The sequence below is a fragment of the Panthera onca genome, chromosome C2 (assembly GCF_046562875.1).
Source record: "Panthera onca isolate mPanOnc1 chromosome C2, mPanOnc1 haplotype 2, whole genome shotgun sequence".
Taxonomy (NCBI): domain Eukaryota; kingdom Metazoa; phylum Chordata; class Mammalia; order Carnivora; family Felidae; genus Panthera; species Panthera onca.
Window position 1 is genome coordinate 156,642,886 of NC_138347.1, and position 118,860 is coordinate 156,761,745.

Genomic DNA, 118,860 nt, shown 5'->3' on the forward strand with positions numbered 1-118,860 from the left:
TGTCTTGATATCCCCTCTTGTAATTTTCCACCCCCAGCCCCCTCACTCTGCCGGTCAGCTATAAATCCCCAGCTGTCTTTGCTCTCCTTTGACTTCAAACTTCTGTCTCTCCCTTACTGCAACATCTTGAAGGAAGTCTTCCTTATCCTTTTAACAAGTATCAGAATAATTTTTTCTTTAACATTATTTTGTACAACTTGTGGATCATTTAAAAATCTGAATTTAGTTTTTTAAAAATGTTTATTTGTTTTTGAGGGAGAGAGAGAGAGAGTACACACACATGCGAGCAGAGAAGGGACAGAGAGAGAGGGAGAGAGAGGATCCCAAGCAGGCTCTGCACTGTCAGCACAGAGACCGACGCTCTCACGAACCGTGAGATCACGACCTGAGCCGAAATCAGAAGTTGGACGCTTAACCGACTGAGCCCCCCAGGCACCCCCAGACATTAATTTGGTTTTTAAACGCTGGGAGAAATAACTCTACAAGTCAAGAATAGTGGTTACTTATGGGGGTGGGGAGCTGAGATTGGGACCCCACCCATGCAGTGGCTTTTGGGGTTTGGGAGGGTTTTGTTTCTTCAACTGGAGGGTGGTGGTTACAAGGGTTTTCTCCAGTAAAGAATTCATTAACTTATTTGTTTTGTGTCAGGTTCTGTATCTGTTTTTAAAATAAGTTAAGAAGTTATATTTTACTTTTAGAAAGTGTTTCCAAAAAACCTTTTCTTATTATGTAACAATAACTAAAATTCCGTTTGTTGCCTCCTTTCTCTTTCCCCACTGGACATTTCCTTGAGAAACAGAGAACCAGTCATGGCTTTCCCTGCTCGGATCCTTCTCATCCCTGGAACACCAGCTTCTTCTCCTTGTACTGGGAAGTCCTTTCCAAACTCTGCGATCCTGGTCCAATAGCGAACAGCAAGGGCTTTGGAAGTTGGTACACTTGAGTGAAAATCCCAGCTGTGCCTTCTGGGTGACTGTGGGCAAGTTACTTAACTTCTCTGAGCTTCAGCCCCTTCACTGGTAACACAGGGATAATAATATCAAACTCACTGGGTAGTTGGGGAAGTTAGCAGAGGTGATGGATACAAGACATTAGCACATACAGAATGTCAGTAGGACAGCTGATGATGTCAGAATCAGGCCTGTAGGTTAATTTCCTGAGTTTGATAGTACAAAGTCTAAAGATTAAACAATAGTTTTGAATTAATTTATTGATTTTGATAGTTGCACCGTGGTTATATAAAAGAATGTCTTTGGTTTTAGGTAATAAAAGGGCATCACCTTTGCAAGTCTTAAACAGTTCAGGAAAAAAAAATGTGTATATACGCACATGCAGAACAATAAAGCAAATATGGTAAAATGTTGACATTTTAGGAATCAACCAAGAATTCTTTGTACTGTTTTTTCTTTTTCTTTCTTTTTAAAGTTTATTTATTTTCGGAAGAGAGAGAACACAAGCCGGGAGGGGCAGAGAGAGAGAGGGAGACACAGAATCCGAAGCAGGCTCCAGGCTCTCAGCCATCAGCACAGCGCCCGACACAGGGCTTGAACTCACAAGCTGTGAGATCGTGACCTCAGCAGAGGTCAGATGCTTAACCATCTGAGCCACCCAGGTGCCCCTCTTCTTTTTCTTTTTTTAAGTTTGTTAATTAATTAATTAACTAATTAATTAATTTAGAGAGCATGAGTTGGGGAGGAGCAGAGAGAGAGAGAGAGAGAGAGGGAGAATCCCATGCAGGCTCCACACTGTCAGCACAGAGCCCAACATGGAGCTCGAACTCACAAATCATGAGATCATGACCTGAGCCAAAATCAAGAGTCAGATGCTTACCCGACTGAGCTGCCAAGGTGCCCCATGTACCGTTTTTTTTTAACTTTTTTCCAAATCTGAGTTATTGCAAAATGAAACTTTAAAAAAATCTTCTAATCCTTAGCACGTGGCAGATTCAACTTTTCCCACCTGTCCCAGTTTGTAATAAAGACCCACGGTGATAACATACAGCAGGCATTCGTAACTGAATCGAGGCACAGGGGTTGACAAAGGCCAGCAGCCTAACTCTGGCCTGCTGCCTGTGTTTGTATGGCCCGTCTGTTAAGAATTATGTCTATATTTTTAAGTGGTTGGGAAACAGTCAAAAGAAGAATAACATTTTGTGACATTTGAAAACGATATGCGATTCCGATGTCCGTGTCCACAAATGAAGTTGTATTAGAACACAGCCACTCCCCATCCTCGACATTGTATGTGTAACTGCTCTATTGCAACAGCGACCTTAAGGCCCACGAGGCCTGAAATGTTTTTTATCTGGCGCTTTACAGTGAAAGCTTGCCCAGGGAGTGTAGATCGCAGTTTGTTTCCCAGATTTTAGTACTTGACTTTGTATTGTACTTGAGCCGATGCTTTACCAGCAATGCGTCACGTCTGCCTCATAATCCAAATTGCTATTATTGTCCGCATTTCACAGATGAGAAACCTGAGGCACAGAGGAGTTAATTGACTCACCGCAGGGCTGGGTGGTAATGAAGGCTCTGAAGTCCTATTGCCTGAATTTAGCAGGAGTTATTTTTCCAAGGCTGTGCTTCTATCGATACTTTATTTTTTAGTTCCTGCCCAAGTGCGCGTGTAGACTTTGCTGCTCCAGGTTGTGGGGGACATGAAATGACCAGGAGCAGGCGGTTGCCCTGTGGGGACTCATCTCCGGTGAGACGTTTACCTGCACAAACACAGTGCATGCTCTCATGTAGACCAGTGCTACTCAGAGTGTGGTCTGAGTACCAGAGGCATGAAATATGTTCCGGAATTGAGTGTGGGTCTTTAGAAACCTGTGGCGAGAAAGTTTGAGAAAGTTTGTCAGGTGAATCAAATAATGAAAACAGAAGACGTGAATTTTCTGTGTCTATTTTTATTTCCTTCTACTAGTTATCTTATCTTATCTTATCTTATCTTACAGCAGGATCAGCCCTTGAATCATGGGGAGAAGCACTGATAACCACAGAAACAAAACTGATCCTTCACCAAAGATGGAAGTTTTAAGAAGCACAGGGGCCTCATGTGCTAAGAACAATGAAGGAGAGAGAGAGGTGTGGCCCAGTAACACAGATGAAAACCCTGTTTTTCTATCCCCATGGGGCTTTTTTGCACACAAGACTCAATCTCAACCCCTTTGGCCAATCTGGTTTCCCTTACAGTCCTAACAAAGATTTCTTATTCAGCAAATTTCAAGTTTTAATGGCAGTTCGGATCTGTATTTCAGCATAAACATTGAACTAACTTTACTTTTCTAATATTTAGAAAATTCTATTAATTGTAATTTATAATAGGTTTTAGAAGTATTAAACGATGTATGTTAAAAGCAAGGAAAAAAACAAAGCCTCCACTAAAAAGACATGATACCTTGTTATACAGCTTCCCCCCGCCCTTCTCTTAACCTGAAGGAAAACCTGTTTGGGGCTTCTTTTTTTCCTTTTTTTTTGTTTTTTAAATGTTCATTTATTTTTGGGAGAGAGAGAATCCCAAGCAGGCTCCATGCGGTCAGCGCAGAGCCCGACACAGGGTTCCAACTCACACACTGTGAGATTGTGACCTGAGCCAAAGTCAGATGCTCAACTGACTGAGCCACCCGGGCGCCCCCAAAACCTGTGTGGGGCTTCTAAACACTAAAGAGACAATTTTGGCTTAGACCAGTGTCTCTTAAACTAAAAGTTTAGACCAGTGCCAAACTTCCAGTGGAATTCAAATCTACATATTAAAACTTTATCCGTAGAGGTTATCTTAATAAATTAATCCTTCACTTTGAAATTTTTTTTAACTTTTTTTTTTTTTTTTTTTTTTTTTTTTGAGACAGGGAGAGACAGAGCATGAACAAGGGAAGGGAGACAAAGAATCTGAAACAGGCTCCAGGCTCTGAGCTGTCAGCACAGAGCCTGACATGGGGCTCGAACTCACAAGCTGTGAGATCATGACCTGAGTCGAAGTCAGACGCTCAACCGACTGAGCCACCCAGGTGCCCCAATCCTTCACTTTGATCTATCCAATGGTCTTAAAATTTCCTGTTTTAAACAACTGCGTTACTTGATTAAAACAATGTTTAAAAAAGAAAAAAAAAAGGTATGAATGACACCTACGTGCAATGCATGATCTCAGATTGGATCTTGAACCAGGGGGGGAAATAGCTACAAAAAATATTATTGGGGCAATTAACGAAAGTTGAATATAGACTATGCATTAAAAAAATAATATTCTATCAATATTAAAATTCCTAATTTTGATAATGACCCCGTGGCTATGTTCTTTGGAAATACACTGAAATATTGAGGGGCAACGGGATATAACTTACCTCAAATGGTAAGAATAACTATATAATATCTATATTTATATTACATGTATACGATGAGGCAGCAATTATGGCGCAAATAAGGCAAAATGTTAACTATTGATGAATTAGGTATAAGGCCATCCAGGAATTCTTCTGTCAAAATAAAAAGCTATTTAAAAATAAAGCAATACATCCTCCAGTCTACAGAGGTAGACAGTTCTGCTCTGTAGCAATTCCTTATCTTTCTCACACGTCTTTACGTTTTCTGACCCAGAAAGTCCTGAGGCTTGCGTCCCGGGGTTAAGTTGTGCAAGCAACCGATGGGTATGGTTAGGAAACAATAAAAAGATAAAATTGTGAAATAACTGGCCAGCAGTTCATCCAAGTCCCAATAAAAGTCAGCGCTGTGCATCAGGAGTTGGATCGCACCATGTGGCCGTCATGAGTGTGAGGATGTCCTTGTCCCCGTGTCCTCGAACGTCCTTTCGGGAGTTTGAGATGTCTAGACACGTAAAAATGCCCCAAGTGAGACATGACTTCGGGAAAGAGAATTGATGACTTTGCTTTAAACACTCCTTTTCTCCTCCGTCCTTTCTGTCACCTGACTGTTAAGAGCATTTCCTTCTCCAGGAGGTCTCAGCTCCCTTCCCTCTCATGTCTTTGGTCTCGGCCTGTGGTTTCTTCTTCACCAGGGCCCTGAGAGGTAGCCCACCCTCTCTGTCTTTACAGCCACCTCCGCAGCTGGGGCTCACTTCCCTGAAAGATCACGGTTGTTTGCCAGCTCGACAGAAGGTTGCAACTAGCTGTGGCCAGAAGGGCTATTCATTCTGACAACCACGTTGGTCCATCGGGGTCCGACATTTTATCCAATTGCTGGAGCTGTCACCATCTGATGAGAGGAATTTACATAATCTGGGTTTCCAGTTTCTCTTCAAAGACCCGAAGATCTCATGACACCAGGCCCTCGGGCCCTTGGGGGGTAACAGTAGACGGGAGATATGCATCGGGACATATTTTAGGCATGGCTGGCCCCTCTCGTAGGCAACAGTCTCCGTCCATCTGGTCCACTTCACTGTTGACATACCTTGCAGGCTCTATGAGATAGTTCACTTTGTAACTCCTAGATCAGAGAGGATCGGTAGTAATGTGACCACAATCTGTGGAATTGCCACATCAAACAGATCTAGGCGACACCACAGATTCACTAGCCACCTGTCTTCTGAGCCCTAGGCTGCTGCTTTAGACTAGATTACTGCTATAAACGGACAGTTTCTGTCCCCACCCCCCAAAGCCATGTGTTGGAGCCTAATTCCTCATGTGATGGTATTTGAAGGTGGGGTCTGTGGGGTCTTTTACGTGATTGGGTCATGAGGACAGAGCTCTCGTGAATGGGATCAGTGCCCTTATAGAAGAGACTCCAGACGGGCACCTGGGTGGCTCAGTTGGTTAAGCTTCCAACTCTTGACTTGAGCTCAGGTCGTGATGTCACAGTTCGTGGGTTCAAGCCCTGAGTCAGGCTCTGTGCCAACAGCAGGGCCTGCTTGAGATTCTCTTTCTCTCTCTGCCCCTCCCCTGCTTGCACTCTGTCTCTAAATAAATAAATAAATAAATAACTTAAGAAGAAGGGGGAGGAGGAGGAGGAAGAGGAGGAGGAGGAGGAGGGGAGACCAGAGATCTCCCTGGCCCCTCGTACCATGTGAAGACACAGTGAGAAGACAGCTATCCGTGAAACCAGAAAGTGGGCTCTCACCACAACTGAATCTGCTAGCAACTTAATCTTGGACTCCTCAGCCCCCAGAACTGTGAGAAATAAATTTCCGTGTTTAGCCACCCGTGCCGTGGCATTTTTGTTACAGCAGCCTGCGCAGTCTAAGACAGTTACCCAACCCTCTTTGGGGCCCGCAGAGTACTCTGCCCGTGTCTCCATTCCAGCTCTAACGGTCATTGAAGATTTACTTATCCGTCTCTCCGGGCTGCGAGCTCCCTGAGGAAAAGTTTGATGTCGTTTCTCTGATAGGTACCTGGCACCCAGCAATACACTATAGGTTTATGTAAAAGTAAAAAGCAATAGATGTCTTACCTCTGTTCAACTTGAAGTTCCTCTTGGTCAAGGATGTATGTCTGATTCACCTTAGCATTCCAAGGCAGGATTTGCTATAAGGTAGATGCTGAGCGGTGTATCAAAAGCATGAATAAATTCATGATAGAAAAGAGAATTTGCCATTAATGTCACATGGGAGAACACTGGCTCCTGGGGGGGGGGGGGGAGCCACTGTTAGACATAGCTCTGTTGCAGCTGAAGAGCCCCAGAAGGAGGGGTCAGCCACACTAGGCAGGGGCTGGTTTCACTTCCTTCTACAAATTGTGTTGAATTGCAATGGAAAGCACCGTTCCCCTGACTTCCGCCTGCCCACCCACCTCCTTGCTCCTCAAAGGCAATGCACAGAACCGTGGCTGTTCCCCTCTCCCTTCCCCCCTCTTCATACCCAAGCCCTCGAGGCCTCGGTTCAGTCCCTCACACTTTTCCCGTCTCCCCCTTAGAGTTATCTTCTGTGGGGCTGGCGGGATGGCTTGCAATATGTGAAGGTAGGCTGGGATCCAAGCAGCTCCCAAAGATTTCACTGTCAAAGCAGAGTGGCCTGGAAGCGGCCTAGAGCTGATGGACCCGGAGGGGCTGGGCCAAGGGTGATGGGGGTGACTCCTCAGTGGTGACCAACCGGGACCACACGACGTGTCAGCAGAGGCCACGGTGTCCGTTGGACTTAGTGGGAGTGGCAGGACCCGGGGGACCAGGCCAACTGCCCTCCCTAGCTCTGCTCTCTCCAGAGCCTCCTTCCCTCCATTAGGAAGGGACAGTTAAAAACATTTTTTCAAAAAACAAGTAACTATAAAATAATTTCTTAAAAATATATATATAACATATATATATATAATTTTTATGTTTATATATCTATGGCATAAAGAATGATGTGGTGGGTATCCTCATCCTCCTATCCCCTCACCCCCATGCCACCCTCTCCCAATTCTGGCTCCTTCCTTCCACCTTACAGGAAACCACTTTCCAAGGTTTTGATTTACAGGGTTTTTTTAAATGTTTATTTAATTTTGAGAGAGAGAGAGAGAGAGAGACAGAGACAGAGACAGAGACAGAGCATGAACGGGGGAGGGGCAGGGAGAGAGGGAGACACAGAATCCGAAGCAGGCTCCAGGCTCTGAGCTGTCAGCACAGAGCCCGACCGGCGTGGGGCTCGAACTCACGAACTGTGAGGTCATGACCTGAGCCGAAGTTGGGCACTTAACCGACTGAGCTACTCAGGTGCTCCTATGGTTTTTTTTTTTTCATTATGGTTTCACTCTGTGTTTCGTATGAGCCAGACTGTACTGTTTGTAATCCTAAAGGATATTTTGTGTACTTCAGTATATTTTTAAACTCTAGACGAATGGAATCACTCCATGTTTGTTTGAGATTGTTTAGATTGAGAAGTTGTTATGTGTAGCCGGGATTCTTTCATTTTCCCCTGCTATAAAATATTCTTCTACGCACACATACTTAAAAAAAAAATCCACTCTTCTGCTTATAGGGCAGGTTACTTCCGCTTTCCACTATTTATAACAGTGTTGCTGTATCTTACCAAAAACACTTATTACTAAAAAAAAAAAAAAAAAAATGAAGTGGATAAAATGGACATGACTTTAACCAAGTAATCCAAATTAACATTGCTGCTAAGGGCAGACGTTGTGTTCTGCCCATGTGACACTTGAGAAGAATGCAGTATCGCTTCTGTGGTGTTCTAGCCAAGCACTTAATATGTATCTAATCGTGGAAAACATCAGGGAAGTGAAAGACCTTTTATAAAATAACTGGCCTGTATTCTTTTTAAAAATAGACTTTATTTTTTAGAGCCATTTTAGATTCGCAGCAAGATTGAATGGAAGGTACAGAGATTTTCCATATACAGGACTGCCCACCCCTCCTCGGTTCACAACCCTCTGGGGAGCTTCCCGGGTGAAATATGAAACCAGCCTCTGACTGCAGATGGCAGGGAGAGAGAAGGAAAGAGGCAGGCCACTCCAGGCTGGTAGGTGGCAGTTTTAATCGGCAAAGGGATTAATACAAGGCAGCAAGATGAGTGGATCCCTGCCCACGCCCACCACATACAAAGAGGCTTCACTTGGATTTAGTCAAGTGCACTGTGCAGGTGTTCTCAACACCACATTGCTATCTCGAGGGGGTATCGTTGGAGTGGCTTCTGGGAGCAGAAAAGGCAAGTGGGACCCACGTTCTAAGACAGGGAGGCGGATGAGGAGCCTCCTGGGTCCAACTCACAGGTTGATAGCAGTCACGTCTTTTGGATGCCCTCCCCCAACACCCCTGCCACCACATGTGCACAGCCTTCCCACTATCCAAAATCTGCATCAGAGTGGTACATCTGTTACAATCAGTGAAGCTACATTAACACATCATGACCCAAAGTCCACAGCTTGCATTAGGGTTCACTCTTGGTCTCGTACATTCCATGGGTTTTGACAAAAGTATGATGACACCTATCCACCATTATAGTTTCACTGCCCTAGAAATCATCTGTGCTGTGCCCACTCATCCCTGCCCACCCCCCCAAGTGCCTGGCAACTTCTCATCCTTTTCTGCCTTCATAGTTTTGCCTTTTCCAGAAGGTCATAGAGTTGGAAACACAGTATGTAGCCTTTTCAGATTGGCTTCTTTCACTTAGTAAAGTGAATTTATGTTTCCCCCATGTCTGTTCGTGGCATGATAGCTCATTTCTTGTTAATGCTGAATAATGTTCCATTGTCTGGATAAATTATACAGCTTCTTCATCCTTTCACCTATTGAAGGACATCTTGTCTGCTTCCCAGTCTTGACAGTTATGAATAAAGCTTCTGTAAACATTTGTGTGCAGGTTTTTTTATATAACAATTTTTAACCTTATTTATTTATTTTGAGAGCGAGCGAGCATGAGCTTGAGTAGGGAAGGGGCAGAGAGGGGAGACAGAATCCCAAGCAGGTCCTGAGTTCTCAGGGTGGAGCCCGACATGGGGCTCGAACTCATGAACCCCGCGATAATGACCTGAGCCTAAACCAAGAGCCAGATGCTTAACCCACTGAGCCACCCAGGTGCCCTCGTGTGCAGGTTTTTGTGTGGGCATTAATTTTCCCCTCATTTGGGTAAATACTAACAAGTGTGATCAATTGCTGGTTGGTGTGACAAGAGTGCATGTAGTTTGGAAAGAAGCCTCCAGACTGTCTTCCAAAGTCGCATTACCATTTTGCGTTCCCACCAGCAACGAATGAAGAGTTCCTGCTGCTCTGCATCCTTATCAGCATTTGGTGTTGTCAGTATTTTGGGTTTTGGCCATTCCAGTAGTTGTGTAGTGGCTCGCATTGTCGTTTTGGCCTAGAGTCTTGAATAATGTCAACGGCATAATGAGAAAAGCTGAAGAAAAGAAAAGCTAAAAGATTGGAGACCACTACATAGAGGAGACAAAATGGATTCTGGACTGCAGCCTGTCTCCAGGGAAAAAATGTGCAGGGAAGACATTATTAGAACAGTTGACAAAACTGGAATAATGTATCAATGTGAAATTTCCTGGACCGGATCGTTGTCTGTAGATTTGCTTTTAGAACCTACAAACTGACAGATTAAGGGCCAAGTGGGCTTGATGTATGCGACCTACTCTCAAATGATTCAGGGGAAAAAAAACCCCCTATAAATAAAATAGAGGAAACGTGGTGTAATATTAGCAATTTATGAATGTGGATCATGGATACATAGGAGTTGTTTGTACTATCCGTGCAACTGTTCTGCAAATTATTTAAAAATAAAAAGTTTAAAGCATTAGAAAAATAACAGGTCTGCCTTTAACATCCCACCCCTATCTCTGGATACATACAAGTTTCTCCAGCATATTCGTGAAGAGTGGAATCGCAGACTGAAGGTGTGTGCATCTTCAACTTGATCAGCTGAATAGTTTAGGAAGGGTCACTGACATCCGCATTAATTCTGTTTATCCATCGTCTTCCTCTCACTGAGAGGTAAGGTCGTTGGCAGTGCCACCAAGGTGTATAGGCCTTGGACCCGCGGCATCAGCCTCACCAGGATGCTGGCTAGAAATGCAAATGCCCAGACCCTCACCCCAGACCTTCTGAGTCGGAAACTCTGGGGCACCGCCGAGGAATCTGCGTTTTCACAAGCGCTCTAAGCGATCAAAAGGTTTTAAGCGGCGCTGCGATCCGCTAGGGCCGCGTCCGGCTTGCAGACCGCCAGCTCCAAACAAATGAACAAAGGAGCCCCCAGAGCCCGGTGCAGAACCGGAGGGCAGCGCGCCATCCCCAGGGCACCCTCCCCGGCGCGGGCAGCTTCTCCCGGACCCCCCGGCCGGGTGGCTGGGTGGGGGAGGGCGCAGGACGGGGCGGGCCGGAGGCTGGTGTCCCCGCCTCCCAAGCCTTGGGCTCGCCGCGTTGCGCAGTCCTCCGCCTTCCTTGCCTTCTCGTCCCCTTCCTTCCTTCCTTTCTTCCTTCCTTCCGCCGGGCGCGATGGAGCCGGGACGCGGGGCGGCCGCGGCGCTGCTGGCGCTGCTGTGCGCAGTCTGTGCGCTGCGCTGCGGGCGCGCCCAGTACGAGCGCTACAGCTTCCGCAGCTTCCCGCGGGACGAGCTGATGCCGCTCGAGTCGGCCTACCGGCACGCGCTGGACCAGTACAGCGGCGAGCACTGGGCGGAGAGCGTGGGCTACCTGGAGATCAGCCTGCGGCTGCACCGCCTGCTGCGCGACAGCGAGGCCTTCTGCCACCGCAACTGCAGCGCCGTGCCCCAGCCCGAGCCGGCCGCCGGCCTCGCCCGCTACCCCGAGCTGCGCCTCTTCGGGGGCCTGCTGCGCCGCGCGCACTGCCTCAAGCGCTGCAAGCAGGGCCTGCCAGCCTTCCGCCAGTCGCAGCCCAGCCGCGAAGTGCTGGCCGACTTCCAGCGCCGGGAGCCCTACAAGTTCCTGCAGTTCGCCTACTTCAAGGCAAGTCGGCCCGCCCCACCTCCCGGGCCCCGCCCCCGGGCCCGGGCCCCGCCCCATCCCCAGGACCGGGCCCCGTCCCCAGGCCCGGGCCCCGCCCCATCCCCGGGCCCGGGCCCCGCCCCATCCCCGGGCCCGGGCCCCGCCCCATCTCCAGGTCTGGGCCCCGCCCCCAGGCCCGGGCCCCGCCCCATCCCCGGTCCCGGGCCCCGCCCCATCCCCAGGTCCGTGTCCCGTCCCCAGGCCCGGGCCCCGCCCCATCCCCGGGTCCGGGCCCCGCCCCATCCCCGGGCCCGGGCCCCGCCCCATCTCCAGGTCTGGGCCCCGCCCCCAGGCCCGGGCCCCGCCCCATACCCCGGCCCAGACCCTCCGTCTGGGTGGCCCCGCCTTTCCTTGACCCGGCCTGCTCCCACCCAGCCCTGCGAAAGGAAGCCTCCAACTTCTGTTCCCCTTCTTCGTCTTAAATAGAGGTGCAAATGCTCTTCTGGAAGCGTTGTTCTGAGGCAGGGAATTCGTACACAGAGCGTCTAGCGCACTGTCTGCCACGCAACAGTGCCTGATGAATGTTACCGGGTATTTGACAGACTCTCCTTTTCTGTGTGTACCATGAAAACCCCTTTTTGTCTCCAGTGGCGGCTTTCAGTAATTGAGGGGAAGAGGACCTGAGCTGCCGCCTAGTCTCTCTTAAAGAGAAGGAAACTGAGGCCAGGCCGGGGCAGAGTCTCCTTGGGAGCACGCACGCCTGCCTGGAGGAGCAGAACGGGGCACTGTGGTTCATCCGGGTTGGTCCTCTCCGCTCTTTTCCGTCTAGAATTTAACGCGGTTGACTTCCTCCTTTGCGGCTGCTTAAATCCTGTGATTGCTGGCTAAAAATAGCCACAAATTGCGATTCTTGACCCTCTGAGGCCTTTCTCAGGGGACCCACAAGTTCTAAGGATGGGCTCAATTGCCTGTTACTGGACAAAGTGACTTTAACTTGGCAGGTCTTTACCAGATTTTGCCAAGGAAGCCCTCCTAAAGCCCAGCTTCTGCTTTACCTAATTGGAAACGCTTTTCAAAGGAATATATTGCGTTTATGCATTTGTTTTAACGACTACAAAACTAGATTCATGGCATTTTCCAGACTCTGGAGGTAGAAGTTGTTTGCTTTTGTCTTTGCTTTGAGTCTTTGCACTGCAGGGTCTGTTTTTCGTATTTCTGAAACAAATCTGTGTTATGCTGCGCTCATAAGAGTAATAAAATAGCGTGAAACCCTAAATTGGTGAACACCTGAGTTATTTCTATGCTTACATTTTTGTACGAGGTCTCGATTTTGTGAATGTTTGTTCTGGCAATAAAAAAAAATAAGCTTTAAAATAAAACCAGGGGATAAAGTTCCAGGACGTAGAAAAATGGTGGCTGGCTCACACCATCCCTATTTTTAAGCTAAAAGTGACTCATTTAATTTTCTCTTTTTTGTATAGCTTTTGCCAGATTACTGTCTGAACCGAATTTGAGTCATATAATCAAGGGGGAAATGTTTTATTTTTAAAACTGGAGAACAGTAGAAGCTGATTTCTTTTCTATACAGAGGAATTTGAAACAAAAGGTATACATAGGGAGGAGGGAAAGGATTTTCCTTAATGTGACCAGAAGGCAAAGGTTTTCTCCTTCGGCATGGCATCTTCAAAGGTCGGGATGGTCACAGCTACTCTTCAAAACCCTTTACTTAAAAGTCAGTAAAATAGCATCTGTGTTGATATTTTGAGATCTCTTATGGGGCAGGAAAAGGTTCAGAGTTTTGTGAGTAAGCCAGAATCTTCACTTAGTTGCTTCGACTGAAAATCACTGAAGAAGTGATTTTAGGTGGTGTTACTGTATGCTTTATTTTTTTCCTTAGCGATGTTTCTATTTTCAGACCAAATGGGTGGGGACCAAATGATGGTGTGCCAGGCCCATACATCCGGCCTGGCACCTGAAACCCGAGGCTGGTTCTGAGTGCCGCCTGCTGTGGGAGGACTTGAGCAGGTGTTATTGTGCCACTCTGATTTGCAGGCCTCTGTTTCGGTGATTAAGGACAAATGCCTGAGTTGAACACACAGATGGGGATGGTGGGGCTGGCCTGTCAGAGCGAGGCAAAGAGGTATGGATGTGTGCTTTTGTAGGAAGGGGCTCCTGGTATGGCCCGCAAGCCCACGTAGGTTTTAGGTCATCGGCCTATCTTAGGTCCACGTCCCCAGCCGTGGGTTCTCTCCATGGCCGCATTTCCACGAAATGCTCACCGTCCCCACAGGCTGAGCAAAAAGTGGGCCCCCGCCCTTGATCAAATCCCGAATGACTGTTGAGGTCTGAGCAGGTAGAGCGGGCCCCGTCCCAGGCACTCCTAGCCCACCCTTTGCCGGGACCAGGACTCTCTCCCCACGCCCCCACCCCCTGTCACCACATTGAGCAGTGGCTCGTAGGGAGGTAGCTGGGGTCCTCCCGTGCAGGTGGCTGTTTCTAAGGAGCTCACGGGAGGGTAGTGCTCCTTCCCCCTTCTCCAGAACCTGCCTGGGTTTCTGTGCGAGGTTCAGCTGCCAAGATGTGGCTCCACGTTTCAGCCGGCAGAACCCGACCTGAAGTGAATACACCACCCTTTCCTCTCCAGGAAGGGCTTCCATAAAACTCAGATCCTAAGTTAGCGGCCTTGAAGATCCCATTCTGTGCCCTTTTTTCTAAGTGCCCTTCTGAGAATTCGAGAGTCTCATTTCATTGGCAAATGCTGTAAAGGGCTGCATTCATACCTCCTCCCTTCCTGCGGGCCTGCCTGTTTCCGGCCCGGAGCGTAAGGCCTTCTGTAGAGCTCTTGCAAGGGCATTCCCACTCGGGCCACTCACGGGCATTTCCGAAATGCCAGCGCTGACAGCCAGGAGTCTGCCCCCGTTACTTCTCCGGCCTAGCTGCCGCCTCGTCTCCAAATGACTTGGTGCCAATCCTGGGGCACTTTCGTACGGATATACGCTACCCTTTGATGCGCAGAATTCCAGGATGTGCCAAGTGTCCCTTTGTTTTCTGTCTGCAAACCTCACTCCCACCTCTGAGCGGCCCTCTGGATTGGCTGAAGGAGGCTCCGTACACATGTGTGGGTGCCTCCGCTTCCCCACAGCGAGGTTGTGCCATGATTCCCGGGGACGGCCAGGGACGACACGTCAGCGTGGGGGCCCTCTGCTTGCGGGTCGCGTGTCCGCCCAGGGGGGCGTCCACATCCTTGCCCTCCCGCCTGCTGGAGCCCACACCCCAACACACGCTTCCTCCCCGAGGACTTCTGCCTTCCTGGTCACTGTCCACGAGGGTGCCCTGCCTGAAGCTCCCAGGCCACACACCTTAATGGATGTTGCCAGGAGATCGGGAAGCATACTTGAGGGTACGGGTACATGGCGGCAGGGGTTTTCTTTTCCTGTTTTGCTCGTTGTTACAGACCCACTTCCTAGAGCAGCGGCTGGCAGGCAGGAGGCTCTCAGCGAATGTTTGCCGAGTGAATGGATAAGGGAACGGTGATGGGGGTCATCGAGAATGGTGAGCAGGAGGTTCTGTAAGACATGTGGGAAAATATTAATGTATTTAGGAACATATACGTATCTTGGAAAATACTAATGTATTTTTCCAGAAGGCGTGGCGTAGTCATACTGGGTAGTCGGAGGAACGTTTGAGGGTGGTTATTTACAAAGGCTAGTGATGGTAAGTGTGAGCACCCCTTGGCCAAAAAGGGCGAGGGTGAGGACAGTTCAGGACGCAGGAAGGAGGGAGACTCTGTGGAGAGGGCCGCCTTGAGAGGAGCTGTGGCCTTCAGTTAAGGGGCACTAGCAGCCCAAGGTGACGGAAGGGAGGGAGCCAGGGGGCTAAATAATCCAACCTCACCCTTTTGCCTTCCTTCGGGCTCCCACTGGGGCTCCTCACCGGTGACCCCCATTGGAAGCAGGAGAGCAAGAGAGTGCAGGTTTCATGGGCCATGGAAGTCAACGAACCCCCGGCTGGAAGCCCTGTGTTGAAACACAGAGTTACTTGCAGGACTGAACGTTCTTGTTTTGCAAAAATCACTGTTCATCTTCCATTGAGTAGATGTCACGTCTCTTCGTTGTACTTAGGCAAATAATCTCCCAAAGGCCATTGCCGCCGCTCACACCTTTCTACTGAAGCATCCCGATGACGAAATGATGAAGAGAAACATGGCGTATTACAAGAGCTTGCCTGATGCCGAGGACTACATTAAGGACTTGGAAACCAAGTCATATGAGGTATAAGTGGGTTTTCACACAGCCGACAGTGGCAGCGTGAGTGGCTGAAGGAGGAGGTCTGGATGAACAGCTGTTGACGTCTAAGGGCCTCTAGGATTTTTGATGACACTGATGAATATTAGGGCAACAAGAACGATGGACTGTTTCGCATAACGGTGACCCACTTAAGAGTGAGGTTTTACGTTCTGTGATGCACCTGAAGCCATCTTTCCTTTAAATGCTGTATTTTAGAAATAAGGTCATTTGATCATTTGGTTTTTAAGATAGAGGAATAAACACACAGTTTCTGATGAGACTAGAAGACATCTTTTCACACACACACACACACATACACACACACACACACACACACACACACCATATGTACTGAGGTGGAGAGGGAATCGGGGAGCGTGGAGGACTGACTTGACAGATTAGAGACTACTGGAATCTCTGCCTCTGCAGGGGGGAGTCTGATGAGAGGGAGTGGGGAAGAACCTAACCCCTGTGAGCACTTGCTGTTGTCTGGACCTGTCGAGCGTGGGCGCGGGGTGGGGGGGGGAGCATGGGTCCTAAGGGAGGGCAGGGCCGGGTTGAAAACAGAGGGATGTGTTGAAGGTGTCCATGGGCAGCTGGTAGATTGCAACCAAGGCCCAGGGTTTCCTGTAGTGTGACCAGACTGCAAGCTCACTTTTTCACTGGTGGGGACCCTCCAAGTCTCTATTCTGGGGGCCCTTCAGTTTTCCAGGGAAGAATCCTCCAGCCTTTTAAAGGACTGGTGGTGGCTCATGCTCGTCCGCTGGTGTCCGAGAGCCGGTCTGGGGAGAGGGAAGGGGTCGCCGCGGCTGGGTCGGAGACCTCACCCGCTTCCTGGCTCTCCGCCCCATGCCTGCACCCCCGCCCTCCTATGCCTGGTCCCTGACCCTCCAGCCTTTATGGATGGGGTCTCTAGAAAAGGAATCACCGGTCTCTGGTAAGGAGCAGCTTTGGGAGGTGGGATCTCTTGGGCACGTAGGTGGGCGTGAGAGGAAACCTAGGGCTCCAAAAGCCCCGTTCAAAAGCCCGGCTGTGGTGGGGCTGCCCTCCTGTGTGCCCAGGGGCCCCTCTCCACATGTGGCTTTCTTCTTGTCGCCCCCGCCCTGCTGCCCCTGCAGAGCCGGCTGCCTGGGGTTGCTGCTCGCGTCCCCGGGCAAGGTGCCTTCAGTTCTCTGCCGGCCTCATTTGCAGAGGATGCTGCCTGCCCGGGGGGTTTAGGGAGGTCTTGCCGTGCGAGCTGACACCTGAAGCTTGGCGAGAAGCTCAGGTCTGAGGGGTGGCCCTTGGATACCCCCGTTCTGGAGCAGCTGGAAGAGGACCCCGAGGGGAGCATTCCCTGCTTACATCCCGGCCCGTCCTGCAGCATCCACACTAGCAGGGTCGTGTATGCATCCCAGATCTCTGCTCATTTCTTCTGAGACGAGGCAGCTTCCTCAGCCCCCGTTACTTCTCTCTGTCTGGTCCAGTCGACGATGAGCAGAAGTCCCTTGACTTTTCCGCCGCCAGGCAGGTGGCCACCGTCCCCAGCAGCCAGCGTAGTGGCTTTCCTATTTTATACGTAGCCGTTGGGGAGGGGGCCTGCCACCTGCTGTCGAGCTTATGTGTTTTCTTCGGTTCAATTTTAAAAATCAGCTTTACTGGGGCGCCTGGGTGGCTCGGTCGGTTAAGCGTCTGACTTCGGCTCAGGTCATGATCTCGTGGTCCGTGAGTTCGAGCCCCGCGTCAGGCTCTGTGCTGACCGCTCAGAGCCTGGAGCCTGTTTCAGATTCTGTGTCTCCCTCTCTCTCTGCCCCTCCCCTGTTCATGCTCTCTCTCTCTCTGTCTCAGAAATAAATAAACGTTAAAAAAAATAATAATAATAAAATAAAAATCAGCTTTACTGAGGGATAGCTTGCTTGAAATGCATTCACCAATTTTAAGTGTATAATTCAATGATTTGGGGGGAAGGTGTCAATTGTGTAAGCACCACCATAATCACACTATAGAATAGTTTCATCTCCTCTAAAATGCTCCCTCAGGCCCCTTTCCAGTCAAGCCTTTGTCCCAACCCCTGATCGTGGGGGGCGGGAGGGGGGGGGAGCCGGGGGTGGCACTGCTCCGATTTCTGTCACTGTAAGTTTTTCCTTTCTTCTTGATCTGAATTTGGTTGTATTATCCAGCCCCTCCTACTTTTTGAATTAGATGAGAAGGTACCATTGTACACAGGACAGAAAAAGCCAGATAGAAGTCAGTTCCCGGTTGGCTTATGTGTGATTAAGGGTCGGCGTGGTTTTCTGGGCACTGAGGAGAGCAGAACTCCGTGCTGGTCTGCCTCCTTCAGGCCTGCAAGCTCCCCGCCCCCTCCACCGTGCCTTCCAGAGCCTGTTCGTCCGAGCCGTGCGGGCCTACAATGGCGAGAACTGGAGGACGTCCGTCACAGACATGGAGCTGGCCCTTCCCGATTTCTTCAAAGCCTTTTACGAGTGTCTGGCGGCCTGCGAGGGCTCCAGGGAGATCAAGGACTTCAAGGACTTCTATCTTTCCATAGCAGGTTGGTGGCGTTTTGGTTTGGACCAGGGACCAACGGGACAGCCTCGTGTGGCATCTGCGTGCCTTCCTGGTGCCTGCAGTGACCTCTGGGGGACGTTTGAGCGTCCCTCTGGCTGGGTAGCTGGGGAGGTAATATGTAACCCACGCAGACCCGCCTTTGACTTTCCAGGGGCTTCTGGAAAAATAACTGAGTACGGTGTCCAAGCACAGGCCTGGAAAGGGGGTCGGCCAGATCAGCCCTGCCCAGTCACAGATTCCCCACAGGCTTTCGGAAAAATAAAAGCGGGCCGAGAGCGACTCACGACCCACGTGATATAGAACATTGCCATGTTCGCATCTGTGAGCGTGCAGTCCCTTGTCGTACAGCCACCGCCACCTCCCGCCGTTTCATCCTCTCAAACGGAAATTCTGGACCCAGTGAACCCAGGTCCCGCCCTCTTCCCACCACGGCCCCTGGCAACCACTTTCTGTCTCCATGAATTTGGCTACTCTAGGTACCACGGATGAGTAGAATTAGTATTTGTCCTTTTGGGACTGGCTTCTTTTACTTAGCATAACATACTCAAGTTCCAAAAATATTGTAACAAATTGGTCATCTTTTAGGTTTATTTATTTAACGCTTATTTATTTATTTTTGAGAGAGAAGGAGAAAGAGACAGAGCGTGAATGGGGAGGGCCAGAGAGAGAGGGAGACACAGAATCTGAAACAGGCTTCAGGCTCTGAACTGTCAGCACAGAGCCCGACGCGGGACTTGAACCCACAAACCACAAGATCATGACCTGAGCCGAAGTCGGAAGCTTAACCCACTGAGCCACCCAGGCGCCCCTATGCTATTGATATTTTTTAGGACTATAAGCCACTCACTTTATAGATTATTCCTCAGTTTGAGTTTCTGTTGTGTGTCCTCACAATTACATTCAGGTTACGCACTTTGGGCTGGAACGTTATGGAAGTATGCTTCTCAGGGTATCACATCCAAATGTACGTGGTATCTTTTGGCCCCTTACTGGTGACGTTAATTTTGAAGCACTGGTTAAGGTACTTTCCAGTTTCCAGTCTCTCTACGATACTGTTTTTCCTTTTGATACTAATAAGTAATTTGCGAAGAGAGACTTCAAGACTCAGACAATTTGTTGTCCGTTAAACTCTGTCTCTACCCCTCCCCCACTACCACATGTATACTGATTTAGCATGTATTTTTTTTTTAATTTTCTTTTTTAACGTTTATTTATTTTTGAGACAGAGAGAGACAGAGCATGAACAGGGGAGGGTCAGAGAGAGGGAGACACAGAATCTGAAACAGGCTCCAGGCTCTGAGCCGTCAGCACAGAGCCCGACGCGGGGCTCGAACCCACGGATCGCGAGATCATGACCTGAGCCGAAGTCGGCCGCCCAACCGACTGAGCCACCCAGGCGCCCCTGATTTAGCATGTATTGAAGACTCTTGCCTGATTCTTTTTTCTCTATAAAGGAAAATAGACACACACATATATATTTTTTTCTGTATTTTTATGTTTACTTCTCTCATACCGAATAGGTACCATACTTTACACACTGTTCTGTTCTTGGTTTTTTGTACTTAGCAATATACCTTACCTAGCACGTGGAGATAGTCCTTCTTTTTATTGTTGCTGAGTACTCCATCGAGGGGTGGTGGGAATAATATGCCCCAGTTTATTCAGTTACCTGATGGACATTTGGTTTGGCCCAATCTTTTGCTAAGGGGGAACTTTAGGGTTTGTTTGTTTTTTTTGCTAAGTGTAGGGGTATGTTTTCAAAGCCAACACAAGTGGGATAGATAGTTCAAAGAGTAAATGTCTCTGTAAATTATTTAGTACGTTAAGGTACCATTTTTGTATTCCTACCAAAAATGTAGGAGAGTGCCTGTCCTCCACCGTCTCGGCCAACAAAACATGTACCGTCATCCTGGAGTCTTCTGCTTCTAACTGTGTGAAGGGAGAAAGGGGAGAGGACCAAGGATCATGTGGGAGACTCTAGGGACCAGTCCCAGAAGTGGCACGCATTAGTTGTTTCTATCCACGGTTCATTGGCCCAATTACCCATAGGGCCCCACCCTAACTGCAAGGGAGGCTGGGAAATGTAGTCTTTGACATCTCGCTCTGTTGTTATATTTAAGTCTACCTCTTCCCTTTTAAAGGCTGTATAGATTCCATTGTTTGTATGTATCAGAGTTGAGTGGTCACTAGCCTGTTGATTGGCATTTAGGTTATTTCCAAGTCTGTTTGCTGTTACAAACAGTGCCTGGGTGTGCCTGCGTCTAAGGAAAATTTCCTAGAGGTAGACTGGTGGGTCCGGAGAATTTGTGTATTTTAACTTTGATACGTTTTGCCAAATTTGTCTCCAAAAAGTGTGTTTCTGCTTTGCTTCTATCAAGGGAATATGAGACTGTAAGTTTCACCATTTTCCCTCTAATGCTGAGTGTTATCAAATTTTAAAAATGTTGCCAATTTAACTTGCGGACGTGTCCAATGACCATGTGGTACACCTGAAACTGATGTAATATGTGTGTCCACCATACTTCAGTTAAGCAAATTTTTATTTGCCAGTTTAACGCTTTAAGATATTTTAGGTGGGATTGTGTGTGGGTGGGGAAGGGGCAGAGAGAGAGGGAGGGAGAGAGAATCCCAAGCAGGCTCCCTGCTCAGCACAGAGCCTGACTCGGGGCTCAGTCCTACGGACCGTGAGATCATTGCCCAAGCCAAAAATCAAGAGTCAGAAGCTTAACCGACTGAGCCACTCAGGTGCCCCTGGATTGTGTTTCTTTTAAAAAAAATTTTTTTTAACGTTTATTTATTTTTGAGACAGAGAGAGACAGAGCATGAACGGGGGAGGGGCAGAGAGAGAGGGAGACACAGAACCAGAAGCAGGCTCCAGGCTCTGAGCCATCAGCCCAGAGCCCGACGCGGGGCTCGAACTCACAGACCGCGAGATCGTGACCTGAGCCGAAGTCGGCCGCTTAACCGACTGAGCCATCCAGGCGCCCCTGGATTGTGTTTCTTAATTACAAATGAAGTATAACATATTTTCACAATGTTTATTAGCCATTTTTACAATTTCTTTTCTGTGAACCTCCTTTGGCCATTTTTATATTGGGTGTTTGTCTTTTTCTTACTGACTTTGAGGAACTTTGTATATTAAGGATTTCAGCCCATTTATCATAACTGTTGTTGAACTATTTTACCTTGATTATCTTTACCTTTTACCGGGATCATGAGGAGAGGGGGGCAGAAGTAGTTTTAAGAAACTAATGAATGCAGGGGTGCCTGGTTGGCTCTGTTGGTGGAGCATGTGACTCTTGATCTCAGGGTGGTGAGTTCGAGTCCCACGCTGGGTATAGAGATTACTTAAAAACTAAAAAACTGAAAAAAAGAAAAGAAAAAGGAACGAATGAACGTACTGCTCTGAAAATCTGTGTGTATTCTTTCAGATCATTATGTAGAAGTCCTGGAATGCAAAATGCAGTGTGAAAAGAACCTCACCCCCATCGTAGGAGGCTATCCCGTGGAGAAGTTTGTGGCCACCATGTATCATTATTTGCAGTTTGCTTATTATAAATGTAAGTAATTATCTTCCATGAGAGCTTGGGCAAGGTGCTCAGTCCTGAGACTCAGCTTCCCCATCTGTAAAAAATAGGGTTAAGATATTTTAACCCTACCTTACCTGTGGCTGTTGAGAGGAGTTGTCAAGGTCATGTCGACAGCCCCAGTTGCTGGGCCTCCCACAAAAAGGTGGCAAGGCCTGGTGATTCAGGGCGCATGTCAGCTGCGTCACTTACTAATTTCTCTGTGCCTCGGGTCCTCATCTGTAAATCAGAGACAATTGTATTAACCTCCTGAGGTTGCCATGAGGGGCCAATGGGTTGACAGGTGTGGAATGCTTGGGGTATTCGTACACGGGCGTGTGACAAACCTCTATCAACGTGCTTTGTTGAGTGGCTGTCCTGCCACGGCCACCTGCCGTTTTACCCCACCTCCTGTCCTCTTGAGGGTACTCTGAAAGATTTGCCTGCTGAAGGTTAAAAAAGGGACCAAAAAAAAAAAAAAAAAAGATTTTTCTTCTATGTGTGCATATGTGAGTGTATACATATATATATTTACATTTTTAATTTTGGTAATCAGGTAATCAGGTAAATTTTTAATTTGGTAATCTTCCCAGATTGTCCCTGGGAAGGCTGTGTAGCAGTCATTTACTCCAGAGCTCTGTGAGGAAGGGAAATGGCCCCTTCCGGCAGTGAACCTGCCATTACGACGGCCTGAACCTCACCTAAGGATGCAGTGAAGTGTCCTGAAATGTCCCTTGCTTGGGACATCTCAGGTCAAGAGGAGGGTGAGGTGTGGCTTCATCAGGTGTCCTTCCCCTTGCACAGAGGGCAGGGATGAAGTTTTGTGTTTAAAAAATTTTTTTAATGTTTATTTATTTTCGAGAGAGAGGCAGAGCGTGAGAATGGGAGGGGCAGAGAGAGGGGGACACAGAACCCAAAGCAGGCTCTGGGCTCTGAGAGGTCAGCACAGAGCCCGATGCGGGGCTCGAACTCACAAACTGTGAGATCATGACCTGAGTTGAAGTCAGATGCTCAGCTGACTGAGCCACCCAGGCGTCCCTGTCATGTACATTTTTTTAAACACCCTGGAAACTTAAAAACATACATTAGAGAGAGTGGTAGTATGCCCATCACCCAGCTTCAACTTAAAAAAAAATTTTTTTTTTAATGTTTATTTATTATTGAGAGACAGAGACAGAGTGTGAGAGTGGGAGGGGCAGAGAGAGGGAGACACAGAATCTGAAGCAGGCTCCAGGCTCCGAGCCGTCAGCCCAGAGCCCGACGCGGGGCTTGAACTCACGGACCGTGAGATCGTGACCTGAGCCGAAGTCGGAGGCTTAACCGACTGAGCCCCCCAGGCGCCCCGATGTTGTTGTTGTTTTAATAAGCTAGTATTTATTTCATTTTCACAAAAATCTCTGTTGGTACCTCCCTGTTGGACTTTGAAACCCAGGGAAGGATCGATCAGGTCTCCGAGCCCTCTGAGCCCGGCTTGGTGCTGTGTGCACAGGGCCAGAACACTAGGAGTTTAGGAGTGTTCCGGATACATCCAGGCTCTGGCAGCTCACGGGTCCTCGAAATTCTCACATGCTCAGGAAATCACCCTGCATCTCGGAAACTGTGGCAATGACTTATGAACACTGGCAGACCAAAACCTTTACATCTGCTTGCTGCTTCGAAAGAAAATCTTTGCTTTCCGGGTTTATAGGTAAAGAGTATGAGTTAACGTTTACTTCTTGAAATTGGCTTCTTGAAAGTCGGCCCTGTTGTGAACTCTTTCTACACTATCTGCCACACTAAAGTTTTTGAGGGCAGGTGTCATTTATACTTGAACCCCAGCCCTAAAAGGCCTTGACCTAAGTGCCTTTCCCAGCCTTCTAGACCTGGTGAATGGCCTGTGCCCTTAAGTACAGGTTTTAAGGTTGTTGTCACAGGAAACAGCCACTAGGTGGCACAATTTATTCATACCCAAGTTTTGGTTACTCTGGCCAAGCTGAGCTTTTAGCAAGGGTAGTGTTCTGGGTTGTAAATTGGAGTGCAATGTGTCAGGATAAATGCCCCGGGGGCTTGTGGCTTATCACCTCTTTCCCTTTGCCCCCACCCCCACCCCCAAAACAAACCCCAGCCCCTGCAGATCCTCTATGCTGAAGGTGCCATTGGAGGTGGGGCAACTCTAATGAGGGACGCTAGAGGTGGGAACCCCAGTTTCCAGGACATGTCAATATCAGGTGACTTCACATCTTTTCCGGCCCAGAGGGCCCACCGCCTTTTGGGTTTCCTAGCTTTGGTTTAGCTGTAGGAGGGCTGCCTGGATCTGGCGATGGTGGTGCCATCCGGAGGGGACCCGGGCACGTGCTCCCTACCTCCCTCAGCCCGGGAGGACAGTCCAGGCCTTGGGAACCCAGCCTTCCCAGCCCAGGTCAGTGGATCCCGAAGTGCAGTCTAATAGACATTTCTGCAGAGGCGTCTGCCTCACGAGGAACCTCCGTGTTTGAAAACCACTCCCCAGGCTGCTCTGGAGACCCGGTCTGTGACCTGCCTGCCCAGGGGTGATTCTGGTCCGTCACAGGCTTTCCCAAGGAGGGGATGTGCCCAAGGGGCTGGCTCATGGCCGTTTCCTTTAGGCGGCTGTGCTGGTGAGGGCAATTTCAGGGCAGGGTTTGCTGATTTCCTGTTCCTCTTTTCTCCCCGGCCTCAGTGAACGACCTGAAGAACGCGGCCCCCTGTGCGGTCAGCTACCTGCTCTTTGACCACAGTGACAAGGTCATGCAGCAGAACCTGGTGTATTACCAGTACCACAGGGACAAGTGGGGCCTCTCGGACGAGCATTTCCAGCCCAGGCCAGTAGGTATCGGGGCGCCAGGCATCACGTTTCCTGGCCTCCTCTTCATTCTCACTTTCAGGATACTGTTCCGCATCTTAAGACGAAGAGTTATTGCAGAAACGAAGGGGAACTCCTTTTCTTCTGTTGTTTTTCTAGTTGTCGTTGTTGTTTTGTCCTTGAACATTTTACCGCTCTATTCTGATTCCTAAATCAGTAACAACTACCAGTTTCAAACATTATAGAATGTTTTACTTGGAAAGTGAAGTTCCTTCAAAGTCCCGTGCCTTTTCCCTACGCCCTGCCTTACCGCTACACACGTCTCATGTGCACAGCGCGTGTGTCTTTGATTTTATGGAAACAGGGTCACACGTTACCTGCTCTTGTGCACGTTGCTTCGTCTTTCTCGTGAACGTTTTCCGTGTCACATTCCTACGCCTGCTTATTTTTTTGCACCTCCAAGGCATCATTTAATTCCCCTGATGGACAGGCCCAGCTTGGCGTCTGTTGCCAGGAACTCCAGGATTGTATCCTACTCTTTTTTTTTTTTTTGAGAGAGAGAAAGAGGGAGCAAGAGTGTGTGTGTGCGAGCAGGGGAGGGGCAGAGAGAGAGGAGGACAGAGCATCCAAAGCAGGCCCGGCACTGACTGGGTGGCTCAAACTCACAAACTGTGAGATCACAACCTGAGCCGAAGTCAGACGCCTAACCGACTGAGCCACCCAGGTGCTCCTATATTACTTGTAAAAAAGCTTCTTAAATTGGCCTCTGCCCTTAACTTGTATTTTCATTGGGATTTTTATGTGCTCTCCTGTCTGCCATCCATACGTTTTCCTTCGTACCTCGCTCCCCAGCCAACACACCCACACGCTTTCTCTCTCTTTCTCTCTCCCCCTCTCTTACTCACTTGGGGCTGGCCACTCTTTCTTTTTTTTTTTTTTTTTTTTTTTAAATTTTTTTTTAAACGTTTATTTATTTTTGAGACAGAGAGAGACAGAGCGTGAACGGGGGAGGGGCAGAGAGAGGGAGACACAGAATCGGAAGCAGGCTCCAGGCTCTGAGCCATCAGCCCAGAGCCCGATGCAGGGCTCGAACTCACGGACCGCGAGATCATGACCTGAGCCGAAGTCGGACGCTCAACCGACTGAGCCACCCAGGCGCCCCTGGCCACTCTTTCTTAATTGAGATATGATTCATATGCAATAAAATTCATGCTTTTAAAATGTACAGTTGAGCGGTTTCTAGCACATTCACGAAGTGGCACGACCATGACCACTGTCCAATTTTAAGCATTTTTATCGCCCCCGAAAGAAGTCCATACCTGTTTCTCCCTCCTCCCGGTTCTGACGTGGAAAGGTTGGTCGTAAAAACCGTTCTGTGTTTGTGTTGAACAGGAAGCAGTTCAGTTCTTCAACGTAACTACGCTCCAGAAAGAGCTGTATGACTTTGCTAAGGAAAATATAGTGGATGATGATGAGGTGAGTTTGCACGGTTAGCACACGTCTGGCTCGGAGAAAATATGACTCACATCTTCGCGGAAGTCACTAGAAGCCTAGTCGTCCCTGAAACAGAAGGGGACCCGGAGGAATACAGTCTCTGTGGGCGTTTTAGTGGAAGTCAGAGAGCTCTGGGGAGGGGAAAGGCGGCTTTCTAGGAAACCCAGGCTGCAGCCCCACATGTCCTGACGGTGAGTGTGGGGGGACCCATCCTAGACGTCATCCGGACATCATGTTTTAACTTTATAACAACACAGTGGATTCTCAATTACTCAGTGCTCCCAACACCCTTGGAAACCCTCATCCCGATTTCTCTGTGATATCATTATTATCCCTTTTTTTTCTTTCTCTTTTCGTTAATTAGGTCCTTGCTGGGCGGCATTTTATCGTTCTCGGAGACCGCTTGAAATTCCTGATTTCAGCTGACTCCTTTTTTGAGAAAGGCCCTGCCGCTCTCGCTGCGCTCGGAGCATTTTGGGGTGGGGCAGCCTAGGCACAGAAAAGTCCTTAGGGGCGGTATTTAGAGAGATGCATTTGAAACAAACCAGAACATGCTTCCTAAGGCCTAAGCCTACGGGCTTGCCGGCTGTTGGAACGTATCCTGGCCTGACCCCTCACCTCTGAGTCGGTGGGCTGCACCCAGGGGCCCAGGCCCTCCGGATCTTCTGTTTCCACTGCCCTGGTTTTTGGTGGAGCACCTCTAAGTAAGATACCATGGGATTTGTTTTCGGTGCACAAATTTGCACGGGGTGGACCCGTCACTGGTACTCATTGGATTTCCCAGAGCTTCATTGTTTCATTTATAAAATGGGACGAATAATGGGGACCTCACAGGGCTGGGAAAATGAAATACCATGCTGCGTGTGGAAGTGATTTATAGACCAGGAGGTGATGGTTGTGGCATGTGTCTGAGAAGCAGAGCCCGAGATAAGGTCACAAGGATGCTGCAAAGGCAGGGGTGCTGGCTTGATACAAACAGGGTTGGCTGCTGTTGTTTGGAACGTGGAGAAAACCATATTGAAAAAAGGGGAGAGTTGAGTTCCTAATGGAAGCCACTACTGACATTTTGGGATGTATACCTCCACTTTTTTTCTACCCATTTTCCAATACATATTCATTACAAACCCAATTGTAATAGATATCATGGCTTTTCCATTTAACGCTGCAATATGAGAAGCTTCCCTTGTTATGTTTTTCTGGAACAGCTTTATTGAAATATTATTCGCACACCATAAATTATCCTTTTTAAAGTACAAATAAGTGTGTTTTTGTATACTCACAAAGTTGTGCATCCATCACTGCTATCAAATTTTAGAGCATTTTCATCACCCCCAAAAGAAATCCCAAACCTGTTAGTGGTCTCATTCCCCATTCTTTCTCCTCTGCCCGCTGCCCCCCCCCCCCCAATCTCTGCCCCCGGCCTCTGGCAACCACTAATCTACTTTCTGTGTCTATGGATATGCCTGTTCTGGACGTTCATATAAATGGAATCATAGGGTATGTAGTCTGTTGTGACCAGCTTCTCTCACTGAGCATAATGTTTTCAAGGTTCAACCATGTTGTAATATGTATTATGTTACATGTGAATTTCCATTTTTATTGCTGACTAGTATTCCACTGTGTGGATATACCACTGTTTGGTTACCTGTTCCTCTGTTGATGGACATTTATACTGGGTTGTTTCCACTTTGGGGCTATTTTGAATAATGACACCATGAGCATTTGTGGGCATATTTGCGTTTGGACAAAGGTTGTTAATTCTCTTACGTACCAAAAGTACATATGTGGAAGGGGAATTGCTGGGTAATATGGTAACTCTATGGTCACCTTGTTGAGAAACTCCCAGAGTGTTTTCCAAAGGGGCTGCACCGTTTTACATTCCCAGCAGCAATGTATAAAATTTCCAACTGGCTACATATTTGTCAGCCCTTCTCCTGTTTGTCTTTTCTATATTAGCCATCCTAGCAGGTAAGAAATAGCATCTCATTGAGGTTTTGATGTTCATTTCCCTAATGACTAATGATGTTGAGCATTCTTTCATATGCTTACTGACTATTTGTATATCTTCTTTGGGGAGATGTGCAGTCTATTCGCACTCTTTGCCCATTTTTTTAATTGGGTTACTTTTCTTTTTATTGTTGCATTATAAGAATTCTTTATCTATTCTGGTTATAAGTCCTCTGTCAGACACATGAATTGCAAATATTCTCTTGCAATATTCTCTGTGGGTTTTCTTTTCGTGTTCTTAATGGTATCTTAAGGCATAAAAGTTTTAAATTTTGATGGGATCCCATGTATCTGTTTTTTCTTTTTTGCTTGTGTTTTTGGTATCAATCTCTAAGAAACTATCACTTATCCAAGATCATGAAATTTTACTCCTATTTTTTTAAAGATTTCTATAATTTTAAGACTTTAGGTCTACAATCTATTTTGAGTTAATTTTACATATGATGTGAGGTAGGGGTACAATTCCATTCTTTTACATACAGATAACCAGTTGTCCCAGCACCATTTGTTGAAAAGACTTTCTTTCCCATTGACTTGTCTTGGTACCCTTGTTGGAAATCAACTGACCATAAATCTGAGGGTTTAAATCTGGGCTCTCAATTCTAATCCATTGATCCAGATTTCTGTCCTTATGCCAGTACCACACTGTCTTGAATACTGTAGCTTTGTAGTACATCGTGAAACTGAAAATGTGAGTCTTCTGATCTCATTCTTCTAGATTGTTTTGGCTACTCTTAGGTCCCTTGCATTTCCATATGAATTATAGGATCAGCTTGCCAATTTCTCTAAAGGGCAGCTGGGATTTTTTATAGGAATTGGGCTAAATCTGAAGATCCTTTGGATAGTATTGACATCTTTTTAAAAAAATTATTATTGGGGCGCCTGGGTGGCGCAGTCGGTTAAGCGTCCGACTTCAGCCAGGTCACGATCTCGCGGTCCGTGAGTTCGAGCCCCGCGTCGGGCTCTGGGCTGATGGCTCGGAGCCTGGAGCCTGTTTCTGATTCTGTGTCTCCCTCTCTCTCTGCCCCTCCCCCGTTCATGCTCTGTCTCTCTCTGTCCCAAAAATAAAAAAAAATAAAAAAAAAAACGTTGAAAAAAAAAAAATTATTATTATTTTAAAATTTAAATCCAAGTTGGTTACATATCGTGTAATACTGATTTCAGGAGTAGAATTTAGTGATTCATCCTCTACATAGAACACCCAGTGCTCCATCCCAACAAGTGCCCTCTTTAATACCCATCACCCATTTAGCCCATCCCTCACCCAAAACCCCTCCAGCAACCCTCAATTTGTTCTCTGTATTTAAGAATCTTTTATGGTTTATCTCTCTCCCTGTTTTTATATTATTTTTGCTTCCCCTCCCTTAAGTTAATCTGTTTATATCTTAAATTCCACATATGAGTGAAGTCATATGATATGTGTCTTTCTCTGACTTATTTTGCTTAGCATAATACACTCTAGTTCCATCCACGTTGTTGCAAATGGCAAGATTTCATTCTTTTTGATTGCCAAGTAATATTCCATTGAAAATGTGTATACCACATCTTCTTTATCCATTCATCCGTCGATGGACATTTGGGCTCTTTCCATACTTTGGCTACTGTCGATAGCGTTGCTATAAACATGGGAGTGCATGTGCCCCTTCAAAACAGCATACCTGTATCCCTTGGATAAATACCTAGTATTGCAATTGCTGGGTTGTAGGATAGCTCTATGTTTAATTTTTTGAGGAACCTCCATACTGTTTTCCAGAGTGGCTGCACCAATTTGCATTCCCACCAGCTGTGCAAAAGACATCCTCTTTTTCCATATCTTTGTCAACATCTGTTGTTGCCTGAGTTGTTAATGTTAGCCATTCTGACAGGTGTGAGGTGATATTTCATTGTGGTTTTGATTTGTATTTCCCTGATGATGAGTGATGTTGAGCATTTTTTCATGTGTTGCTTGGCCATCTGGATGTCTTCTTTGGAGAAGTGTCTATTCATGTCTTTTGCCCATTTCTTCACTGGATTATTTGTTTTTTGGGTGTTGAGCTTGATAACTTCTTTATGGATTTTGGATACTAACCCTTTATCTGATATGTCGTTTGCAAATATCTTCTCCCATTCTGTCGGTTGCCTTTTATTTTTGCTGATTGTTTCCTTCACTGTGCAGAAGCTTTTTATCTTGATGAGGTCCTAATAGTTCACTTTTGCTTTTGTTTCCCTGGCCTCCTGAGATATGGCAAGTAAGAAGTTGCTGCGGCTGAGATCAAAGAGGTTGTTGCCTGTTTTCTCCTCTAGGATTTTGATGGCTTCCTGTCTTACATTGAGGTCTTTCATCCATGTTGAGTTTATTTTTGTGTATGCTGTAACAAAGTGGTCCAGGTTCATTCTTCTGCATGTCGCTGTCCAGTTTTCCCACCACCACTTGAAGAGACTGTCTTTATTCCATTGGATATTCTTTCCTGTGTTGTCAAAGATTAGTTGGCCATACGTTGGTCCAATTCTGGGTTCTCTTTTCTGTTCCATTGATCTGAGTGTCTATTTTTGTGCCAGTACCATCCTGTCTTGATGATTACAGCTTTGTAATACATCTTGAAGTCCAGAATCGTGATGCTTCCAGCTTTGGTTTTCTTTTTCAGGTTTCTTTGGCTATTCAGGGTCTTTTCTGGTTCCATACAAATTTTAGGATTGTTTGTTTTAGCTCTGTAAGAATGCTGGTTATTTTGATAGGGATTGTGGATAGTATTGACATCTTGACAGTATTAAGTTTTCTGATCCATTAACATGGGATGTCTTTCTACTTCTTTAGGTCCCCTTTAATTTCCTTCAATAATGCTTTCTTACATTTCATTAAGAAATGAAATTTTGCTAATGGAATTTTTTCTTATTTTTGTTTTCAGTTGTTCATTGTTAGTAGATAGAAGTACAGTTGATTTTGAATATTGGTATTATAATTCTGCAAATTTGTTGAAGTTGTTTATTGTAATAGTTGTGTGTATGTGTGGTTTTGCTTAGGAGTTTCTATATACAAGATCATGTTATCTATGAATAGAAGTGGTTTTATTTCTTTTCTTCCAATCTGGATCACTTTTATTTATTTTTCTTTGCTAATAGCCCTGACTGAAACCTCCAGTAAAATGTCAAATGGAAAAAGAGAGATTGGACATCCTTGTTTTGTTCCCAATTTTAGAAGGAAAACATTTGGTGTTAGCATTAAGAATGCTGTTAACTGTGGGTTTTTTGGTAGGTGCCCTTCGTCAGGTTGAGAAAGTTCCCCCATCTACTCCTAGTTTGTCAAATGTTTTTATCATGAAGTGGTGTTGAATTTTGTCGGTTGCTTTCTTCTGTATCCATTGAGATGATCGTGTGGTTTTCGTTAACCTTGTTAGTTAATGTTTATTTTAAACATGACTTTTTAGTGACTAACAGTCCGTGGTATGGATTTTTTAAAGTTGAGCTTTTTGTTTTTATAAGCATTTTAGGTTGCTTCCAACTTTTTGCTTTCACAAATAACACAGCTGTGACTACATTGGTTACCTTTTTCCTGGTCATTTCCTTAGGATAAATTCCCATGGGTGGGATTCCTGGGTCTAAGGCTATGAATGAGGGCTTTTGATGTACAGAAACAATATATTTAGAAAAATCATAGGTGTTAGAACAACAGGAGAACTTTTACGATATTCACTCAAGCTCTCTCACATCACAGATGAGGAAATAAATTCGGAAAGGTTGAGTAACTTGCTCAAAGTCACACAGCTGGTTAGTAATCATCCATTGCTCACCAGAATTATTCTAGGCTTCAAAATTCCTAGAATTCTTGGACCTGACACTGCCATGATAAAGAAAGAGGTCTGTCGAAGGTCCTAGAAGCATTTAGCTTCTTAATCAAAGCTTTAGAACCGTGAGCAAGCGACTTTCTTTTCTATATATCAAATTATATTTCAGCTTATTTTCAAATCATATTGGGTTATTTCTATGTATCAAAGAAATAAGTATAATCAATACAATAAAATTATTAATTTAGTCTTTAAGATTCCAAAGGCCAAAATGCTACATTGAGACAAAACGTCAGTACGATTCAGCTACTGATATTAGGGATTTCTCCTTTATTATCCTGAAATGTGTTGTAAGAGCTCCTGAAAGTTTTGCACACTCGCTAAGAATTTTGCAGACGCTTATTATAGTTTCCGAAACCTTATAAGGCAGGCTGAAATGGATGCATCAAGTTTCAGGATCTGATGGTTATTTGTTTCGGGAAGGTCTAAAAGAAATAGGTTACAGTTTGCAGGAGTGATTTACTGAGAGGGAGTGCTCTCAGGAGGGAAAGAAGTGAGGGGCAGGGGAAGGAGCCATGAAAATATGAGGTCTCCGCCAGAGTCAAGCTCAGCCTGATCCCGTGGGAGCTCCGGGGCACGAACTGTACCACAGAGCTCTTCCTGCATTTCGTACGCACCTTATCGTCGTCTCCCTGGCGGTTGGCAGCCTGGAGGGCTTGGGGTGCAAACTCCCCGGTAGGGCTGCTCCCTTTGGCCAAGGTCAACTGTCCAGAGAAGGGGCAGCTGTAAGCCGTCAGCAAGTAACACTCCCAGCAGCTGGGGGACGGGTGCACCCGAAAGGTCTGAGCAAGGCCTCCGCTATAACAGGCCACAGGGGGGGTAGTGTTTCTCTCGTCTGTATTGCCTTGGGTACTTATTAGTGAGCTGAGAGCAAATAATACCACACCCCTATGTCACAGCAGCCACGCCGCGAGAAACAGTAACTCTGGGAACAGCTGTCATGGCCATACATGGAATCCCTCTACTGTGTTTTCCTTTTGGGGCCCAGAAGGCAACGGAAGCAAACATCGTTTGTTCGATCAGTCGTCTTCCACTTCTGTCACTTTAGTTTCTAATCTCAGGCATGATACGGTAGAAATATTTGATGAAAATAATAAGACGCCCTTTTGTGTCTGACGCGCTCAGGAGGTTTCCCAACTATTCTCTGATGCTGAGAGCTTATAGCTTAGTGTGGTAAAATATCAAAAGGAGCAAAGAGGCTCTTGGCCTGTGATGGTGACCTCTGTGAGGGAGGTCAAGCTGGCCCTCACGGTGGGGCTGGCCCTCATGGGAGTGAGACTCGGCCTGCTTGGTGATTCGCTCATTCTTGGCACGGAAGAAAATGGGTGTCCTCAGCTGGTGAGGTTTAAGGCTGATTGCAGAAGGGGGGAGTGGGCGCGCTCCTGGTACTAACCGTGGGCAGGTGGGTCCCACGACACCCAAGAGACCGTCCTGTGAACGGAGTGACTGCTTCGGCCACACCAGGGATACGCACACATACCCTCTTCCTGTAGCAGGTTTCCGACTATGTCCATTCCAGGCTCTAGGGAAGGAAAGTCACCCGGGTCCTAGTCCTTGAAAAGCTCATGATCTGCTGGTCAGTGTAGAAAGGGAGCAGACAGAGAGTGCTCCTGTGGACTAACTACCAAGAAGGGGGATGCCCAGAAAGGGGGGCTCTAAACGGCTCTTTCAGAGGGTGGCTGGACTGCCCCCCTCCCTCACACAGGCCATCTGCGGGGGTTGCAGAGCCCTTGACTCCAAGTTCCCAAGGAGTGGAAGCCAGGTCCCCTCCCGGCTAGAAGGCAGGTCCCCTGGGCCCAAGGGCAAGGGGGAGGGGCTGCTCCAGCCCACACAGGCAGCTGGCAGCGGCCTCTTAGAAACAGTCTTGGCTCACCAGCACTTCTAAAGTCAGGTAACCCACTTAACAGACGTGTCGTGTCGTCTCTTACAGGGAGAGGTTCTAGAATACGTGGATGACCTCTTGGAGCTGCAGGAGACCGGCTAGTCCACGGCAAAGAGAAGCCCCTGGATGTCCAGGGGACACAGATTCTGTCTGCCTTTCCCCAGTAGCCCACGTCGCCGATACCTCAAAGCCTTCTCTTCACTCTGCGAAGTGAAAGGGAAGCCTCGTCTCTCACTGCGTACAATAAGGGGCGAGCCTGCCTTCCCCGTGACCACACCTGCCTCCCCACGCGCCTCCCACCTCCACACGGGCCTTTCTCACTATTTTGGTTGGAAGCACAGTCCTCCATTTTTTTCCCCCCAGAAAACCACAATTTTTTTTTTTTTTTTAATAAGAAAAATACTCCTCAAATTAGATAATTGTGAAAACCTATTTTGGGCTTTCTGCTCTTTCAGGTTTTAGATTCCGTTATCCCCATCCCCGGATTCAGGAAGACAGTGGAAGACACAGGCCAAACTTCTCCACACACCGCCCCCCCCCGACCCCGTGACAGCGTACAAGTGGTCTGACCCGCACCATTTCTGGCACCCACTGAAAGAGAAGCTGGGTAGATAGTGCAGACTCCAGAAATGTGGCTTTTGCCCCACACTTCTGCATCTCCAAAGTCTTAACAATGGTCGGTCGATCCCTAGGCACCATAGTCAGTTGCAAGTCTCAGAGTTGGAAATGGAAGAAAGCAGAGGGGGTCTGGTCTCATTCATTTTTTCAATAAATATTTATTGAGCACCTACTACATGCTAGACGTTGACGGGGGCACTAGAAACGCTGTGCAGAATGACGGAGAAAAAAATCCCTGCCCTCTGGAGCCTACGTCCTCTAAGGGAGACAGACAACAAATAAATAAGAACAAATGTATATAAACTATCGAGAGTGTTAATTGCTATGGGGAAAAAATTAAGCAGGAGCGCGGGCAAGGGGGCCTGGAGATGAGGCCTGGAGTCTTAAATCGGATGGGCAGGGAAGGCCTCGCTGAGAAGGCGACATCACGGCCAGACTTTGGGGAAGCGGGTCTCAGGGAAAAGCATGCCAGGCAGAGGGAACAGCATGTGCAATGCTTTACGTGGAGAACATGCTCCCTGTGGCCACGGAGGCCAAGGAGAGGAGTGGGCAGGGGGAGAACGGAAGGAGTTAAGTCTGGCAGGTGTTAGTACATGAGGTGGGACGAGCACCGACGGCTTAGGCCAGCGTGAGGCTTCTACTCCTGCTGAGGTGGGAGCCGCTGGGAGAGGGCCCTGACTACTGGATCCCTCCAGCTGCCACGTTGTGAAAAACCTGAGCGTGAGCCAGGCGGAAGGGAGTGCTGGCTCGGACCCGGGCGGTCGCGATGGGGATGTAAGAAGTGACCCATTGGATGTGGAGCATGGGAAAGAGGGGCTAACGGTGGCCTCCAGGCTTTTGGCCAGAGCAGCGGGAAGGATGGCGTTTCCATTGGCCGAATATGGGGAAGTTCGGGGCGTGGGCTCCGTAAGGAGTTTGGTGCAGAGCAGCTGAGGCTGGGATGGGAGCCTCCGGCTGCGACCAAAACTTGAGAAGCTTCTCAGATCGGGCCTTCAGCAGAGCCTGAAGCAGGGACCCAAATGCCTGTGGTTAATGGTGGGGGTACGTTCAGCAGGCACCTGTGAGGTCTCCATCACTGAGTCATTGACTGCCCCTCAGTGGGGTGGAGTGGACCTTCGCAGGCAAGTGGCTTGGTCAGCCAAGGGCAGCTCTCTGGAAAAAGGCCTGCGGACCCCTGGCAGGACCGCTGTGGAGAGGCACAGCGAGGGACCCGGGGGGCAGGGGTGCGGGTCCTGACTCTCGTGAAGGGGCTCTGGGAGGAGCGCCACGCCCCCTGCTGAATCATGGGCAAGTGTGAGGCCGGAGGGGGTCACCTAGACTGAACGTGTGTGTTGAGAAGCCAGAGAGAAGGGCCAAGGAGGAGCCCTGGGGCTCTCTGCGAAATGAGAACCCCACCAAAGAGACCGAGAAGAAGCCACCTTTGAGGCTGGAGAGTGGTCTTCTCAGTCTCCTTCATTCAAGCTCATCCCCTCTTTCAATGAGCCGCTTAGTCTAGTTGGGACCCTCTGGGGATGCAGGGTGGATGAGACTGGTGTGGCCTTGGGGAGACGGGAATTTTCTCACAGTGGCACGGGAAGGGAAGAAGGGAGAGAGAGTTGGGGGTCTTTAACGTAATGGGGAACAGGGGGAGGTGGAAAATGCAGGTATTTTTGACTTTCCAGTCCCCTCCCCCTCCCCCATCTCTCTATCCCCCCTCCCCCCCCGCCCCCCCATCTCACTATCCGAAGCTCCGGGAACACAGATGGGCGCTTGTGTTCCTCCTGAGCTAGTCTGCTTCCTCCCTGGGGAGCACCACATTTATGGAAATAGTGTTTTCACGTTTGAAACGTGAGCTGCAAACCTAAGCTACTTCAGGTTTTTTGTTTTTTCACTTTAATTCAACAGTGAAACTGCGGGGAAAAGGGGGCACTTGTGCTCTTACCTGCACCAGAGTCCTCCCGTGAGGTCCCCTCCCAGGGCACTTGAGACCGTGAGCGGCGGCTCTCTCTGGCCGGACTTGGCCTACAGAGCCTGCGCTCCCGGGGACCGTGGGGCCAAGGAGTCAGGGTGATTGGCGGCACGCGGGTCCCCAGCAGCCCCCACCAGGGCCCCCAGCCATGAGGCCGGTCCTCCGCGGGTCCTCCGCCTCGCCTCGCCGCCCCCCACCCCAACCGGACAGACTTCCTTCCCGTGGAAGCCGGTGGAGAGGACGGTCCTAGGGCAGGACTCCCAGGAGGGATCCAGGCAGTGGACGCCCCGCCCCAGGAGGCCTGGGCCGGCGGAGAGGGCACACCTGGTGGCCGTTGAACTCCCCAGCGAGCCTGGCCGCAGCTGTCCCTCCCAGCCGGGAGAGAGCAGCCAAGGACAGCGGCGCCGGACAGGCCGGGCCCGGCGGTGGGATCCCCCTCACCTCTGCGCGCCCTGCACAGCTTCCATCTGGTCCTGCCCCGCTGAGCCGGGCGAGCTCTTGGTGGAGGATGATGTTGCGCACAGGGTTGAGCGGTGGCGGTGGGAGGGGTCCGCGCTCGCTCCCTGAACTTGGCCCCTCTTTCCGGGGGACCGAAAAGCCCCTGTGCTCCCCCATCCTCGCAAACCCCCTGAGGAAGAAGCCCCGGGAGCAGTTGGTCCACACTGTCTGGTCCACACCACACGTTGCTCCATCGACCGATCCATCGATCGGATGGATGGATGGATCGCAGGCGGTGGGGCTGAGTAACTCACGTCTTCATTTCAAAGGAAACCAAACCAATGTTAAAGCAAACAGACAAAAAACCAGGAGGAGGCGGGCTGATTCCTCCACACCTACCGTGAAACCCAGTAGGCAGGCTCTACTCAGCGACCTCAACCCAGCACCTCCCTGACAGCGTTTCTTGCAAGAGCCTAGAAAACTCCTGGATTGAGACTTGAGGGGTTCAGCGTGATTGGGCCTGTCTTGTGAAACAACAAACACATCTGGAAGCTTGTGGGAGTTTCCGGGCCCGGCCTTGCTTGTCCTCTGACCCACCTGCACGGGGCCCAGCGGTTGTTCTGGGGAGTCTCCTCTGGCCGGTCCACCCCGGGAGGGGGCCCCCGCCGGGAAGGGTCTAGAGGCCACCCACCCAGGCCCCCGTGAACGTTCAGACTCCACACGAGCAGCGGAGGGCCGAGGGGAGGCTTGTGCAGACTCGGGTTTAAAGGCGCCTGATTGGGGGCGCCTGGGTGGCTCAGTCAGTTAAGCGTCCTGACTTCAGCTCAGGTCATGATCTCATGGTCAGTGAGTTCAAGCCCCGCATCCGGCACTGTGCTGACAGCTCAGAGCCTGGAGCCTGCTTCGAATTCTGTGTCTCCCTCTCTCTCTGCCCCTCCCCCGCTCATGTTCTGTCTCTCTGTTTCTCAAAAAAATGAATAAACTTTAAAAAAAAAAAAAAAAAATAAAGGCGCCTGATTGCAGCCCCTCACACACCAACATGCCAAGTTGTTGGTGCCTCTGAGTTTTGAGCCTTTCCAACGGCTGCCACAGGCCTGCTGGGCTCACCCCTGGGATCAGGTACGTTGGCCACGAAGGCCGCCTCAGGAAATGTTGCTTTTCGGAGTTCTCACCAAGGGAGTTTTAAGAGCACAAGCATTTTATTGAGCCCAACTCCATGGCAAACAGAAAATGATCTGTTAGGTTGTCAGTGGGAAAGGGTTTTTTTATTACGACTGCCGGTGGAGTCAACGGCGGCTGGTTTCTGCCAACATTTGTGGAAATCATGTTTTTAAGTTTTAAATGTGAGCTGTAAACCTAAGCTACTTTAGTTTGGGTGTTTTGGGTCTTTTTTTTTTTTTTTTTTTAATTCAATACTGAAACTGGGGGGGAAAGGTGGGTTGGTGCCAGAGAAAACATTCTCATTTAATAGTGTTTGCACATGGGACTGCGACGCAGTTTGTAGCGAGGCCCCGAGGAAAACCCACAACTAATCCTTCATCACAGCTGTCTGCACTCTTGATCATCTGCCATCGCCCCGAACAGCGACTTCTTTTTTCTGGTGACTCCAGGCTTGAATGACCTAGTGTGGAGACTTTAGGCTGTATACAAGGGCGGGGGAGAAAGGGAAAGGAGCCTCAAATAAGCCTCAGCCAAAGGTTTTGTGCAGAGGACTTCCTGTGCCCGCAGTCAGGGGCAAGGCGGTTCCCCACCCCATCCCCGTCCTCCTCCTCTTAGCGGCTCCCCGAGAGGGCCGACACCGTGAGAGTTCAGCATCGCCTTGACCGACCGGCTCCTGTCCCCGAAAAGAGTCAGGACTGGCTGTGGTTTGTGCCACAGTAGGGCGCCTCTCCCCTGGGGCAGGCTCCCCCAGCCCCTCCGGCTGCCCCCAGACGCCTCCCCCTCCCCCCCCCCAGATATCTGGCTTTGGTGGCTTGTTGAATGAATGAGTTGGCTCGCGACTCTCTTGAGCTGACAGGGTAAGATACTGATGCCCCATTTTATAAGACAAGGATAAGAAGGAAGCAAGCAAGCAATTTGGCCAACAAATACAAATAAGATCAGTTTCAACCTTCCTTTAAGGGGGCACTCAGCAGGCCAAACAAGAAATACTGTTTCTCCCCTCCCCTCCCTCGGCCAGGGGGGTGTGTACCATCTCACTCGTACTTACAGGAAATTAGAACTTGGGGGGCGCCTGGGTGGCTCAGTCGGCTAAGCGTCCGACCTCAGCTCAGGTCACGATCTCGCAGTTCGTGGGTTCGTGCCCCGCGTCGGGCTCTGTGCTGACAGCTCAGAGCCTGGAGCCTGTTTCAGATTCTGTGTCTCCCTCTCTCTCTGACCCTCCCCCGTTCATGCTCTATCTCTCTCTGTCTCAAAAATAAATAAACGTTAAAAAAAATTAAAAAAAAAAAAAAGAACTTGGAAAGTCATTGAAAACAAAGATTTTTTTTTTTTAATGTTTGGTTTTTTTGAGAGAGCGAGAGAGCGAGTGCAGGGGAGGGGCAGAGAGAAGGAGACAGTGGATCGAAGCAGGCTCTGCGCTATTAGATTGATGCGGGGCTCGAACCCACGGACTGTGAGATCATGACTTGAATGAAAATCAAGAGTCAGATGCTTAACTGACTGAGCCCCCCCAGGCGTCCCCCCCCCCCAGTTTTTTTTATTAAAAAAATTTTTTTTAAATCTTTTTCTTTAAAAAAAGTTTATTTCTTTTGAGAGGAGAGAGAGTGAGAGAGACAGAGAAAGAGAGAGAATTCTAGGATTCCTCTGGAATCCCAAGCAGGTTCCACACTGTCTACACAGAGCCCAACATGGGGCTCAATCTCACCAACTGTGAGATCATGACTTGAGCTGAAATCAAGAGTCAGTTCCTGAACCCAGAGGCCCCTAGAGAATCTTTTGTGTGTTTTTTTTTTAAACCATCATGATGTAACTCAGATATAAAATACATTTAGCAACTGTTTGGGGAAAGTATTTATTTTAAAGATCCCGGAAACTTTGTGTTAATAAACCACCCAACCTCAGTTTTCATGAACATTAAATGTTTACCAGTCCCAAACACGAATCATGACATAAAATTTAGGTACACAATGTTTTAATCATTCCCTTTCTACATGCATTTTTAGATCCTATGACATTAATTTAGATGACAGTAAGTCACTAAAAACGTAAAAACTCATGCGTTGGGTTTGTTTTCATGTAGTTCACATCTACAGAATAATACATTGACATGTATTAATGTATCTGTAATAAATTTATTAATACATTCATATTAACATTCCCCATTTCTGGGTTGATATTCAGTCAGTGTTCTTGGGTTATGACATAATGATAGTTGAATAACACGATCCCAATGTTGAGATGGAGGTTATTTTACATAGTTAAAAATAGAAACGTTATCTTGTAATAGATTAGAAGAGAATCTAATTTATAAATACATACAGTCTCTGGCTTTTATTCTGTGGTGTTTTGCTTTGGCTACACATGCAGAAAGTATTTCGGTCCTATTCTAGATTCTATCTGACATGTAGGTATTCCATTCGGTACCTTCAGGCCTTCATTTTACCCAGTGATGGTGACTAGGGTCTTTGACTTTGCCACATTGCCTCTATAGATACTTATTTTTCCAAAGCATGCACCCAGGTGCATTTTTCCAAAGCAAACAGGTGGCGGGGTGGAAAACATGGTGTGCGAATTTTCCACACGTGCGTGTGCAAAACACCACCACCAATTCTTCCATCGTAAAGGAGATCAGGATTTCATTGCACGTAAAACCCCTCAATTAGGGTCTTAAAATCAACGTAAGGCCTTCGTCACTTTTTTTTTTTTTTTTTTTTTTTTTTTTACCACTGAAAACTATTCCTAAGAAGGTGACTCATACTATAAAAGCATAATGTGTTTCGTCTCTGGGCCAACATATCGGAGACCACTGGCGACGGCGTAGCAGCGGCTTCGAATGCTGCCACAGGTGCGCGTGGCGATGCCCGGCTTCTGCGCAAGGCAAGCCACGGGCGCTACTCATCTTCTGGGCCTCTGGGCCTTCAGCTGGCTCAAGCTCGCAATTTATAGTCTAAAGCAATGGTTCTCCAACGTGACTGCGCTTTAGGATCGCCTGGGGGGCTCCTTAACACACAGCGAGCTGAGCCCCGCCCCCAGGGTTTCCGCTTGGGAGCTGATACTGCCTGTCTGAGGACCTCGCTCTGAGAGCCTCTGTTGGACACGGTACCTGCCGAACCGTCGTAAGGTGATCTAGACACCATGAGATGGGGTGCTCCATAGCCAGGAGGAGTCCATCCCGGACTCGTGCTGTTTCCGTGGAGCTCCCAACTGCCACGACAGAGTACAGAAGACGTCAGCACGGTGAATTTCATATTCCTTTTTAATTCCTCCGCATCCCTCTACTTTGGTATCCTAAGCCCTTGGCCCTCTTAAAAGATTACTTTCCTCCCGTGTCATTCCCTCTTGCTGGAGTTCGGAAAAATGGCGAATTCTAAGAGAGGAAACCAAGAACTGAGCTTTGTTAGTTCAACAAAAAACTCTATGGTATTCTTAGGCACAGACTGGTCAAGAACAACAAGGCCACTGCATCCGAGAGGAAATCGTGCTTACCGGTACAAAGATGACCTTGTTTTCAAAAAAAAACAATGGTCTGTCCTACAGAACGGAGGGGACAGAAGTGGATGGCGTGTCTCATTCATTACTTTTCAACTCCCCTCACCCCCAACGAAACATCAGTCCTGAATTCTCTCCAAATTCAACAAACAGCTAAAAAGAAACCTCAAAGCTTCTAGACTACGCCCCGGTTCCTGGCTCATTTGCCCCCACAATGTCACAACGTTAAAAGGAAGTAGCCTATTATTTTTCTATATCCCACCCCCAACAATTAAATATCTATCTCCTAAATAACACTGTTCTCAAATGTCAGGTTATCACACTTTTTCTAAACATTTCAGGTTGTGGAGTCATTTTTTTTTTTTTTTTTTTTTTTTTTTTTTGTAAAAAAGGGAAAGAAGGCAATAGCATGATGGAGTGGGAGATGACTTTTGACCTCACACGGGAATCAGGGCCCGAGCACAGGTCTGGGATTAGCGCAGCACATTCCGGGGCAGTTGGTTAGGGAGATGTTGATGTGTGTGATGATGCCACCCAGGCCTTCTTGTCCTACCAGGTGCCCCCAGAGACACTTCTTGGCCTGTAGAACAAAGACCTGAGCACAAGAAGGATGAGCCCGGCGCCACCTGTTTCGTGGTCTAGTGGATCATCCGTGTTTATCGGCGAGACGTGGCACAGTTCATTTTCCTCCCAAGTGGCTTCGGGGGAGCCCGCACTGAAGGAGGCTAGACCTTCTCCATCTCAATCTGCTGGTGGTAGTGCTGAGCCTGCCGCTGGCCCACGTTCAGCTTGTACACAGAGCTCTTGTGCTGGCACTTACGGTGGCCCCACACCGCCCCCACACCCGCCAGGAGCAGCAGCAGACACAGGACGGTGACGATGGTGGCAATGACAGGGCCCCTGCCGAGGCCGGGACACCCATCCCCTACACACGGTTCCACGGTTGGGAGAAGCTCGTCACTTGCACGTGGGCCGGGGCTTTCCTGTCCCAAGAAGTCCTCGGACAGCAGGTAGGGGAAGCTATCCCGGACCTCAGGAGCGATGGTTTCCACTGGAGTCTGGGTGGCCGCCATGACAGTCGAGGGACTGGGATCCGGCCTTTGCTGGGCAGCAGTTGTTGCCGTCTCCGGGGCAGAGCTGGCGAGTTCATAGGGGAGGGTGGCCACGGGAGACTTCTCTGTGGCAAACTTCCGAGGAACAGTTGACTGGTACCTGGGCAAGTCACCATCTCCCTCGCTGGGACTCTCCGTTTCAGACACATTTATCGGTCCGAGAGCCAAAGCTTCCACATCTAGCGTTTGAGACAGAAGAACTGAACCGCGGGTCACGTCCTCACTCGGTGTGAGCGTGGTACCTCCAGGCTTCTTAACTTCGACAGGAGTGGGCTGGTTGGGAGCAACTAGAACCCTCTCTTCCGGCCCTACTGACCCACCTCCCTTGTCCCCGTCCCCCTCTTCTGCCCCCGTCTTCCTCCAAGCCCCGTCGGTCACAGGGTAGCCATCTAACCAGGACTCATCGCTGCTGCTCACCATCGGGTCCCCTGTCTTGCCGTCAGTCCTGCCCACAAACGTCCCTGAGTGCCCATCCGTGCTGCTATCGGCCGTCTTGGCGTCAGGTTCGCCTGGAGCCGGTGTGATGCTACCATGCTCGTCCCTAGCCAGAAACTGCTTTTTGGTGTCATCATCCGTCCCCTTTTCCCCCTCAGGCTTGTGGAAGGGCTCCGCGGGAAGCCAGAACAAGTACTTGCGGCTCAGTCGGGATCCCGGCAGGTCTGTGGGGACGCTGCTCCCAACGACGGACAAGCCTGTAGTTGGCACAGAGGCCGCATCCTGGGCTATGTTGTCTTTCCCCACAGAAACGGAGACCAGACGGTCCTGCCGTGGAGCCTCCTCAGAGGCCTCTCCTGGACCTCTGTCCTCCTCTGCCTCCGTCCGGGAGTCCTCCATGAGCTCTCTGAGTGACACAGATCTGTCATCAGGGAAATTATCTTCATAGTCAATATGTGCCTCAGCATCATCTGGAAAGGAGAAGGAAAAACTCCATCAGGTCCTGGAGCCGGTGGTGTAGAACCCAAGGACTAGAGAGTATAAGGACTGGGACAGTGTTATTCACACTGTCCTCCACAGATGCTAAGCCTTCCCAGATGACGAACCCAAAGAATCTACATGCAAACTGTTACAATTAATATACGGGTTATCAAGGACACAGGGTCCATAGTCAGTGGAAAATATCAATTGTATTTCTGTATACCAGCAATGTACAGAAACAAACATTTTAAAAGACACCATTTGCCATAGCACTAAAAAGAATCCAACACCTAGGAATAAGGCTAACAAAAGATGTGCGAGGTTTGTACAAGGAATGGTACAAAATACCACTGAGAAACATTAAAGAAGACCTGAATAAATGGATATACCATGATCATGCAACAGAAGGCTCAAGACTGATAAGCTGTCAACTCTGTCCAAATTGAGCGACATAGATTTGATACAACCCTAATGAAAATCTCAGACTCGGACAAGCTGATGCTGAAATTTCTGGAAATGCAGAGAACCAAGAAGATTCCTTGAAATGTGCAAAATTTCAAGATTTACTATTAAACTGAAATACTTTGTAAGACTCTGGTATTGGCACAAGGATAGATAATTGGGTTATATTAACTTTAGGGACTTCTGTTTATCAAAAGCTACCATGAAGACAGTTAAAATGTAAGCCACAGGCTTGAAGATATTTGCAACACATATCATCTCCAAAAGATTCACGTCCAGAATTGATAAAGAACGCCTACAAATCAATACTAAGTAGGCAGACAAACCATAGAGAAGTTGGCAAGATACTTGAGTTGGTATATCACAAAAAAGACATCTGTCTAAGTAGTCATTAAGCATGTGTAAAGATGGTCAACCTCATTAGTAACAGAGAAATGCTAATTACAGCCATAAAAATATGCCATTACATAGCACCAGAATGGCTAAAATTAAGCAGACGGACAGTATCTAGTGTTAACTGATGATATCTAGTGTTTGGGCCCCAACAGACATGCACATGAATGCTCATAATAACCAAAACCTGGAAATAATCCAAATGTCCATTCACGGCAGAACCGATGTAAATCACTGCATATCTGTACGAGGAAAATCTGTACATCAATGAAATGAACAAGCCATTGCTTCTGACAAGGACACAGATGAATCTCACAGCCAGCATGTTGCGCAAAAGAAGCCAGACACAAAAGAATACACTCTGTGTGATCCTACTTGCATAAAGGTCAAAAATAAGCAAAGCTAATCTATGGTGTTAAAAGTCAGGTTGGTAGATAGAAGCAGTAATTACTGAGTCTGGGGACAAGCAGGGCTTTGCGGATACGGGCAACCCACTTCTTGACCTGTGTGATAGCTAGTTTCTTTATTTTCTGAAAATTAATTGATCTGTTCCCTTAGGATTTGTATGTATGCTATGTTTACATAAAAATGTATCTTTTAAAACGCGGACTTGCTCTTTGTAAGACTTCTTGAGATTACGCTGTGAAATACTCTAAATGAGCTGAGTAAGAATGAACAAAGGGCCCCACAGTTAGGAGAGCAGAATGTAGGGACAGCAGGTCAAGAAGGCTCAAGAAGCCGTGTCCTCAGAAGAGGGCAGCCCATGGGGCTTTCCCCATTCACAATGGTTTTTGAAAGTCAAGTCCTACTGGAAGTCATACTTCATTATTACAACAGAAAGGCTCCCTATGACGTTGGGATATAGTAAGACATAGATGTTTAGTTCCTAGCATGAGCTCCTAAAAGCCTTGGGATTTCCGAGCAATAGGAGTGAGAGGAACATTTTTTGTTATTCATAACACAGTCCTCTTGGCCATACCTGAATTTATGCTAATGAGGTGACCCCTAGATGGCTTCCAGATGCGGCTGGTTGCCAGAGGAACCAACCAAGTGATTAGAGGGTTGGCACTCTCGGCCCCGGCCTCTGACCTCTGAGGAGGGGGAAGGGGACTAAAAGATGGAGTTAATCACTAACGGCCATGATTGAATCAATCATGCCTAAGTAATGAACCCTCCATAAAACCCCTGAACTACCGGGTTCGAAGAGCTTCTAGGTTGGTGACTGCATCCAATGTGCTGGGAGGGTAGCTCCCCCTGACTTCACGGGGACAGGAGCTCCTGTGCCTGGGATCCTCCCAGACCTTGCCCTGTATACCTCTACATCTGGTTGTTCATCTGTATTCTTTATAATATCCTCTTATAATAAATCGGTAAATGTAAGTAAAGTGCTTCCCTGAGTTCTGTGAGCCTTTCTAGCAAATTACTGAGCTTGAGGAGACAGTTGTGAGAATCCCCAATTTACAGCCGGTTGGTCAGAAGTACAAGAGGCCCAGGACTTAGGCTTGGCGTCTCAAGTGGAGGCAGCCTTGCAGGACTGAGCCCTTCACTACCGAGTAGCTAACGTCAGCACTGAATTAAATTGTATGACACCCAGCTGGTGTCAGAATTCCACAGTCTTGAGACCTGCCGGGTTGAGTTGCAAACCTTCTGTACGCGCAAATTCTCATCCGTCCTGCCAAATAAACACTAGGTTTTGCACTGAAGTACCATTTTTGCCTTAAAAACAGAACAAAACGAAAAAAAACCTACTGTGACAAAACGTTTCTCTAAAATCTACCCAAACCAGCTGGACATTTAAGACGCCCATGACTTAAATCTTTGACCTTAAGATAATGCAGTTATATCGCGTGAACATGTGTGCACCGACTGGCTGAGGGAGGGAGATCACGAAAATGGCCACACTGCTCTTTCCTGCCCCGAGTCCTTTTGCAATGTGATTGTGGAGCTCCTCCTTCCAGAAGCGGTGACTCTCTTTCCAGCTCTCGAATTGGGACTGGCCTGTCACTTGCTTTGACCCACAGAAAACAGTGAAAGCCTTGCATGCTCACTCTCTTCCCACCCCCCCCCACCCCCCCCACCCCCCCGTCTTTCTCTGAAGCTTGTCAGCTGCCATGTGAACAAGCCCAGGGAGCCTACTGAGGGATGAGAGGCCATGTGGGGGAGAGATGACCGGCACCAGCTGAGGCCATCCTACACCAGTCAACCCGGGGGGCTGGCCACATCCCCCCGAGTGAGCCTAGCCAAGACCAGAAGAACGAGCCAGCTAAGCCCAGCCCAAACTGTTTACACAGGAAATCGCCACCAGGTAAATGAGTGTTGACTAAGCCATTATGTTTTGGGGGGTGGTTCATTATGCAGAAAAAACTGACACACTGGCCACGAGCTGCTCGAGGGCAGGGTCCCAGGCACTGTGTCAGCAGAGCAGAACAGCGCCCCGCCCATTAGAGGTATTCTTATGGGTATTCTTGAACGAGTGGACCCATGGCACTGGGAGAAACAGGAAGGAAAATCTACTCGGATCCCAAGATTCTCCTGATCTTTGCCTCATCACTGCTCAGAGCGGAGATCTAGTTCCAAGAACACAGTGCTGAAACCCAAGGGGACTGTGGGTTCATTTCCGATTTATGAGGAATGCATTACACATAACGATGGTTTCTTCTACCAGCTCTGAAAGGTGCCATCATTGGAACACTACTTGAATACACTGACATCCACATGGGAGGGCAACACACACACACACACACACACACACACACACACACACACACACACCCTTCACACGCAGGTGAGCAAATGAGCCCACAGCCAGGCCCATGAGAACATCTCTTCTCTTCCCAGCCTTTCCTTGGTGCCCCCGCCCTATAATGTAAAAGGGGACCCTAACAGAACTCCCTCCCCGCTGCTGGTAGACTCACGTTGACACAGGGAGGTAACCCCTCTCCACAAAATTTAGTCTTCGCGCAAAGAAACTTGGCATTTCACACATCCGACAGGTCATTTCTGCCTCAACTCGGCTGCATCCAACTTGTTTTTTATTAAAAAAAAAATAGGATGTATTTTATGGCATTGCAGACAGAATTAGCATGTTTGCAAAACAATACCCATATGCCAGTTGTCTCCCAGAGGTGCTGCCGTTGAGGATAAATATGGCTGTGTTCTCAGAACACAGCCCCCTTTCACGATGGGGAAAGGCAGGAAGCAGGTCTCTCCAAGACCATTTTTCCTCCAGAAGCTTTGCCCCACCTGAAATCGCAGACTATTACCTCACGCGCAATCTTAAGTGGAAGGCCTCTCACCACACGTTATTTTACCAAGGAGCGTTTCTTTGTTGCCTCACTGCAGCCCCGAGATGCCAACCCGCAGAGAGCCCACACGTGGTCCTGTTTCCTTCCGTGGAACTCCTGTCGTTGCTGGTTAAATTCTGACCCTGTGTTTTCTCTCAGCTCATCGACCAGAGCTCACTGACCGTTGGGTGCAAGTTGGCCAATGGGACCCACGTTTGCAGAGCGGTGTCACAGTGGAAGCTGGCCGGGGGCCGGTGTGAGGGCGGGCAGCAGCACAGGGGTCTCTCTCGTGGTCCAGACGGCCATCGCCCTACAACCCAGAGGACACCGACTCATGTGGCCTCGGGCAAACTGAACTCGGCCCAAATAGGCGACGGCTAAAAAGAAGTGTGAGTGAGGGAGACTCAGAACCTTCCAGAACTTCAGAGTATCTATCTGTGGCCTTGACGAGTCCCCGTAACCTCTGCTCTGGCTTCCTCCCTTCTCTTCTCCCCCAACCCCAATTCCGTCGCCCTCAGCTGCAGTCTGGGGTGCTTCTTTGTCCTCACCCCTTCTGACGGCTCTCCCTCTGTTCAACCTTCTCTTTCTTCTACCTCATCCCTCATACTCCAGATGGCTAAATATGTCGCTGGGGCATAAGCAAACATTTCCTTATCCTCAGAGTGGATTATATGCCACACTTTACAACATCCAAGTGGTCCAGCTGAACCCACATCACGCATTTTCTCTACCCTACACCTTCAACATGAGTACACACATACACACACACACACACACACACACACACACAAACTAGGCTTGCTGAATATGAATTTTTTCTAATGAGGAAAAAACACGAAACACCAAGAAAAAGTTCTTACAAACAACCACCATGCACGGAAAGGGACATTATATTCTGCAGCAAACTTCAAAAACCAGTTACCGGAGGAGAAACGGAAAATTCTGGAGAAGAGTCAAGAAGGGAGCATGATCCCACTCCCAAGCCACCCTCACCCTTCACAACCGTACCGAGGAGTCAACGAATCCCAGACAGAAGCAAAGTGGGTGGAAACAGACCAGTAACCTGCAGGGCGGGTGGTTCTGGAATCCAAAACACCAGCACCTGCCTTGTGCAGGTGAAGCAGAGCTTCACATGGGACACGTAACCTTTCTGGAAAGAAAGCAGAGCCCAGATACTTTAAAGCAAACAGATAAAGTAAAATTACACCCCCTTCTAGCTACCATTCCCTCTTCAGATGAAAGGAAGATGCACGTAAAAGGCAAAAAACCTAACTTAGAAGAAAGAATTCACAGAATAGAACAAATTCCTAGCAACAGCCTCACACTACAGAACTTAAGAAGAAAGTGGGCACGGGAGCACCTGGGTGGCTCCGTCGGTCAAGCTCTTGGTTTTGGCTCCGGTCATGATCAGAGCGGTTTTGTGAGTTCGAGCCCCGAGTCAGGCTCTGTGCAGACAGCACGGAGCCTGATTGGGATTCTTTCTCTCTCCCTCTCTCTCTGCCCCTTCCCTGCTCACACTGTCTCTGTCTCTCTCAAAAATAAATAAATAAGCTCAAAAAAAAAAAAAAAAAAAAGGAAGAAGAAAGTGGGTGCAATTAAACGAAAGTTCCAAGGGGAGGTGATAACAGGATGTTATATGAAAAGAGTGACTTTAAACTTCAGGAATCAAATTGAGAACCAATGTAACACAGAACGAAAAAACAGAAACTTCAAGGAACAGAATACCCTGAGAAATTTTACAAAGCTGAGAAAAATAACAGGAAGATACGTACTCAAGAGTCAATGCAAACCACAGGCAGAAAAAACGCATAGACCATTACGGGAAGCACACCAATTAAAACTGCTAAAAACCGAGGCGAAAATAATTTAACAGCAACAAGTGAAAGGAGACACATAACCTTCAAAAGAGCAACCATATGACTGAGAGCGACTTTTCCAAAAAAAAAAAAAAAAAGTGAAGGCCAGAAGACACTGTGATACCTCAAAAAAATTTTATTTATTTATTTATTTTGAGAGAGAAAGCATGTGCAGGGGAGGGGCAGAGAGAGAGGTGGAGAGAGAGAGAATCCAAGCAGGCCCTTGCTGCCAGCACAGAGCCCAACGCAGGGCTCAAACTCATGGACCGTGAGATCACAACCTGAGCGGAAACCAAGAGTTGCACTCTTAACCGACTGAGACACCCAGGTGCCCCGACCCTGCGATACCTTTAAAGTGTCAGAAGAAAGTTAGAACTGCCAACCTGGACTTCTTACTTTGTGAAAATATCCTCGCGGAAAGCCTCTGCACTGAAAGCCCCATGATGTAGGCAGGAAAGAACACTGAAGCAGGTGAATATGAGGTGGGGGATGAATCTAAGTGAATACTGACTGCATAAAACGAGTACACACACACACACACACACACACACACAATTATTATTTGAAACGTGTGGCAACTGCATAGAAATTGGGAGGAGGTAATTGGAGTCAAAATATTTGAAGGTATTTAAATTGTTCAGGAAATGGTATCACCCTTTGATAAGTCAAGAATTTGTGAGTAACCACCAAAAAAAAGAGTAAATGTGTTAGAGGAGCTCCTGGCTGGCTCACTCTGTAGAGCATGCAACTCTGACCTCAGGGTTGTGAGTTCAAGCCCCACGCTGGGGGTAGAGATTACTTAAAAAATTAAATTAAAAAAAAAAAGAGAATGTGTTAGAATGTAATAGATGGAGTGAATATAATAATTTTTAAAATGCTTAATCCTTCCAAAAGAACACAGGAAAGCAGAGGATAAAGAACAAAAAAACAGCTAGAACACAGAGAAAACAAATAGAGACAGTAATTTTAAACCCAAATCATTGATGTTTAAATGTAAACGGATTAATGCTCCAATTGGTTGTCTGATGCTTATAAGAGACATACTTTAAATATAACTTTACGGGAAAAAATTTTAAAAATAAATACAACTGTGCAGGAAAGTTGAAAGTAAAAAAAAAGAATGAAAAAAAATTACACATAGAAAGACTAACCGGCAAAGAAGACTTTAAGCCAAAAAACAATACTAGAGAGAAGGAGGCTCATTTCGTAAAGATAGATGTTTCAATGTACCAGGAAGACATTAATTTTTAAATCTGTGCGTACTTAACGGAAACTCAAAGCATATGAATCTAAAATAAGTGAACAAGGTGAGCTTGGGCGGGTTAGTCGGTTAAGCATCCGACTCTTGATTTTGGCTCAGGGCCAGTTCTCACGGTTCGTAAGTTCCAGCCCTGTGTCAGGCTCCGTACTGACAGTGCAGAGCTCACTTGGGATTCTCTCTCTCTCTCTCTCTCTCTCTGCCCCTCTCCTGCTCGAGTACTCTCTCAAAATAAATAAATGCACTTCAAAATATGTGAACTAAAAAAAAGAAATCCGTAATCCATGATCATAGAGAGAGGTTTTAAATATCTCTATCAGTAACAATTAGAGTAAGCAGACAAAAAGCTAAGAATACATATCTGAAAAACATGCTTGTCTAATAAATTTGGCCTATTTGACATATACAGATCATATCTAAAAACTGTAGAATACACATTCTTTTCAGATACACAGAATACTTTGACAAAATTGATCATAAATGAAATGTCAACTGACTTGAAAGGATTAAGTCATATATATGTTCTCTAGCCATAGTGAAATTAGACAAAAGATTACTAGAAAATTCCCATATGTATGGAAATTAAGCAAAATATTTCCAAATAAATCATGGGTTAAAGGATAAATTACAATAGATATTAGAAAATATTCTAACTGAATAATGAAAAATGACATGTCAAATCTTGTAGGAAGCAGCAAACACTGGGCTAACTGGAGAAGTGATAGCTTTAAATACCTATTTTAGAAAAGAAGAAAGGCTGAAAATCACATTGATCTCAGAAGCCTAGGAAAGGAAGAGTAAGTTAAACACAAAGAAAATAAAGGAAGGAGATTTTTTAAAAAGCAGAAATTAATAAAATAAAAACCAAACATACGATAAAGGGTCAATGTAGCCAAAAGTTAGTTCTTGGAAAAAAACTGCTGATTAATAGCTCAAAACATCGAAGTCCCTAGCAAGAGTACTTAAGAACTCTTAGAAAGAACACAAATTAAAGCATCAGGAATAGGGGCACCTGAGTGGCTCAGTCAGTTGAGCGTCTGATTTTGGCTCAGGTCATGATCTTTCGGTTCATGGGTTTGAGCCCCATGTCAGGCTCTGTGCTGACAGCTCAGAGCCTGGAGCCTGCTTCGGATTCTGTGTCTCCCTCTCCCAGTCCCGTTCTCTTTCTCTCTCAAAAATAAGTAAACATTAAAAATTTTTTTTTTAATATCAGGAATAAAAAAAAGCATCACCATAGATCTTTCAGATACTAGAAAAGACAGTAACAAGATTATGATAAATTTATGCCCCCAAAATAAAAAAAATATTTTTAAAAAAATTTTAACTTTTTAAAAAGTTTTTCCTTCCTTCCTTCCTCCCTCCCTCTTTTTTTCTTTCCTTCTTTCTTTCTCTCCTTCTTTCTTGTAATCTCTTTTTTTTAAATGCTTATTTTTGAGACAGAGAGAGACAGAGCATGAACAGGGGAGGGGCAGAGAGAGAGGGAGACACAGAATCTGAAACAGGCTCCAGGCTCTGAGCTGTCAGCACAGAGCCCGACGCGGGGCTCAAACTCATGGACCGTGAGATCATGACCTGAGCCGAAGTCGGACGCTTAACCGACCAAGCCACCCAGGCGTCCCTCTTTCTTGTAATCTACACCTAACATGGGGCTCTAACTCATGACTCCAAGATCAAGAGTTGCATGTTCCTCCAACTGAGCCAACCAGTCTCTCCCAAAACAAAAAATCCTGATGAAATAGACAAAATCCTGGAAGAAGCTCACCAAAAGTGCCACGAGAAGAGGGAGAAAAATTTTATATGCCATTAACTATTAATGCAATTGAATCTCACTACACAGAAAACTTGGCACAGCCGGCTTTGTCAATGAATTCTATCAAATATTTATAAAGGAGGCTAATTCTTTTTTTTTTTTTTTTTTTTTTTTTTTTTAATTTTTTTTAACGTTTATTTATTTTTGAGACAGAGAGAGACAGAGCATGAATGGGGGAGGGTCAGAGAGAGGGAGACACAGAATCTGAAACAGGCTCCGGGCTCTGAGCTGTCAGCACAGGGGCCCGATGCGGGGCTCAAACTCACGGACCGCGAGATCGTGACCTGAGCCGAAGTCGGCGCTCAACCGACTGAGCCACCCAGGCGCCCCAAAAGGAGGCTAATTCTAATCTTACACAAACTCTTCCAGAGGACAGAAAAAGAGGAAATACTTCCCGACTGATTTTATACATCTGGTGTAACCTTGGGAACAAAACCTGGCAAGGACATGACGAGAAAGTAGTATTGCAGACCATTCTCACTAAACATAGATGCAAAAATCATAAACACAATGTTGACACATGGAAACCTGGAGGCGTTATATTAAAAGGACAGCACATCACACCACGTTACATTTAATCCCAGGAATTCATGATTGGTTTATTTGAAAAAAGGAGTTTCAGAAAAGCAACTGACGGAAGTCAATAGGATAAAAACCCCTAGGATTTAGGAATGTAAGGAAACTTCCTTAACCCGATTTTTAAAATATATAAAAACTGAGGAAAAAAGGAAAAGATTACCATCACATGCTAAAACACAGATGAACTTTGAGGACATTGTGCTAAGTGAAATAAGCCTGTCACAAAAAGACAAATACTATCCAATTCCACTTATATGAGGTACCTAGAGTAGTCAAATTCACAGAAATGGAAAGTAAAATGGTGATTTCCAGGGGCTGGGGGGAGGTGGGAGAAGGTAGTTGTTATTCAGTGGGTATAGAATTTTGGTTTTGCAAGAGAAAAATGTTCTGGAGACCTGTTTGACAACGATGTGAATATATTTATGGCTAAGATGGTGAATTTTGTGTTCTGTGTTTCCCACCATAATTTTTCTATTTTTTATTATTTTAAAAAATGTTTATTTATTTATTTTTGAGAGACAGAGAGAGCACAAGCAGGGCCGGGGCAGAGAGAGAGGGAGACACAGAATCCGAAGCAGCCTCCAGGTTCTGAGGTGTCAGCATGGAGCCTGACAAGGGGCTTGAACTCATAAACTTTGAGATCATAACCTGAGCTGAAGTCAGACACTTAACTAACTGAGCCACCCAGGCGTCCCTCCATCACAGTTTTTTTTTTTTAAAGGAAAGGATTAATAATATACCCTACATTAAAATTCTATTCATCAAAGATACTATGAAGAAAGTGAAAAGCTAACTTACCTAGTAGAAGACATTTGCAACATATATAATATACCTCGAAAGTTCGGGTATCTAGAATCCTATAGAGAACTCCTACACATCAATATGAAATAAATGGACAACCCAGTAGAAAAATGAGTGACAGAAATGGATAGGCACTTCAGAAATGAGATATTCAAATGGCCAATAAACATATGATAAGGCGCTCAACACCATTAACAATAGGGGGAATTAAAATTAAGTGACAGTACGACCTACACATCGGAATGCTGACAATTAAGAAGACGGACAATACCAACTATTGGTGAGGATCTGGGGCTCCCGGAGTTCTCACACTTGAGACAACAAAAATGTTCATCGACAGTAGAATGGAATATTCCACAACAAAGAAAAAGAACGAACTGTAGCTTCAACGAACAACACAGATGTGCCTCCCAGACACATGTTGGACAAAAGAAGCCACACACAAGAGGGCATCCTTTATGCTTCCACAGAAATAAAGTTTAAACAGGGAAAACATAGTTCGTGGTCATGGAAGTCTTAGGGAGGCAATGACTGGAAGGTGACGTTGGGAGCAATTCAACAATGTTACACATCGTTAATGTACAACTACAGTAGGCATTCATTCTTCTTAGGATGTTTGTACTTTGAAGAGATTTCAAGCAAATACTGTGTGACCTTATGCATGTGTCACTTACATTAAGCTGTAAACCAGCTGCTGCTGACATTCCAATTAAGAATTCACAGTCCAGGGCCACCTGGGTGGCTCAGTCAGTTGAGCGTCCGACTTCAGCTCAGGTCACGATCTCATACTCCGTGAGTTCGAGCCCCGCATCGGGCTCTGTGCTGACAGCTCAGAGCCCGGAGCCCGCTTCGGATTCTGTGTCTCCCCCTCTCTCCGCCCCTCCCCTGCTCATGCTCTGTCTCTCTCTGTCTCAAAAATAAATAGGAACATTACAAAAAAATTAGAAAAAGAAAAAGAATTCACAGTCCAGGGGCGGACAATTAGCATTCTCATCGGGACACTCGCCCTCTAGATGTGTGCCTACTACAAGTACGTCTATTATCTGTGCCTTGCCCAAAGCCACGGCAATGCTAATTAGTGTCCTGAATATCTGAAATGGCCACTGGTAAAATTAGTGGCCTCGTAACGACCACGATACGTATTAGAAATGGGCTCTCGTTGGCAAAGTGAGAGGTATTTATGAATGGGGATTGACTAAGGATATCTTGGAGACACTTCTCATCCTTATGGACGCTGGGTAGCTCCAATGCATACCTTGCTGGTGCTTGAGACTTAAACCCCAAACGGTCTCATTTGGGAATCACGGTTACGCATGGAAGCTATGGGAGCAGTCTCGATCTGTGCGCTGGGCACACCTCCCTGGTCTCACTGCACAGCAGGTCCGGCCGGCCCCTCCCAGCCTGGGGCCTCTGAGAACAAGGAACTTTGCCTTTGCTTACCCTGCACACAGAGTGGTGCTTGCACTCCATAAACATTTGTTGAATAAACAAACGAGTGGGTTAGGAGGTGAATTCGTGAGTGGTAGAAACCCTTTTGATGAAGCTCGATTCAGCCCAGAAGTCCGTCGAATGGCATTATCTGATTCGTGATGGCAGCAAAGAATAGTAAAGGACCTCTTAGTTCCAGTCCTGGGCATGATCGACGGCTGCTAAATTCCCTCTCCCGTATAACCCACCCCACGAGCTTAAATATGCCATGAAGTCAAAAGGCACCCGGAGTGTGGGCAGTACATGAGTCGTGTTTTCTTCCCCCGCCCCTCGTCCTGCAGGCAACAGTGGCCTAATGTATAATGGTAGAGCTGAGGGTTTGGGAAAGGCCAGTCCACTGTGGCCGTGAGCGGGCCTCCCCTGGCCTGGGCCCTTATGGTCAGTGTGAGCAGTGTGTGTGTGTGAAGCGTCCGCTTCCAGAGCCCCTGAGCCTAGAGCATCCCTGGGCAGCAGCCTGGGGCCTTGAACCAAGTGCTCCCTGTCTCCCTAGGTTCTCAGGTCAAGGTCCCGGCTCAGAAACACGTTTTCACCACGTCACAGTTCTCCCGAACCTCAAGTGAAGACAAGGGCACTGACCGTTTACCAAGAGGCTACCCCTGGGAAAGTATCCCAAGCCTGCTTTTCTCCTCATGAGTAAGAGTAAAGTTTGTTATTCATTGCATTTCAACCAAAAATTAGGTTCTGCCTTTAAGCTGGGAAAGTCCAGTGCCGTGCCTGTTGAGCGGCTCGTTCGCTCACGTCCCCTCTGCTTTCCTGTGTCTACGCTCTCCTCAATCATCAAGGATGCAGCCATCCTCCTTGCCCTCTCCCCTCTCCCACGCTCCCCCTCAAACCTGTGCTAATACAACCTGGGGTCCCCTGAGTGGACCAGAAAGTCCAGAAAATGTAAACTTCACCGGAAAAAGCCAGATCATTCCCCGGGTGTTTACATTTCACTGTTGCTTTAGGAAACTGGAAGATCCAGAGAACCCAGGAGTAGAAGGAGAAGGCTTGCTTGTGTCCTGCCTGCATCTACCCTGAAGTGCACGGGGTCACAGCCCAGAACCCGGAGGCTCCCCCCGGGCCTGCTGCTCTCCACCTCTTTTCAAGTCGTTGCATTTCCAGAAGCCCACACATTCCTTCTTTTTTTCTCTCATCTTGGCTACACGGTCGTTAAAAATAGTAATTCCGAAAAAGACAACCAGACAAGCCAGAAATAACCACTGGTTCAATGAACTTCTGAACAAATATGGCAATATTGACAAGGAAATTCTAAATTCAGTTGCAGACTCCTGCTTTATTCTAGGAAGGAAGTGAAATCCAAAAAACGGAGACAAACAGAAACTGGAGTTAGTCTAAGAAAACAAAAGGAAGGCTTTCGAAAGGCGATAAAAGAGCCAAGGAACATGGCGGGAGAAGAGCCAGCGCGCAGGGCCCGGTGCCACCCTGTTTCTCTCGCTCCCTGAGCTTCAGAGGCCTGTGGAGGAAGCCCAAAGACCAGACAGGTGTTGGAAGGAGACCTGCCTGCTTTCACATCCTGGCTCTGCTGCTTTCTGGCTGCGTGACACAGAAGAGTCGCTGACCTTTTGCGTGCCTCAGTTTTCCCATCTGTTAATTGGCGCTAACCACTTCTACCCTCAGATTTCTGCGGATTCAGTGACATAAGATGTGTAAGACTCCTCTCACGGAAACGTTCGCTGTCGTGGGTGGTCGTGGTGCCATGGGTGTAGAAACCCGTGACAAGTCAGAGGCTTTCGTAGCTCGGGTGGGCACAGTTTGTTGGATGCCAGTTGGACCTCAACCGAGTTGCTGGGAAAAAAGGAGCAAAAACAAAAAAGACAAAAAAGACAGAGACGGCGAGAGCGAGCGTTGGGTTTTATGAGTGCTACGTGGGGAATGTCTTGTTTCCACAGCTGTGGCCGGCCAGGGAAGGGAAGGAGAGAAGCTATTTGTTGTTGGACTCAGAGGAGGTGGGGCGGGTGGGGTGAGGTCAAAATGGGTGTCACTCACTTTCCTGATATTCCAGACCACAAAGCGTAAACATATCCCAAGGAGCTTGGGGTGGAAAGTCTTTTTTTTTTTTTTTTTTTTTTTTTTTAATTTTTTTTAATGTTTATTTATTTTTGAGAGAGAGGGAGAGACAGAGCGTGAACAGGGAAGGAGCAGAGAGAGAGGGAGACATAGAATCCGAAGCAGGCTCCAGGCTCTGAGCTGTCAGCGCAGAGCCTGACGTGGGGCTCGAACCCACAAGCCGTGAGATCATGACCTGAGCCGACATCAGACGCTCAACCGACTGAGCCACCCAGGCGCCCCTAAGAGTGGAAAGTCTTAAAGGATTTTCTGAGCCTGTCTTAACACTTGGTGATGCCTTTTGTCCGGGCAAGTTTCAAAGGGCCAACAAGGGGCAACTGACAGAGGGAGAGTCTCCGAGTCTTTCACTTCCGGGTCATCTGCCCTATGCTACTTTGCAGTAGCTGTCCTCTCCCACCCCGACCACAAAGATGGGATAAACGGCCTGGCCTGGAGCCCAGGGTGGAGGCCACAGGACCCCTGCGTGCTAAAGTCAGGAGAGAACGGAGGTGTTGAAGGCAATGTGAGGCCAGGACAGCGAGTAGGGGAGGGGCAGCATGCCAAGGGAAAGACACAAGTGAGACTGTGTGGGCACCATCACTGGGCTCGTGTGGCCGGGGGTGGCCTCTTGGGGGGCTGGGAGGCCCGACGGTTTTCAGAATACAGACGACCAGAGACAAAACACAGCCTTGAAGGTGACTGTGAACTTGGCATCAGAAGATGCCCAAGGAAAAGCAACCCCAGCGTGGAAGCCTGCTGCATACACACTCAGGGGCCAAAGCCTCAGGATTTCTCAGTAATTAGGGCCACAGCCGGTTAGACACTGAGGACATCAGAGAGGTATGACAGGTATTTCCTGCTGCCCAGCTGGGAACAGGAACCAAGATGTGTGGCTTTGGACAGGAGAACGGGAAGCTGAATGGCCAGATCCAGACCTGGCCTCTAGGAACCAAAGCTAGACAGACACCGGCTCACAGAAGGAAAGGCGGCAGTTAAGTCAGCCCTCGCCCATGTAAGTTCACGGTCAAGGACAAAGTCACGGTGCGTAAGCGAGAGACCTCACTGCCGCCACTGAGGCTCGATCTTACCTGCAGTGAATGCACAACCCAGGCAGCAGGCGAGCGAGGCACGTCCTGCACCCCCGCCCGGGTGTAAACGCCCCTGTGGGTTCATCCTTTCTCATGGTGACACAAGCTTTTCCAGCCAGTCCCCACCCTGTTAACGGATTTCAAGCAAAACCAAAACCACTGCTGCTCTCCAGAACTGATGGCTTAATAAACAGCTACGTTCTCCACTGCAGTCGTGGGGGCTGTTGATGTCCCCAACCACGTCCCCTTTCCCAGGCCGCTGCACCCATCCCCCGGCTGCTGTGAGTGCTGGCAGCTAATGGTTCACAGACAGGCCCTTCTCTGGACAACTGCCCTCGGGGGAACGAGAACCGGCCTCGGTGCCCCCCACACAGCACATCACCCAGCCCAGCAGCCAATGCCGGATGGATACAGAGGAACTCGGAGCTGGCCTCCTCGCTTCCAGTGGGACCGACCCTGTGGCACAGTTCGTGAGGTCAGGCAAAGGGAGAGGGCTGCCAGGGTCACATCGATCCGCCCCTCACCTCTCCTGCCTCCCTGCCCACTTTCCTCCATTGATAAATCACACGCATCTGCACAGGCTCTCTGTGTAGACAATGTGACCCAAGACATCCCGCCAGTTTTCAGGTGTCTATACAAGGCCAGCTGTGAATGGAATAGCCTTCCCACTAGCCTTGACCTCCTAAGCCTCCAGAATGTCAGACAGCAAACTCGTCAGAGCCCCAGGCTGTTTTAAGTGCGACCTCCGCTCTCCAGAACCCGAGACACCTGCTGGCAAAGACTAGCTTCTCACAAGGAACGGACAGTTGTAAGTCCCAGGATGCCTCTGGTTACTCGGTGGAATAGGGGCTAGAGTCAATAACATACAAGGAAGCGGGCAGGGAGCCAGAGTCATGCGCAAAGCCCCTCAGATCCCGTAAGTGAGGGGGCCTGAGTGCTCTCTTGGATCAGCATGAAGGTGAAGGGGAAAGAACATTCCGTGAGATTCCATTCATCTCGCAGGTCCTGCTCTAAGTGGTGCAGCGGCAGGAACCCCATGCGGGTGTCCGTGTTTTCCTATGAGCGAATTAAGACGCGGGGAAGTCAAGAAAAACAGTTCAGTCTCCCCTTCTCTTCCGAGCTTTTCCAGCCTCATTTACACAGACTGAAGTTTCTCCCGCCTTAAAATGACAAAGTGAGCACGCAAACGAAATAAACCCTCACAGTCTCTCTGGTCCCCCGATCCTCCCCCGGCCCTGCCCTGTGTCTCTGCCTCGTTCTGGTGGCGAGCAGGCAGCAGGAGAGCTTTTAGGATGACTCGTCTGCCCCCACCTCTTCCTCACCCCGCCTCACTCCTGTGCTCGCGGCAACATGGCCCAGGAGCGTCGCGCTCCCCACATTCACACTGAGACCACGAGGGCAGCCGAGCCTCCTGGTGCTGCGAAGCCAAGGCACCCGCTTCAGCTTTCATTTACTTGCTCTCTGCAGCCTCTCGCATCGCTGAGCGCTTCTGCCGTCTGGAAACACACACACACACACGGCCTCCAAAATTTCACCTGGTTTCCAGCTTCCCCTTCCACTACATCATCTGCTGCTTGGGACTCCCTTGAGGCACCGGGTTCGTAGAGTTCCCTTTAGTGCTGGGACAGGCTGGCTCAAGTGCACACACAGAGCACCTGGGCCGGGCCAAGCGAAGGGATGTGAAGTGGCCCCTCGGCCCACAGCAGGCAGAGCCGTTTTCCAAACCCAGCGGGGTCCAGCCCCCGAGCGGCCCCTCTCCCAAGACGACTTTTCCCCAACTGGAAGCAGTTCTCTCGCCAAAAGATGGACGTTCACTATAAACCTCCATGTGCCAAAGGGAGTGGAATCCCTGGTGAGGATATTCTCGTAACACACACACACACACACACACACACACACACACACACACACACACGCCCCTTATAATGACACGGCTAGTTTGAACGTTAAATCTACAGGGCAACGAATACTGTAAGAGTCTGTATACTCAGACAGGGATAGAAACCAGAATTCCCGCCCCACAGCTGAAAGCTCTAACAAGTCTGCCTTGCTGTGCGAAAATAAACACGGCAGCACACACACAAAACCTGCATTTAGTTCTCACTCCACTGGAGCCCGGTAAACAGCCCAGCCCGGGGGCGGGTGGGCGTGGCTCCCGAGCCGGTCAGGCTCCAAGGCCGGAGCCTCACCAGAAATGAAGCCGGCTCCGCTCTGGGAACAGTCTCGGGGGGTGGGCTCTACTCTGGGGTGCCGCAGTCTACAAACAGGAAGCCGGGGCCTCAGGCCTGGTTTCCTCCAGCAGGTGAATGATCAGAACCGGCAGGGAGGCTCCTGCCTGCCACCAAACAACAGCGAAGTCGCCAGGATGAGTCAAGGCCTGAAAGATCACCCCCACAGGGCTTTTTGTTACTAGTCTGCAATTTCTTGTTACTAGTCTGCACCAAGGCGAGTAGATACCTGGAGAGCACGTTTTTAGAAGCTGTCATAACAATTTGGAAGGGGGATTTTATGTCTATTTATATATAAAAAAAAACAAAACAGTATTGTATTTGGGGCTTTAGGTTAGCTTTATATTACTTGGCTTTCACTATACTTTGTGCTAAAGCATCAGTCTGCCAATACTAGAAAAGAATTTTCAATGGTGCACAGAGAGTTTGAGAAGTAGTGAAATAGGGAATTTTAAACAATCTCATCCATTACAAGATACTCCAAGAGGAAAAAGATAAGCCACGGAATGAGAGAAAATGTTTGCAACACACTTAAGAAAGCTTTATGTGGGGCACCTGGGTGGCTCAGTCTGTCAGTTGAGCGTCCCACTTCAGCTCGGGTCACGATCCCGCCATTCGTGGGTTCGAGCCCCGCGTCGGGCTCTGTGCTGACAGCTCGGGGCCTGGAGCCTGCTTCCGATTCTGTGTCTCCCTCTCTCTCTGACCCTTCCCCACTCACACTCTCTCTCTCAAGAATAAATAAACATTAAAAAAAAACTTACAAGACAGTTTTATGTAAGAGAGAAATCCTACATGAGGTAAATAATTTGAATCAATTAGAAAAATGGGCAGAAAGGCTCGGATAGGCATTTTACAGAGGAAATGCTAATGCCTGCTGAACATGTGGTAAGTGCTCAACCAGAGAAATAAATACTACAAGCAAGTGACCGCAGAGCAGTCCCTAGGTTGGCAAAGGTAAAAATGTCACAGTCCTGAAGGTTGGTGAGAAGGCTGAACAATGAGGGCTCTTAGACATAGCTAGTCCAGAGAGTGAACTGGTCAGAATACTCTAGAAAATTCTGCAGCAGCATCCACCAACACCGAACACACGCTAACCCCCGGAAGGCAATTCCACTCCTAGGAACCAGCAGGGAGACGCTCGCGTGTGACCCAGACGACCCGGATGAGAACAATCGTGGCGGTACAGCTTGCAAATGACAAGCCAAAGGTCCGCTGGCAGACCGCAGGGACAGTGCTGCTGTGTTCACCCTTCGCAGACAGCAGCACAGACAACTAACCACAGCTCGGGCCACAGCACGGATGCATCTCATAGACAGGACATCACCCTAGTCTCCTTGTGGTTCCCCCGTGGGATCTGTGGGACGTTCTAGGGACAGACTGCCCAATAAATGCGTTACCATTGTGCTTCTGGACTCATTCCCCTCTGTGGAGCCAACCTCCGCTTGGTACCCAGATGTCGCGGGGGGGGGGGGGGGGCGGGGAGGGGTGGTCAGGAAGTGGCCCCCAAAGGAGCCTTGGGGTGAGAGGAGCCTCCTGAGGCCAGGGAACAATTCAGAGTCCGGCAAGAAGCCATATGCCCAGGTCATGAGGAGGGAGGCCAGGCTGTGGCTGGGGACAGTGATTTCTGCTACAGGGAGAATCCCCCAGGATGGTGGGGGGTGGGTGCAGAAGCCTGAGACCCTCAGGTTTATGATGATAATGGAGTGGGGACACCTGGGGGAATCAGATCAGGTTTCTGGTGTCTGATGTCCACCCGGAATCGTTAGTCTCAACTAAATATCTGCCTCAGGCTGCAGCCCCGGGAACAGAACGAGGTGGCAGGACAGCGGCGGGCAGCTGTCGTCGGTGGGGCCAGACCACACAGCTGTCTTGGAATATCCTCCCGGCGTCACCCTCCACCCCCACGACAGCCCCAGGACGGCTCAGGGGCAAAGAAGCAGGGCTTGCATGTGAGGCTGTGGACCCGCCCCGGTGGATGAGCCCCGGGCTCCTGTCACAACCCTTAGCGAAGCCCTCAAGGTCCCCACAAAGGTTAAGCCCAGTCGCGAGACCCCCCACACTCGGGGAAGCCCAGCTTGCGTCCTGCGTTCATGACCACCCCCTGGCCCGGGTTACAATCAGGGCTCCTCTTTACCACAAGCACTGTTACTTGGTTCGGCATGTTGATCAGATTTCCAGGGAAATAAGTTAGAAAGTTAACCTAAGGTCAAGTGCAGACGTGGGCAGGTCCAGAACTCGGCGGGGGGGTGGGGAGGTCTGAAAGCCTCTTTCAAAGGTACCTTTGTGGAGAAGAGGCCACCCCAAGCTGCCAGCAGAAGGGGCGAGGCCCCGCTCACGGTGTGTGGGCGCCCGGAGGGGGCCCAGCCCGGGGGGGGGGGGGGTCTTACCTTTCCCGCAGGCCTGCACCAGGCCGTACCACTCCCCGCAGCTGTTACACAGCAAGGTGAAGGCCGATCCGCGGCGGCCGGTGGCGGGGCCCGGGGCGCACACGTACAGCAGCTCATCCCCGGTCTCCAAGCCCGTGCGGCCCTGCAGGATGGTGTGTGGGAACGAGGGCGGGTCTCCACACGGCTTGTCTGAAGAAAAGGAGGCAGTGGTCAGCCTTCCCCAACTACCGGGAGAAAACAAACCTGAACGAACAAACAGCTCTCCCCCTCCCGGGTGCTGCCTGCACCCTGAACTGGGGTCACAGGGCCCACTTCGCCTTCACCCTGGCGCCCCCAGAGCCTGGCCAGATGCCTGGCACCAATGGGGCACTAAAGACAAAACACCTGCTTGGGGGCACCTGGGTGGCTCGGTCGGGTAAGCGTCTGGCTCGTGGCTTCAGCTCAGGTCACGAGCTCACAGTTCAGGGGTTCGAGCCCCACGTGGGGCCCTGTGCGGACAGTGTGGAGCCCGCTTGGGGTTCTCTCTCTCCCTCTCTCTCTCTCTCTGCCCCTCTCCGGCTCCCCCCACTCTTGCATTCGCATGTGCGCTCACTCTCTCTCACATGCGCGCACGCTCTCTCTCTCAAAATTAAAAAAACTTAAAAAAACCTGTTGAGTGAATAAATGTGCTACAAAGTGCTACGACTTTGTATCTTGAAATTGCCAGGCAACATTACCCACGAATGTCTCCTCTTGAAATTGCCAGGCAACATTACCCACGAATGTCTCCTCGCAAGGAAGACCCAGAGGCGAAGGTCTAGCAGCAAAGCTCCTTTCCGTTTTACTAACGAAAGCCAACAGATAGATACTCTTGGTAGAAAAGCTAAAAGGCTGCAGATAGATACTCTTGGTCGAAAAGCTAAAAGGCTACAGATAGATACTCTTGGTCGAAAAGCTAAAAGGCTACGGACCAGACGGTACAGCAGAAGGTGCCCTCCCTTCCCCCAGCCTCTGATGGCGACACCGTCACCAGTTTGGTGTATGCAAAAAGCACAGATATACCAATATATGTACACGTGTCTGTAGACACAGCTAGGTATAGTTTTGTGTGTGGTTTTAACCTAAGTTTCTATCATATGTATTACCAATAGCTGTTTTTTGGAGCAGTTTTAGGTTTACAGCAAAGTACAGTGGCAAGTACAGAGGGTTCCTATGTGTCCCCCGAGCCCGTACAGGCGCAGCGTCCCCTATTATCCACGTCCGACACCACGGGGGGCACATTTGTTACAAACTCTGAACCCACACTGTCATGCCACTTTCACTGGAAGTCCACAGTTTACATTCGGGTCCCTCTGTGGGGGAGCCCCACGCTTGGCTCTAAAGATGAAGAAGAGCCCCCCCTCCCATTCCCTGGAACCTCTTCCAGGGCTTTGCCCTCAGGCTGGTCCCGAGAGTCACTTTTGGGGAATGAGGCCCAGGTTTCCTTTTAAACCCTTGTTCTAAATGTCCTCTGAGAATGTTTTTACTGGTGCATATATATATATATTTTTTTTACTGGAAATGAGCCTGTTAGCCATGAATGTAGGCTGGTTTGTATTAAAACTTGCAAATTGCTTATGAAAAACCCAAGACGTCAGCCAGCGACGGAGCCCTGAAGGTGAGAAAAGGAGGATCCGAGCTTTCCTGCCTCTGCATCAGTGGGAGCCCTGGGGTCCGGCTCATGTGAGGCCTTTGGGTTCAGAGGTCTGTGGGGCAGATCCCAACACGGAGTCTGACTGTGTGGAATGACACTCTTAGCTGAAGGAAGAGGTTAATGGTTACAGAGCTGGGGCTTGAGACACGGGTCAGACTCCACCCTCGAGGTGGGCAGGGCCACTCCTGGTGCGATCCGAAGCCCCTCACCTACCCGGTCCTCTCACGTAGGGACAGACACAATAAATTCCCTTCAAAGTACACAAAATAACTTCGTGTTCCCACTAAGATTTCCGGCTTCAAATTTCCCACCATTAAGTACGAGGTTACCTGTAGGGTTTTCATAGATGTTCTTTATACAGTTGAAGTTCTCCTCTGTTCCTAGTTTGCTAAATCATACCTTGAAAGGGTATTGATTTTGTCAAATGCTTTTCTGCATCTATCAATACGATCATGTGCGTTTTCTTCTTTAGCTCGTTGATGTCATGGGTTATATTAATTGATTTTTGAATGTTGCACCAGTCTTGCGTACCTGGAATAAATCCCACTTGGTTATGGTGTATAATTCTTTCTTATACGTTGTTAGATTCAAATTGCCTATGTTTTGTGGAGGATTTTTGCATTTATGTTCATTAGCTATTGGTCTGTGGATTTACCTTCTTGTCATGACTCTGTCTCATTTTGGTATTAGGGTAATGCTGATCTCATAGAATCTGTTAGGAAGCATTCGCTCTGCTTCTAACTTCTGGAAGAGGTTGTCTTAGTAATTGGTATTATTTCTTCCTTAAATGTTTGGTAGAATCTTCTGCAAACTCATCTGGGTCTGGTGCTCTCTGTTTGGTGAGGTTATTAATTATTGGCTCAACTTCTTTCCTTACGTGCAGGGCTGTAAACTAGAAGCCTATTTTTTCCCTAACGTTTTAGAGCTCCTTTCACATTAGCACTTTAAATTACCCCAATCTTTTGAAAGGCTATACCATAGCAAATTATTTAATCATTACAGACATTTTGATTCCAACTTTTCAGTGTTTTCAAAAAAATTTTAAGTTTATTTATTTATTTATTTAGAGAGAGAGAAGCAAGGCAGGGGAAGAGAGAGATGAAGAGAATCCCAAGCAGGTTCTGCACTGTCAGTGTGGAGCCCAACCTGGGGCTCAGACCCACAAACCATGAGATCATGACCTGAGCCGAAACCAAGAGTGGGACGCTTAACCTACTGAGCCACCCAGGTGCCCCTCAAGTTTTCAAAAACAATGCTACAGAATGACCAGCTCATTTCGGCACATATTTTATTAGGATAAACTTCTAGAAGCGGAATTGCTGCGTCAAAGGGATTTGGTGATGCTTGTTTTTCGTTTTCAAAGAAAGGAAATAGTTTTTAATTTGAATTTCCTCTTCTAGTTTTATGTTGGAAAGGAAAGCCTTTCCGTCAAATTACCTAAGAGGCATATTGCTTAAAAGAAGACATGCTAAAAAAAAAGAAAAAAAAGACGAAAACAGAAAATAGGACTTGTGCCTGAAGCCACCCTGATTAGCCTGTCAGCTTGTAATTCTGGTAGCACTTTCTCAAAGAGAGTCGTTGCTATGCATGTTCTTTCACACAGGAGGTTTTGAATGAAAAATGGTGTGGTTGTACTTCGGGAAGCTGGCCCAGAGTACTGCATTTTAACCCCAATTGCCTTGACTGTGAAGCCCAGGAGCTCAAGTGTTTGCTTCACGGGTGGGGCAGGTACAACAGGCGGCCATCTGAAACTTGCCACAAATCCGGGGGTCCCCCCAGCCGAGCAGAGAAGCGTCCACTCAGTCTGAGTTCTCTGGGTTCACTCGGTCTGAGCAGGGCATCCTGGGAAGAACGGACCAAGCCTCAGTCAAGCAGGCTGGCCCGGATTCCAGCTAGCACCTCAGGGGCTATAGCCTCCCTCGCTCTCTCCACCCTCCTCGGCTGGCCAGGACTCGTGCTGGACGTGCCAACTTTCTCTCCTCTTCCCAGGATCTAGTCCTGGAAACCGGAGGCTCTTGGTCCAACACTCACTATCAAAGGGCCGGTAAATCCCATCGGTCTCACACGGTGCTATCTGTGGGACACGACACCAACTCCTTGGAAGGAAGATCCAGGGGCAGAGTCACTGTTCCGAGAGTCGACAAAGGGGTGCTTCAGGCCAAATTCGCAGCCTGCCAGATTCATGGGATCTTCTCCCTCGGAGTTAATTTGCAGAATGGCACAGGCTGGAATCTGGCTCGGGAAAACCGCAATCGTGCTGCTGAGGGTCTGCATACACACACCGTGTATTTCTGAATTTCCCGCAAATGCTCAAGACAGGAAACGCACGGCTTCTTGGTGGTGTAATTTCAGAAACTCCAGGACAACAGTTCTGTGTGCTAACACAACCAAGCACATGTCAAAAGCACCACCCACGTCCAGGCACAACTTGAATCATTTCTTTTCATTAACCTTCCCATCTTGAACCTCCCGAGGGAGCTCGGGGAAGCAGCTGGCTATATACCTGGGTCCTATTCTCTTCAGGGAAACTTCCATTTGGGCAGCCTTTATTTCTACTTCTCCATTATTCTGCAGGTAGGGACTGCGGTTGGTGAATTTCTCAGACCCTCAAGCTGGATTTCAGCAATTGCAACATAAAGAGCAATTTCTATTAGTTTCCCTTCCAAGAAAAGAGATTTTGTAGAAGATCTTGTCTACAAAATCGTTTATAAAATAAACGACTCATTTGCCAATCACAGCTTGTGAAAACCAGTTTCCACAGGTTTAGAACTCATATAAAACTTGATGCTTCTCTTTTGCGAAACTTGAAGCCTACAGACCCTCATTATTACTTTGCAAAACCAAAATGTAGAAATTCTGATACAAATGCTCAGCCTTTCCTCCTTCCTTTCGGTGTTTCTAAGCTATGTGAGGCAGCTGTCTTCTGGGCTAACCTACCCCGTTCCGTCCCACCCTACTCACCCCATACACAACCAGCGCTGCCCTCCCCATTCTGTCCAATTTTGTTCTTAGTCCCCAAGCTCTTCAAACTTGAACATGACCAGAATCACATGAAGGCTGGCAGTGCACACACACACACACACACACACTCTCTCTCTCTCTCTCTCTCTCTCTCTCTCTCTCTCATGCACACATACACACACACTACTCTGAGTTTCTAACTCGGCAGAAGGTCATGGTTAGGGCCCAAGAATTTGCATTTGTAACAGGTTCCCAGGTGATGTTAGTACTATTTGGTCCAGGGACCGTTCTTGGAGAACTACTGCTCTAGATAAAAACCTACCACGGGGCGCCTGGGTGGCGCAGTCGGTTAAGCGTCCGACTTCAGCCAGGTCACGATCTCGCGGTCTGTGAGTTCGAGCCCCGCGTCGGGCTCTGGGCTGATGGCTCGGAGCCTGGAGCCTGTTTCCGATTCTGTGTCTCCCTCTCTCTCTGCCCCTCCCCCGTTCATGCTCTGTCTCTCTCTGTCCCAAAAATAAATAAAAAACGTTGAAAAAAAAAAATTTAAAAAAAAAACAAAAAAAAAAAAAAACAAAAAAAAACCTACCCCCCAAAACGGGCTAAACTAATATATGGCGATGGGAATCAGAACAGAGATTGCCTTGGCTCTGCTGGGATGAGGACAGGCAGAGGAGTTTTGGAAAAGGGCTCCAGGGAACTTCCTGGGGTAAAGGAAATGTTCTGTATCACAACTGGGTGTTGGTTACACAGGTGTATACATTTGTCAAAACTCGTCAAACTTAAGATCTGTGCATTTTGCTGATATAAATCATACCTCCATGAAATAAGTCAATTTAAAAAATACCTCCCGTCCAGAAAGTCTGTAATTTATTCAGCATGAGGTATAAATGGGTGAAAATTACTCACAACCTCTCCCAAGGGAAACTGCATTTGACAAGGATCTGTGCCTTTTAGGGGAGTGGTTCCCAATTTGCAGACTTTCTACCCTGGAAGTATTGCAGTATTTGCAAGGTGTGGGAAAGCTCATACGCAGTTAAATCCTGTATCAATCAATAAATTTAAATCAATTACCGTCACATGGAATCTACAAGATACCAGTTCCGGAGTTTCCCCTCCTAAAAATAATTTTCAAAAGTTCTAGAATGAAATGATATCATGTCTGGCATTTGTTTTAAAATATCTCAATGGGGGGCGCCTGGGTGGCTCAGTCGGTTGAGCGTCCGACTTCGGCTCAGGTCATGATGTCACAGTCCGTGAGTTCGAGCCCCGCGTCGGGCTCTGTGCTGACAGCTCGGAGCCTGGAGCCTGCTTCGGATTCTGTGTCTCCCTCTCTCTCTGCCCCTCCCCTGCTCACGCTCTGTCTCTCTCTGTCTCAAAGATAAATAAAAACATTAAAAAAAATTAAAATATCTCGATGGGAAAAAAGCACTGGAGAAAATAGATGAAATCAAGTTGGCAAAATATTGCCTACTGAAGCTGGGTGATGGGCACATGGGGATTGGTGATACTATTCTTCCTGTTTTTGTTTGTTTGAAAGTTTTCATGATAAAAAATTGAAAAATTATCCATATGGGTATTTCTTATACAAGCCAGAAAACCTGAAAAAAATCACAGGGAAAAAATGCCACAGGAAAAATTAAAATTCTTTTTGAATTTCACCAATGATAACCATTGTTAACATGGGTTTTGTTTTTAGTTTTGCACACACACAGTATCTTGCCACACTATGATATAACTGTTTTGTTCTGTAGCTTATTAATTTAACATTATATTGTGGTATTTTCCCTATCAACAGATAATTGAATCATTGGAATTTACTTGTAAATCACTATATATGAATCCATTTGTAATGGATTTATCAGAGTGGACTCCCCTACTGTTAAACATTAACTTTGTTTCCAGTTTTCCCTACTAAGTAATTAATATCTTTGTAACATACTTTTGTGCTTATCCAAGCTCATTCCTTAGAATAAAATGTTCAAAGCAGAATTGATGGATGAAATGGTATATGAATTTTTTGAAAGGGCATACATATTTTTAAAGCTTCTGACAGGTTATGCCAAGTTGAATATGAGTGTTTTAAGAATCTACACCCCTCAGTGGTGTATAATCTTGCCTGTTTGTCCTCAGCACCCTGGGGACTATCATTTTCATAAACTTGGACAATTTCATGAACCAAAAAAGTGATTTCTTATACAAACATGCATATGTTTAAATTGGTAAAAAGAGTTGAATATTTATTGACCAACTGTATTTCTTAAAAGTATTTCTGTATTTCGGTCTTTACCTTATCAACCTATAAGAGATTTCCTTACATCAGTACAACAATGCATTGTCTCACCTTCCCAAATTCTTAACCAATCACTTAGCACTAACTATCAAATGCTCCACCCATCCTTCTCCCACTGATCTGAAGTCTCACCATCCACTATGTACTGATATACTCCCACTATATACTAACACTTAAGCACATTGGGTCTGTCTGGGTACTTCCAGCCTTCTGCTTTCGAGGATTTATCTCCTGTGCCCTCTACAGTGCCAAATGATTTTGCTTACTATAGCTTTAAAATGTATTTTGATATCTGAGCCCTTCTCATTATTTGAGGAATGGAAATATGTGAGTGAGACGGAAGGCTAAAATACAACGGAGGCAGGTGTGAGTTTAGGGCAGGCCGTCGTAAGCCGGGTAGGAAGTCTGGAATTTGTCCAGTGGGGAAAGGGGGACAGTTAAAGAGTTCAGAGCAGGAGAGAACACAATCCCCGTGGCACTTTAGAAGGAGCACAGTTGCAGGGTAGAGAACGGATTGAGGAAGCAATGTGAAAACTGAAGGAGCAGTGAGGAGGCCATTTGAGACGTCCAGGGGAGCAGGACAGGGGCTGATGTGACGTGCAGATGGCAAGAGCCAGGTGAATCCGGGAGATACTGAGAAGGGAGGTTTTGGGGAACTTATAACAGAGAAGTTGTGGGAGTAAAGGAGAGGCTGGGGCAAGGGAGAGGGTAAGGAGGTTAAAGGACATGAGCACAGGGCAGGACTGGTGGCATTCGAGGTGCTAAAAGAAGCATCTGTAAGTAGCTGCGTGTGTGGAACCTGAGGCTTAGTGGAGACCCCCAGGCTTAGGGAGACCCCAAATGAGTATTTGGATGAAAATTGAAGCCACTGCAGAGTTAGGGGAGATGAGGGCCCAGGTGAGAGTCCCAGGAGGTGAGCAGAGAATGAAGAGTTCATACAGGTCACACCGCTGCAGCCAGGCAGATACACAGGAAACCGAAAGGAAGTCAAAGGAAAACGTGTTTCAGGGATGAAGGCATGACCAAGTACTTAAGGCTGCAGAAATAGCAAGCAAAATGCACCACAGTCGTCCACAGGGAAGCCTCCAGTAGCCTCGGTGAGAGCGCTTGCACTCACGTGATAGGACAGAAGCCAGAAAGCAGTGGACGGAGGGATGAAGAAACGATGGGAGGTGAGATCATAGAGACGGTGAATATAGAGGAATTTTAGGGCCATGAAGGGGAGGAGAGAGAGAGGATGGCAGCTAAAGATAGCCGTTCAATGAGTGTATGAATTATTTTCTAAACAGTTTCATTTGCTCTGACTCCTCAAAGTAATGCCCTCTCTTTTGAAATGTCGACACCTTTCACTTGTACCATAATTCCTCTCTGTTTGCTTGCTGATTCCAGCTGACCAGTGGTGTGCTGGTAAATACTAACAACAGGCTCTTGGTTGGGGGTGGGGGGGTGGGGATTGACCCTGTCTAACGCAGCACACAGTAGACAAGGTCTTAGTGCAATTTCTGACACAGTTCCCGAGAAATCGTGGTTATAAAAGGAGCCTGAAATAATTAAAGACAGGCAGAGGGATATAGGTAGGAGGATGCTCAATCATGGTATTATTTATTACAACAAAAACCACACAACTACCGAAATGTCTGAGAACAGGAGAATGTCTAATTTAGGGTACATTCATAATAGGCTGTTGTAATAGCCATTAAAAAATCATCCTTTGGAGCATATTCACTGTCATGGGAAGATGTACATTACAGAGTGAAAAAGACAGAATGCAAACCTACATATGGCCCATAGAATCCCAAATTGGTGAACTAAATAAAAATGCAGGGTAAAAAGATTTGTCTGACGATGAAGTACTTCTCTCAAGGCAGACTTGTCGTGAATGATTTTCATTTTCTTTTTTTAATTTTTTCAAAGTTTATTTTTGAGACAGAGACAGAGTGTGAGCAGGAGAGGGGCAGAGAGAGAGGGAGACACAGAACTCGAAGCAGGATCTAGGCTCTGAGCTGTCAGCACAGAGCCCGATGTGGGGCTCGAACCCACAAACTACCCTAGGACCCAGCAATAGCACTGCTAGGAATTTACCCAAGGGGTACAGGAGTGCTGATGCATAGGGGCGCTTGCACCCCAATGTTTATAGCAGCACTTTCAACAATAGCCAAATTATGGAAAGGGCCCAAATGTCCATCAGTTGACGAATGGATAAAGACGATGTGGTTTATATATACAATAGAACACTACTTGGCAAAGAGAAAGAATGAAATCTGGCCATTTGCAGCAACGTGGGTGGAACTGGAGGGTATTATGCTGAGTGAAGTCAGTCAGAGAAGGACAGATATCATATGTCTGCACTCATATGTGGATCTTGAGAAACTTAACAGAAGACCATGGGGGAGGGGAAGGGGGAAAAATAGTTACAGACAGGGAGGGAGGCAAACCACAAGAGACTCTTGAATACGGAGAACAATCTGATGGTTGCAGGGGGTGGGGGGAGAGGGGAAAGTGGGTGATGGGCACTGAGGAGGGCACCCGTTGGGATGAGCACCGGGTGTTGTATGGAAGCCAATTTGACAATAAATCATGATAACAAAACGAGAGAACCGTCTACTCTCAAAAAGTCCTTACTGCTCTTAAAGAGGTGAGCATCCAGCTCCCTCCTCGATGACATAAAGGAAGGGAAGAACCCCTTCTCTGTTTTCAGGGGAAACACAGGCAATTGTCCAGGATGCAGAGGAAGCAGTGTGCAGTGCTGAGCAGGTAAGGCGGCTGGTAGGAAGGAGCAGCCCGGCCAGGGGGGAGACAGAGGCATACCTTGCATGGAGCCTTGGGGGTGCACCAGGGAGGGGGCGAGAAGAGACGTGACGCCTGCAGACGTCGGGCCCTCGACCCCACAGACGAGCCGCCAAGAGAAGCAAAGCCAGAGAACCCGCGCGGAGGCCGCTTATGCCATCGGCATCCAGCTGGTTAAAAATAACTTCACTTATTAGTTTAAGTGAGATCACCAGAGGGCTGGAAACTCACTGTCAGTGAAACAAAAATACTGGAAGGAAAATAAGAAAAGTCTACATTCATGATGAGCTTTATTTCAAAAAAGAAACCCAGGAAGGAAGCTGCCAGGATATTCCACAGGCTCTGTTTTCCTTCTGAGCTCTTTATGAGGCCCACGTCTGCCATTTTCGGAGTGAACACGCTTCGTTGTTCCCATCTTGCCAAAGAGAAGTGGGAGCACAGAGTTAAGTGCCGTGAAGCATCGTCAGGGAAAAGGCAACCTCAGGAGGGGATACTGCCCTGGTGCCTATGCTGAACCACACCTCACCTCCACCACCACGGGAGCCGCAAGGACGCCCGTTCCCCTCGGCTTCCGCTAAGGCGTTACACCTTCAGCACACAGGTTTCCCTTGTTGACTGCGCTGTCAACAAAGGCTCCACTGAGGAAAAGTAACGGCTCCACTGAGTAGGGCAAGGGCTGCATGGGAGCGGTTTCAAGGCTCAAAAGGATGAAAGGAGGCTCTGAACAGGGACGGTGCTCTCTCTGAGTGACTCTGGCAGAATCCATCCTCCTTTTCTAGAATATTCAAGAGAGAGCAGCCCTCCATCCCTAACACCCCCTCAGCATGCATTCCTCAGTCCCCTTCATGGCCCACCCGAAGCCTCCTCATAAATCAGGCCTGTAGGGCCAAGACTCCAGTCTTCCCCACATGAGGCTATCCCTCTCGACCTGGAGGTGAGGGGAGGCCAGGCCAGGCTCAGGCAAAGTGTTCTGGGAGGCAGGACTCTGGAGCACTAATGAGCCACACACAGTGCTCCCTCTACTAAAATGACATCACCCTTCACATAGGCTGACAGCCATCACGAATTGGCTTCCCATGTCGGTTCCCATGATTCAGACTGTTTTTTGTTTTTCCTGTTGTTGTTGTTGTTGTTGTTGTTGTTGTTGTTGTTTTTGGAGAACTTCGTAGACTATTTTTTTGTTGTTGGAAATTTTTTATTTTTACATAGTTTAACGTTCCAGAAAAATTTTAAGAATCAGGATTTCCACAAAGCTGTTTATCCAGGGGGGCACGGCACGGATGGCTCAGTCGGTTAAGCATCCACTTGCGACTCTTCACTTGGGCTCAGGTCACGATCTTACGGCTGGTGAGATCGAGACCCGCGCTGTGCTCGGTGCTGAAAGCACAGAGCCTGCTTGGGATTCTCTCTTCCTCTCTCTGTCTCTGTCCCTCCCCTGCTCTCACTTGCTCTCTCTCGAAATAAACATTTAAAAAAACAAAACCCGAAAAACCCATTTATCTGGATTTACCAAGGTGTTTTCATTTCACCCATTTGCTTTATCATTTCCCCCTCTCTAGATAGATAAATAGATACATGATAAATATAGATATCTATTTATACAGAGACAAACATATGTATGTTTGTGTATATATATCTATATATGTATGTATATCTGTATGTGTAATTCTTTCCTGAACCACTTGAGAGTATGCTGTAGATATGGTATCTCTTCATCCCTAAAACCTTGGTACACATTTCCAGAACAGGGATATTCTCTTACACAATTGCAGTACAGTTACTAAACGATTATCTAATTCCTAATCCATATTCAGATGTTATCAATTATAGCTATTTCCTTCTGGTCCAGGATACGGCCCAGGCTCACAAATTATATTTTGCATTTTGTCGTCAAGTCTTTTTAGCCTATTTTAATCTAGAACAGTTGCTTTGCCTTGCTCCTCTGAGACATTTTTAAAGGCATTTTGTAGACTGTTTCTCAGTTTGAGTTTGGCTAATGTTTCTTCATGATTAGAGTCAAGCTATGCCTTTTTGGCAGGAATAGCCCTGAATTGAAGTTGTGTTCCTCTGAGTGTGGTATATCAGAAGGCACACTGCGTTGGTTTGGCAAAAACTCGGTAATCCTGGAGTTGCTATCACGGCTTTGAGCTTGGTGCCCTATGGGATGTGAACCGATGTTTCCAAACTCTGGCTTCATGCACTACACTTGCATAGACGCAACCTGTCTGAAGGCCTGTGAGGCGGGAAGCCCAGGCTACCCTGTTGGATGATGATGAACAATGGCTCAGTGGCCCCTGGTGCCCTAGCCAACAGCCACCAACTCCCAGAAGCAAGGCCACCTAACCAGCCACTGACTGTAGACTCCTGAATGAGCCCAGCTGAGCCCAGCAGCAAAACACAAACCGCTGGTTCAAAAAAGGCAGTGAACTCAATAAATAGTTGTTTAACGCCACCACATTGTGGGGTGTTCTGTTACGTAGCGAAAGCTAACTGACACCCCTTGTTATCAGGGAAAGAAAAGACTCAGAAGCCCCACATATTCACTGAAGGAAGAAAGTCATGCTCTCTTTCTTCTGGCTCTGTTCTGTCTCTCTCAGGGATCTGAGCTTTTGCCTGTGTTTGGGATTCAAAGGATCATTCTAATTTACTTAGGTGATTTTGAAAAACAAACCATGGGTATTGTTCTCCCCAAGCCCTGCAGAGCAAGGCCACATCATTCACTAGCTCGACTGGGCAGATACTAGGAGACTCTCCCAACACACCCTTCCATAGCAGTTAGCAAATGAAGAAACCCTTCTGGAGGAAGAGCCCGGAGGAGCAGAGAAACCTGTCACTGATAAGCATCTAACGGGCACCAGCCAGGGCCTTGGGGCTCCCCTGGCTCTCTGACTTCCCAACTCCTCTGACCCCTTCCTCCGAGATTAGGATTGGTGCCTCTAGAATGCAGCCTGAGGGTTTGTATTTCTAACAGGTCCCTTTGGTATTTCTCATCATCAGAGCGGTTTGGGACACTCTGCATTAGGAAAGCAGCTCTCGGGGCGCCTGGGTGGCTCAGTCGGTTAAGCGTCCGACTTTGGCTCAGGTTCTCACGGTTTGTAGGTTCGAGCCCCGCATCAGGCTCTGTTCTGACAGCTCAGCCCGGAACCTGCTTGGGATTCTGCATCTCCCTCTCTCTCTGTTCCTCCCCTGCTCTCACTCTCTCTCTCTCTCTCTCTCTCAAAAATAAAGATTAAAAAAAAAAAAATTAAAAAAAAAAAAAAAAAAGGAAAGCAGCTCTCAAGCTGGACGATGTGTTAAAATCACTGAAGAGCTTTAAAGAACCCGAATGCCCAGAACATTTATATCTGAATGTCTAGGGCTGGTACCCAGGAATCAGTACCTCTTAAAACCTCCCAGATGAGGCCAATGTGCAGCCAAGCAGCACATATGCTGATTTCCAGCACTGACGAGTAAGCAGCTGTCTTTTGCCCCGTTTGCACGTACACCCCCCTCTCAACAGCATGTGTTTCTGATAATGAAGGTGTAGTGATTTCAGTGCAATGAGATGCTATCCTGGAGACTCCACTGTGGTTTTCTCACTGCTCAGCCGATTTACCAGAGGGAAGCAGAATTATCCATCCTTGGAGCAGTTTCCTAAATCCTGTAAATTTCCTTTTGGGGAAAAAATGATTTTTTTTTTTTCCTTTTCAGTGTGCTGTTCACAGCGAAGACAGACCGAAGGACAAGCTGTATCAGCAACTGTAGCAGATGCTGCAGGGGTCTGCCCCGCATCACCTAGATGCCTTGATCATTTCCATGGTGGTTCCTGGTGGGCACTTTTGCATCTTTGCCGGAGGGTGGCACTCAGGCTACTGGAACCCTTCGCCAGCACACATCTTAAACCAGAAGGGCCTGGGGATTTACATCTCCCTGAAGCAGCCCTTATCCAATGACTGACAGGTGCAGTGGTGTGGATACCCCTGCCTTTTCACCCCTGATCCGGGAAACTGGTGACCTTCACTGTCTCCTGAGACCTCCTGTAGGACCGAGCCAAAGTTACCCGTCACCTCACCGCCACTGTGGACTTTGCTGAGTATGGCACCCCTGCTTTCTCTGCCCACTGCCCCACCGCCCTACTGGCTTTTCTTCAGAAGCCTTTCTCGTCGCAAGGTCTGCTTCCGGAGAATGCAGCCTCGGATGGCAACCATGCACACCCTCCAGAACCTTTACAAGGGTTCTGGCACTGACCTTCATCCTTCATACAGAGGGCATTGGACCTGCCACCAGGAACCGGGTTGCTTTCAATTCTCACGTCCACGGCTCTCACGATTTGCTGCTCACCCCTCCCCTTGCTGCACACGGTTGTCCTGAAACACACAAAGAAGACTGTGTCAGGGGGACTAAGAACGGGAAAGAACAATTCTTTTCTGCTGTCGGTTCGGAATCAGCAGACATTTTTCTGATTTAGGATCTTTGGCTGAAAGCATCCGTAGGGAAATACTCTCCCCAAACACATGTCTACGGTCAGGAAGACACAGGTGATGCTTCAGTGAGGCCGAATGTACCAATTCAAGTTTCAGAGGAAGGACCTCATTGATCTTTTCTAGTGTATGGTTTTGTTTTGTTTTGTTTATTTCACAAAATGCTGCTTTTTTTATCGGTTCCTTTCTTTGGGAGGGGGTTTTTCTGTTCCTTTTCAGATTTCTTAAGACGGGTCGTAACTTAGTTTATAAACCTTTAGCCTTTCCTCTTCTCTAACACAAACATTTAAATGCTTTACGTGTTCCTCTGGGTACAGCTTTAGTAGCAGCTTACAAGTTTGAGAATGTTATCATTTTAATATCATTCAGTTCCACATACATGCTACTTAACAAACCATAATTTATCTTTGCCCCATGATATATTTAGGGGTATCTTTGGTAAACAGCAAGTAGTAGATTTTTTTTTAATCTTTGTTTTCTAAATGAAGTGTCCCATCTATTTTAATCTAATTTAATCACAGATCTCTGTGAATTGAAACCTGCCATCTTTCTATTCGTTCTGCGCATTCTTTCTTCCTCTCTTTTCTTTCTCCTATTTTGATTGTTTGAATTCTTTTTTTTTTTTTTTTTTTGGCACTCCCTTTTTCTGTATGGGTCTGTAAGTTATATGTCCTTTTACTATCCTCTTAGTGGTTACACTGGAGATTATGTATTCCTCCTTGACTTTTTAATATTACTTTCACCCTCTTCTCCAACAATACAACTTAAAAATACTTAAAATACTATGTATTGGGGCACCTGGGTGGCTCAGTTAGTTAAATGTCTGACGTTGGCTCGGGTCGTGATCTCGCAGTTCATGAATTTGAGCCCCACGTCCACCTCTGTGCTGACAGCTCAGAGCCTGGAGCCTGCTTCGGATTCTGTGCCTCCCTCTCTCTCTGCCCCTCCACTGCTCATGTTGTTTCTCTCTCTCTCTCTCTCTCTTAAAAATAAACATAAAAAATTAAAATACTATATATTAACATACTTAAAACACTTCCTGACTTATATGCCACTTAGTGTTTAGTACTATTATTCTTGCTTTATATAATTACACAATTTCAATTTACCCCTATGTTTACTCTTTCTATTCCTTTTTTGAATCTCCAGGCTTCCACCTGTAACTACTGTCCTCTTGCCTGAATATTAGCCTCTAGGGTTTCTTTTAGTGCAGGTCTGACATAATGAATTTTTTCACTTTTTGTCTGTCTGAAAATGTCTTTATTTTACTTTTATTCCTGGAAGATATGTTCACTGGGTATAAAATTCTAGGTTGGCAACAATTTTCTTTCAGCACTTTGAAAGTATCATTCAACTGTTTTGGGGCTTTCATTGTCCATTTATTGTCACTCCTTGGAAGGTACCCCTTCTTATTACTACTTTTAATATTTTTCCTTCATATTATTAGATTCTTATCAGTTTCACCATGATGTGTCAAGTTGTGAATTTATTTGTCCCACTCATGTTTTGAAGGGTTTCTTTTTTTTTTTTTTCAACGTTTTTTTTTTTTTTTTTTTTTTTTTTATTTTTGGGACAGAGAGAGACAGAGCATGAACGGGGGAGGGGCAGAGAGAGAGGGAGACACAGAATCGGAAACAGGCTCCAGGCTCCGAGCCATCAGCCCAGAGCCTGACGCGGGGCTCGAACTCACGGACCGCGAGATCGTGACCTGGCTGAAGTCGGACGCTTAACCGACTGCGCCACCCAGGCGCCCCTTGAAGGGTTTCTTGAATCTGTGCCTGGATGTTTTTCCTCAGTTGTAGATAAGTCTTTTCTTAAGTTTTAGATAATTGCTTTTGTTCCTTCTTTCAAAATTCCAATTACATATTTCTTTGCCTCTTACCCTTTCTTCTGTATTTTTCATCCTTTTTTCTTCTGGTTTTTTTTTTTGTTTTTGTTTTTGTTTTTTTTATTCTGGATACTTCCTGAAATATCTTCTGGTTCACTAATTTTATCTTTGGGTTTTTTTTTTTTTTTTTAATCAGCTATTAGATCCATCCACTATGCTCTTAATTTTAGTTACTGTATGTTTCACTTCTGGAACTTCCACTTGGTTACTGTCATAGTTTTAGTCTTTTGTCAAAATTCTCCTTGTATCTTCTGTATCTTTGAACATTTGAAAAGTTATTTTAAAGTCTGCATCTACCAATGCTAATATCTAGAGCTTCTATTCGCTATCTTTTTTCTGGTTGCCTTGTCTCCTTATGTAACTGGTTATGTTATATTATGTGGCAGGGTGCCCAGGTGGCTTAGTCAGTTAAGTGTCTGACTTCGGCTCAGATCAGCATCTCATGGTTTATGAGTTCGAGCCCCGTGTCGGGCTCTGTGCTGACAGCTCAGAGCCTGGAGCCTGCTTCGGATTCTGTGTCCCTCTCTCTCTGCCCCTCCTCCGCTCACATCTGTGTCTCTCTCTGTCTCAAAAATAAATAAACATTAAAAAAATTTTTTAATGTTATATTGTGTGGCAAATCTTATTTTTCCTAAAATTGTTTGTGGAAATACATTGCCTAGGATAATGTCATCCTTCTAGAGAGGATGTTTAAAATCAGTTCCACTAGCTATATGGAACACTGGAGCTCCAGTATCATCTCAAGCCACACTCGTGGCTCCAGAAGATTTTAAGCCACGCTGCAGTTCCCGTGAGGGCCTGCATACTTCTTCCAGTTTACTCTTACTCCTGGGGTACAGCCCTGGAATGTCCCAGCCCAAAGCAAACGACTCCACAGGACCTGCCTACACAAAACCTGAATTCCAATCTCTGTCCTAGTCCTATGAAGCTATGTAAATTGCCACTCGGTTTTGTTCAGTCATCCTTTATGGAATGCGCAAAGGCTTCCAGGAGGCGAGTGGCCCCCAATTTTGGATTCACCACTTTAGGGCTCCATCCCCCTCTGGGTTTATGTGTACAGTCAACTGAAATCCATGGAGACACAGATCACATGAACTGTACGTTTACTATGCCATCAATTGTAAGATGCGCCACACATTTAATAATTGGCCTTCAGGGTGGAGGGGGGATGGCTGAAATGTATGTATTGATGATCAGATACTTCTTGGTTCCAGAAACATCAAAATAGTTTTATTTTTAATACATCGTGTTGTAAATCTATCAAGGAAGTATGTTTGCTACAAAGAAATATCATCTAAGCAATGTAGAGATCTACTAATATGTCCTAACACCATACCGCAAACCCAGAGAGGACAGACCTTTCCAAAGACCCACTCCTGATCTGTAAAGCCTGGGAGACCCAAGCCTGGCTTCAAACTGGCTCTTCGGAATTCCTAAACACCCTGGTTATCTGATGTAATGACAGCAACAACGTTATGAAAAATATCCACACTTAACTACATTGTGGAAATATGCATGCACAGGACCTACTTTGTCTGTCCAGAACCCGGATGTAAAATGTAAGGCAGAGAGAGCCACGGTTCCAGATTCACTGAAAAGCTTTGGGGGTAGCCTTAGCGGTCTTCTTTGTCCAACTGCTGCTTCACGTGTGGCCCAATTGGAAATGTAAGTCAGCCCGGTTGTGTGTGTTGTCTATGGCCATCTGCCAGCCCGTCCTCAAGGTTATTATCAACCAAAGCAGTTGTTGGAGCCCGCTCTGCTCGTTCACATTCCTGTGGCATGAAGGAGACAGGAATGGCCCCTGCCTTTTCTGGGTATGACTAAAGAAGCAGTGACCAGAACTAATGGGAAGTTTTCTCCCGGCTGGCCGCAAGAATCGTTTCTCCACAAGGATTCCTTTGGTCGGGAACTGAGGGCCCGAGGGGAATGGCTTGCCTCCGATCTGTAATGTCTAGGGCCTGAGCTGGGAAGACCCAGAAGCCGGCAAGAACTCAACAGCTGGGGGACAAGAATCACGGAGAGACACCTTCACTGGCGTCTCTGGCGGTTGATGCTGGCTATGGACCGCGACCCCGGTTGGGGCTATCGGTGAGGGCACCTCTGTGGGGCATCTCCCTGTGGCCTGGACTTCCTCACAGCATGGCCCTCTCGGGATAGGCAGACGTCTTACATGACACGTCAAAAGTGAGTGTCCCAGGAATCTGGGCATGGACCTTTCCGACCTAACCTCAGGGGTCACATGGTACCACTCTTGCTGTATTCTATTGGTCCAGGCCATTCTATGCTGTGCCTCATTTAAAGGGAGAGGACACAGACCCAGCTCTCCATGGGAGTAACACGAGAGAACTCGTTCCCATCCTCCTATTCACAGGTATGTAGACGAACCCCCACAGGGAAAGAAGAGATCAAGGATATACACCGAACAGTTAACAGCCATTACCTCTGAGGTGGGGAAGAAGAGAGAAACTCACTTTGAACTTCACACATGTCTGTATTACTTGAACTTTTCACAAGCATGTATTAGTTTTATGACTTAGAAAGAAACTCGGAACAACAAAGTCAGGAGGGAATACCGTGACAGAACTCCAGAAACGTGTTTTTATTTGAGAACTGAAAACAAGAATGTGCCCGAAGCCACTGTCCGCTGGCCTTGGCCCATCCTGGCACCTCAAAACGGTGACCGAGCCCCCATAGGAGCCTTGGTGGGGGAGCGGGGGTGCGAGGGAAGGAGAGCTCTCCCCTGCATGCCTGACTCACCCCAGGGTGCCATCCGCCAACCAGCCCGTGGTGCACACCGCAAAGGCACAATCCTGGACCACCCTCCGCAGCTCGTCCGCAGATACCAGGTGCGCACCCCTGCTCCTGCAGGAAAGCCGGGCCACCTCCAGTTCCAGGCCGCGCGAGCCGTTCTGGGATTCCAGCACAAACAGCTTCCCTGTGTGGGGACAAGCACGAACACGGGCTTACCCCAGGATCCACGGGATTGAACCTCAGCACACTCAGTCTCTGGCAGACACGGGTCGCAGCTGTAGTTTCCTGCTGGCCGGAAGTCCCCAATGAGCAGCGACCACCCCACGGTACTCATCCCAGGACGAGGTGACGACAGTTACTTTGGTGCTTTTACCGGTTTTACGCTCCTGTCGCCTTCAATGACTTCTTTTTTGTTTTAAGTTTATTTTCTTAGAGAGAGACAGAGACAGCGCAAGGAGGGGAGGGGCAGAGAGAGAGAGAGAGGGAGAGAGTCCCAAGCAGGTTCTGCGCTGCTAGAACAGAGCCTTGATCCGGGGCTCAAACTCACGAACCACGAGATCATGACCTGAGCTGAAACCAGGAGCCGGAGGCTTAACTGACGGGGCCACCCAGGTGCCCTGCTCCTGTCTTCTTTAAAACAAAAGTAACCATCTGCTTTGCATGCTTCTCTGGATATACCCTTGAAACCTTCCTTTTTCAAAGCGATTTTACAAACACCGTGTCTTAAGGCCCAGCGTCCTAGTTGTCCCGGGCAGCTGGGCAGTCGGTGTCCAGGGGACGGACGTCGGACTCGGGTCTGCCTTCTTCTGCCTGCCCTGGCCCCGGGGTGACCCCGTACATGGCAGGCTGCCTCCCCTCTCCTTGTCTCAGAACATCATCGGGCCCGTCCCGCGGTGAGTCCACTTGTGCGGGCTGCCACTTGTCCCAGGCCGGACGAGACAGCGGAGGCCATGTCCGGGGCACCGCGGATTCCCGTAGCACCTCGGTAAACGGGCGTGCAGCGAGCCTCAAAAACGTGGGACAGGTGAGTACCATGGGAACAGGAAAGCAGGCAGAGGAGGAAGCTGAGTCTGAAAGCAAAAGAGAGCTTTCGGCAAGAAACTCATGGCGGAGGAGGGAGGGAGCACTGTGGTCTCTGGGAGCCTCCTGCAGAAGTGAAGCAGTGCCTGGGAAAACCCTATCAAGTTTAAGGTAGGGGGGAGGAAGAATCCCGGTTAGAATGAGACACTTCGCTTCCCTCTTTTGGCAAAATTATCACACTGTGTTGATCTTATTGGAATGAGACACTTCAGCTGTTATCAGTTCTGAGATAATTATAATAAATACGATAAGCCCTCAGCTTTGGGATCAAAGCCGTGAGGAAAATTAAAAAATGTTTCACACTAAACATATCTGTAGGGGACTCGTCCTCCCTTAGACTTGGTGCCAGTGTGCAGTACACAGTCTGAACAACTGTACTTGATGGCCCTGCCTGGAGAAGCATGTGCCCCAAGACACTTTTGTGTCAATGGCATTTGCCTCAGTGGGAAAAAATATTAGGAAATTTAACTGATGCACTGATAGTCAAGCCCTTGAACAAGGGGGACAACAGTGAAAGCCCAGGGCGCACGTGAGGTAGAGAAGGCGACAGGCCTCTCCTCTCCTCTCCACCACCATCACACCCGCACATAAATACACAAAGCTGGGACCCTGAGGGGTTTAGCTCTCAGGATAAGAGTGACCGAGGATAAACGGTACTCCCTCCCCTCATTCTCAAGGGACTGTGGGAAGAGTTGTCTGAGTGCCAGATACCCAAGCACTAATACTCAGTGGGAAATGTCACCCTGACAAAAACTGACGTCTAAGATACTTTAAGCCGTGAATTTAGCCTAAAGTGGCTTGAGGCCGACATTTATCGACACCCGGTAGGAACAAAGGGACATCTTGTCTGGAGGGAAAAAAATATCTTCATCGTAGGCTTCGGGAAATCCCATGCAAATATTCTTTCAAAGGCAATGACCACAACACTAAAACACGGCTAAGTGTTCAGGAGACGAGGCACCACGAGTGAGAAACAACATACACAGTGTCCAGCAGAAACTGACCTAAAGGTACATCTGATAGTGTTATTAATAGGCACAGATCATAAAACAATGATAATTACCACATCTAAAGGAAGAAAAGACAAGTCTGAAAATATCCGCAAAGAAGAGAAAACTACAAAAAGGGGCTTAGCTGAACTGCAAAAGAACCAGGTAGGACTTCTAGAAATAAAGTCACAATGTTAAATTAAAAATGCAATGGATGCTTTTGGCTGCATGTCAGACACAATCGGACAAAGAACTTATCCTTGGGGCGCCCGGGTGGCTCGGTGTTTGACTTCGACTCAGGTCATGATCTCACAGGTCATGAGTTCGAGCCCCACGTCGGGCTCTCTGCTGACAGCTCGGAATCTGTATCTCCCTCTCTCTCTGCCCCTCCCCAGCTCACACTCTGTCTCTCTCTCTCAAAAATAAAATAAAAACATTAAAAAAATTTTAAAAAAGAACTCATCCTTGAAACAGAAGTCAGAAGAAATCATTCAAAAGGTAGCAGAGAGACAAAAAAGATGAAAAATAGTTAAGTTAATAAAAAGACACAAAGGAAAGAATGAGATTCCAGAAATAAATCTCCACGTTGACAGTCAACTGATTTTCAACAAGGGTGATCGAGACCACCCAATGGGAAAAGAAGAGTCTTTTCAAGAAACGGTGCTGGAACAACTCAACAGGCACATGCAAAAGAGTGATGAAGCTGGACTCCCGCCTCACCCTTTACACAATAATTCCCTCAAAGTGAATCAAAGGCCTAAATGGAAGAGCTGACACCGTAACACTGAAGAGAAAACATAGGAAATCTTTGTGATCTTGGATGATGCCATGGTTTCCTAGACACAACACCAAGAGCACAAACAACCAGGGAGAAAAGATACAAACTGAACTTCATCAAATTAAAAACGTTTTGCTTCAGAGAACAAAATCAATAAAGTGAAAAGACAGCCCACAGCACGAAAGAACATTTCTGCAAATACACATCTAGTAAGAAACTCGTATATAGAGTGGGTAAGGAACTCCCACAACCCGACAACAATTAAAGAGACCAAGCAGCCCGAGTACAGATGGGCCAAGGACTTGAAAAGATCTTTCTCCAAAGAAGCCATACAAACGGCCAAGAGGACATTGCTGACGTTGCTAACCGTCAGGGAAGTGAAATCAAACTACAATTAAATACCACTTCATGCTCACTAAGATGGCTACTAATAAAAAAGAAACGACAGAAAATAACAGGGCTGGCAGATAGGTAGCGAAAAAATACCGAACGTGTATGCGTTGCTGGTGGGATCGTGAAGTATGATTCACAACCACCATTTGTGGAAGCGACCAAAGTGTCCATCGACAGATGAACGGGTAAACGAAATGTGCTACAAAATACAAAGGAATATTAACTATCCTTAAAAAGAAGGAAAATTTGACAGATGCTACAACATGGCTAAATCTTGAAGACATTATGTTAAGTGAAGTAAGTTAGTCCAATTCCTAGCGATAAAAAATAGAATGGGGGTTGCCAGGGGCTGGGGTGGGGACGGTAGAGAATTAATGCTTAATGGGAATGGAGTTTCAGGTAGGAAAGATGAAAAAGCCCTGGAAACGGATGGCGGTGACAGTTGTACCCCCATGTGAATGCGCTCAAATGCCACAGAATTGCACACTTAAAAATGGCTAAAATGGGCAAAGGATCTGAATAGACATCTTTAAAGAAACGGCCAATAAGCACACGAAAAGAGGCTCAACGTTATGGGCCGACAGCAAAATGCAAATCAAAACCACAATGAGATGTTACTTCCTATCCAGTAGGATGGCTATCATCAAAAAGACATTTTTTGACCTAAGTGATGGCGAGGAAGTGGGTAAAGTGGAACCCTCAGACGCTGCTGGTGGGAACAGAGAAGGATGCAGCTGCTTGGAAAACCGTCTAGCATCTCAAAAGTCGACAGCAGTTTCTCCTAGAGTTACCACGTGACCCAGCAGTCATACTCTTAGCTGAATACCCAAGAGAACCGAAAACACGTGTTTATATAAAAGCTTCTGTATATGCACTGGGTGTTATATGTAAGTGACGAATCATTGGGTTCTCCTCTAGAAACCAACACTACGCTGTACATTAACTAACCTGAATTTAAATAAGTGAATAAAAAAAAAAAAAAACTTCCGTATGAATGTTCCTAGCAGCGTTATTTATAATAAAAAATAAATTAAGTCCACAATTATAAAACTGTGTGTATAATAGCCAAAAAGTAGAGTCCACCCAATGACCATCAACTGATAAACTGGATCAACAAAGTATGGTCTGAAGAGCCACACGAAAGAATATTATTTGGCAGTGAAGTGAAATGAAGTATTGACACATGCTACAAATGGATACGAACATTATGCAAAGGGAAAGCAGCCAGTCACAGAAGTTCACACATCGTATGAGTCCATTACATGAAATGTCCAAAACAGGCAAATTCACAGACACAGGAAGTAGTTGCCTAGGGGTTGGGGGGTTGAGGAGAAACAAGGAAATAAATGCCAATGGGAACAGGGTTTATCTGGGGGCAAAAAAAATGTTCCAAAATTGTGCACAGTGATTCATAAGTTGGTGAGCATGCTAAAGACCAGTGAATCACACGCTTTAAAAGGGCAAATTGTACAGTATATGAATCATATTTCAATAAAGCTGTTATTAAAAAAGCCATTGCTAGAGAAGAACAGGTTCTGTTATGACAGTTATTTCATGAGTAATGTAAAATAATTTTGAACAAATAAATAACAACTCTAGATTAGAAAAAGGCAATATTAATAAAACTACAGGGAGAATTGGAAAAAATCCACAGTGCTTATGAAAATTTTAACCACTGGCCTCCTCAGGAATTGATAAAACAGGAAAAAAACTGGAAAGACCATATAAGATTTAAGCAACAAAATTAACACACTTGATGTAAGGACTGATGCACAATATGGCAAAGTATAGAATGCACATTCAGTATAGACACACAAAGGACATTTATAAAACTGATCAAATACTGAGCTTCAAGACAAATCAAAAAACATTTCAAGACTCAAATCATACAAAGCATATTTAAAAAAATTTTTTTAAATGTTTTTATTTATTTTTGAAGGAGAGAGACAGAGCATGAGCAGGGGAGGGGCAGAGAGAGAGGGAGACACAGAATCGGAAGCAGGCTCCAGGCTCTGAGCTGTCTGCACACAGCCCAACGTGGGGCTCAAACTCACAAACTGTGAGATCATGACCTGAGCCGAAGCTGGACGTTCAACCTACTGAGCCACCCAGGCGCCCCTATACAAAGCACATTTTTAAACGACAATACAAACAACCTAAAATGACTTGTCTTATTTATCAAACACTTATACAGTGTTTACTATGGGTAAACACTTTATAAATTGCTTTATAAATATTGCTTTATAAATTGCTTTATAAACATTAAATTAATCCTTATAACAACTCTGTGATGCAGGTGTTATTATTATCCTTATTTATAGTTAAGATTTGGTATGAATTATTTGTCCAAGATCACACAGCTGGGATACAAAACCAGGCATTTTGGCTGTATCTTAAAGTTCCTAACCACTGTATTATATATACTGCCTCTCAATAGCAAAGTAATAACTAGGAAAATCCCCTTGTGGATGGAAATTACAAAATACACTTCTAAATAAACGATGGGTTCAAAGAAAACCACAATTCAAACAAAACATTTTTATGAAAGTGACAAAAACTTGTGGGGAAACTAAAGTAGTATTTAAGGGGCATTTGTAGCCTCAAATGATCATATTACAAAAGAAGAGTTGTTGATAACCAATGATTTAATTTCTTATCTTAAAAACATAGAACATAAAATTAAAGCTTCTAAAGAAGTAGAAGCAGGGAAATAAGATAGAACAGAAATCAATGAAATGGAAAGCAGATGTACAATAGAGGAAATAAAGCCAAAAATTGTTTCTTTCTAAAGAATGATAAAATTGATAAATCCTTAGCAAAACTGATCAAAGACAAAAAGAGAGAAAATGCAAATTACCAATATCAAGAATGAAAGGGGACATTACTACAGATCCCATGGACACTGAAAAGATAGTAAGCGATTATTATGTTATATATGCCAGTACATTTGACAATTTAGATGAAATGGACAAATTTCATAAAACAAACTTAGCAAAACTGACCCAAAATGAATAAGAAATCTGAATATGTCTTTAACTACTGAAGAAATTAAGGGGCACCTGGCTGGCTCAATGGTGGAGCATGTGACTCGATCTCAGGGTCTTGAGTTTGAGCCCCATACTGGGTGGGGAGATTATAAATAAATAAACTTAAAAAAAATAAATTAAACTCATCATTTAAAAATCTTCCCATGAGAAAAACTTCAAACACATATGACCTCACTACCAAACACTAAACAAAACAACAAAACAACAGCTCACCTTGCAGCCACCTTTTTAGACAACAGTGGAGGGAACAACTTCCCCACTTATTTTAGAAATCACCATAATACTGATGTCAACACTTGACAAGAATATTACAAGAAATGAAAATTACAGGCCAATATATCTCATGAATGTAGAGTCAGTAACCGTAAATCTGTTTCTTACTCCAGGCTCAGTTCTAAGTCATCTCTTTTCACTACGAAATGTTTCTCTAGGATTCTATCCACACACATGGCTTCATACCTTACACAGATGACTCACATTTTTCTCTTTAGTCCAGACCCTTCCCACTAACCGCAGCCACCTCTACACACCTCCACCCTCTCTCGCCTGCACAACTAAAATGGAATCCTATACGGTCTCTCTCTATATCCAGTCTTGCCCTGGTCCCATCCATTCTTCCTACATCACCATCAGGGCAATCTTTTCAAAATGCAAATCTTATTAGCCATTCTACCGCTGGAAATCATCCAATGACTTCCTTCCCTTTTTTGGATTAAGAAGAAACTTTGTCTATGACACCCCACCTCATTACACCCACTCCAATTTTCCTAGCATCATTTCAAACCATTTCCACCTTGGACTCGTGACTGCAGCCACTCTGTCTCTTATCACACGGCCCATTTTCCCTGCTCACAAATTTTTTTTTTTTTTTTTTTTTGTATGTGCTATTCTCTACCCAGACACCCGTTCTTCCCCCTCTTTGCATAGTCAATTCTTATTCCTCTCTCAGATCCTAATGCACCAAACCAGAATCTCCTGGTACAGGCTCCCATAGTACCTCTGTCCTTTAATTTAATCACTTATTAAAATCACAAATTCACATTTTATTCACATAATGATTTGCTTACTGACTAACCCACTGGATGTTAAACTCCCTGATAGCAAGGACCTATTTCCCCTCACCATTCTATCCCCAACAGCAAGGATTGTACCTAGCATATGATAGATGCTCAATCAATTATCTGTTGCATTAATGAATCTTTTCCTATAATCATTACCCAAACACAATTAATTTACATTCAGTCAATGTGAAAAGTTTTCAGTTTCAAAAGTATTTTAAAAGCACAGTAGAAAAAAGGGGGAAAAATACAGGGGCAGATCTCTCTAATATAGGAGATGCATATCTCATTAGTCAAACGCAAACTAAATGTTTTTCATTTGAATTTATCTCCTTGACGTTTTTTAATAAGTCCATGGAGGTTTTAATAACTCCAAGTCTCTCTCCAGATGTCTGTGACACATCAAGTCTAGCTGAAAGTTTCTTCTTCCTTCCACCACCGCAGAACACAAATAACGAAATGTGGAAAGCGAAGGTCGTTAAACATATATGTCGTAGGGAAAAGAATCCTTTCATAATATAGATTATAATTCTTCAATGGCTCTGTTATAAAAGTTGGAACTCAGTAAATGGAGTTTCTTGAAAGTAAGTGTACTTAGGGAAGCAGGGAGAGGAAAGAAAGGAGAAGGGAGAAACAGAGGCATTTCTGGCAAGGGATAACAAGAAAAAGAGCTGTGGTGCTTCTGTTTCTCTCTCCTTGTCCAATGATATTCCTGCCTTCAAGTTTCTAGGACCCACACTAAGCCAGATAGGCACAAAAAAGCTGATCCCTATCCACTCAGCATTCCACTTAAGCAGTTATAATAGGGTGAAACTCTAAAGCCTCGGGGATTGCAGAAGTACTTCTCTGAAACGAATTAAAGTTGGTACAATACTATACATTGTTCAAAAGTCGATACTGACTCCTATTTATTCCACTTGCATTCATCAGGCAAAAAATACTATAGTAAAAAATTAACAGCGGGTTGGCTGCTAATAGGTATGGGATTTCGGTTCAGCGGATAGAAATGTTCAGGAGTTAGCGGTGATGATGGGACAATGCAATCAACGTACGAGCTCCACTGATTATAAATGTTTAAATGGTAAATTTTACACGGACTACATCTCAATGAAAAAGAACCCAACAGTCTTCAGGAGGAACCTTCAAAGTTAAAAATGTTTTCTTTTCTAACACTCTGAGGATATGAAGAAATAAGACATTCATCCTTAATTAGGAGCAAAGGGTTCTGCAAGCTGGCACTTAGGACAAAAGCACCAAAATTCTAAGATAGTATCTGGAGGTTTTTTTCTCACTTTCCCCCTTTCCCTAACCACCACGCCTCTTCCTGGCAAGCCCACTTCTTTCACCGGGAATTGTTTACTCAAAAAGCAACGACGTTCAAAAATATACAAAGCATCGCGAATCAGCCAAGGGTTTTTCTTCTTCATCAATCCAATCTGTCCCAAGCTTGGACTTTCTAGAAACCGCTCACGGACGTGAGAACTGCTGTCTTCTTTCCTCCCAGATCCTCCTGCACCAAGTCAATGGGGTTTTGTCCCAAAATGAAAATACAGCTGAATTAGCTTTTCAAAATGTAGCCGATATAAGGCTCTGATCCTGCCAATTTAAGGGAGGCGCTGAAAGCTGAATTCAGGTTTAAAAAAAAAAAAAAAAAAGCAAAGAAACAAACAAAAAAGCGGGCCAATTCTCACCACCTGCGAGAACCTGTTTGTTGCCTATTTCTGCGGCCTCGCGTCACACGACATCCTCACCTCGCACGCTGGGCTCCAGCCACTCTTTTGTCCCATCTCCCCTGCCCGTCACAGGGCCTTTGCACATGCTACTTCCCCCGGGGAAGGCACTCTCCTCTCCCCTTTGCCTGCTGATCCCTACTCATCTTTCCGATGTTCTTGGACCAAGACAAACTAGCCGGTAGCCTTGTCAGCCTCGTCGCCGGGAGCCCCTTGAACGGACGTGGAAAAGCAGGTCCCCGCAGAGGCGGCTCCGGGGCGCCCTAGACGTGACTTCACCGCAAAGCCCTTTCACGACGACCTTCGGAAGGCCAGGCTTTCTCGGCTGCTCGGGGAGGGGTCGGGAGCCGGGGGGGGGGGGGGGGGGGGCGAGAGGGGACCCGGAGGTCGGCGGGGAGCCGCGGGAAGCACCCCCGCGCGCCGCCTCGCCCCCCGGGCCCCGCGCACACTCACCGTCCGCCCGCACGCACACGCGCGGCAGCCCCAGCAGCAGCAGCAGCAGCAGCAGCAGCGCCGCGGCCCCGAGCGGGGCGCGGGGGCCGCGTCCCTCGGCGGCCATGGTCGCGGGCGTCCGGGCGCCGCGGGCTGGAGCGCGGGCTGCCCCGCGTGGGCGCCGCTCGGCTGTGCGCGCTGCGCTCTGCTCGGCCGTGCGCGCCCCGCGCGTCCCGGGGAGGAGCGCGCCGAGCCCCGGGGAGGCCGGGCGCCCGGAGCCGCCGCGCGGGGGCCCCCAGCTCCCGGGGGGTGGGGGTGTCGTCCGAGGCGCCGGGGAGGCGGCTGGACGCGCGGCTCCGCCTTCGCGCCGGGCACCTGGAGGTCTCGGCACCGCCGGAGGCTGCGCCGCACGCCGAGCTCGCGGGGCGCCGCCGGGGCGGAGGGTGAGGGCGCGGGGAGGCGGGGAGAGCCGAGCGCCGGCTGCAGGGACCCCCCCCCTTTTCCCCCCCGCCTGCCTGGGGGGGGGGGGGGGCGGTCGGCCAAAGGGGGACGCGGCCTGGCGGCCTGACCCCGGGAGGACGGTCCGAGCCTGAACGCCCACGTCTGCGCTCTGCCCCCGGACTTTGCGGCTCCCCCGCCCCCTCCCCGAGGAGGAACACGGTGGGGACAAGGGGCCTCCAGCCAGCTCGCCCCAAGGAGCCAGGCGCACGCAGCCGCGGGACCCCTCCTGACGGCGTGGCTGCAAAGGCCCTGCGGGGGGGGGGGGGGGCATCTTCGGCCGCCTCCCTCACGTCCCCAGGTGCGCCCAGCATTTCTCCAAGGCGCTGGGGCGGTTGTCGCCCTCGTCGCGCCTCCCAGGCCAGGGCTCCTCCACCTGGACAGGGCCTGGGACTCGCGGTCCGTTAGGGGCTGGGATTCACCTGCTGAAGCGTCCTGCCGGATTCTGCCGCAGGAGTCCCTGCCCTCAGTTGCTTCCTCTTCCCGGTTCGCCCCCTGTCCGGTGTCCTAGCATCGGCCTCCCGCGGCGAGCGGAGGCGGGTTTGCGTTCTTGACGCGTGCAGTGATAAAGATCCGTGTTGTAACTCGGGCCCCGCGGCGCCGGACGGTTTACCAGTCCCTTCCGCCTTCGCGTCCTGGTCAGACGTGCCCACGGCGTGCCTGCCCCCGAGCTCGGCCCGGTAGCAGGGAGGATCGGTCCTGAAAATGCTCAGACCGAAGTAACACAGGCACGTAAGGAGGACGAACAAGTGGTTGGTACTCAAAGGAACACATGCTTGGCCCCAGGACAATGCGCTAGGACGCAGACGTTGAAAGACTACTTTTTAAGGTAAAAACTGGGATTGGGGGGCCCCTGGGTGCTCAGTTGGTTAAGCGGCTGACTCTTGACTTCTGCTCAGGTCATGATCTCACCGGTGCGGGAGATCAAGCTGGCTCTGTGCTTGGGATGCTCTCTCCCTTTCTTTCTGCTCCTTCCCAGGTCACATGCTCTCTCTCAAGTGAACAAACACCAAAAACGAAACGAAACAAAACAAAACAAAACAAAACAAAATCCACGGGGATTTGAACCCACACCTGATTTACTACATGCATCATTTTTCAGCTCATATAATTTTTGAAGTCTAGGGAAAAGATGTGTCCTCTCCTTGTTCCTCCCCGGATGTCGACTACAAGGCTATTATTTATTAGTAATTCCTTTACGAATAAAACTTTGCTTTCAAAATACAAATACTCTAGGGTGTTAAATGCAGTAAGGCCTGACAACCATTCACATGTAAGTGTAAATTAATTTACTCAGTCACTTCTCTTCTAACAGCTATATGGTAGCCTAAGGAGTGGAACTTCACATGTCTGGGTTGTAGGGGACCTTTTAAAGCCTGATTATTGCTGAGAATGGAGGGGAGGGGCCAGGAGGCCCCGCAGGAGCTACTGACTGACTTTCTCAGGAGCCCCACCACTTACGTGTTTAGAATAGTCAATTGGCTATTGCTGTCTAATCCTAATGACACTTCAAAGTTGGTCTATTTTCGGATGCATCTTGGCTTGTCCCAGTCTGGGGAGATGGCCTGCTCTGAAGGTTTGGTACAGCTGATTAGAAAACCATTTGGACCTTTCATGCAAAGTTAAATACCCACCTCTCCTGTAACACAGAATTCTGCTTCTAGATGTTTTTCCAAAAGAAATAATGTCCACACACAAAAAATTTGTACACAAATTTCATAGCAGCTTTATCCACAACCATTACAAGTTGGAAGCAACCCAAACATCATCAACAGATGAACAGAAACCCAGACCGCATCGTGGTCACACAATGGAGTACTATTTAGCAATCAGAGGAATGAAATACTGGTACACTCAATAATGTGGTGACTGAGGGAAAGAAGCCTTCCGCAGAGCTCGAACTCACAAACGTTCGACGCGGGGCTCGAACTCACAAACCGTGAGATCGTGACCTGAGCCGAAGTCAGACGCTCAACCGACTGAGCCACCCAGGCGCCCCGCTGAAGTATTTGTCCAGACCTTAATAGCAAATACGGAACATTCCCACTCGTCAGAAGCTCCTTTGTGTTCCTACCCTGTCAAAGGCAGCCACAGTATTTACTGTCACCACAGACCACTTTTGCCCCTCTTGAGCTTTGTTTGAATGGAATCATAACGTACAAACAGGTCTTCGTTCAGTCAGAAGTAGGAAGCCGTCACAACTTTGAGGCCCGAGGGCAGGAGGGGAGGTGGAGGGGTTAGCAAAACCCAGCAAGGGCCGTTGCCACGAAAGAGGCTTCCCGAAGGGGACGTTAGCCGTAGGTAGCAGAACAAAATCCCTGCCACTTGTCTGGTAGGAAGGGCGTGGGGCAGAAAATACCCCAACATCTCTGTCCTCCGCCCTTCGGATTCCTCCTGATGCCTCCTGTTGGCTGAGCCGTTTGATAGGTGGAGGGGAAAGGAACACAGGTACCAGCGTCCTTAGAGGTCATGGTCTCAGGGTGCAGACTTGGCCAGAGGAGGGTGGAAAACGGAGCTGGAGACACAGTCGGAAAACAACCAGTAGGTCTATCTAGTTTTTTCATTCATTGGGATGAAGAAAATGCAGAATAAAACGGAAGTGCTATCAGTTTCTGTATGTGAATTCATTCATATTCTCACCCGAAGCTAAACTGGTATTAGCCACCATCCGTGGTTATTTTCGCATAAGTGCTGTTTCACATAAAGGCAAGTGGGAGAAGCAGACAATGATAAACTATGGCTGCTACAGTCCCCACTTCCGTAACTGGTCATGGGCCCTTATTTGACGATCGTTGCAATGTTCCCCCATTCGAGTCTATGAGCCTCTTGGCCTGCATGACTGTTTTCTTTTAACCGCTGAGAGGGACCCACACTTTCATTCGTACTAGAGGATCTTTATTTGTTTATTCATTATGTTATTCATTGGCCTTGGTTTCTCACGGACTGTTGTCATTGGACATGGGAGCTGTCTGGGATCTGGACAGTCTTTCATGCCATATCCTGTCGCAGCCACACAACCTCCCCTTGGTAGTCAGGACCAATCACCAGCCAGTAGGGTGACCTTCTTCTCTGCCGGTTGGAGAGCAAGCTTTGCTTCCAAGTTACTGGCACATGCCTGAGTGTTTACTGGTGGAAATATTTCTCCTTTGCCCACCCAAACCTCCCGAGTCACGAATCTAAATGTCGTGGGGATGCTATACAAAACCTTGGCAGGTGGATTATTATATATAATGCATGGGAGGTCATTGCCACTTCCACTCCTTGGTTTTTAGACGGCGTCTTCTGTCTGTAAGAGAAATGGCCCCACGTATCGGCTGGTGGTTTAAGACATATGCTGTATCTGGACATCTGAGAGGAGGGCTCCTCTCTCAAGGTGTTGTCACCAGCTAGTGACCTCACGTTTCTATGAAGCCACCCGCTTCTGAGTAGTGAGGCATATAATAAAAACAGATGTGGCTGGAGTAAGAGGCACCTGACAACTAGAGAACGGGTCCAATTCTCAAGGTGTCAGCCTGATTATTAAGGAAACCCTCTCCATTGAATGCCCCTGAGGCGGGGGCGGTTAGTCTACATATATATTCACAGGCTGCCAATTCCAGTAGGTCCATACGGCTATCCTTGTTATTGGCCTTTCGGTCTTGAACTTTTCAGGTCTTTGACCAACTATTTTAGGTATTATCCATAAATCAGTGTGGATTCATGAGTAAGGCCAAAGGTGAAACCAAAGTTTCACCCATTGGGAGGATTTTCTTTTGCTTTCTTTTTTTTTTTTCATTGTGGTAAAATATACTTAACACAAAATGTACCACTTTAATCATCGTCAGCGTGTGCTCTGTGATATTAAGTACGTTCATGATGTTGTGCAACCCTCACCACCATCCATCTCCAGAAAACCTTCAGCATCCCTAACTGAAACTTCGTACCCATTGAACAATAAGTCCCATTTCCTCAGCACCCCCAGCCCTGGCAACCACTCTGGTACTTTTGGTCTAGATTTGACTGTTCCAGGTACCCCACGTAAATGGAATCGTACAATGTCTGTCCTGTGTCACTACTGATTTTTAGTGCTGGACCAGAGTGGGGAAGGTTAGTGCCATGCTGTGGACACTCAAGGGTAAAGCAGGCCCAAGGATTTTCCTCCTCTGTGAAGTGAAACGCCACATGAGTCCACAGGTGTGGGCTGGGGTGGAGGAAGCCGAACAGTGAAACCAAGTGCCATGGAGATCTGAGCCACCGGCTCATCAATTTACTTGTCCCTTCCAGGCCCACTGACGTATATACCATTTCCATTTGAGAGTGGAATTCTGCTATACATTTCACAATAGCTCGTTCATAAGACCAGCTAAGGTCTCACACTCACGTGGTACCTGTGGTCAAGGAGCCCGATTGCAGGATACAAAGTGCGTATCAAATGGAGAGTAGTTGATTCAACTCTGACACTCTAGGGGTCTCCATTGCCCTTCTGCTAGCTGGTGTGCCCAAGCATCGTAAGGCATCCGTATCTCAAAGTATTGTGTCTTTTGTGACATGAGGCCAAGGTGGCAAGGCAGTTTGTACTGAAGCCTGGTTGCTACAAAGTTCCCTCTTGCTATGAACTGCTTTCAAAACTATAAGCTTTATGGGTTTACACACAGTAACTGGTCCCAAAACCTTTGTAACTTTTTATTCATGCTGGCATCGATTTATCCCTAAATACAGCTCGGAGGTAACACAATGAAAATCTCCTACTATCCTTGCTAGGTGAAAGCAAATGGCTTCTGACTGTGTTTGCTGATGGAATTAAAAATAAACCATTTAGGGGCACCTGGGTGGCTCAGTCGGTTAAGCGTCCGACTTCAGCTCAGGTCACGATCTCACGGTCCGTGAGTTCGAGCCCTGCGTCGGGCTCTGGGCTGATGGCTCAGAGCCTGGAGCCTGCTTCTGATTCTGTGTCTCCCTCTCTCTCTGCCCCTCCCCCGTTCATGCTCTGTCTCTCTCTGTTTCAAAAATAAACGTTAAAAAAAATTAAATTAAAATAAATAAATAAATAAATAAACCATTTACTTGGTTAATAACCCCCTAACAGGTGCCCAAGCCTGTATTGATTTATTCTAGTAAGGACAGTATTCCTGGAAGAGCACGTATCAACACCTAATTCTTTTGAAGATAAGCCACTAACATTTCCCAAAGTCTTCTGGCTTCTGCTCCGGCAAACAGGAAAGAAACACCGAATGACCAAACGTCCCGGTTCCTTCCTCTTGCTCGTCACTGTTGTCCCGGTATCCCATCCAATTTCGTATTTGACCCGGGTGTTTCATTTTCTGAAGAAATATCATCAAGAGTAGACTCAGCATAACCCAGAATGATCGTCCTCAGTCTTGCACTTTGGGTTTGTGAATGTTCTCATAGTGTGTGAGATGCATGTACCGTTCCGGCTTGAAAAGTGATGAACCATGAAAGCTAACCAGTGGCCCATCTCATTTTCCCCAGCCTTTTTCTGATGCCATCTCGCCAGCTTCTCCCTTTCAAGGACAGTATGCAGAACCATCAGTTACATCATCGAGTGCGCTCAGACACGGGTGGCTAGCGACAGCTTACTCCTTATGGTCTGTGGTCGTGGCGGGAAAAGTATTCAAAGCTCCCGCCAGCCACCAGTCAGTTTAAGATGCATGAGGCCACGAGTCAGCAGGTCAGTGGGGAAAGTGGGACATTCTAGTTTAGGTTTATGTGCAATATGTGCAGAAAATGAAGGCTGAGGAATTCAGGCCTGGAGCTCTTCGTGTGTAGCTTAAATAGTCTTGCTACTCAGAATGATCATTTATTGTATGGTGCAAATCTACAACTACTTAGTCATTTATTTTATTTTTGGTAACTATTTTGCAATAAATCCTTTTGGTGGCAATGAATTTTAAGAAGGAAATGCATATTTAATGAAAAGTACTGTCTTTCCCTTTCTCAAGATAGTTAGTAATGAACATGTAGGTTACCCAAAATATTTGTCAATATTTACCAGCCATCACGGGCCTGAGAAATATCACGGACAACATGAAAATCAGACACATGAATCTGCTAAGGAAGCATCGGCAATCATTTCAAAAGTTTGAAGACAACATTTTAACAGGTACAATATCCATTCACATATCATTCTATGAAACATGACTTTTCTATTCAAATGACTTTTCTTTTAAATTAATTTCTTTCATTTTATTTCAAGTTTTCTTGTGCACATAACGTTGATTCCATCAATGCCTAAATGATGCCAGTTTCACATGGTGTTACCAGATACTTTAAATAGAAAATAAGTCTACTCCAATAATGGTCCAATTTTTTTCACCAACTGTATGCATGAAATCAGAATAAATTTTTTGGAAGCTCAATTCTGTCAAAAGAGAACATTTGACATTATTTAAAGGCTATCATAAATTGTTTTATTTTTTTCTGGTGATTATATAAATACCAATAAATAATATCCACGCTAAATTAAGAAACCTCTGGATGTTTCTAGAATTCTTGAATACATTATGATGCCCATATAATCCATAATTTCAAACAAGCTGTGGTATCCTGTAGACCTGGGGAATTTGCTTGGATTATTTGTGTATTATTGAGTATATTTGACATATAACATTGTATACATTTAAGGTGTACAAAATGTCATTTTGATACATTTATATCTTGTAATACCATAGCCTTTGTTCTATATTATCCCATTCCATAATCATGGTACAGTATTGTTGTCCATATTCTTTAAACAGTGCATTCCATCACTGTGGCTTAGTCACTACTTGTTGAAGTTTGTGCCCTTAAACAACATCAATCTTCTTTCCACCCCCAACTTATATTATTTATTCGATGTTTCCTCCCTCTGTCAAATCTCTTCTTTTGGATTTCCTTTTTTTTTTTTTTTTTTTTTAATTTGAGAGAGAGAGACAGAGAGAGAGCGTGCTTGTGAACATGATCCGGGGTGGGGGCAGTGGGGGGCAGGGGAGAGAGAGAGAAGGAGAGAGAATCCTAAGCAGGCTCCACACTCAGTGTGGAATCCAACAAGGGGCTGGATCCTGCGACCCTGGGATCATGACCTAAGCCAAAATCAAGAGTTGGATGACCACCCGACTGAACCACCCAGTCGCCCCTCTTCTTTCGGATTTCCTACTTTTAATCTCCTGGGATCATTCTTTTATTTTATTATTTTTTCTCCCTAGAGTTATGAGGATGGCTGAACACATGATCCCCAACACTAGACAGGTAAGATTGACAGCAGGTTGTTTTTTTTTTAATGTTTATCTGTTTTTGAGAGAGAGAGAGAGCAAGCACGTGAGCGAGCGAGGGAGGGGCAGAGAGAGAGACACAGAAGGTCTGAGGCAGGCTCCGAGCTGGCAGAAGAGAGCCCGAGGGAGCAGGGCTCGAACTCAGGAACCATGAGATCATGACCTGAGCCAAAGTCTGGTGCGTAACTGACTGAGCCACCCAGGCATCCCAATAGTGGTTTAATAGTCACTTACACTCACAGCGTAGGGGAGAAGGACCCCGCATGCCATGGAGGGTCATTTGGGAACAAAGTGAACAAGTAGGGGCTAAGGGACATAGGCTTTGAAGTAACAAGAAGGTCAGGTGTTCTCTGATCCTCCTGGGAGGATGTGATTGTCCTGTTTGAATAATTTCCTCAGGCTGGTGGGGAACTGGAACTCTCCACTGCTCAGAGAAAAGCAGACACTATGCCTGGTCCCCACGGTAAGGAGGGTTGTTTGGCTAAGGGACCTTGTCCATGGGATCACAATGGGGACGAGAACTCGAGGCTAGCCGTGTGAAAGCCTCCTGCTTTTACCAGACGCCATGACCATGGGGAACTGTTTACGGGCTGAGTTTCACATCCTTGTTTGTTAAATGGGGATAATACTATCAATGCCCTTTGGTCCTTGCTTTGATGGAATAAGAGGTCCAGCGAGCTGTAAATGCAGTGAAGTAACTGGCTGAGCAACAGGTCTGTAGTTCATTCCCTTCATGACTTGGGAGAGACACCAGGAAAGGAAGAAGGTGATCCAGTCAGATACCTTTATAAACATTTAATGACAGACCTCCTAGCAAACAGTCTAATGATATGGCTGGCAGGGAAGTCTCGCCCTTGGAATGCTTTTGGAAGGATGTACTTGGTTGTCTAGGATTGCTGATGGTGAATAAACCTTTAGTCTATGGCTCCATGGGGCACGGGTGCCTGGAGGTGTCACGTAAGTTACGTAACCATCTAAATAGAAAATGGAGATGTGTCATGACTTAGATGGCTCCTTATGTGTCAGTGTTGTCACAGCACACATCCCTTGATGGCTTCATGTGTTGAAAGGTAGACAATGCAGGACCACCAGATATCTGAGGAAAACCTGTAATATGATAGAGACCTAACTAAGGAAATGAGAAAGAAGAAGAAGAAGAAGGAGGAGGAGGAGGAGGAGGAGGAGGAGGAGAAGGAGAAGGAGAAGAAGAAAAACCCAGAAAAGACAGACAATGCAGGGAAAAGGAAACTTCAACACAATAACCTTACTGCCCTCTTGGAGATAAGACTCAAGAGTCTGGAGGCTGCTTCAGATTCTGTGTCTCCCTCTCTCTCTGCCCTTCTCCCACTCACGCTCTGTCTCTATCTCCAAAACAAATAAACATAGAAAGAAAGAAAGAAAGAAAGAAAGAAAGAAAGAAAGAAAGAAAAAGTGTTCTACCCTGCTGAAAAGAAAACCATCAGCCCCAAATGGCATCTCTTAAGTCAAGTCACCGAATCTGAACCTAATACCTAATTGCAGTTTCAACCTCCCCCAAATGTAGTCTTAATTGGTCAGTCAGGAATTTTCTGATCAGCATCTATGAGGAATCTATCACAGATGCCTTCTCCACCCACTCAAAACAAGATGAGGTAATCTACCTAATAAGACCCTTGCCCTTTCCCCTAAGGAAAGGTGACCTTGCCTCAAACGACCCTTTCTTTTCCTTTGCTAATAACTTCGTGCCCCACCCTCCTTCCTATAAAAACCTTCTAGGTGGGATGCTGCCAGTCTAGTTCCTGAATCATTCATGAATCATTTAATAAAGTCAGTTAGATCTTTACATATTTACTTGGCTAGATTGCTTTTACAACCCTCCCCCTCCCAAAAAGGAATATTTAGAGACCACCGTAAGATCAGAAATGGAAAACTCAGTAGATGGCCTTGAAGATAAAGTTGAGAAATCTCCCAGTGAGGATAGTGAAAAGCAAAGAGATAGTGAATCGGGGAGAAAAAATAACATCCAGAATGCTCTCTGCCTGCACCCTGCCTTGACCTTTCCACGTGGTCCCCTGAGGCACGGCCAGGTACTTACTTCAGGACCTGCAAGTAATAAACTTCTCTCTGGCTTTACTTAACACATGTTAATTTCACAAAGTCACAAGTGTCTGTGAAAAGTCCAAAGTCCACCCAAAAGTTTCTGAACTTTTCTGAGACACCTGGGTTTTGAATTCCTGCCCTGCTGCTGTTTTACAGAAAGTGGCTATCACTTTATTTCCAGCCTAGTGTCCATTCAAATGTGGAATTCATGTTGGAGTACCTTTTTCTTTTTTTCTTTATTTTTACCCAAACTATTCACTTAAAGCTTTACCTACAAGATAGCCCTTTTAATCAAAGGATTTAGAAAAGAGAGAGGATATTTTTGCATAAATGCGAACCACTTAAAATGGAGTATTAGATTTCCCTATTTTTAGCAGTCCTACTGGACACTGTGCAATATTCTGTGGCCACCTTCTGCTCGTCTCTCCCCCTCTTCTCTTCTCAGGTCTCCTCGTCCCCTAGTTTCCCATAATCACATATAAACACAGCACTTGTAAACATTCCGTGCTACTTAAATTTGTACACGAGAAATGGAATGAGCTTAGACCCTCCCTGAGAGTCCATTGTTTACATTCAAAATATTTTGCTTTGGTTGAGGTATTTCAGAGTTCACGCATTCAAAAAGATGTCTGGCTACGCTCCAATCCCTAGAAAATCCATAGACTAGTCTATACTGTCCAACTTGTTTTCTCGGTTGTAGAGAGAGAAAGTTGGTTTTCTGTCTAAAATCTGACCAAGGACTCTAATGGCCTGGATCATTAAGTAGGATCTCTTGGAATAACCACTGAAGGTTTAAAAATTGAATTAGCATACCTGGCCTCATCTATATTTTGTTATGTCCAGATTTCTCCTGGTCATATGGAGTCAGAAGGTCAAACACTGATCATAGTTTTCTTAACAGTGAAGTAATGAATAATGATCAGCCTTAACGTCTCACTTCGGTACTAGAAATTCACTTCTCAGTGTTATTTGTGCACTAAGAAGTAATTGCCTTTTACTGATCACCTATGATAACCAGGCACTTTAATAATATAGATTATCTCTAATCCTTGCAACAACCATAGACAGGTTGCAGATGAGAAGATGGAGCTTTTTTCTACGTAGGTTATGCAAATTGCCCAAGGTCATACAGCTAGCTTGGCAAAAGTGGGATTTGAACTCAACTGTATACGATTCCGAAATCCCCACTCTTACCTTCGTACCATGTTGCCTCTTGTATACCCTGTAAACATTTCTTCCTATTAAATTAGTGTTAAGTTCTAGAAAGGCAGACTCTAATGTTGACACTCTGTGTCCAGGTATGAGAAAGAAACCATAAGTAACCTCTTGAACACCTTCTGACTGCACACCTTAGGTCACTGTATTATGGTTCTAGATTTATAGGTCTATCCCTTCCTCTGGAGAATAAGTCTCCAGGGGTCTTGCCATTCTGTGTATTGCTAATGTCTCCTACAGTACCTATTCCAGTGCCTGGCACATAATGGGCACTCAATAAATGTCTGATGAAAGAATGAATGAGATACTGTCCGTGGTATTGGGGACACTGCGTTTCCCACAGCCCACCTGGATGAACACCTGCTCATCTTTCTTGAATCAGTGCCATCATCTCATCTGTAGAGTCCTCTTTGTAACTTGGTCCAGTCCCTCCACCCAAGACTCTCTCCCTTGTGCTTACACCATAGCCTGAACGGTTGTCTCTTACAAATTATGGCTCTTTAATGCAACCATTGCCCGGCAGATCCCTCTCTCCCACTAGTCTGAATATCCTTGAGGACAGAGACCATGTTTTTCTGTGTTGTTAACTCTGCTGCCTTGGGAAGTACCTGGTTCTATGAAGTACCTATGTCTGATGAATTAATCATATACCCCAATCTGTTGAGTTTAACTCATCAGAGGATCCCAAGAAGAGAGCATGACAAGGGTCACGTTAATGCTCTGAGTAGAATAGGGAACTTGTCAAGGGATTGCACAGGTCTCTCCTTATCATCTTTTTTTTAGGGCAATGACCATGTCCTTTTATGTTTTCCTATAGCTGGTGGCTAGTACAGTGCCTAGCACATAGTAGGCATTTAATTAAGCTTTGATGAATGGAAGGAGGAATGAATGAGCATAAAAGCAAAACATACCAGCCAATGTCGAATTTCAAACCTGATGGATCTGAAGCAGCCTCACAAATCATCTGCCACCAGCCTGAAGCCACATAACCCCCAAATCACCGCACAATGTAGCATTTACATGCAGGCCGCCTTTGGGGCTATGGAGGTTGTGGGCTGGTCCTGAGTAAACACAGGCTGCACTGAAGAACCATTGTGGGCACTGGTAGTTCTTTCAAGTTCCTCTGGGGTCTGAAGTTGATTTGCAGCTGGAGGCAAGTCCCTGCCAAGCACCCCCCCCCCCCCCGACATTTTTGGCAATTGAATTATTAACTAAAAGAAAATCATCCAGGGTGTAGCCGTTAGCACTGGGACTGGGCTGCCGATGCTAGGGAATTTTTATTTTGTTTACTCAGAGTGTTTGCACCTAATCTAATGAAAAGTAGGAATGAGCCCACAGAAAGCAATTCAGAAGCCCTGGCCCCAGAGGAAGACAGTCTTTGGACTTGGCAGGAAGGCCATTCCAGGCGGCCAAGGAGGCGGCTGCAGGGCTACCCCTCAGGGTGAGACTTGTTCCCAGGGGAGTATTACCCACAGGTTGCTGCTGTGCTGGGTTTTCAGGGACCCTGGGAGGGCTCCAGAGCTCCAACCTCCTAAATATCTCCGGGAGTCCCTGGTTTGAATCCTGAAGCTTTCACGGAAGACTGATCCTTATTGAGATGCACATGCCACTGAGAGGGACAACTCGGGAAAGGATTCGGCAGAACTGAGTTTAAGTTTGACTTTTGCAACTTCATATCCATCCTGGAGACATCACTTTACATCTTCCGTCTCAGTTTGTTTACCTATAAAATAGAAATGATAAGACCATCTGACGTACAGGGTTTTTAGATCGGGATACTTGGTAAATCAAAAAACTTTCTACAGATAAAATGATTATCCATAATAATTGCTAATAATATGTGGTACTTTAGCACATTGCCTTCCTCTGCAAACTACTTGAGGGCAAAGGCTGTGACTTCCTTTACACCTGCAGCTTCTAGCTCAGTACATGGCACAGAAAGTGCCCAATAAAGGGTAGGAGAGTTGAGCAAGGACAAATTTGTGGTAGCAGGAAGGCTAAATATACTCCAATCACCCGTCATGTCTGACATCAAGAGCCTCACTTCCTTAAAGATCACAGAGGAACTGCTGAACCACACCCTCTTGCTCTGGGAAAGCGGGGCATCTCTTGGTCAAATTTCCAGTGTGACCCCCAGCCATTACACAAGACGACTGCTATTCTGGGGGCCTTTCGTCCTAGACCTCCTCCAGATAGTCTGCGTGTTATCAATAGACTCTTTTGGAACCACTGGTAAGCCTGTACTTGTTGAGCTATGCACCCAAACCTTTGTTTCCACAAGAACGGTCATCAAATACATGGAACAGGGGGACAAGCCAGGAAAAACTTGGTCTAATGATGTGACATGTTAAACATCTCGCATCTTAGCCCATACGTTGATTCTGCGTCTTACCGAAGTGTAGCAAAGGCATGGATATTTTAACATTTGCTTCAAAAAATGGTGTGACAGAAGGGCCCAAGATGCCTAGCCATCAGAAGGCTGGATTCCCCTCTTAGTCTGCCATCAACTTGCTGGGTTAATTATTCCGTTGCCCTGCATTTGTTGTTCAGTGAACCCCAGCAAGGGAGAGATGACTGGGTCCAGTGGCCTCTTTCCTCATGCATGGTGGTTCTTTGTGTCTGGAGTGCCTCCTGTTGGCCAGGCTGGAGCCTCTATCCCCACACTCCCAAAGTTGTCAGATTGTGGGACCAAATGTTGGCCCTGCTGGAAAGAGTTGGCATGGAGTTGTCTTGGTCCTGTCACACAAGGCTGTCTGGAAGGGCGAGGAGACTTCAACAAGAGGACAGAGGTTTGTGTAAGCTGTCCAAGAGCTGAGAAAAGAGCTATGAGCGATCCCCAAAGAGAGAGGCCTCCACAGGGACATGGGAGCCAAAACAGGAGGAGAGAAGACAATGCCAAGCAAGACTGTGTATTTGATCAAGTGTCTAGTGCCACTTTCTGAAACAAAACTAGTTGTAAATTTAAGTGTGGTGGGACCTTTACCTTAAAGTGGAAAACAAATCATGGACCCACAGGGAGTTGAGGGACAGGGACAATTATCTCCATTAAATAATGTTCAGAGGAACAGCGGGAGGTAAAAACAAACGTGCTTTTATCGCAATCCATATGTTCCTTTTGTTCAACATACCAACTCATCTTCTTTCAATATTTGTTATTCATCTGAGGCTTCAGTCTGAAGATGTGTGTCAAGCTGTGTGCAAATGTTGTCTCATTTTAATATCATGTAACAGAAGCTAAAACCACTCATTGCCGAGTTAGCAAATCAACAATAACTAAGTCATCCACAAAAGACAGTATAGATACATTTATAGGAAAATACACGAGACGGTTTTCCAGGCACATAACTAGAATTGACTTGGACCCACACAGGGAGTCAGCAAAAGGAGAGGGATTAATTTTGTGTCTCTCTTACTTTCTACAGTGGGTAGCAGAGTGCCGAACAGAGAAACAAAAGGGTTCTGCCCCTCGGTAGTACTATGACCACGAGCAAATTAATGAGCTTCTATTCACTCACTCACTCACTCACTCATCCAATGAACATTCCAGTTGGAGGAGGTTGACTGCCAAAGTCTAGGGATGAAGCTGGATTGGGATTAAGAGGGGACAGCCACAGCGTGCGAGATGCCGAATAGGTACATAGCCCCACCAGACATTGACTTAATGCCAGACTAAACCCTGCAGAAAAACATCCCTGCTCTGAGAAGGTTTGCATTATTTACATCTTAGATCGCTAGTCACGCACTGTTTACCTTCTATGCCATCCATGAAAAGGTGGCCAAGCTTGCTTTAATTTATTAGAAAGGGTAGGAAAACCTTTGGGAGAATAACTAGAAGCCCACTGTTTTTCATTATATTATATTTTAGGACAGCACATTTTCTTGTCTACTGACTTTTAAGAGGGCCCTGCAAAATAGTCTGTGTATGAAGAAATGAGCGGATAAAAGAATTGTTCTGTAGCTATTTGGACTTGGTTTTAAGGAACTTCATCTTCATTCAGATGAAAAAACAAAACAATTCTTAACTTCAGCTTCCAGGTCCCACAAAAATGCACAATGTTTGCTTACAAAGCAAAAGGGAAAAACAGATGGAAAGAATGACTCAGTATTCAGAGGAAAAGATTCTGTTATCAGTGAACAGATTATACGGATTGATTAGCTGGTGATATTGACCAAATTACTGAGGAAAAAATGGAGGAGGAGGAGGAGGATGTTTTGAAATGCTACAGAGAAAAAGTTACTGTAAACACAGTATGTTAAGGGCGCCTGGCTGTTGCAGTGGGTGGGGCATGAGGCTCTTGGTCTCAGGGCTGCAAGGTGGAGCCCCACATTGGGGGCACACATTACTTAAAACATAAAATCTTAAAAAACATAAACACAGTATGTTAAATATAGTCCCCAAATGCCAAAGAAGTTGTCTGGAAAAGTGACGCTCCCTTACCTAAAGGTTTTCTGTTCTGACTACAAAATGCCCTTTCCACCAGTATAGCTACTCATTTTTCAAATGTTTAATTATGCAACTCGAAACAAATTCATTCACCTTATAACATAATGAAAATGTTATATAAAATCCGAGGTACCCTTTGACTACTAATCATGTCAAAAGGCAAACCTTTACTACCCTCCCTGTCCATCATTCTGAGTTTGGTGGGTATTATTCAAAAAAGAATGAGGAAGATCTGTATGTTTTAATATGGAAGCCTGTGCCATACTTGTTGAGAAAACAAAGACATTTACTGAGTACAGTTATGATATCACTCATGTAATAAATTAAAATATACTCAATACCAATAGCACCTATGCCTATTGATCTATAGCATACCTATCTATCTGTATTTATAGCTATGATATCTACCTCTATCTCTGGGACATAAACAGGAAATGTTTAAGGGAGTTTTCATTTCTGGTAATGGTGAAATAAGTTAGATTAGTCTCTTTCTGAAGCACAAGAACAGTTTAAAAACTTGCATAAAATTTGGTAATGGCTACTCAAAGGCATCACACAGCTAATAACATAGCAAATAACTGAATTGAATAAATAAATTAACTGGGGAGAAGGAACAACTCTTTCTTTTCTTTTTTTAATGTTTATTTTGAGAGAGAGAGAGAGAGGCAGAGCACGAGCAGGGGAGGGGCAGAGAGAGAGGGAGACACAGAATCCGAAGCAGGCTCCAGGCTCTGACCAGTCAGCACAGAGCCTGATGCGGGGCTCGAACTCACAAACTGAGAGATCACGACCCAAGCCGAAGTTGGACGCTTAACCGACCGAACCACCCAGGCCCCCAAGGAACAACTCGTTCTTGCAGAAGAATGTCAATAATAAATGTAAAAGGAGTGAGGGAGGAGAAAAACCACCATCACAGTTAGAACACCACAGTCGCACTAGCTGCAAGAATATCTGCCCATAAATACTATAATTAGTTGGCAAACGTTTCAGGAGAAAAACAATATTTGCATATCTTCAAAGTATGTCTCCACAAGATATGTATTAACTCCAAAGGGAAATGTCACTATACAGTGGAGAAACCTGGCCAACACCACCCGCACCAAACGATCAGCTTTAACGTCACCTCGGTAAGACTTAGTTTAAAAAAATTTTTTTAAAGAGAGCATGAGCAGGGAAGGGGCAGAGAGAGAGAGAGGCACAGAATCTAAGGCAGGCTCCAGGCTCTGAGCTGTCAGCACAGATCCCAACTCGGAGCTCGAACCCACGAACCACGAGATCGTGACCGAAGCCAAAGTCAGATGCTTAAACGACTGGGTGCCCCTAACGTCACCCCAATAAGACTTATTGACACGAACGCTCTTCTGCCATGCGCTGAGGAGGAACCACAGGCTTTGTTGTATTCTTCCCCAAAACTACGACTTCAATAGAATCACGAGAAGGTATCAGACAAACACAAATTGACGAATGTTCTCAAAAATACCTGATCGGTACTCTTCAAAAAGTGTGAAGGTCATGAAAGAGTGGAGGTGACTGAGGAACTGTGACAGTTTGGAGGGCACCGATGAGGCAGGTCGAGGAAATGCAACGTGAGGCCCTGCATTTGATGCTGGAACAGAAGAAGGACATCAGTGAAAAACTGGTGAAATCTGAAGAAAGCTGCAGTTCAGTTAATAGTAAGGTAGCAGCGGTAATTTCTTAGTTTTGATAATTGCCCCCTGGTTGTGTAAGATGTCAGCATTAAAGGGAAAGATGTAACAACTCTGTCCTATCTTTGCAACCCTTCAGAAGTCTAAAAATCACTTTAAAAAATGTAAAATCACTATAAAATGTGAAGAGTCAGCTGTGAGAGAAAAAAAAAAAACTAAAAAAGATTTTGAAAATACAACACATAGCTGTTGGAATTTGCAAAAACCCAAACAGATGGGTTGAATAACAGACTGGACACGGCCAAAGAATCATTAGAGAACCGAAGGTCAAGCTGAGAGTATCTCTTGGGACACAGCACAGTGAGATAAAAGATGGAAAATATTGGGGGGGGGGGGGAGATCAATCTTGTATTGCCTCATATGGCGAACAGACCCAGAAGTCCCACGGTGTGTCTGATAGGATCCTAGGAAGACACAATGGAGAGTGACATCAGTGAGTGGTGGAATAGGAGTTTCTACCTCCTTCTCCCAAAGAACATAAACATTGGCCATCAGCCATGGATGGGAGTGCAGAAGTCCGGCACCGTTGGAGGAAAAAATACATATTTGGGATTACATGCGCTGGAGAGGGTAAGAGGAACAGCTTCACTTCACCTGTGTGGCCCACATGTCTCCTACGGGGGCACAGCTCAGTGCAAGAGAAAACTTCCCAGCCGGTGATTTCTCCCATGGGAGAGAGTGAGAGCGTGTGAGCGGCTGTGGAGAGGCCGCTCCTTTCCTGCTCCGTCCAGAATCCCGAGGCCTGCTCTACAGCTCGGGTCGGTGGGGGACAAAGAGGCTGGCACAACAGCAGGCGGGACACTCCACGGCACAGAACCCACTGGCTGCCTCGCGGACTCCGCTGGGGAGGCTGCCCACACGTTGCTGGGGATGACTCACTTGTGGATCCCCCCACCTGGGCTGTAGGTATCCTCCCGGCCCTACCCCCACTCCACATACCGCCCCCCTCCAGACCAGCACCCCACGGCTTCCTCCCTATGTGCACCCCCAGGGGCGGTCAGTGCGAGCCTTCGCGAATGGCTAGCGAAAGCCAGGCCGGCCAGATGACTTTTGCATTCGGTGAGGAAAGCTTGATGACCCTTAGCGCTTTGCCACTTTGCTAGAATTGATGTGCCAACACTAATAGTGAGGATGGTTTCTGGGCTCTGGAATATTTTCTATAAGATAGCATTTTTCTCTTCCCTGGAGTTTTTTGCAAAACCTGTCTGTAACATCATTTGATACATTTGGGAAGTTTCCTAGATTTTTCCATTTCTCACGGGGTTAGTTGCCTTTTTATGTTTTCTACATTTCCTTTACTTTTTTTTTTTGAAGTTTACAATTTATTTTTGAAATTTACAACTTTAGAGAAAAATGACTATTTTCATCTGAGGTTTCAAATTTATTAGTGCAAAATTATTCCTGGTATTATCTATTGTTTTTCTCATAAAATGTCTGTAATGTTTTTACGTGCGCTTTCTCCCTTAAAAAAATTTTTTTTAATGTTTATTTAGTTTTGAGAGACAGAGAGAGACTGAGTGCAAGTGGGTGAGGGGCAGAGAGAGAGGGAGACACAGAGTCCCAAGCAGGCTCCAGGCTCTGAGCTGTCAGCACAGAGCCCAATGTGGGGCTTGAACCCGCGAACCGTGGGATCATGTCCCGAGCCGAAGTCGCATGCCCAACCAACTGAGTCACCCAGGCATCCCCACCTCCCTTTTTGACTTGATCAATATTATCAGGAGTTAACTATTTTACTAATTTTCTCAAAAAAACCACATTCTGGTTCTCTTCAACTCTATTTTTCTCCCTGTGATGAATTTCTGACTTTTTTTTTTAATTAAGAGACTTTAATATTTTAGAGCTCTTTTGTTTACAGAAAAATTGAGCAGACGGCACAGAGTTCACATATATTTTCTATCTCCTGCCCAACCCCACCCCACCCCAGGCCATTCCCTCACAATTTCCCCTATTCTGAACATCTTGCATCACTGTGGTACATTTGTTACCACCGATGAACCAATGCATTATGATTAACTAAAGTCTATAGGTTACATTAGGGTTTAGTCTTTTTTTTTTTTTTTTCCAATTGGGGTATGGTTGACACACAAGTTACATTAGTTTCAGGTGTGCGACACGGTGATTGGGCAAGTCTATACTTTGTGCTGTGCTCACCGTGAGTGTGGCTACCCTCTGTCACCACACAACCTGTATTCCCTATACTGTAACCTTCCCTGCCATGACTTACTCATTCTATAATTGGAAGCCTGTACCTCCCATTCCCTTTCACTTATCTTGCCCATCCCCCCACCCTCCCCTCTGGCAACCACCTATTTGTTTTCTTTATTTACGTGTCTGTTTCTGCTCTTTGGCTTGTTTATTTTGTTTAGATTCCACATATAAGTGAGACCGTTTGGTATTTGTCCTTCTGTGTCTGACTTACATCACTTAGCATAATAAAGGTGTCTCTCTTTGTACTGTGTAGTTCTAAGGGTTTGACAAATGGATGACATGTGTCCGCCATTACAGTACCGTACGGAATCATTTCACTGCACTAAAAATCCCCTGTGCTCCCCCGCACTCCTGACAACCATTGATCTTTTAACTGTCTTTATACTTTTGCGTTTCCCAGAATGTTATGTACTTGAAGTCTTATAGTACGTAAGCTATACTTATGTATAGTAAGTTTGGTTTCTTGCACTTACCAATAGACAGTAAAGATTCTTTGATGTCTCCTCATGTCATTTGTTGTTATGCTAATAATATCCCATTGAAGAGATGTAACACAGTACCATTCATTCATCTACTGAAGTATATCTTCATTGCTTCCAAGTTTGGGCAATAATGAATAATTATGCAGGTTTTTGTGTGAACATACACTTTTGACTCGTTGCGGTAAATACCAAAGAGTAGAATTGCTGGGTCATATGGTAAGAGTATGTTTAGTTTTATAAGAAACTGCTAACCTGGGGTCGCCAGGCTCAGTCGGTTAAGCGTCCGACTTCGGCTCAGGTCATGATCTCACGGTTCATGAGTTCAGGCCCCATGTTGGGCTCGGTGCGGACAGCTCAGGGCCTGGAGCCCACTTCAGATTCTGGGTCTCCCTCTCTCTCTGCCCCTCCCCTGCTCATGCTCTGTCTCTCAAAAATAAACATTAAAAAAAAAAACAAAACCCTGCTAACCTGTCTTCGAAGTGGCTTTACCACTTTACGTTCCCAACAGTTCCTGTTGCTCTGCATCTCCATTAGCCTTTAACATTCTACTAGGTATACAGTGGTATTTCATTGTTGTTTTAATTTGCAATTCCTGTACGGCATATGATGTTGAGTGTCTTTTCATAAGCTTATTTGCCTTCTGCTCTTTTCATAAGCTTATTTGCCTTCTGCATGTAGTCTCTGGTGAAGTGTCTGTTCAGATCTTTTGCACATTTTTATTTTTTATTTATTTATTTTTTTTTAAATTTTTTTTAACGTTTATTTATTTTTGAGACAGAGAGAGACAGAGAATGAATGGGGGAGGGTCAGAGAAGGAGACACAGAATCTGAAACAGGCTCCAGGCTCTGAGCTGTCAGCACAGAGCCCGACGCGGGGCTCGAACTCACGGACCGCCAGATCATGACCTGAGCCGAAGTCGGACGCCCAACCGACTGAGCCACCCAGGCGTCCCTTTTGCACATTTTTATTTTTTTATTTTTTTTATTTTTATTTTTTTAATTTTTTTTTTTTTTCAACGTTTTTTATTTATTTTTGGGACAGAGAGAGACAGAGCATGAACGGGGGAGGGGCAGAGAGAGATGGAGACACAGAATTGGAAACAGGCTCCAGGCTCCGAGCCATCAGCTCAGAGCCTGACGCGGGGCTCGAACTCACGGACCGCGAGATCGTGACCTGGATGAAGTCGGACGCTTAACCGACTGCGCCACCCAGGCGCCCCCCTTTGCACATTTTTAAATTGGATTGTTTTCTTACTGAATTTTAAAAGTTCTTTGTATATTTTGGTTACAAGTTCTTTATCAGATGTGTTTTTTTACAAATATATTCTCCTAACCTGTGATTTGTCCTTTGTTGTCTTAAACTTCCTTCATTTTTACTAGTTTTTCCTTCAACATAATTTTTCTTTAAGTTTTATTTATTTAAGTAATTGCTACACCCAACATGGGACTCAAACTCGTGACCCCGAGATCAAGAGTCACATGCTCTTCTGACGGAGTCATCCAGGAGCCCCTCTTCAATGTACTTTAGGTTTGTGTACTTTTTCTAGTTTCTTCTGCTTTGTTTTAGTTGTTTTGTTTTTTACTTAATGATTTAATGATAATAACATTTCCTCTACCTACTGCATCGGCTGATACCTACAAGTATGCATCCATATTACTTCATTTTGTTTAGTTCTAAATACTTTTATTTCAAGTTTTATTTCATCCCTCAACCATGATTGATTTAAATCTGCCTGTTAGGTCTTCAATTTATGGTTATGTTTTGTCATTTGTCTAATTTTATTGTACCATGGTCAGTGAATAGTTTTTGGTCAGTAGGGTTTTTTAAAGAATTTCAAACAACATCCTTGATGTCCTACTATGATTAATTTTGGGCAGGGATATCATGTTGCACAACTCTAGGGGTACTAATTATGTCCTAATTTATGTGACTAATGCCCCTTATGGTAGCATAGTATGGAGGCTTTGTAGCTCTCCGTGGTGGCCTTTCCTGATTAAGGGAACATTTTGTGTATTTGAAAAAATGTGCATCTCAGTCACATTTGTCAATTTTTGTGATATGTAATTTAAAGCTCTGTTGTTAATGGAATAACATTGAGAGTCCAGAAATAAACCTATACATCTGTGGTCTGCTGATATTCAAAAGGGTGCCAAGACCATTCAGTGGGGAAAAGAACAGTCTTTTCAAGAAACGATGTTGGGATAACTGGATGTCAAGAGGAAAAAGAATGAAGTTGGACCCTTACCTCATGTCATGTGCAAAAATTAACTCAAAATAGATCAAAGATCCAAATGTAAAAGCTAAAAACTCTTAGAAGAAAACATAGAGATAAATCTTCATGACCTTGGATTTGACAAAAGATTCTTAAAATATGATACCAAAAGCACCTACAACAAAAGAAAACAGGACAGCTACCTTGATTAGAAATGAGCAGGGGTGCCTGTGGATTAAGCGTCTGACTTCGGCTCAGGTCATGATCTTGCAGTCCTTGAGCTTGAGCCGCATGTTGGGCTCTGTGCTGACAGCTCAGAACCTAGAGCCTGCCTTGGATTCTGTGTCTCCCTCTCTCTGTGCCCCTCCCCTGCTTGTGCTCGGTCTCTCTCTGTCTGTCTGTCTCTCTCTCTCCCAAAAAGAAATAAACATTAAAAAAAAAAAAAAAAAAGAAAAAAATGAGCAAAGGGTATAAATAGACATTTCTCCAAGGAAGATATAAAAAACCAGTAAGTGCCAGTAAGCACTTGAAAAGATACTCGGCCATCATTAGTCATCAGGAAAATGTAAATTAAAACCACAGTTTAGGGGGCCTGGCTGGCTCAGTTGGTAGAGCATGCAACTCTTGAACTTGGGGTTGTGAGTTCAAGACTCATCTTGGGGAGTGAATTGTACTTAAAATATTTTTTAAAAACTAAAAAAAAAAACCCACAATGAAATATCACTTCACACCCACTAGGATGGTTAGAATCAAAAGTGAGATAATAACAAGTGTTGGGGCATCTGGGTGGCTCAGTTGGTTGAGTCTCTGCCTCTTGAGTTTTGCTCAGGTCATGACCCCAGGGTCATAGGATTGAGCCCTGCACGTTCAGCATGGAGACTGCTTAACATCCTCTCTCCTTACCTCTTCCTCTCCCCCACATGCATGCTCTCTCTAAAAAAAAAAAAAAGAAAAAGAAAAAAGAAAAGAAAGAAAAAAGCAAAAATAACAAGTGTTGACATGGCTGTGGAGAAATTACAATCCTCATTCACTACAAGTAGAAATTAAAATGCGGTAGCCACTTTGGGAAACAAATGCTCCCCCAAATGCTTAACCATAGAGTTTGATCCATATGATCTAGCAATTTTACTCCTAGGCATATACCTAAGTCAGATGAAAACATGTGTCCCTACAAAAACTTGTACAAGAATGTCCATAGGAGCATTGCTCACAATAGCCAAAAGATGGAAACAACTGAAATGTCTGTCAATAGAGAAATGTATAAGCAAAAAGTGGTATGTCCATTCAGTGGAATATTATCTGGCCATAAAAAATCATGAAGTACTGATATATGCTACAACTTGGACGAATCTTGAAAATGCGCCAAGTTAAAGAAGCCAGTCACAAAAAGCCCAATTATATACATAAATACAGCCATATAAACTTTTAGGATAGGGAAATCTGTATATTGCACAATGGAATATTATTTGGTCTTTAAAAAGAAGGAAATCCTGCCATTTATGACCACATAAATGAACCTGGAGGGCATAATGCTAATTGAAAGAAACCGGATGCAGAAAAACAAATACTGTATGATCTCACTTACATGTGGCATCTATCAGTGGTCAGATACATAAAGGCAGAGAATAGAATGGTGGTTACCAGGGCTGCGGGTAGAGGCAAATGGAGAGACGTTGGTCAAGGGGCACAAAGTTTCAGTTATGCAAGATGAGTAAGTTCTGGAGAGCTAATGTGCAATAATGTGATTCTAGTTAACGGTAACATATTGTGTACTTAAACTTTGCTAGGAGGGAAGATCCTACATGTTCTTAGACACACACACATACACACACAAAGGAAAGGAAATGGTAACTCTGAGGCAATGACTGTGTTAATTTACTTGATTGTTATGATTACTTCACAATGTATACCTATATGAAATCAAATCATGAAGTTGTACATCTTAAATATGTATTATGTTTAATTATCAATTATACACCAATAAAGCAGGGGGAAAAGTAAATGGGATTCAAAGAGAAAAGTTCAGGACCCAGAGGGATAGTTCATACTGATACAAAGATAAATTACCAGGAATATGTTAGAGTAAGAATGTATATGAGCTGAGGCACCTGGGTGGCTCAGTCAGGTAAGTGTCTGACTCTTGATTTCGGCTCAGGTCATGATCTCATGGTTTGTGGCTCTGTGCTGACAGTGTGGAGCCTGCTTGGGATTCTCTCTCCCTCTCTCTCTCTCTCTCTCTCTGCCCCTCCTCCACTCACGCACACACACACACACTCTCTCAAAATAAACATAAAAAAAGCATGTGTATGAGCCAACAACATAGCTTTAAAAAAAACAGCTTTATTGAGATATAATTTACATAGCATGCATTTCACTAATTTAAACTGTGCAAGTCAGTGGTTTTTCGTACAATTGACAGATACGTGCCACTGTCACCACAGTTTTAGAACATTTTGCTCACCTCAAAAAGAAACCTCATACCGTTTAGAAATCATCTCTGTACCCTGTCCACTTCTCCCCCAAGCCATCTCTACGGATTCTCTCCCTTCCCACAGGGTTTCTGGTGTGGATCACGGAAGGTCACAGCTTTCCATTTCCAAACTGTTTTTGCAAAGGATTGTACTACTTGTCACATATGCTCACTGAAGTCTCTGTTCTGTTATCTCAGCAGTCAGCCAGGGGACAGAATGTATTTCCTTAAGTGCCTAAAGACAAAAAGAAAAGAAAAGAAAACAACAACAACAACAACAAAAAACCTTTCTGGGTCTTTGCATATTGGCTCTGAGCTAGGATGCACCTTCGATGCTAAGCCAAGCTGATGACAACTCTGCCTTAGCCTTCACTTCCTACTTAAATGTATTCCAAAGATCAGTCAGAGCTATAAGTCTAGAGTCCTCTCGGGTCTTTTCTGAGTATGTGTCTGTCCCTGGGCATGCACACTGCCCTCCAGATCCCCCAGTGCACACGGTAGTCCTTTACTGATCTTGTCTCCCAAGAACCTTCCTCCTCAGACTTCTGGTACCCAGGCCTTTGGGCCTGTCATGCTATTTGCTTCACCCTTCATTCCTTACCCCAGTCAGCAACAGGTAGCATATGTCTTTAAATGCTTCTGTCGGATGCCACACAGAAAGCTACTCCAACCTGAGGCAAAATAATGATCAGTCTCTGCACTGGTCCCTTAAGCAACCACCAGACGGGTCAAATTCACGACCACAGTTTTGGAGAATGATGTCCATGTTGCTTTCCGTGGCACCGATACATTGTACCAGGAACATGGGCCATTGTCCACAAGGCTGCTGATGAGCTCAGGAATAAAGGATGCTAGGCAGGCAAGCAAAAACTACACAGTGCCTCCTACCAAAATTCAGCTGCTTCTCCCCCCATGAGGCGCTCGCGACTTGTCACATGTATTTGATTGGATTCCGGAGTTCCAAAAATGTCGCCTGTGTCAGTTTTTGGCTAGCTGGATTCTTTCTGGGAAGACCAGTTCTTGCAAGGGACCCATTCTTGGAGCTCTCTACTCTGCTAATTCCAAGTCACTTCTCTTGAAAGTACTTTGAAAAACACTTTGCCACCATGTGGTAAATCTAAAGGTATACAAACCAGGAATTCTGCTGCTTGTTCTTACCCTAGATCAGTGATTCTTGACGGGGGAGCAGTTCTTCTCCAGTAACATATGGAAACACTTGGAAACATTTTTGGTTTAAACAACTGGGGCCATGCCACTGGCCAAGGTTAAGAAATTGCCAAGGTTAAGAAACCCTCATCCAGAGAAATGAGTACTTCCGTGCACAAGGAGAAATGCTCATAATTGCATTGTTTTAAAATAGTCCTGGGGTGGAGCACCTGGTGGCTCAGTCGGTTGAGCGGCCGACTTCGGCTCAGGTCATGACCTCCTGGTTCGTGAGTTCCAGCCCCGCATCGGGCCCTGTGCTGACAGCTCAGACCCTGGAGTCTGCTTCGGATTCTGTGTCTCCCTCTCTCTTTGCCTCTCTCTCTCTCTCTCTCTCAAAAAATGAATAAACAATTGGGAATGGAAACTGGTGCAGCCACTCTGGAAAACAGTATGGAGGTTCCTCAAAAAATTAAAAATAGAACTACCCTACGACCCAGCAATTGTACTACTAGGTATTTATCCAGGGGATCCAGGTGTGCTGTTTCGAAGGGACACATGCACCCCCATGTTTATAGCAGCACTATCCACAACAGCCAAAGTATGGAAAGAGCCCAAATGTCCATCAATGGATGAATGGATAAAGAAGATGTGGTATATATACATATGTGTATATATACATATATATACACACAATGGAGTATTACTCGGCAATCAAAAAGAATGACATCTTGCCATTTGCAACTACGTGGATGGAATGGGAGGGTATTATGCTAAGTGAAATGAGTCAGTCAAAGAAAGACAAATATCCTATGATTTCACTCATATGAGGACTTTAAGAGACAAAACAGATGAATACAGGGAAGGGAAACAAAAAGAATATAAAAACAGGGAGGGGGGCAAAACGTAAGAGACTCTTAAATATGGAGAACAAACAGAGGGTTGCTGGAGGGGTTGTGGGAGGGGAGATGGGCTAAATGGGTAAGGGGTACTAAGGAATCTACTCCTGAAATCATTGTTGCACCATGTGCTAACTAAATTGGATGTAAATTATAAAAAATAAATAAATCATAGAAAGTAAAAAAAAAAGAAAGAAAGAAAAAACATTATAAATGAATGAATGAATGAATGAATGAATGAATAAATAAAAATAGTCCTGGGAACCTGGGTGGCTCACCTGGTTAAGCGGCTGACTTCAGCTCAGGTCATGATCTCGCAGTTCATGGGTTCGAGCCCCGCGTCAGCCTCTGTGTTGACAGCTCAGAGCCTGGAGCCTGCTTCAGATTCTGTGTCTCCCTCTCTCTTTGCCCCCCCGCCCCCCACTCATGCTGTCTCTCTCTCTCTCTCTCTCAAAAATAAACACTTAAAAAATGAAATAAAATAAAATAGTCCTAAACAGTAAATAACCCAAACAACCTAAATGCCTATCAACAGTGGAATGGATATATTCTTGTGTACACATTCAGTGGAATACATTATAGAAATGAGAATTAATGAATTATAAAATTATATAAAGAATAGCAAGAAAGCGTTTTCTATAAATATTAAGATAGTGGTCGCTTGGAAAAGGGGGGGGTTAACACTGGGAAAGGACACATGAGTTCTTCGTTGCTTTTCGCAATGTTCCATTTCTTGACCTAGGTGGTATTTACATAAGTGTTCACTTTTGAAAAAGTGTACATTTATATTTTACTACTTACATGAATATTTTATGTTAAAATAGATAAAACGTATCAGTAATTACAGTTTTTCTT

General features: G+C 46.4%; 2 protein-coding genes across 2 annotated transcripts; one reads left to right on the forward strand and one right to left on the reverse strand.

Moving 5' to 3' along the window:
* Positions 1–10,706: 10,706 nt before the first annotated feature.
* On the forward strand, positions 10,707–34,104 carry CRTAP (cartilage associated protein). Its single transcript, XM_060638153.3, has 7 exons — positions 10,707–11,339; positions 15,440–15,589; positions 17,963–18,134; positions 21,583–21,711; positions 24,395–24,540; positions 25,910–25,993; positions 33,770–34,104. The coding sequence occupies exons 1-7, from the start codon at positions 10,869–10,871 to the stop codon at positions 33,821–33,823; spliced, it is 1,206 nt and encodes a 401-aa protein (XP_060494136.3). The 5' UTR covers positions 10,707–10,868; the 3' UTR covers positions 33,824–34,104.
* Positions 34,105–39,841: 5,737 nt separating this feature from the next.
* SUSD5 (sushi domain containing 5) lies at positions 39,842–91,883 on the reverse strand. Its single transcript, XM_060638143.3, has 5 exons — positions 91,423–91,883; positions 81,901–82,078; positions 77,023–77,141; positions 63,086–63,274; positions 39,842–43,392 (listed from the first exon to the last, which is right to left on the reverse strand). The coding sequence occupies exons 1-5, from the start codon at positions 91,526–91,528 to the stop codon at positions 42,101–42,103; spliced, it is 1,884 nt and encodes a 627-aa protein (XP_060494126.3). The 5' UTR covers positions 91,529–91,883; the 3' UTR covers positions 39,842–42,100.
* Between the last annotated feature and the right edge of the window lie 26,977 nt (positions 91,884–118,860).

What these genes read in the sequence shown, in the direction of transcription:
- CRTAP (XM_060638153.3), top strand. Translation starts at nt 10,869, where the DNA reads ATGGAGCCGGGACGCGGGGCGGCCGCGGCGCTGCTGGCGCTGCTGTGC. An exon ending in TGGAAACCAAGTCATATGAG is followed by an intron (nt 15,590 to 17,962) that starts GTATAAGTGGGT and finishes CGTGCCTTCCAG; the next exon opens with AGCCTGTTCGTCCGAGCCGT. An exon ending in GCAGTTTGCTTATTATAAAT is followed by an intron (nt 21,712 to 24,394) that starts GTAAGTAATTAT and finishes CCCCGGCCTCAG; the next exon opens with TGAACGACCTGAAGAACGCG.
- SUSD5 (XM_060638143.3), bottom strand. Translation starts at nt 91,528, where the DNA reads ATGGCCGCCGAGGGACGCGGCCCCCGCGCCCCGCTCGGGGCCGCGGCG. An exon ending in CGTGTGCGTGCGGGCGGACG is followed by an intron (nt 82,079 to 91,422) that starts GTGAGTGTGCGC and finishes GTCCCCACACAG; the next exon opens with GGAAGCTGTTTGTGCTGGAA. An exon ending in CCTCTGTATGAAGGATGAAG is followed by an intron (nt 63,275 to 77,022) that starts GTCAGTGCCAGA and finishes CCTTTTCTTCAG; the next exon opens with ACAAGCCGTGTGGAGACCCG.